Below are 138,845 nucleotides of genomic sequence, written 5' to 3'. Positions count from 1 at the left end.
TCACATCCCTTGCGTTCTTCTCTTTTTCTTACTTGTTGTCAATTAAGAGATAATTTTCTAGTAAAACAAACTGATCGAATATAATTTGAAACCCTAAACTTTATATAATAAAACCCCAAAATTATTCAAATGAAATTCATCATTTGAACAAAGTAAGTAGTAGTAGTAGTAGCAATTTTCACATAGCGTTGTCCGATATTTGTAACCTAATAATAAATAAAGTAAAGAAAATAATTAGAAATGATGAAGTCCGTCTAGACCTTTTAGGGTCGAATAGCCCAACGCCAAGCAAGCAATGCGGGGTCAAGATGACACTTGAATAACGTTAGAGACTTTTGCTTCACTTCTATACTTCGTCCCAACAAAACAAACAAAGCAAAAAATACACACAAACTATTGCTAAATTTTAATGCAATCCTCAACCCTAGGCGATGCCCGAGACGATGGAAAAACCACACATTTATATATAAAAAAAATATACATTTGCCTTTTTTACTCATCGTCAAGCACAAGCACTGTGTAAACAAACAAACTTACCGAAGAGCGAAAATAGCCACCAAAAAGAAAAAAAAACAAAAACGAAAACAAAAGAGAGAGAGAGAGGTCCACAGAAATGTGGGCCCCATATTGGGATAACTGGGTGGGGCCCACTTGAAGAGCCAGCCTGCAACCCGGCAACCCGTAATTGTGGGCCTAATGATCGTGGGCTAGTTCACGCCGGACCATTAGCCGCCACGTCCCTGAGCCCCGACATATTGTTCTGTTCTGTGGGGCACCACTCTCCACTATCCCATAAAAAATTTAAAAATATACTACAAAATGAGCTAATTTTCTTCGTTACATAGGAATTAATTACCCCTACAAGTTACTGATAAAATCTAATGAAAAAAATATATATACCAAATGAAAATTAAAAAATAATATATTTAATTTAAATAAGCAAGTAGTAAGAATACAAAATGTAGAAACTTGACGGCAGTAAATTTTTTTTAGTTTACATTTATTTCATCAATACTGTATGCAATAATATATATATCCTTGTCTTGTACTTTCATCTCGGCTTATGTGGCTTTGACTTGGGGGCTTAGCCGAGAGAAATAAAAGAAATTCCGATATTATTATAAATGCATAATTTGGAGAAGTGTCACTATCTGACACGTATCGGGTCGGTTCGTGGGGTCAGCTCGTGAAACTTGGTAAAACTTACAAGAGATAAAATTAATTAAAGATTGGTAGATATATAGAATAAAAAAAGCGCAGACCAACCAACTGGGGAGGCTCGCATCGCGTGCAATTGCTGGTGAGGGGCTTTTTGAGACTATTTTATTTACCCAACCTTAAAAAGGCTTTTCTCAGCTGTATTATTTTCATGCCATTAGAATATTTGCACTTTTTCAGTTTTTTAATGTTTCGTTTTGAGCTTTTGGTCGTTTTGGAATTTGGATTTTATATATAAAGAGAAAACCATGGAGGTTGCTTTGCTACATGTTTCTTGGTTTTCTCGATACATTCCCCGGCCTTATAGGAAAGTTGAATTTAGACTGACAAATGCATTCCTCTATATTTGTCTTTATTTGATTATTTTGGTTAAATAGATTCAACTTTTGATTTTATTTTTGAAAATTTTTAAAAAATAAGTTTCGAAAAGCTTTAAATTCAAAATTATAAATTTTATAATTTTATGATTTTATTAAAACTAATGGTTAAAATTGAATTCGTTTAATAAAAAATAATGAAAGAGAGGGAATATTTTTACAAACGCGCATAATAAATTCAAGATATTATGGTGAATTAAAGTAAGGGATGGAGTAAATATATTTTTCACATTTGAAATGCAAAAACTGTAATAACTTGACAAAAAAAAATGTGACGTGAACAAATAAAAGCTAGCAAAGTATTATCCTCTTAATTGTGTTTATGATAATAAATTTATTGGAATAAGCTTGTTTTTTCTTGGTACATGTAAAAATACTTCAACGTACAATATGAAGATAACTTTCTCTCCTTTCCTCTTTACATAATTCCAATATAAGACCTTTACAGTATACTATGATGTTTTGATTTTCTTGACAATTTATGATCTAATTAAATGCTGATTTTAAATCTAAACAATCCAAAAATGAGAGGAGATAGATAAGCAATAAAAAGAGAAGAGATAAAAGGCTGAAAAGTGAAAACCCTTATCCATATGCACTCGTTAACATTGACCATGTAGATATTCTTGAAGGAAGGGTAATATTCCTGCTATTATTATGAATCTGATGGTGTACATCACGCGGTGGACAAAAAGAAAAGAAGAGAAAGAGAAAAGAAAAGAAAATTTCTCTTACAATAGTAGATTAAAAAAAGCTAGAAAGAAAGAAGTAATAGAGTGAGAGATGGAAGGTTTGTGTAACTTTTGGCGGGATTACTACGTACCACCTTAGCTCTCCACCACCAAAAATATCATCAATATTTTTGTACCTCTCATTCATCAATGCAAATCTCTTTTTCTATCTTTCTTTTTTAATCCCTTTAAAATTATAAATATATATTAAAAGAAGAAGAAGAAGAAGAAAGACTATAGAGGGCTCAAGATCATGTCTCTAATAAAAGAGAAAATGAAAGCAACCCCCTTTTTTTTTTTTTTTTGGCTTCCTCGAAGGCCTTTAGAGCTGCCCAATAAATCTTTGCCGTCGGATCATCTGATGACATCTTCTCTTTCTCTGAAAAAAAAAGGAGCAAATTAAACACTCTTCTGGTCTTTATCAGTAGCTGGTGGGTGGCATTGGAGGTTGCCGCCTCTCTCTCTTTCTTTTTTGTAATTGTAATACTATTACATACATATCTCTCTCAAGAACACTCGCTCTCAATCTTCCTTGAAACCATTATCCACCTCCCTTTTTCGCGCAAGGCTTTTCCAGCAATCAATCTTCCACTGAACAGATTATTAAAAAAAAAAGGGGGTAGACAGACAGAGAGAGAGAGAAAGAGAATATTTGAGAGGGATAGATTATTAGGGCATGTGTGTGTTTCTTGGCACTACTCATTTTCATTTCTCTTAGCTTCTTATTTAACCCTATCTCTTCTCTCTTTTCCCATTCCTCACCCTTTCCTTTCCCCTTCCCTTCCCTTCCCTTCCCTTCCTTGGGATCTGATCTCCCTCTTCCCCTTCCGACAACTAGTGGACAAGTTCTTGAGACTTTCAAAGTGTTAGGGGTCGGGGGGTATCAGTTCAATTCCCGAGGGTTATAACTTTTCATTACATCCACCTTTCTTGCTTTCTTTCTTTTGTTTCGTCTGTCACGACTCTTGCCTTTCTTTCTGTGTTTTTTTGTCTGGTTCCTAGTGACCTTGTAAAGGTTAAAAGAGAGTGAACAAAAAAGTTAGATTAAAGTTTCCTAGCCTTAAGTTGATTTGGCGCACACACGAGGCTGGTTTTCAATCAGATCTGAGGATTAACCAGTTTGAGTTGGATAGGGTGGGGCTCTAGACAATTATCAAGGTTCCGTTATCGTGAGCTTCTCTATTCCTCTTTCCTTCTTTCGTTCTTTCTGCTTCTTCTCCTTCTTGCTTTGTTGTTTCCTTTTCCTTTTTCCTTGTTTAGTTTATTCTTTTTTTGAATGTGTTTTGTGTGATCATTTCCTAAGGTTAGAAAAGACGAAGTGGAGGATGCTTTTGACATACGCTAAGTTAATGAAATAATGAAACTATATAAGATATGATCATGTCTTTCACTATTGGATCAGTTCTTCAAGATTGCTTTTTAGCTCAACATGGCTTCAGTTTGATCTGGATGTATTAGTTCCCATGTATATATATATATACTTGCTTCATGGATCCCAAGTATGTTCTTCTTTATTTGGTTTGTTTTTATTATGTGGTGATATTTTTATGCAAGGGGCTAAGGTCTTCGTTTTTTCTTCATTATATTTCCTAGGTTTTTCGAGTTCTCTAGCTACATTTTTAATCTTTTTTTCTTTCCTTAATTTGCCATTGACAAATGTTGCTCTTCTTTTCTTCTGAGGGATCACAACTAGAGGATTCTCGTTTTCTATATCACATGTTTAACTTTTTATAGTTTTGAGATGGCTGAGTTTAGATCTCACTTGATATGACTTACATGCTAGCTCCAAAAACATTTTCTAGTGTTATGGGGGACATGGAATTGTCTATTCCAAATTATAATAGAAAAACAGAAGAATCATTAAAAGTTTTATGCATCATTGTTCTTTGTTCTACTAGCATTTTCTTCTTCTTCTTCGTATTCATATCATTCTTTGAAATCAACTTTGGAGATTTCATATAATATCATCTTATATTGGTATGTTGTACTACAATATTCTTGTCAAATCTTAAACAATTACTAAAGATTCTAAAATTTGATTCCCTATACCCATCTACTATTTACTTTTATGAGTGGAGAAACAGTTTATTGTTTATCTACTCTTCATTCATGTAACATATAAGCTGAAACAAGAAAACTTTAGTTTTATCTTGCACATTTTAATTACTTTAGTGTATTAGTTAAAACTCATGAACAAATAGCCATGGTTTTTATGAGTATGAAGTGTTTAGATTTATTTTTCTCAATTTGTCAACAGTTTTATCCCTTGTTTCTATACTTTTCTGGGGTTTCTACCAGATCAAATATCACATATTACTTGTATCAATTCTTTACAACTTTCACATTAAGCAATGTAAGTCCTATATTCTCGTTTATACAGTATCCAAAATTAAATTACAAGTTTTAAATCTGGAGCTAATTTACCCTAATTTTTAGAGGAGAACGGAGAAGAGACTGGATTAATGAATTAAAAGCATGCTTTGTTATACTATTCTAGAGACTCTTTATATCCTAAACTCGATCTATCTCCATGTAATACAGTAAGATAAAAGCCTGGGTTTTAGTCAATGTATGCATATGGGATGCTTTTTATGGTGTAGCGGTAGGGAGCAGCATGAGAATTTTGCAGCCTACTTTTCGATATGCAGCTAAAACTTACTATGATATTGTGCAATAGAAAGGTTAAGTATAAGAAATGATCGCTTGTTCCATCTGAGAAAACTTGTCTTAGAAGTACATCCAACTTAATCATTATTAGATATAATAATTTTTTTGTTTTTTTTCTTGTAATTTAGTGACTAAACTCTTGTCTTGAATTAGACATTATCCAAATAATATTTTTTGCATCCATTCTTTTTCCTTGGAATTGATAAATATAGACTATTTTTGGTTGACCTAACATTTATCATGAGGCAAATATAATAGTGTATTTTATGCATAGATCAGCATATGGTGTTTGTTAATGTATGATCAGTACTACATACTGCAATAAAAGATAGAATTCTGGATGATTGTTTGCTTCATAACAATGTTGGATAACATTTTCATGCCAAGGAAACCAAAAGTAGTAACCGTTGTTTACTTGAGATAATGATTAACGGTACTTTATTTGCTTCCAATGTAAAGACATTTAACCTTCCCTTAAATCGTTGGCCAGGTGCTCTAAACATGCAACAATAATGTTAGTTTGTCTGTATATATTAATAACTTTTGTTTAAACCCAAATTAGTCAGAAGAAGTATCCTGAATATTAAGGGACTCCCCAATTAAATTTCTTTTAGATCCATATATTGACACCAAATCAATGCTGTGTGTTTCTTAATAATTTACTATTTAGTATTGAATTGTATCATTCACTTACATGATAATAATTCTCCCATGATTCATAACTTTGATTTACTCTTTATATTACTGTTTATTGTAAAGAAAAAGAAATTTTTTTATCTTTTCATGCTTCTAAACATATTGCTGATAGTCTGGCACATTGATGCAGGTTTTGAGTGTTTCTTTGGAAGAATATGAATACCTTTGCACACGTTCCCCCAGGCTTTAGGTTCCATCCCACAGATGAAGAACTTGTAGATTACTACCTCAGGAAAAAGGTTGCTTCAAAAAGGATAGATCTGGATGTCATCAAAGATGTCGATCTTTATAAAATTGAACCGTGGGATCTGCAAGGTAGAAATATTTCCATTTTCTCTCTTTATTTCTGGTAAATGCATTTAAAAGAACAAAAAAAACAAAAAAAAAAAAACTTCTTTTGCACTGACTAATTATTTGATTAGCCACTGATGTTGATTATTCGTGTTCGTTTGAATAGAATTGTGTAGAATAGGAACTGAAGAGCAGAATGAATGGTACTTCTTTAGCCACAAAGATAAGAAGTATCCAACAGGTACTCGCACTAATAGAGCAACAAAAGCAGGGTTTTGGAAAGCTACCGGAAGAGACAAGGCTATTTACTCCAGGCATAGCCTTATTGGCATGAGAAAAACCCTAGTCTTTTACAAAGGACGAGCCCCGAATGGACAAAAATCAGATTGGATCATGCATGAGTATCGACTAGAAACAAATGAAAATGGAACTCCTCAGGCAAGTATTTACTGTTTTATTTCTGTAAAAAAAAAAGATTTTTGTTTATTTTATCATTAATTGAGACATAACAGTGAAATGGTTTTCAGCAAAATCGGAGTTATGCTATCTCAGCAACAAACTAATTAGATTTGAAGATATGATTTTGTAGTATATGTAAGACACAATTCACTTTTATCAGGAACATCTGCCTTTCATCCTAACATTGGCTTTAGCCTTTGCCTTCCCAAATTATAAAATAAATAAATAAAAAACTGCCTCTCAACAGCCCGAATACTTGCCCTGAATATGGTTTTCTATATATCATGTTAAAGATTCTAAGCAAAGCAAGTATTCTGTAAAAAAAAAAAAAACACACACACACACACATGCTTGTGATACCTGGCTTTTCCATGAGATATTCTAAATTCGATTTTATCATTATAAACATCTAACTTTTTTCGCAAGTAATGCTCAAAGGCATATATCTTTTTTAATCTTTTTCCAAGTTTGCAAACATTGGGTGCACTTCCATTAGTGTACATTTTCATACAGATATGTACAAGCATGCATGCAGGCAAGCGATCTCAGTGAAATTTTCATAGTTATGACTAATTTGATGTCTTTGTTATTCCACAGGAAGAAGGCTGGGTGGTTTGTAGGGTGTTCAAGAAGCGAATGACAACAGTACGAAAAGTTGGTGAATATGATTCTCCATGTTGGTACGATGACCAGGTCTCATTTATGCAGGATCTTGATTCCCCAAGGCGAATTCCTCAGCCTTATGCATCATACCATCACCATTATCCCTGCAAGCAAGAGCTTGAGTTGCAATACAATCTGCCTCATGACCCTTTCCTTCAGCTCCCTCAGTTGGAAAGTCCCAAAGTTCCACAATCTGCTGCAAGTGTAAGCTGCAACTCAGTTGTTCCTTACGGTTATGACAGGAACAATGGAAGCACTTTGCAGTCCTCAACCCTCACACAAGAAGAGCACATGCAGCCAGGGCATCAGCAAAATCTGAACTCGCTTTATAACAACAGTGAACAAGCAGTGGATCAAGTGACAGATTGGCGAGTTCTTGACAAATTTGTTGCCTCTCAGCTCAGTCATGAGGAAGCTTCCAAGGAAAACAATTATCCCAATGCAGCCACCAGCCTTCAAGTGGCTGAGCAAATGAATTTACTAGCCAGTGAATCCAAAAGGCCAGAAATTGCTCATCAGGAATATGCCTCCACATCCACTTCGAGTTGTCAAATTGATCTGTGGAAGTGAAAGCATATTCTAGCAATTAGAGAGCATACATACTAATTATAGGAAGTACACTTATAAGAAAAGAAGCCTTCAATCCGGGTTGCTGTACATAATAAAACTATAATGGTATTGCATTAGCTATGGGACTTCGGCTGTCCTTAATTTGTATTGATTAATACTAGGGATGTAGTTATTAGATATTGGACATGATGCAAGTACAAATAATTAGTACTTTTAGGTGGACTATGGTCGAGTGCTCTTTGGGACTGACTCGGCCTAATATTGAATGTATTTTTCCGTATTGCAGCTTAATATACATATCAAGGGTTTCTCTATTGCGATCTTTTTTCTTCTTAGATCATTTATGTTGTCAACTTGATATAGCTTCTGCAAATGTTGTAACAGCTTTCTCTTCTCATCCCCATTGACGAAGTTTTTTTTGTTTTTAACTGTTTGATCCTTCTTCCATAAATTTTCAAATACACAAAGTTTATCCTTTTGGTTAAGAACTATGCAGTGTGTAAGTCAATACCTTTGACAAAACAGTTTGATAATCAATGTACTTTAGTTTTTCTATAACCATTGGAATACTTTAAATGAAAATTTGATGTTTGGCTGAGATTCTGTTTTAAAAGAAAACTGACCTTGAAAGAAAATTTTTGCAACCACACAAGCTACGTAGCATCTTTGTGTTGTTAATCACACAAGTTGCATTTGTTTTCAGCATTTGACGACCAGACTCTAATCTTAATTTGAAATATTATTGTTAAGTTCTTTTTTCCAGTTGATGCAGGAGCACATAAAAACTGCCTCTAATCTGCAATATGTTAAGGTTGTTCTAAAGGGAAATCCCTATCATTTCAAACCAGGTGGAGTGATATCAGTAGTGTGGTTGGAAGATCCAAGAAAATATCAATCGACTTTGAGCAAGGAGAGGAAATCAGGCAACATGTGGTGAAGAAAGAACAAGTATTGAGCTACAGGGTTCTTATATAGAGTAATTTAAGCCGACTACTACTTCACAGTTTAAATGCTCTACTTTGAGACCAATCATGCTGCAAATATGAATATGCATGCTAATAAGAACAGTATTTTTGCAGCACAAGCCGTTAAAATGAACCTTGTATTAAGTTCATTCCTTAACATTGAACTAATTAGTCGAATGAAAATATAAGTTAAGTGCCAGCAGCTCAGAGTTATGAAAATGGAAAAGAGCAAAATGGCATGCTAGCTACAGCAGTCCTACTAGAAATGTATGTACTTGGTGATGAGTTAAAAATGGTGAATGCTATGACGAAAGAGAAGCACAACGCAAAATTGTGGTCATCCACTACCCAAATGCATCAACTGTTTCAATTAAAAAGGTTGTAGTAATTACGTACATAGTTGAAAGCGCTAAGACAAGAAAGATAATGGAGGACGTCAACAGCAAATGTGGGATGCATTTTAATGTAAAAACTCGTTGTAATTACTTCCCAACCGCAGGACAAAGAATTTAGATGCTAATATTTAATGAGTCATTCTCTGTTCACAGAAAGTGAAGGAGAAGTACAAAACAATTGACAAATGTTTTTCTTTCAGAATAAATCCTTGTTGGAATTTTTACTACCAGGATACCTTTGGTGTAGCTACATACCTGGTCAAGAAGATGAATTAAGATGGAGGCAGCCAGAAGTTCTATCTCCTTAAGATTAGCAGACTCGTTAGATCCTTCTGCAAAAAAGTCTTTGTTTGCTCAAACAAAGTCCTTCTGCAAAAAAGTTGAACTTGATAACATATGAGATAGGGAAGCATATATATAGGAAATTGCAGGCTTCAGCCCTCCCAAATGTCTCAAATTTCAGCTATATATTTAGACTGGAAATACCATGAAGCAGCTGGATAAGACAGATATTTGACATGGAAAATGTCATTAAACTTGTGGCTCAACAGAGACTGATATAGATTTCGTCACCATCAGTCGCCCAGCTCAGGCCTTGACGATAGCTGCCAGGGTTGCAAAATTGGAGGAGCATTGTTCGGAGAATAATCAGGGGAGGAGGGACGGGGGCTGTCTGCAATTGACCGCGCGAAGTCTGTTTTGAAATTTTACCAGCTTGGTTTAAATACCAGGAGGAAGGGGAAACATACTTTAGGAATCTAGTAATAATGAATAATATAGGCTGAGCAAAAAAAAAAATAATGAATAATATAGGACTAACCGGCAAAAGTACTACAATTCTTTGGTTGTTATCCATTTGGAGAACATCCTCTTGGGTTGAAGTCAAGCATGAAAATCCCTTTAAAGCAATGAAAAGTTTCCAAGCGACATCATCATTGGGCGTGCTCTCATGGACCCATAATGAAACAATTCTTCCTTGTAGAGAGCTAGGCATGCTTAGCCGAAGTGTTCCTCATTGGAAAAAGAATGATGCTAAAAAGCTTAGAGAAAGTGCTTCTTTCTGACTAAGTTTGACGTGAAGGTTTAGTCATTTCTCCTTAGGGTTTCCTTTGCACTCTTTGAATTCATGGCTTCCTCTCTCTTTGTGTTCACTTGTGATAAACGAAACAGAAGAATTACCATTCATTTTCTCTCAACCAGTGTGAGCATAAGAGAGAGAGGGTGGCCTAATTCTGTGCCTGCCAAAGCCCATAGCAAGCAAGACCATGCGCACATTGATGCATATAGGTGTGACTGAATAATTAGGGTTCATTAAAAATGTTGTTTGCAGACTAAGATAACATCATTGACCATGTGAAAACAAAAACCACATGTGACGCACCATTATTAGAGTGCTTCGTTAGTTTCCCAAATCCCAAACCTCCACAGTACCCGGCGTCCGAACTTGTACTTAATCCATTTTTATGTCTCAGTTAGTCATAATCTCTTTAGGATTGCTGACATACTGTAAGAATAAACAATGTTTTAAAAAGTCTCTAAGCAGTAAGCACTTATATTTTTCATTTTTTAATTTGAGACTCTTGGACCACACCGTCAGAATCCGCCGCTAGCTTGGGTGCTTGAGCAGGCTCATGATATGAGCAAGTTCTAAAACCTGTGTAACTTACCTTTTCAGACTATTTTTTTTTATTTTGCTTTGACTAATTTGGCTTGTTAAGTTATACATCAACAATAGCATAACATGGCAAAGATTTGATAGCTGACCAACCTACACAAGTTTAGCCTGGAGGTGAAATGATTAGCTCACTTGTCTTTAGTTCAGGTTACTATATAGCTAGGAAGATTAAAACTCCAGTAATATATATATATATATATATATATATATATATATTGCTACAAATACCTGAATTAGTTTGACGGTGTAGAATCAACTCCTTGTCATAGTACAGCTGCTCTGTTATCAGCTACAATGTTTGTGTCATTTCAGAAGGTATTTGACGGAAAAAAAATGAAAAACTCCATATATATATAGATGGTGTATCCTTCACACATCTGCACACACATTGTTTGAAAACTAGGATTATATTTATTGAAAACAGTTAACTTTCAGTCAACGATTGGCATTAATAAAGGAATAATTTATGCAATGTACTGTATGTTGGTATGTACTGGCAGAACGTATTTACCGAAAGAAAATGTGACAGTATGTTTCACCCTACGGTTACGTAGGTTGTATGGTAATCATAATTAATCGAATGCTTGTTGAAATTAATATCGTTCTCCCTGTGTTGAAATTAGTAGGAGCACATTGATAGCTTTGGTTGATAGGGTTTGTGTGAATGTCATGCCATGGAAGGTTTTACTGAAGCACAAGGATGACAAGAGACAGAAAATGACAAGCTAAAAGGGAGCATACCCTGATTGGAAACACTTGAGAGTTAGCGATAAGGGGGACAACCAATCCTTCGTTCAATTATCGATGTCGAGCTCATTTTTGTTTGGGGTGCTGTCTCCTGGTCCACCCTAAAAAAGAAGAAGAAAAAGTAAAGTTCAAGCAACTTGATTGATTTCTTTAATGACGGGTCTATGCTTGACTTGGGAGCAGAGAAAGACTTGTCCACCAAAATTGAATCCACTGTTTCTAAACTGTTTGGGAGGACGAGTCTTGCCTAATTAAGGTACCCACTGTAGATTAGAACATTCAGATGGACAGTGACAACTTAAATGACCATCCAACCGCTACAAAAGAGGATAAGATGGAACACATTTTGGCTGTAGCATAATGTATGAGAAAGTGGTGCAACCCTAATGATTGGTTTGCATGCACATATTCATCCACATGACTCGTCTTGACCTTTTTAGCTTTTCAGGATTTGGGTTTTATGGTCTTAAATTAGGGCTTCTGCTGAACGCACCGGTTCAACAAAATAGTATTATCGTTCTTTGGGTTGTTATAAGGGTAATTAATGGACTTTCATCGATTGAACAAGTTTATAATTCTGGATTCTCTCCCAGTGTTACATTGAGTAGCTGCTATGTTCTGAATTCGCATGATTCTCTGTTATAGAGAATTGGACTCGAAGTCCAGAACCCATGCTCCAACCAACTCTAAGCCCCTATATAGAGTTAGAAGTTTTCGTTAAGGCAAAGCTCAATTTTCTTCCTCTATATTAATGGGGAAATGTCTATTTTAGAATTAACAAAAAACGCTTTCTCCATATTTATGCTTTTGTTCTTTTCTTCTTTTTTTTCTAATTTATCTGAAGATGAACCGATCAAATAACTCAACCGAACATCAAATAAAATGTTTGGAAGAGAAAGTAAGGCTTTTATCAAAAGGACTATTTCTACAAATGAAAGTACATGTTCTGCTGACATTTTTAGAGCCTAGTCCTGCTTGAAATGCACGCTTCCAAGTTATTAGAACATTCAGATGGGTGTGATAAGGTAGATTCTCTCCAATGCTCCACTCAGATGAGAGATGACCTTCCCGCAATCATAGAAGGGATGTGAAGGAACAAATTGACGACTGGGGGAGGAGGGAGGAGTGCGGAGGCAAAATGATTGCATGCTTATGTCTACCATGACCCATTTTTGACCTTTTCAAACTATTTGTTTTACAGTCTTTAAGCCAACTCTTGGACTCATTGGTGTAACAAATTGTATCCTTCTTTGCGTTGTTTTAATGGGCGATTAGGCGATTTTATGAAGAGTGACTGTGGAGTTGATGGCATAACATTTGAGACAGAAATGACACTTCATTCATAGATGATTCATATCTACTGTAATGAAATCATTTTAGATCTCCTCCTGTCTTCAGGCAATCGAGGAAGTCTACAGTTTCTGACAACTGGATGCAGGGTTCAGAATTTTGATGTTTATGAGAACAGTTTTTTGTTGCATCAATGACCCTTTAGATCTCTAGGACTATCCAGGAAGCCATTAGCTGTGATGGCTTGACATTACTCCAAAATGACAATGACTGCTGCATAAGTACAAATCTAAGGAATTAACAACATAATTATTGCAAAATCTGACCCCAAATTCCGGGTTTGAAGTCAACCTGGCATGTGGTTGATAACAAATCATAAGCTATTTCCGCAGAAACATCATATGAGACACCAAAACTTAATCCACACTGTCACTTCACATAGCGACATAATTGAGCACATGTGAAGGGTCTCATCTATTATTGAGTGCCAGCCATGTTTGGATCAGTGTAAATCACTTAGCGACATAATGTGATTTTATTGATTTCCTTTCATCCAACCTTTGTTAGTGATTGAGAGTTGTCATAGATCACTGATGCTTGAAAAAGAATATATGGTAAAGATTCTCAAATTTGCTGTTTATCCAGAAGTGAAAAGGAAAGTAATATATGTTCTGTTCTCGCACTCCTTTATCCTGCATCATCAATGTGCCTATGAGATGTCATTTGGTATGATTACTACCAGGGTTTAGAATTATTTTGCTTCACAAAGGCCAGTATCTTTGTCACAGAAACCATCCCGATCAAGCAATTTTTGAGGTGGAGCACTCAACAGAGGAGAAGAAGGGGAGCCATAAGCATTTCGCCGGCTGTTTCCACAACCTAAACTTGCTCTGGTGCTTACCCCAGTGATTGGATTTTTGCCATTTGCGTACTTGCAGAGAGCCTACATAAACAAATGCAAAAATTATTTGGAAGAAATAAAAGGAGCTCAAGAGTATGTGGAATTGGAGTGTGAATGAATCACCAAAGATAATAAGTAAAATTATGAAAGAGATGCAAACTTGATGCTCATTTTAGGGAACTGCTGGAAGCAGTGAAGACTACAGTTTAGGCCAGCATTAAAAACATAAATGAAGCTCAAAAAATTTGGGAACTATGTATACAGATCCGATTCTAGAAATGCAGTCTACTTAAATTAATAATATCCATGACTATTGGGCGTCCTAGTTCTCTTTCTCTACAGTTAAGTGTAGGGCTTTAACATCCTTGCCTTCAGTTGCAGGTTTATATGCTTGGTATACGCTCACATGAACAGAGCCCTTGTGGCAGAAAAATTGACAAAAAGCATTTATTGCAGCTTAAATATTCACAAAGCTATTGAATATTAGAAATACTTCCAAGTTTTGCAAGTTAGACAAGCATCAAATGGAGTTCTGAGGTTAAAATTTTTGCTGGTGCTCTAATTGCATAGATGCTTACTTATAGATTTCAAACCTGAAAAGATAACTAAATAGAACTTGTATAGAAAGAAAAAAAGTCATCATTAAATACCGTTTAATTTACAAGAGAAGAAATCTTTTACAGGTCTTAGGCTGAGGAATGCTTCTAAATTTAGATGCAAGTTTGTTAAAGATATATATATATAAAAAAAAAGCCATGTCCCTACACAGGACAGCTAGGAAATTTGACCATGAATCTGATATTGCAGTCCTGCTAATTATCTAGGCACCCTAGCTTCATGACCTACCTCTCACACATCAAGAGAAGAAAAGCCCCTTACTTATATGGCCAGACTAATACAAGAGATAAGTCAGGTTGCCTTGCAATGTTCATGAAAAGATCTCTACAAGGCCATGACTATCCTTCCATTATATACGCAATAGTGAGGTATCAGTTTCATGGACTTTGTAAGAGAAATAGTCCGATAAACTATGATGCAATAATGTATGCTGCTAAAACATTAATGGACTCAACTATATATATACTACTTTGTATCTAACACTACGATTATGGCAAATAAATGAGGCATCTTTATGGATGGTGAAGCATTCAGCTTATTCTGGTCCCTAAATTCCCTAGCGTGACACACTGAGTAAAATACTAGTAAAACATTAATGACAGACACTTCCCAGGACAGAAAATAACTTAGAAACCTCGGGTGACCAGACAATTTGCCTTTGGAACTGTTTGTTGGTAGCCAAAGCACACTGCTCTCCTACATCTTAAGTTGTTCTAATCAATATCTGGGGGAGGGTTGCAGTTTGGCAGCCACATGAAAAGTGAATAAAGGGTAAGACTGAGGATGACATGGCAGATGATTGCATACTTGCGGAATAATCTGCCATCATAGTAATGCGTGGTGGGTCTTGCAAATCTTAATGGCTTGCTCACTGGAAGAAGCAAATATTAATTTTAGCTATTCATGGCCACTGGTTAATATATGCAGATAGTAATGGAGTCAATAAATGCAGAAGGCAGGTACGACCTTAGTTGACAAGATAATATGGCTGAACTTCTAAAGTTGACACCATATTACAATAGTCTTTTTAGTTTGTAATTCAACTCACCACTGACATTCTATAGTACCGAAGTAGGTTGCATTAATTCCGCTTTTACCACAAGCAGGTGCAATTTTTGAACTGACTGAGACACAGGAAATAGCTTTTCTGTACACATAGGCAACAAGCCTATGAACTATCTGAACGATAAATTTAGATTTAGATTCGATATTGCAATTTTTAAGAGCTTTACTACTATTCTTTATTGTTCTTTGAACTTGAGCAACTTAACTATTTTGCATGACGCAAATTGAATGCCATGGAATCATCTATGAGGCCTTGGTGATGACAGATTGATGTAAACTTTATGTCCCCTACATTTTTAACTAATCAATTAGTTCTTACTTGCTCTGTTTTCAGGGCAGAGCAAAGTTTAATATTGACTGGTGCCTTCCCCTACTACAGATATTGAGTTAATCACTGGGGGCTATAGCACATTGGGAAACAAAACAATGTCAGAGAGAAGAACTAAAAACAAGCCTAGAAACAGGGACACCTTAAAGCTGAAACCCAAACCCAGGGAGTGTGTGTGAATATGCATACCTGCTTCTGAGGAAGATCAATAACAGCATCACTGAAATCAGCGCCTTCAATCAGGGCACCCCCGAGATCACTTCGGGTGAGCACAGATCTTACTAGCACAGCATTTGTAAGATTAGCGTCATTGAGAACCTGAAACAAAATGAAGTCTGTATTTGAAGCTAGACTTTCTATAAACTAAAAGTAATTTGGGTTTTCATCCCCTAACTTTAAATAGCAAGCAATTCTCTGCCAGCGTGCACAATAACACAATCCCTAATCATTACCAAACGTAACAACCATCAAAATTAATAGGTCAAGGAATCAGCACCAGGGTTTGGAAAACTTTACCATGCGATCCATCAATGTGTCACTCAAATCAGCACCTGTGAGATCAAATAAATCAATTACACTAGGAAAATTCGACAAAGCATAAGATAACTTTACGTTCTCAATATCTTGCAATTTCAACCATGAGTCTATCATAAGTACATATAGAACAACACCTCAAAATGGGTATGGATACGGGGGTACGAGCATGGCTCTGTAAATATAAGGAAAAATGTGGAAAAACTTGAACACACTCGTATTTAAAAGATGAGTCCGAGCAACATAACAGATGCATGCAAGCAGACACACAAGAGCAAGGCAATCAATCTCTTTGGGCAGTGGATCCAAGCATGAATGTTGTTTGCTGCCAGCATGGAGAAAATTCCAATTTGTGAAATACAAAATGTGGTGTTATGGTCAACAACTACAGAACAACATTTTCTTGAAAATTATTTCATGGCCTATATAATTGTTTATATAATCCCTAAAAATGTATTTCAACAATTAAAAGAAGAACCATATAACTTTTATAAATTAATAATCTTGATTAAATAATATTTTTTATCGGTCCCGATTTGGGACCAATGTGATCAATTAATAATGCATTAAATTTATAAGATAACTACATTTTAAAAAAACACATAAATCTCACTTGATATATAAATTAATAATCTCCTTATACATCAAAACTATTAATTATATATTTACACAACTCAATTAGGAACCTTTGTAAAATAAGACTCCAATGTTAATAACGTTATCTCTAACTTTTCTTAATGCGTTAAGAAGTGCTGGTGTATGTTCTAGTATTGTAAGAGAAAATAATGTATAATACATATATTAAGTTTAATGTTTTGAAAAAAATAATAAAAAATATATTAGTAAATTATTTTTTTTTAATTGATGTATAAATTAATAAATTAATTTATCACTTAAATAATATTTCAATTAATTAATAATTTTCATAATCTCAATGTATTAATTTATAAGGTTTAACTGTATTGTCTAATGTATTTTTTTTCCTTTTGATTTTAGGACATTAGCGGGCAAGTTTTGTTTTAGAAATAAAGAAAAAAATAAAACGTATAGTTACAATTTTACACCGCCTTTGGGTAATTGAACCGTAATTACAGTAATCCTTCCAAGGGCAAATCTCTCTCCCAACGAACGGAAGTCTCCTGCCCCTTTCCTTCCAACGCAAGAAAACTAAGCAAAGAATTCTTAGAAAGGGCAATTGTTTAGGGTTTCAGGGTTTTCGTTTTGCGTTCATCACCGACTCCTCTTCTCGTTCAACCCCTAAGGGTAAGTCGTTTATTCTATTCTCTCCTCCTTTTCAAGTTTATTTTTTGGTAAATGCTTTTCTTTCTCTGTTTTTTTCTGTTTTATGGATATATTCGTATCAATTTTCCATTTTGATGTACCAGTGTTCAAATTACCAAGAGCCAACAATGGTCTCGCAAATCAAACAAGTTTCTTCCGAAGAAAAGTTTTAATAGACAGAAGAAAAGAAAAGCTGAAAGTATTTGTTCTGAAACTGTTATTTGCTACAAGATGCGGATGATACCTGTTTTTCGTGACTACCCTAAGGGCTGCAGTCCAAGGGGAAGATTTGCTACTCAATTCTCTCAACACCTAGTTCAATCAGAGTCGCCTAGCTCTAGCTCACTGTACGATTCAGAATCTGAGGACTTAGTGGCTTCTTTATTTGACGATGCGCTTGAATCAGTTTCCTCAGCGGAAGTTGAAGGAAAAGATGGGTCACAGGCTTTGGATACCACAAGCCCGATTGACCAGTTGGAAACTTCCGATCATGAGGCTACAGAATTACCTGAGGAAGTTGTGTCTGAGTCCATGCCTACAGATTATGCACCCCGCAAAAAAGTCTTGGCTATCCGGGGTTATCCTAGAGGCTGTGGTCCGAAAGGAAAATCTCAAACACCATTATCTGAAGATTTAGAATCAGAAGGGCCAGACTCTAGCTTGTGGTCTGGTTCAGAATTGGAGGTCTCTCTTTCGAAGAAGGGACTTGATTCTATAACATCGGCGGAAAGAGAGACACCAAAGGCTTTGGATGAAATCGAACACATTGACTTGAAAGAAACTTCGGAGTCATTAGAGGAAGCTAAATTGGTTTTCAGTAGCTCTTGGTATGATTTGGAATCCGAGGACTCAATGGTTTCTATTTATAACTATAGCCTTGAGTCAGTAGCATTATCAGAAGAAGAACAAGGAATAGATATGCCAAAGGTTGTAGACTCCATGGGCTTGATTGATCAGTCGGAAACTTCAGAGCCTGAAGATCCTTTTCTGCCACCCAAGACAATAGACTTAGTAACTATGGATTCTCCCAAGGGCTGTAGAAGAAGATGTCCTCAAGTTAGGGATGAGAATATCCTGGAAGCAACTACTTTTGAGACAAATGGATTAAACCATGAGCTGTCTGATGCAGAAGATCCCTCACTTATAGTACTGAGTGATTCAGAAGGGAGTTGCTCCACAAATACTTGCAGAAGCAATTTACAGGAATCAGAAAATTTATCAGGCCAATGCAGCAATCAGTTTCAGGAAAAAGGTCCAAGTAGGACGGAACATCGAGTGCCTAAATTGATAGTAACGGGATGGATGGCTGCACGAAACTGCCCATGGAGGGAAAGGAAAAGAGCATCCAGATCGAATACAACCAGAGATGCAAACAGTAGCAAAAGAAAGAAGCACTAATTTCCAAGGTTGGACAAGTTTGATCTTACAGACGCTTCAAAAGTTATTGGTAGATGACAATTTCACTTAAGTTTTGAATGTTTGTTATAGGTATAACCTAGTATTCAAACTTGGTATAATTTTCATTTCATAAATGATGTCATTATCTAAACATGTATTCTATCATATATGAAGTTATCTACTCTTTGGCAGCCAATTTACCTGTGAAATTTGCCTTGTATGCGACTGCTTTCTCAAGATATGCACCATTGAATGTTGAACCACTGAAATCAGATTCCCTCATATCAGCAGCTGTGAAGTTTGCCCTTCTGTATCAACCATTTAGATTTCCGATTGATTAGGAACTGGCACACTAGAACATTCCATTATTAAATATCTTTCGATGGCTAAATTTTTTTGTTCAGTACAAATTCAAAGTCACCATCCCCCAATTTTGTAGTTGCAAACTAATTTGTTTGAAAGATAAATGTACACATTAGAATTCTTTATCATGCAAACTTAGCATATATTCAATGGTTACCTGAAATTTTCATTCATATGAACTGCTTTCCTGCAAAACGCAAAATACACAGAAATCAATCCCCTTCCTAAACCAAGAACAGACATGTTAACCATAAAAGATGCTATAAAATGCACCTTAAATCTGCAGAACCAAACTGGGCTGCTGATCCGATACCAAATTCCCCACGAGTTTCTGCCTCGTACTTATTAAGCTCAGCCAGAGCAGACATATCAGAGCCAAAAGCAACCATTGCTGCTGCCAATGCTGTTGAAACCAAGGCTCTCCAGCTCTTAAACTTAGCATCCGTGACTGCATACTTATTGTTGGAACAATCTTCCTTTTCCGAGGAAAACTCTGTTAAAATTGAGTGCTACAAATAAAAACAATGTTCATCAAACAAGCAGAATCAAGATCATTACTCACCGCGAATTTGGGCTTTAATTTCTGGGTTGTTTATCTGACAAAAGACGCCAAAACGTTTTGAAAAAGATTGCAGATGGTAACATGGAGCTTTTGAAGGAGAAGAAATACTAAGAGAATTGATGGATAAGGAGGAGACTGAAGCCAGTGCCATTTACAAGTAGTGGTTTGTTTTCTTCCTTTTTGTTGTGAAGATGAAATGTGGAGGGAAACAGGGAGTTCATTAAAAAGGATTAGCTCTCGCACGTGTGATATGTTTTCTCCATTTTTATCCACTTGTTTTGCAGTAAGGTGATTGGTAGGGATTAGCACACGTGTCTGCCTTCGTTCCTTGGTTATTGCCATGCCACCTGGAAATTCATGGGCTTCTACTCTATTCACGGGTTGGTATTGGGATCACAATCAATAAATCTGTATCATACCCACTACATTTTATTCAAATAAAAATCTCTGGAAAGAAGATGGAAGAACTTGAATCAAATCATTATTTTGACCAATTAATAATTTAGACGATACTCCTATCTTTTTTTTGAGAAATATATATTGTCAAATTTTAAATTTTTGTCTAAAATTATCAAAAAATTAAATTTTTTTTGTTTTAATTATTTTTTCCTCGATAATGCTTTTTTAAAAGAAATTAATTATCAAAAATTACAAAACTTTACTTATAGATGAAAAATCATAATATAACATTTTTAAAAAATAATATAATATACACCTCAAGACATTAAAAATTATAAAAGAAAAAGCTCCTTTCATTCCTACAAAATAGTTATACTAATATAAAATTCATTCTCCTAGAGTTTCAATCTCCTTTTTTATTTATGTTTTTAATAATATTTATTTATTTATTTATTTGCTTCTAAATCTTACAAATTGCAATGTTAAGTTGAAATTCGCTAAAATATGAAAGTACAAAGAGATCATTAGTTGTGCTCTGGCCATCCACTCTCCAGGCTTCTTAGTGGGCCAGTATGGGCCTTAAAGCAGGGCATTTTAAGGGTCTCCCAGATGGAATTTATTGGGCAGAAATGTGGGCCAATCCTGACGTAGGCTCCCCTGTTGCAGTCTGAATTCTGAATTTCCCCTAGTATTGAGCAATTAACAAAGAAGCACTCGGAGAATAAACAACCAAAATAATGTACGACACCATTTTTAATAAATATATAGTTTCCATTAATTTAACTTCCGTAGTAGGTCGTTGAACCAATTTATACATATATATATATATATATATATATATTTATATATATATATAAGTTAAAACAATTAATACATACCCAAGTGAGTAATGACACATCTTTTTACTCAAAATCACATTTTGAAGGCATATCTCAAAACCCAGAACCAAACGGACCCTAAGTTTAATCTTCATTAGCCTCATGACCAACCTAAGCTTTGATCAAAACCTTACAATTGCAAGATCATGAAGGGGTACTAGAATTGGATATATATTTATTTAGTTTGAAACATATAACATGCATCATCTATATATACTTAACATAATTAAAAGATATGAAGAAGTGAAAGAATAATTGTCGATTCTTGGTATAAGTTGATGTTATTAATCTTGCATAAAACTGTTGTAAATTAATAATGTGATATCATATTTTAGGATAAAGGTTCTAAGTATATACTTATTGCATAATAAATTTTCGTAAATAGTTTGAAACGAGGGCAACAAATTAATCCTCAAATGCATAACCGACAAGCTCAAATGTGTTTAATCATTGTATGCCATAGACCTACATATAATCTGGAAGAGCATTACATTTAGAAATAAACTCCTACGATACTTAGTTATGTATAATGTAGCGAGGAGGGGAGGCTTCAAGTAGTGGTTCAAACTTTAGCATGCTTTTCATGCACAAACTTAAAAGGTTTTCTAGCCTGAAACGATCAGGCAATGACTCCTTGATTGAAACAAGACGATCAAGAATAGAATGGAACCAAAATTAATTATTGATCGATCGATTGATTAAAAAGGAGTGCAAAAACCTGTAAATACTACCCTCCAAAGTCCAACCTATCCTATTTAGTGAGGGGGGTGAATCAAAGTCGATGTCCATAGGCTTGTTTTGTGTGATTCAGAAACAAGAAGTAGTCCCAATTGCCCATGCAGCAGAGTTATAACTGCAACAAGGGAAAAGCATGTGGGGTAACATATCTCCAATCCAAGCCAAGCCAAATGGATAGCTATCAATCTATAAATCTAGCTATCAGCTCCCTCTTGAACTCGTACGTACGTTCATCTCAGAGGGGGAGAGAGGGGGAAGGCAAAAGCTAACACAGATTCAGTTTGGGACTTGGGACATGGGATAAGGCCACAAAAATATCAGACACACCAAATTCAATATCAACTTTATCGATTTCTACCCAACCCCACCAACACCAGGCACCAGCCATAAGATCAAAGAAAGAGAGAGAGAGAGAGAGAGAGAGAGAGAAGGTGATAACCCCACAAACAGCAACAAATAGCTTCTGCAGGCTTTATACAGAGACACTGCATGCTTTTCCTTATTTCGTACATGTAGGCATGAATGCATGCTTGTGTGTGTGTGTCTACACAGACAACTGCCAACATATGATGGGTCATTAGTGAAAATCAATTTATTATATATAACTCAAAGCCAACAGGCGCCAACACAAAAATTAAAAGAACAAAAAAGGAAAGGGCGCAGATGAAGGAATAATATGAAAGAAAGAATCAGATTAGTAAATATACAATATTCGTTTGCCTTTTTCTCTATATATTTTTTTTATTTTTTCAAGTTAATGTTCTGAGTCACTCCATTTTGTTTGCCAAATTGGCAATTTGGCACCTACTATTTAGTGTATATGTTAGTGTAAAATTAGCCAAAGGAATAACTGAATTATTGCATGTTGATCGTACTTCTCCAAAGAAAAAGGGGAAAAAAAAGGTCTTAAGATTCATATATAATTAATCCCCCAAATTAAATATATTGTGTTGCCTACGATATTATTATTTTTTTAACTTGATTGGCCTTGGTAAGTATAATATGAATAGCAACATTGTTTGAAACTACTAATATGCTATAGAGAAAAAGTAAAGGAATTTTACATGGCAAAAGACACAATGTTAATCACCAAAAAGTACACAAAATTGAGTTCCAATCAGTTCTCAGCTAGTTGCAATTATGTTTTCAATTAAGTTATTATTTTTAAAAATAAACTTTTTAAAATTTCATTAAAAACCACAATCACTGCATCATTCAAAGTCTCTTACGAAAGTGATAAAAGATTTTTGATGACAAAAATAATTTGATTCATTGGTAAATCACCGTACAATTATTCGGACTGCTAGACGTTAACCCTATTTACAATTAGGCAATTATTACATGCGAATAATCTTTCTAGATCGCTGAATATACACACACAAAGCTGTAAAATCTCATTTTCTATTGTGTATTCAAAAATCGTGAACATATAATTTCTAAACCAATATTTTATTGGCAAAAATATAATGTATAAAATAAGATCAAAATGGATTTCCAGTCCTCCTATTTATCTTACCCAAAATGTAGAGAAAATAAATAGGAGTATATATACGACTATATGTACCATATTTCAATTAGATTAAATTCTTATAATCCAGGTATTCTAAGTTTACTTCTATATTTTAATTGTCAAACTTGGAAGGTTGCTCAGAATAATTAGCAACACAATACCGATCCTAAATTCGCAACAATTCAGAAAGATTGTTCACATTGTGACAGCAGAATTACCATGGACTGTTGGGAGAATGTTGAGTCTTCCTTGTGAATGCATTATCACGTTAATCACTTCTGGGTTTACGACCTCTTAAACTAACGTCCAGTAAGGCTCATACATCAAAGCAGCAGTAGCAAAGGCAACGGGTCAATCATGGCGTGGAAAATTGAAACCCATTTTTTTTTTCTTTTTAAATTTGGTAAAGAAAAAGTTAACATACCAACATAGTCAAAGTATTAAGCCATTTCTCATTCTCCTGACCCCAAAGTTAGCAAAAGTGGGACTGATATAACTGGGGTTATACCAGCTTTGTTGTTAAGTAGGCCGATCTACAGGATCGTAATTAAGAGCTCGAGCCTTGTGCTCCAGCAGAAGAGAGCCAATTTTCAACAGTTCAGAATGTTGCGTCAGATTCTGCATCTAATCTGCCCTATCCTTACAAAGTGCTGATGCATATACATATGTTCAAGATTTAGGTCAGGAGATCGTTCAAGCCCGACCTAGGGTTGATCTATAGCATCCTGACACCACTCGTACATGAGTTGTTCCCTCTCTTCTCAAGATTTGCATCTAATAAAGCACCAGCTGGTTGTGGCCAGAAAACCTGGTTGCACTGCTTCATTAAAAGGTACCAAAAATACACTTTATTTAGCTAGAACTAAACAATATCATAGTCTCATAAGTAAAAATCTTCATTTTTTTTTTTTTGTGGCCAGCCAATACAATCTGAAAATGTGACTGAGGTACCATATTGTTGATTTTAATTAGGAGAGTGGAAAGCACGGGAAGTAGATAACGTCAAAATAGTAAGACGTCAGACTAGAACCAGACTGTCTAACTTACAACCAAAGCGTCAGGTCAGATTTGTAGTTTCTTTTTCTTGTACGCATTGCCCTATTGATTTGGTATAACCCAAAGGAATATACCCGCAGAATGTGTGTAGCCTTTGGAATGGAGGATCAGTATGCAATATGCAGCACATGCTTTTCCACCATGGGAGTGTTTCTTTCTTTTGCTAGTTCAACGAGAGTTTTATTAATATGCAACCAAAACTATAAAACTCCTAATGCAGTTTTTCATTGCACTTTAAACACAAATTAGTATCAATTGTTTTATTTATGTACTGAAGTACTTGAAGGAGAAAAAAAAAAGTTCCATTTTGTACTGCTAGTGGATTTAAGTTGTCTACTTTTTTTTTACATTAAGGCAGCAAGCGAATAGCTAGCCTTTCGTCTCTTTTGAGATTTGACTTTTGAGCAAAAGATCTCATCCAAGTCTGTGAGTCAGATTCTCAGGCTCACTTCCCTTTCAGCATGGTAAATGGGTATGGTTTAAATTTTGAATGCCTCATTTTGATGGGTTGTAAAAGGCCAAGAAACTTTACAACTCTTTTTGTAGTATTTTCTTTTTCATACTTAAATTCAATTACATTTAATGTGTTGCATACGAGTTTACAAAGGTCCCCATTCCCACAACTCAATGAATGGTGGAGAGCAAATTTAATTCTTCCTTAATTACTCACTTATCTCTAAAAAGAGGGGGAGGTGGGTGGGGGGGGGGGGGGGGGGGGGGGGTGGGAAGGAACTTCTTTTTGAGTTGAGAATGAAAGGAGAGAAAGAAGAGAAAAGAATGTTCAAAAGAGAATTGGCATTTGGGATTTGGCAAGTATATTATTAGTATGATCAAAGCAAAGTTAGGATAGGTAGCTTTGCAGAAATTATAACAAAAACCCTAGAGATCTCTGGCTGAGAAAAGAAAGCGTGAAAAGATTCTAACCAAATTAGCAAACATAAGCCAAAAAGAAATAGAAATTTAGGAAAGGACAAAGGTTTTAACAGGGGGGAGCAAGTCTGTGAACACTGCCAAATGGGTTTCAAGTGACTTAAATACGTTTCTGTCTGTGTGTAAGTCGAGAGAGAATGAGTGGTCATTTCACCAAAAGTAACCTTTCAGTTCTAAATAAATACAATAACGTTAAATTTATGATTTTTTTTAACTCTTTTTTTGTTTTAGTATATGGAAGTAATAAAAGCTACAAACAAGAGCATGGGATTTGATGATTATGCCATGATGATTCATGATATGTTGATTTGTTTGCATGAATAAATGCAGAGACGATAGATGGAGATGGGAGAGCCCTTAGGAGGCGGAAGCGGAGGAGAGCTGAGGGGCTTATTATCCGGGAGGTACAAAGGAGGGTTAGGGTTTTTGGGTTCGGAAATTGAGGCAAATGAAAGTATAAAATAATAGTTTTATCAGAAAAAGGAAGCAAACACTATACAAACACAGCCTCTTAACTGCTGAAAACAACAGGTGAGTAAGTGAAAGCTATGTCACCCCATGCACACGTCCCTTTCTTGCTCCTCTCCCCCACATCTGCCGCCTCAGCCCTTTCTCTCTCTCTTTCTCTTTCTCTTTCTCACTTGCACAAACACAAACTTTGCCTTGGGAATGCCAACCACACATTTCATGATATGCATGTATGTATGCATGATGACATGATGTAGTATATGCCAATATGTCATGCATGTCCTTTGGTACCCTAATTGAGATCCATGGGGTACAGAGATACATGTTAGCCATTAACAAGACCAATAAACAGAAGGGAAAGAGATGAGGGGATTTCTTCTTCCTTTGGTTTTTTTTTACCTCTTCTCTCTCTCTCTCTCTTTTGCCCTCTTATATCTAGTAGATCAAGTAGATCATCCATCTTCTCTCTCTTTATTTCCTCTCACACACACACTCTCTCTCTTTCTCTCACAAACCATAATCAAGAAAAGTAGATCCAAGGTGGTGGTTAAGCTGTCATTCTATCAATCAATCAATCAATCCACCAAAGAGAGCAATCATCAATCAATTTTAAAAGAGAAAGGCAAGGGGAATCAAAGAAGATGTCCTCCTCTTCTACCTTGTCTTTGGACCACCTCCCTCCCTCCGAGCAGCTCTGCTATGTTCATTGCAACATTTGCGACACTGTCCTTGCGGTATTCTTACCACTGTTTGCTAGCTAATTCTTTGCTCATTCATTACTTTCATCTCTTTTTCACTTTTGGTTTTTGTTCAACCTTTTGTTCACCAATTAGGGTCTCACCTAGGGTTTTCCTTTTCTTTCCTTTCTTAAGTCCTTGGCTATGTCTCCTTCATAAGGATGATGTTTTTCACTACGGATATTTCTTTTGGGGATTCTTTGTTTTGTGCTATATAGGTCAGTGTTCCCTGCACAAGTTTGTTCAAGACTGTAACAGTTCGATGTGGGCACTGCACCAATCTTTTACCAGTGAACATGCGCGGGTTGCTTCTGCCTTCGGCTAATCAGCTCCATTTGGCTCACAGTTTCTTCTCTCCTTCACACAATCTTCTGGTATATACATATACATTACGATGTATAAGCAATTTTAATTTACTATAGTTTTTTCTAATTAAACTGCTAAACATTTTTTTCGTTCTTATTTACTAACAAAAACTACTTGTTATTCGTATTTCATGGCATCTAGAACTAGAAATGAATTTTTTATTTTGAGCCTGGTTTGATGCCTTTATTCCAGGAAGAGATCTCAAATCCATCTCAGAACTTTTTGCTGAATCAAACCAACACAAATGACTTCGCCTTACCAACTCGTGGAGTAGCTGATGAGCTTCCAAGGCCTCCAGTTATCAACAGACGTGAGTGTCCAAGACTCTTATTCTTCGATTGTTTGTCTAAAACTTTTGCAACTGTTTTTGTCAAAGCCACTGTGCACTTGTTTTTTCAAAGATTCTCTAAAATCTTGCACTTTATAAACCTGTTCAGCATAAGAAAAAATCCTGACTGAGCAAAAAAGAAAATTCCTGTTCAACACACAGTGTTTTCTAGTGTCATTAAAGAAAGAATGGAAAGGCAGGGAATGATCATAGCACTTGCAAAAGAAGGCAATGAATCAGGCCATTTCCACTCTTTCTTACAATCTTGAAGGTCATTTCTCAAGGTGTTAGGCAAGAAAGAGTAAATAAAGAGAAACCTTCTTTTTTTCACCAATATACTAATGCCTGCCATTTCAGCCGTCTGTTTCAAAACCAGAAGCCCTGATTTAGAAATCAACTTTTCTTGTCTTTTCATTTATAATTGCCAGTCCATTTTTATTTTTTTGTTTCGTTAATAGTTGCAAAACTGAAAAGTGCCCACATTCCTATATAAGTTGAGCACTGTATCACCATCACCCAGAAAACCAAGATGAGATCATAGGCAGGCTAATTAATAATTTTTTTTCTTTAACCTCTTGCTTCCTTGTTATTGGTAATTGATTATAGGCTTAGCCAAGTTTTACGGACAAGAAAACATCACTTGACACAGTGCTTCAGTCTTTCCTGGAAATGTAGTCAGGAAAAGAATAATAGAGCATTTTCTTCTCCCGGAAATGTAGATAGTGGAAAAGGAATCTTATGAATACATTGAATAGAGAAAATTACAAAATGATGGTGAAGTGACAGTAGAGAAAGTGATTAAAAAAAGAAGAAGAAGAAGAAGCAGAGTTCCACTAAAAGTCAGTATAGTGATTTAATGTGTCTGAATCTCTTGTCTGTCCATTTTCAGCTCCGGAGAAGCGACAGAGAGTCCCCTCCGCGTACAACCGATTCATCAAGTAAGCAATCATTCAAGGCTTTTCTTTTTTGACATATATATATATATATATATATATATATATATATATATATATATATATTTGCTCAGCCTTTTGACGTTTATATATGTCAAATACATTTTCTATATATACATGTGTGTATGGTTTAATTTGTAGGTACATACATTTGTTTGCATTAACATAAAGTTGCTACATATGAAAGAAAAATGTGAATTGGATTTGGTGAATGAATCTCTGCTGCAGGGACGAGATCCAACGCATTAAGGCTGGAAATCCTGATATAACTCACAGAGAAGCCTTCAGTGCAGCTGCCAAGAATGTAAGATCCAAGACAAAAATCTTTGGGAATATATGATTTTCTTTCTTTACCAAATTAGGGTTTCTTATATCACACACAAAAACAAATTAGGGTTTCATTTAATTTACTTCTTTTTTTTTCCTATTCCTCTACACAGTCTTTTGATGGGGTCTTTTGACTGATCCAATTCTAGTTTTTTTTTTTCCAGTGGGCCCACTTCCCACATATTCACTTTGGCCTCATGCCGGATCAGACTCCGAAGAAGACTAACGTGCGCCAACAGGTGACTTTTGCACCCTTTCCCCCCATACCCCATGGACAAAAATATAAACCCCAAAAAAGAAAAAGACCAGTTGAGCTTTATAGATATTACTTAAACTGATCGAACTTCTTTCCTTTTGAGTCTCTTGTAGGAAGGAGAGGACGTTCTCATAAAAGATGGGTTTTTTGCTTCAGCCAATGTGGGTGTCTCTCCTTATTAAGCAGTGAGACTGCTACTTTCCTTTGTTCCCCGTCTTGCAATCTGCCATTAGGTCTCTCTCCCTCTCTCTCTATATATATCTCTTCTCTCAGAGCAGTCTTGGTCGCAGCAGCTTATGATTTGTAGTGATGGGAAGAAGAACTTGCTGGTCAAAAAATTGCTGGTCAAGTTTGGCTACTCTAGTACTATTACTTTCATTATAACCCATCTGCTACTGGACCCCTTTTAATGTTTATATTTTGATCTAATTTAGTATGTACTTTTAGTTTTAGATAATATCCTGTGTCAACCCTTGCTTGAGAAAACCTGACTCTCTTAATGTCGTTTCTCACTGGTGACTCTTGCTAATCAACTACTTCTAGTTTACTGTCTCATGTGTTTCACAATGTTTTCCTTTCTTTCTGTTAATCAATCAGTTTCTTGCTTCATGATCACTTAAGAAAAATAGCCCTATTTATTAAATATATTCTTCCATTAATTTATGTCATAATAATACACATATCATTATAAGTGATCAAGTAAAATACAATCTGGCACCGGTATTTGGGTGTTGGGTTCTCTTTTTTTTATTGATATTTCTTATGCTTTTGTCACCGGCATTGTTAGGTGTAAAATCTTTAAACTTGAAAAATGGAATGAAGTATAGTTCTTCTTTTCAAAAAAAAAAAAATACTACTTGGCACAGATTTAGTAATATATATAATTTTCTTCACTTTTATATTGATTTAAAATATTATATTTTATGTTTTGGCATCTTAGGCTGGTTTGCAATACTTTGACCATTTGAGAATACTATGGAATCTATCAAATATTTAACTGAACTGCTTCATTTACTAGAGTGGTTGCATGTCCATCAGTCCATTCGATATTTCCTCAACATGTGAGGTACAATTATTGCTTTTATAATTGAGCTGAGTACTAAAAAACGTGGAAGAAGTTGAGATGTTCTTGTATGTCGGTAAATCTGAAGTCATTTTCATGAGAAACTAACTGAAGGCAGCGTGATCACATCTCTTATCAAATTAGGAATTACCTGTTATCATATAAATATGCATGTGCGTGTGGTTGCTTTTAGGTTTGCTTCAAAAGAGGGAAACCTAGTGTTGTCTTTAGGGTCATATTATCAGTCACTAGACCTCAAAATAAGGGCAACTAATTACACACGTTAATGAAATCTTCAACGTGGTCTGTCTGGTGGAAAATATAATCTAAAATTTTAATTGCTCGTGTTGATATATATGCTTGAGGGTTTACTATATATAAACTTAGGAATACCAATCCTTGGTCTTAATTTGACTGAATAACAAGGAAAGTATGAGGCTGTATTTGATACAAATGGCGATGAAGACCGCATAGCTTATTCTTTGCCGTATATTGATTGGTAAAGGGGATGGCAATATACTTAGCCAATCCTTGACTTTTAGGATTTCAGAGTGATGTGAGTTCATATATAATTTAAGATCAGCCAAGCTTCGAATTTCTCAGGACAGAAAATTCCATTGCCTTTTTTCACTAGAATTTTACAAACTCTTTTTCCAATAATAATAATAATAATAATAATAATTCAATGCATGTCAATTCTCAATCGATCTGTGTTCTATGAATATTATCTTGCTTGCCAACGTTTAATTGTTCTAAAACTCTTGTCACGTTTTGAAAAAGATCAAAATACTAACATTCAATATCTCATTTAGAGGATCGTTCAGGCTTTTACTTAGTCATTGACTATAAAATGTTTGATTGACTCAAATTTCTGAAGCAGATTTTCTACTTTAAAAGACAGAAATTTATTTCAAACTATGTCAATAAGATAGGGCTTTTTAATGTGGGTAATATTCTAGTAGACACAACATCATCTCTACCCCTTTTCACTCCTAGGCTAAAGGGAATTTATTTAAAAAAAAAAAAGAAAACAAACTAAATAAGAGCCCTATAAATTAAGAAATAAAGTCAAATTCCAAATCAAAAAAATTAAAAAATTTTAAAATCAAATGCATTTGCTTTCATGATGAATGTAGTGCACAAGCATTAATTTGTGATAGACAAAACTCGGGTGGAGTTTCTTGTGTGGAATTCGTTAAACTCCCCAATTAAATAAGGATGTGTGTTAAAATGGCTATCCAGCACCACACAGCAATGTATATTGTAGTATTGTTGTCTGTATACGCAGGGCAGTTACGACGGGGTAACTTACCCTCTGCATGCACCCGCATTACTACCAAACCAAGGGTAGTTTCTTGTAATGAAATGAAATCCATTTGCTTTTCAAAAAAAATAAAAAAGCTATTCAGCACTAATCCACATGATTAATGATGTCCTTTGGAGACGGTTCTTTAATGCTGAATAGACCAAAATACCGAGTATGCTCACCTGGATTTATTAGTTTAAGTATTCCATAATATTGACTCATGTATTTTATCACCAAAACGTAACATCTAGCAAATTTTACATAGGCAATCCACCCACATACAAACACAACAGAGGAAAATAGAACATGCATTTACGTTTTACGCAAAAAATGAAGTAGAGGGTAGCCTCATTAATGGAGCCCGGAGACCGGAGACCGTCAAGAAAAAAACTCAATGAGGCCACCGGCGACCATCCCAGAGAATCCTGCGGCCCCATTGGCATGATTGCTTCGATCTGACAGGTCAGGTCAGGCCAGGCCAGCCCCTTTACAATTTGGTCCAGCTAAGTGGGCTTCGTAGGCAGGCACCCATGGTGGAATGTGGTGTCAGTTTTCCAACAAAATTCTGGTGTATACCTTTTGGTACTTGGGGTTTTAGCTGATTCATCGACCAAGCCAATCGAATCCCAATATTTTTAAAAATTGCCGGTGCTGGCCCATGTCCTGCTGATGATCCAGTGAGCCAAAAGCGGGCGAAAAGAGGTGCATAGCAATCCGAAGAGGATTACAACAAGCCCTTAATTTGCTCAATGCTGGGGAACACAATCATACAATGAAATAGTGTTAGTGTTGTGATTATTCATGATTGTACTTATTCTCAGGCCCCCACCGAATCCATCAGTATTCCATAAAGGCTGATTCAAATCATAATTGATACTAGTACAATAAACATAAATCTACTAAAATAAAAAATAATAATAATGAGGAGAGTGAAGAATATTTGAGTACATTGTAAAGCTATTTCAATAAGGGGTTGAGTTAGTTAATTTTTATTGAAGAGATCGAAGATGAAAAAAATATAAAAATTTTAAAATTAATATATTAAATTTTAAAAAAATAAAAAATTTATAATAAATAATAATTTTATATAATATGTAAATAAAAAATAAAAAAAAGACTTATAATAGTTTTATAAGTATCATATTTTACTTGAAAAGCATCTATTTCTTCAAAATTGAATTTAGTATGTTTTGATTCATATTATTTTTTTTCATAATTTGAAGTATTGAGATTTGATGACTCAAGTGTAAAAGAATTATTTAGAACTTAATCGTACTTTAATCAAACTTGAATTTTTTTTTTAAAAGTGTTTTTATTAAACCTTTGATTGACCAACCACTTGAAAACTTATACGATTACATGGAAAAACCACTCTAAAAACTAGATGGTTGTTCAAAGAAAACAAAAATGCCTGACAACAAAAAAAAGAGCAAGCACATTAGACCACTAACATAAAAAAAAAAAAAAAAACCCAAGATCAAGTCCTAATCAATGGATAACCAACATCCAACATTATTATTTTATTTCTATTTAAATTTAAAATACTAAATATAAAATTGTAATGTAAAAAATAAAAATAGTTAAATACGATATACAAGATTTTGCACAATAATTAAATATATAAATAGTTAAATGATATAAAAAAATAAAAAAAAACTTTACCTCCTCTTAATTTTACACTATGATGGTGAGTAGTCTCCGTCATTCTTTATTCAAGCTCAGAAACTCATGAATTTCTTTTGAGGAATGAAATGTATTTTTATAGTGAGTTACAAAGCAAAGATTAAAGTAAAAATAAAAAAAAATAAAAGAGAGAAAGAAAGAGGGAGAACGAGGTGTGAAGAAATTTAAATTAGGGTAAAGTTAAGTGAAGTTTATAAGGTCATTTTATTAATTTTTTTATTTATATTAATATTAAAAAAATCATTTTGAGGGAAGCATTAAAAATATATAATAAATAATTCCATAAATTTTGAAAGAGATTATTAAAAAATATATAATAAGTAAAAAATTCTAAAAATTTTGAAAGGGCCATTAATATATATATATATATATATATATATATATATATATATAAAATAAAAAATTTTAAAAATTTTGGGGGCCATAGTTACACTACCCTCCGCCCCTGATTCCAACCAATAAAAAGAGTTGGTTCAGCTTAAATTTTGATTCATAGCATAAAATAGAAAATTTGTTGATTTATGAAAGTGTTAATTAGTTAAAGTTAATATAATGTTATTAACTTAAACCCCATTGATATGTAATGACCAAGAAGGGGAAGGGGGGGGGGGGGGGGGGGGGGGGGGGAAAGAATTATGATATGAATGAATTTATTACTTTTCAAAAAAAAGAAACCTTAAACCCCACTGATGCTGGACAAAAATGGAGTTATTTCAGCATAGGATGCTGGATCCAAGGAAGAAAAACCGACCCAAATTGGAGTATTTAGGACTCTGAAAACTTGCTGTAATCAGTTACGCGTGAGTTGTAAAGCTGAAAGTAGGCATAGGATGCGCCCAATGGTGGGTTAACATGATGACAAAGGCTCTCCACATAGAGCACCCCCACACTCTCATAGACTTTGTAAAGGGGTATTTCCTTTCAAGTTGTCCCTCCCTCTCTCCCGCTTGCCCTACAAAAGCAGAAACGAAAATGCGTCAAAATGCAGCAGCCTTTGCAACTCCAACATAACCTCACTTGTAAAGTTATTAAGAACCTGGACATTAATAAGGAAATAAATAAATATTAATCAATATTTTAATTTACTAATAACCATTGCTTTTCTGGGACAATAGTTTATTGGTGTGTGAATTCTTGGTCAAACAAGGAGTCATGCATGGACTGAGCTGTTCAATATACGGATTGCGGAAGCCAAATTTATGCGAAGCAGGTTCTTTCTAACTCTCAACTGGCAAAAGACGAGACAATAATTCCACTGCAAAATGGGTCCGTACTTGGCAACATTGAATGAGGCCTTACGGGCAACAGGGATAGAATGTTTTGTAAGTTTGACGTCTGCTTTGATCAGCTAATGCTAGCACACGATGACCCGGACTGAGGATCTTCATTCTTGTATTTGCAAGTAGTTTAAGATCGTAGTCAATTTCTTCAGTCTGCTTCATACGGGTCACCTGATACCTTGGTTGCTAAACGGAAGTAAATGACTCGATGTTATGACATGCTTAATCACAATGGTAATGCAGCTACTGCAAAAGCGACGAGACTGAAGAGAATTTAGAATCAAAACCCAATAATAATAATAATAATAGGGAAAGGAAGAGGGCTGTGCTGTGCAGCGTTTGATGCTTCCATTTGACAGAACACTGGCCCAGGGTCTTCTTCCGTCTCAATCTCTAGAAGGGCAAACGAATACTAGCAATCGAGCTGGCTTTGCAGTAGCAAAGCGAGGGAAAGATACCACATAACCTTCAAGGAAGCATGATTTCCAGCTAGACTCATTATCTTCTACCGCAGATGGACCTAAAAGTAGGACCAGCAGATCCTCTTTGTTTTCCCTGGTTGGTTGTCATTCTCAAGTTTAAAATCACGTTCGTTTGCTGATTTCCCATTTTCATCCCATCTCATTAAATATTACTTAAGCGTACATGTTGCTACAGTTACTTGTTTTGGGTGGAGGGAGGAGGACAGGCATTTAGACAAGACCAAAAGTAAGAACCCAACCCTGAAATTTAAACCTTCATTGAGGAGTAACAACTAACAACTACTACACCAGTCATAATTTATTTTCTCCACAACACATCTTATCATAGGAGCTGTGTATCAAATAAATGCCTATCTTATCACAGCATTACTACAACCACCAACCAAATTGGAAAGGGGCATCAAATGTGCAAGTTCATAATTCATATACACACCCACCAATGCACAAACATATGCATATATGTATGTGTGCATGAGAGAACGAGAGAGAAATGAATTTAAGCACAAGTGTGTGAAACCAGGCAGATATAGATGCCATCTGCAGAAAAGCAACAGATGTAAATCTAGACACATGAGGTTAAACTGTATTGAAAATTGATGAATTGTCATCAGTACATAAATTATAGGTATTAAAAGAATGATATTCCCAACAAATTAAACAAGGAACCCCGGGAGCATTAACAACATTGTCAACAAAAAAAAAATACATGTCAAAATCACCCAAGATTCATATCAACAAGACTACACTTACACACCTAAACACACAACCACAAACCTTACGTGGGAAGCTAGGCTCTGACAAGCAACACAGACACCCCAAAGGAAAACACCTAGCGAGAAAGGAAAAGTAGTGCAGAGGTAATCATCAGCACCGTGAAGAACAGTTTCGATCTACCGCCTGTGATTGATGTTGCCCAAGAGATATCCTGCGGCCTGAAAAAGAAACCAAGCAGAATTAAGCAAATTAGCCATTTACCTTTTTAAGAGCTAACTTAAAAAGAGAACTTCACATAAAAGGACTCGTTTTGCATACTTCTGCAATTTGCTGAGGGCCCCACAATAGAGCACGTTGTCTGGCATAGGGAATTCAGTTTTGTTCGTAGCCTCTGGATTGACAACCCTGACATATGTTTCTTGGCCAAGATACCACGAGTCAAGGTTTTCTGTTCTGAGGTTCCAGACTCCAACGTTGTCAAGTGATATCAAGATTGCCGTCCACGCACCAGGATAAACCTATAGAGACAGATAGATTACATTTGAGTATTCTTGTTAAAAGAACCAGGTATGTTGTGAGTTTCATCTTTCTCCACTAAAATATGATAGATATCAGTATGTATGGTTGATTGCAAGTCCAAGACTAGCAAACCATAAGCACAAGTCTAATTACCTACCTGTGTTGTGGTGCGGGCAATGCCATCCCACTTGTTATATGTGCCCCTGCTATTCTCTGACCACTCACCATAATCCATTCTGCAACAAGATAATTGAAGAGTTAGAGCTAAAATCATAGTGCTTATGGATATTTTTATTCATGATGATGTGTAGAGTAAGGAAAAAAATACCTACCCAACAACGAAAAATGCATATCCACTCATGTGATAGCTCTGCACCTTGGTGTCATTGTTCTGCAGGATAACTTCCATAAATCCCCTATACGTTCCATTAATTACGGATGTTTCCATCTTAGGTGACCCTGTAAGTGGTGCTTTGGGAAAATCAAGCTTGTACAGCCCCTTAACCTTGAACTGGTCAGCAAGCCGGATTGGTGTAGCAGGATTGACAAATGATATCCCACTGAGTGTTGTTCGACGTTTCCCATCAATAGTCACTGGTGGCTTGTTTTGCAACACATAAATTTCTGTCACATTGATTGAACCATATCTAAAAGATCCCTGTGGGTTAGGGCGAGCACCACTGGCGGATACATTCCATCTGCATAATTTAAGCACAGAAAAGTAAGAAGGCATAAGCAACTAACGTATTCTATAACCAATGACCAAAATGATACTTTAAATATGTATTCTTTACACTAAATCAGAAGTCCATGATAATTTTCTTTTCCAAATGATTTCAGACCAGCAATATAGACTTTCCTCTTCATAGGAAAAGCAGTACCGCACGTAAAAAACTTTCCTCACCAAATTTACAGGTTTTGTGCTTTATTATTAAGTGAATGTGAAACTATTAAATAGAAAACTTAAGAGCCAATAGTTCAAATGTCCTGAACTTATCACATTGTTTGAAGTCTCAATGAGTCACCACAAACAAGATGGTCATACAAGCAAAAAACCCAATGTGTGAGAAAAATTTGCTTGTGCAGTAACCAAAAACGAAAACCAACCTGATAGATCTTGCTTGGTTCATTGAAAAGGTTTTGTCATATTCATCCTGTGGTGGATCAGGGAGGGGACCAGCTGCCTTTCCTTTTGAATTTGAATAACGCAAAATGGCAACACCAGTAACTCGTTTCCACAGTGATTCATTAACCATTCTAGCACTTGCTACAATGTAGTAATCAGTACTTGCATTCTGATCGGTGGTTAGGAGAAAAGAATAAGACTGTCCTACGTGTATATCTAAGCTAGTGTAGTTCTGCTGCACTGTATATGATCCCTCAGTCTCTGCCAGAAGCAAATTATGGCTCTGAATCCTGAAATTTAAGGAGGTTGATATTCCCACATTGTGCACTCGAAGGCGGTAAGTTCTCCCTGCCCACAATAATAATGTAATGTTATCATTTGGGAGCTTGAAAAACTCAACCATAGACGTAAAGGTAATAACAAATTCAAGTTAGATCATATACATTGATATATATGTATGTATACATATAACTGGCAATGTATTTATACTGTGGTCAAAAATCAGATGCACATCCGAAAATGGAAAGGCCAGTGCTACTCCAAAATTCACTGCTAATTTCATATGAACTTAATGCCAGTTAACTTGGGATAACTACTAGTATAATTTTATATGCGAAACTGAATATTCCCAACAGGGAAGTTGCATGCCGTATGCAAAGCTCCAACCCACAATTAAAGCCAGTAGATGCATTACTTGGAAAATTCTAAAATACAACTGCACTACAATAAACAGATGCTAATGGCTTCCAGATTCTAACTCCCGGAATTAAATCCATATTCAGTTATTAAAACAACCTGTAATCACACAAGCAGTAGAGTTGACATATTTAGAAATGTGTAGTAATTAGCAAATCCTAAGTAAGCAATGTCTGGCATAAAATAATCACCAGGGTGAACGTTAATCGTTTCATAATCGATGCCATCAGGTACAAGAGTATCATTATATCGGTAAGGGCCTTTTCCATTAATAAGAACTCCATCAGGCATCCCTAGGTCTTTTCCAGCATCAAGTGCCTTTCTCAAAGCCTAAAATCCAAAAGAAGGGGTCATCATTAGACATTACATCCTACACCCAATCCAACCGGAAAAGGAAAAAGAAAAAACTACATAGTCCAGTAACTTAACGAAGTACTAACCGTGTGGTTGCGTGTGTACCAATCACCAATCATAATGGTAATGTCCCCATCAGGGGTGTCAAAAGGAATTGGAATAATATCCCTATTGTTTATCATAAAGCCGCCAAAACCACCAGCCGCTCTCTGGAAGTGCAGTGATGGAAAGTAGAAGAAACTCCCAATTTGGTCCTTAACCTGGAACTGGTAAGTCCAGTTCCACTTTGGAGGAATTGGACAATTAGTTCCAGGAAGTCCATCTTGCCATGAACTACGCCTCTGTTGAATCCCAGACCTATCTCACCCAACAAAAACCATACAGTTAATTACTCTATCTATCTTTGTACTTTGATTTTACCTAACAAAGATTACTGCAAAGAAAGATCTACCAATGGATGAGTAAACTCTCGTCCAATTTGTTTCGAACATTGACAACGACATTGTTGTTAGTAGTTGCATTGATAGTGGGACCAGGAAACTTGTTATTAATAGCAATAACCTACAAAGTAATGCAGATGTGGAAACGATTAGTAGAACTCAACTAGCTCCAGAGCATTACTCTAAAGCTCACTTAAATCTCAAACACCAAGCAAAAGGAACTACAGTTTTTGTAGATCTGAAGCTAAAAATTGAGACTTTAAGCAATGTAAAGGCAACCCATTTATCAGTTATGAAAGTTAAGCAGAACCACATGAAAAAAAAGTACTGGAAATAGTAGTAAGAGGAAGTAGATAGCAGCAAAAATGTCAAAGCAGAAGAAAGAGATTTCGTAAAGAGCATACCTGTTGGGGAACACCCAGAGGAGAAGCAGTGATGTAAGAGACCTCAAAATCATAGAAAACAAACGGATCTCCAGCAAAACACAAGCCCAAAAGCAGAGCAATGTGGATAAGAAACAGACCCAAGAACTTACCCAAAGCCATTCTTCAAGGAAAAAGAAAAGAAAAACCCTTTTTACGTTTGTCTTTCAAAATTTTTAGAGAGAAATCTTTGCTAAAACTTTGCTGGGCTTTACATTATCTGATAGGCAAAAGAAAGAGAAGAAGAACAAGCGGCTCTAAAGATAGAAACTTTTGAGAAAGAGAGAGAATAGAAACGGCTATAAAATTTTGCTTTATGAGTTTGGTTCTTTTTAGTGAGATGAAAAATGAGCACTTTGGATGGGGATGGGGTTAATGAGTGGAGATCCCTCAAAGGGCAAGGCATTTGATTTGTCGGTCACCGGTCATCATTCATAAGGGGAAGAGAGAGAAACTGTGAGAGAAAAAAAAGAAGACTTGTGGAGAGAGAAAGAGCGGGTGACAGCCAGTAGCCAGTTCACAGTTACAACATAGAAATGAAAATGCGTGTGTTGTTTGTGTTTTGTACATGCAATGTGCACAAACAGGTACCACCACGCAGCCACAGGCGTTAGACCGCGTTGTTAAATTCGAGTGATGTCTTTCGATGGTCGATGATGGAGCAACGTTCAGATCCTCTGAAAGCGCCACATGATTGCCAGCAAGCACATGATCGCGTGTGGACCCCCCCAAATGAAATCAATTGCCTTTTGTTTGTTAGAAATTGCAGCTACCTCCCTCCCTAATAACCGCTTGAATTGATGTTCGGATTGACAGTTGGTTAAAAAAAAAGTAAACTGTAAAAGGATAATGTTTTATTTTTATATTTTATATGTATTTAAATTTGAACTATTACGATTTTGATTAAAATCATTTTAAATTCAAGGCTCTTTAAATTTGAATTATTAACTTTTTTAAAATTCAGATTTTATTGGGTACATGTTGAATTTTTTTTTTTAAGAAATTTTCAAATTCGAAATTATTTTGCTACATCTGATTGGTGGTGTTGAGTAACCAATGGACAATGGAGGAGCAGTAGTTTAACATTTACCTCCAGATGCCAAATACTAAGAAGAAGAGCTGTTAAGGAAACTGTTCGACTGTTGCCTTATCCTTTTTGAGCGTGGCAATGACAGTATCCAAAAGAGGCAAAGTCAGGCAAAAAAAGCATACTACCATCATTATACTGCAATATAAGTGTTTTTCCAAATTCAAGTCTTTTGAAAAAGAAAAATACATCACCCATGTATTTGGAGCCTATTTAACTTTTCTTCGTATTTATATCTAAAATTACACATAAAAGTAATTTTTATTTTGTTATGATCAAAGTTATGAATTATTATTCGATAATAGTTGAGAAATAAAAATTTTTCATATTGTCATGCACGTGGCACGTCCCATAACATCAAAGAATGCAGCTTCCAGCTTTTCTTTAATTTTATTGGGTGGACCACCTGTTTATCTGATCCAAAAGGGTGTATGGACGTGGGGTTCAATTTCCCCTTTTTTATTATTTTTCTTCAAAATTTTCAACCCTTTATTCAGTTTTTATGTCTTTTAATAAAAAAATAATTTTTTTCAGCATTTAAAGGCGTAATTATTATCCTTTTAATTTTGCAATTGCTCTTCATAAATTATTTTAATTAATTAACCATTTTTCATAAATCATGTGACGTTGGAACATTGTAAAGACATCTGAACCTTTATGAAATATACCAATTGTGTCGAGGTTGAAAACCCCACTAAAGTGAATCACTAATTTTAACAAAGTTGAAAACCCCACTAAAGTGAAAAATAGCTAAAATCTCACATTAGTTGGTTAGGTCAAAGATATTAAAACCTCATACTCTTTAAAAAGAGCTTAAAAAAATAAATACTTTTACTTAAAAAAAATTATTTATTAACTCTTAACTCTGAACGTGAATAATAACTAAACCTAAGGGTCCCTTTATAGTATTATAGGCTCATATCCTAATAAAATTATATTTTATGTTGTCTAATATAATTAGAATAATTAATAAAAGATTTAAATAAAATAAGTATTCTATTCCTAAATAGAATACGACTATCTTAATTAAATATTAATTCTTAAAAATATTAAAATAAAAATAAAAAAAGAATCATAATCTAAATAGAATAAAAAAAATAAATACTAAATCAACTAAATTAATAAAAAACTAAATTTAATAAAATATAATTCTAGACGCTCCTGTCTCATCATGTTTCATTAAAAATTTTCTTGTAATCGCTACTAAATTCTTAGAATCCAATAATTAATGCCTTTTACAATAGAATTCAACAATGCTATCCTTAATTACTTCTTGTTAATACGAAAGTATCTATCTATTTTTTTTGAGATCTCATGGCCCTATATAACAAGATGATATATATATATATATATATAAAGGACAGTTTGGTCGTTTTCCTTGTATCAACATCAGAGTTGTTGACTGGGTTTAGCAAGCGAAGGAGATATATCTCACTGGCATGTGTAGTTTTTTTGTATATTTTCTCAACAAACAAAAAAAAGTTTTTTTTTTGTTATTATTTAATAAAAAACTAAAAGAAAGGAAGATTAAACATCTCGCAAATTATTGTGTTATAGATGTATCTTATAATGTGAAAACGAGATTGTTAAATTTACTTTATTATATTATAATAAAATATATATTTAGTGCATACTTATACAATATCATTTAATTATAAAGTGTCATTTTTTGAACATGTAAAATTAAAAGTTTAAATATCGACATTCAAAATAAATATTTTTAAAATTATGAGTATATAGTTTTAAAGATTTTTAATTTTTAAATTTATTTATTAATGAAATGACAACATTTGATTCACTAATAATATGTAGAATCTATACACTAATAGTTTATCAAATATAAAACTATTATATATATGTTATGTTATATATATAATTAAACCTATGTTTTAAGACTAAAATTTGTTCACAAGGGTTTCTTTTATAATTAGTATCAGGGAAAGTTCATAATTATAGAGATATTATAAAATCATGAATTAAAGATTCACTTGAATTGGTGGAAAATGTTTTAGGTCACCTAACCTTGGCCCAAAATCAAATATCATGACAATCTACTTTGAGCACAAGCTTAACATAGAGAAATCAAATAAACAATTGGAACTTTAATACCTGCTGATAACTAGGATTATCTCAGTCCATAAAAAGAATGTGGCTGACTTTGTGACTAAATCAACGATTATATGCAAAAGCTTTGTACTTAATTTTGTCTTTAATAAACCATAGGGCAAACACGTGCAATTAAATTAAAACCTGCCAGATACCTTTAATAAATTTTAAATAATTTTTTTAAAAAATACTGTATTTATAATCAAATTATAAAAGATTTTGGAGAGGATGACATTTTTTATTTATTTATTTGTAACTAAGACAGAATCCAACCACAGCTGTTCAGCAAACAGAGAAGCACAGAAAAGACTACCTCAAAGAGATGGGAAAAATTGGATCCAATGAACTTGAAAGTCTTCTTCTTCTTCTTCCCCCAGTTATTTGAAAGGGATGGGTTCTGCCTCTATTTTATGAGCTTTATTAAATGATCAACAAAGATCAAAATTTTAATTGGTTCTTGGACCCGGGTGAATGGTTATTACCTCTTAAATGTGTGTTGTCTGTGTAATAAAAGGTATGTGGATGATTACACATCACATGCTGCGTTGCTGACTGTTGATATAATAATTAATTCTGTATTAAGGTGAGTCCAAGATGAGGAAAAATCCGGAAATGCCCAGCTCTGTGATAACTAGTCCCCAGCTAAATGATATAAGGTTGATTTACCAAAATCAGAAAAGAAATTAAAGACATAAAATTCAATATTTCTGATAATAAACAGTTCTTTGTCCGGTAAAATTATAATTCACTACAAATTTTAAGTAATCCAAGTTTGTCGTCGACATAACAATCATTATGTTGATCCAACTCACAGAAATGTTAAACCATTGACATTGTTTTGATTGGTAGCATACATGGATGTATACACTGTAAGGGAAAGAAATACCTTCGTTTCTTTATCAGTTTGCATGAAACTCCAAGAAAAAAAGAAAAAGATTCCCATAGTTTAGTGAAAACAAGTACTTCAATTAAAGGAGAAGGATTTGGTATAGTTGGCATGACAGTAAATATATAATTGAATATGAATATTTTAATGCATTGTTATCACTACAGCTACATAATTAACCACACTCAATCCCCACACCCAAAGGCACATGGAAGCTTGCTGTTGTACAAATTAAAAAAAGAAAAAAGAAAAAACAAGTTTACTTAAAATAATAAGTTAATGATATCTTTTCAAGCAGACAAGAAACCTTCTGCTTGGACTATTGTTCTCACCTTAATTCAGTTCAAAGTCATAATCGTACCTATAACATTATACAATCAATATAATTTGAAACCCAGCCTAAAGAAAATGATTTTGATTGATTCTTTTGTTTGAAAAACTGAGTTGGTAAAAGTACTAGGGTGTGAGCTGAGGTCGTGCTAGCGAAGCAAGCTTCCGCAAATCCAGCAGCGATTGGCTCCACATAAACAAGGTCATCAAAATGATTCTCCTTTTCGTCTTTTAAACCAAAACCAACCCCAAATGCCAAATGGCATTGCCGGTGTGGACTAGGCAGGCAGGATTCGAGCTAACCTCAACCATGGATTAACGTGAAAGCTATAATTTCTTTAACGTTTTGTTTTTTTTTTTTAAATAATATAATAGCTTATTATGTTAATAATCATAATTTAAACGGGATTAAAAAAAGAAATTTAAATTTAAAATTCTAGTGGATCATTATATCCAAAGTTTCAGATGTTAGTACCATGTTTTACCCCATTACAAGAAAACTTTTATTGGAAAAAGCATTTGTCATTGATTTTAGGCTTTAGATAACGAATCAGGTTTTTAAAATATATCGATTTGCGTAATTGAATTATTTATCTTAACTTTTGATTGTATTAAGAAAATTATTTTTTTAACAATAAAAAATTAGCACTCTTTAAATTTTATATCAATTAAATATAATATATGACATGATTTGATTATGTGATCACATGACTGTTAAAGTGATCATATCATTATATGTCAAGTGAGAAGTGTAAAATAGAAAAAATCACCTCATTTGTCGTGATACAATCAAGCCATGTGGATGCTAAATATCCACTAATAATAAGTATGATAATGGTTAATTTTTCATTATTGATTAAATGTTTGTATTGATACAATAAAAGAATAAAATTTTTTATATAAATAAAAAATAAATATTTTCTAATATAATAAAAATATAAGAACTTACTTCCATAAACTAATAAGGTCAAGAGCTTTCCTTATCTAAGTTTTAATTTTATTTTTAATTAAAGAATAACTATTTAACTTTATTGTTTATCTTTATTTTTTTATTATTTATATTTGGGTTTTTTCATGGTCCTAAAAGGAAGAATATAAATGTCAAAATGGATACTATATAAGTTTTGAAATAAAAAAGAAAAAACACAAATTAGCCTATATTTGGAAATTATGGGATACACAACAATACGGCTTACATGCTTAGCTACTAGACTCGTGGAAAAAGTAATGGGCTGGATCTCATGCTCTGAGGTGCCTCTCAAATGCCAACCAAGCCCCAAATAGTTTATGCTTTTCTGTCCAATTGGCTAGCCCATGACCTATGCTCCCATTGCTGTTTCCGTGATTTTCCATTCTAAAAGTGGTCCTTTTAATTTTTAAATCAATTTTCTAGGCCCAATTCTGTAGGGCTTAGGTCTCAGGCTTAAAGCAGATTAACGTATTTATATGTTCAATAATAACTGGTAGATAGCGGATTCTATTGAATATATAAGAAAAATGGGCTTAAAATTGCATTGATAAAAAAGTTAATATAATTTTGTTGCAAATATAAACAAGGAAGTTCAAATCCCAGTTTTTGTTTTCCTCTGAAATAATTTTTCAGATAATCGAACTATAGGATGTAAAAGAAGAGAACAAAAAACAATAAGCAATTTATAATCTTCATTAACATGGCGTCTGCAGATGCCGATGATATTTCAGTCTCGGGCTCTCTGCATTTAGAAATGCATGTCCGCACATTCGTTTCATTTTAAGTATTCCTGAACTAGATCTAATTCTTGGCCAAAAAAGAAAAAAAGAGAAAGATCTAACTCATTCCATTTCCCATCAAACTGATGAGATGGCATGGTTTGGTTGAAGAGGGTACAAAAATTAATGAATGGTGAGGTTCGGATTAACAGATTTCTTTTTGGCCCTTCAGAACTTCCCATCATTTGGATAGGGCCGAATGAACGCAGAGTTCATTTGCCATATCTTAAGCGAGGCGGTAACACTGGCCTCAGTGGCATTGTTGAACAAGAACACTTTAGCAGCTCCGTAGATTGCTTTTGTCGGATAAACCCGAGATGTGATGACTGTCCTCCCACCTTGAGCAAAGCTTTCGATTATCGAATGATCCACCTGGAAAATAATACATTTTCAATGTTTATTGAGTATACCATTCTGATTCTCATAGTAAGGCAAATTATTTATTCGCATTTATACAGCAACAAAAGAAGAAAACAAGTTCAACTCACCAGCATTCTGAGGGATAAGTTTTCGCCTTCAAGTACCGGAACAAAGCTCCCATAAATTAGTTTATTAACATCAGATGCCGCAGATGATCTGAAAGAATAGAACGTGGTAAGTCCTTGCTATCAGATGAGCTGACTCGAGTTAAGAGAGAACAGCGGAGGTTTATACATACCGAGATTGATCATTGCAGAAGAAAGTCTTGAGATTGCCATCAGATCCTTTGGCAATGTAGAAGTATACCGGAGTCTTCTCACTGAGGCTTTCATCTGCAAGAGCCAAAAGACCAAATGGTCCCAATGCCCCACGTTCTGCAGCTCCACCACTGGTTCCGCAGCTGAATGTTTCATTGGACCCAGTTGCTTTCTCCAAAGCCTCTTTATCTATCACAAACTCGGCCATGATATCCAACTGCCACATCACCAGGCATTTCCTTGTCAGTTAACAGGATCTTGGTCTACGAATTATCATCGACAAGCCATGTTACAAAAGAAAAAGACAAACCTGTGTGGCTGATCCAACATCTAGAGGAACAACTGTTCCTGCCTGGAGTGTCACCTGGTTAAACTCATTGCTCTTCAACCGTAAACTCTCTGTTTCTTCCACTGGCCATTGAAGCAAATGAGTACCAGTCTTATTGTCAAACAAAATTGTCCTTGGGATGCTCTGTAAGTGAATAGCACATTAGAAACACGTTAAAGAAACTGAAGAAATCTGACTTTTATTTAATGTTTATGGTCCAATGAAATAGAAAAATTACCTGAAGAGATGCCCATCCTTTCTGCACATCTGCGGCTTCACTATCAGATTCTCCAATCCAACCCCACAACACTCTTCTGTTTTTGTTCTGATCATAGAAAGTCTTGGCAGCGTAGAATATTCCATAATCATACCTTATTCCAATGCCAACATCAATTTCAGGTTGGTCAGGAATCCATGTACCATTCTTCTCATGATATGTCCCAATAGCATAGTAATCATGCCTGTCATCATCCAGGCTTGCCTTGACCACATGCTTCACTCCAGGTCCATTAACGGATGTCTCCAAGCCATTTTCTTCTGTTTTTGAAACGGGGAAGAAGTCCACACACTCCCACATGCCAGTCCCGGAAACAGCATGAAGTGCCCCATCTAACCGCTCATAGTTTATGAAATCCGTAGTATCATATATCAAAGCTATGCCAGTTTTATTTATCTTGGACCCTATGGTAATGCGCCACTTCCCTTCAGAGGTTAACCAGGCGGTAGTTGGATCACGGAAATCCATTTTATCGATGCCTGGGGGTGGAACTAGAACAGGGTTCCCAGGGTACTTGACCCAATTGATGAGGAGAGGGTCATTGGGGTTAGCAGGATAAGCAAGGTTTTGAACCTGAACAGCCTCCGCGGTGGATCCTGTGTACAGCATAACAACTTTTCCATCGGGGAGAATTGTGGCAGAACCAGTCCAGACGCCATTTACATCGTACCACTGGTCAGCAACCATTGCCAATGGGAGGTGAAGCCAATGGATCATGTCCCTGGACACAGCATGACCCCAAACAATGTCACCCCACACGGCAGCATTCGGGTTGTATTGGTAGAAGAAATGATACCATCCCTTGTAGAACAATGGACCTGTTATTTCGATCGAAATTTAGAAATCAAAAATTAATTCAGTGATTTAAATTGATCTTGTCATTTTTTAATGAAACTGATTGTCATTAAATTCCATCAAATCAAATAAAAATTACGCATTCAAACATTTAATTCATTCATTAATATATAATTTAAAATTTAAATTCTCTTTCTTCAATTATTAAAAAAAAATTATAATACATATACATATACCTACATATATTCCACTCTGTCAAAACCCTCAGACGCCTAAGGATTTGACCGCTGTTTTCAGCGCAAAACACGTGTGTAGTTGTCAAAAGCCAACGATGTCTATGCTGTAAGAAGATGTGAACAAGAACCACATGTTTATACGGGTGCATTATTTACGCCCTTTTCCCTTTCCCAATAGATAGTTTTGGGAAACGTCGTTAAGTCCTTTCCTTTCCAGATTTTTAATACCAGTTGTAAATTCTTTAGTATTGCCTACAGTATATAACTTTCAAACTCATGTGTACGTTACATTCGAGGTTCACAGAGGCAGAAATTTGGGCTGTATTTGGGTAAATGAAAGCAAAAAATAAATAAATAATCATTTCATGTGGTATATTATAGATACATATACTCTTAATCAACAAAAAACAAGGTTAAAAATTAATTTTATTTTAATACTACTATTTAAAACTAATATATGTCTTGTACTATTTAATGTCTATGAAATACCTATAATGATACACTATATATCTTATACAAGTAACATTAATGATGAATGTCCTGGCCAAAAAAGAAAATTTATTAAACGAAAAAAAGAAGGTGTGGGCTCCATCTCAACTACATATTATTGAGAATATTTTCAAATATGATTTTGATAGATCAATCTTTATTTTTCAATCGATTGTCTAATCAACCTGATACTATTAATCAGTAGTGGCAAAAAGTTCTCCTAGGATAAGAAAGAGTGCTTTTAGGCAAACAATAAGACACTGTGAAGGTTTTACTTTTATACAAAATCATATAATGATCTGCGACAACTTAGAAATGAGGCCTTACCATTAGGATCTGAAGCACACAGAAGCAGATTCCCACGTCAGAGCAAGAGTGTCGAGGCGCCAGCCATACAAAAAATTTCGAGATATAAGAAAATCAGCATATGTGAGTAGTAAACTATGAAGTCATGAAACTAAAAAAGCAACCCCATTTTTCCTCTTTTTGGTTTGAAAAACATAATCCCCTCAAATCTGATGTTCAAGAAAATAATGTACTTTAATCTACCAGAAATTAGTCATCGAACTATGCTACTTGTTTCTCTTTTGGATTTACGCTGAAATCTTCTTTCTCCTGTTTGATCTATCTTTTTGAGATATGGGCAAAAGAAATACGTATTTCCTTTGGTTCACACCTTTTGTTTTTTTGCTGCTTTCTTTTCAATGAATATACCATTGAATTATCCAAAAAGTAGAGGCACTTTTAAAGCAGTGACTTAAAAAAAAGAAAACTTTTCCCTTACCATTCATCCAATTCTTTTCCGGTTGAAAATGAAAAGCTGTTCTCTGCCATGACAGCATGCTGTTGTTCCACGGATACACCAGCAAATTCCCGTCAATTTTGGCAGAAAGCCTGTTCGATTTCTCAGATACTCCGGCAGCCGGGCCACGTGACACCGGCCCCAAAGTTTCAGGTTTCTTGGTGGTCGACGTAGCCAATGAACCATGTTTATTTTCGTGTTCATGAGCATTATATGACCCATTCTTTCCAATCAACAATGCCGCAAACAATCCAACCGCTAACAACCCAAAAAAGATTGTAAGCTGCTCTTTGATGGGGCTCCGGCGAGTTGCCTGAGACCCTGTCGGATAGGACCCATCTGAGCTGGACTTTGGAAGGAATGGATTTGTATCCGCCATTGTTTGGTAAAGTTGGATAAAACGGATAAAAAAAAAATAGAACCGAACGGCTGAATATGAAGGGAGAAAGAGAGGAGTGCGATGTTTCAGTGCCCTTAGGTTCTCATTGCTATATATGGGCAGTGCTTCGCTGGGCAAACAAGGTGGGTGGTTTACCTTCCTTGGTTGGGACCAGGAAAAGGCCAAGAAAAAAGAGAGAGAAAATTTACCAAAATATATTTGATTTGATTTTGCCTGAAGGCAAAGTGTAACCGCCATGTATTAGCTGTTAATTATAAGTAAAATCTGAGATCATCGTGTTATCCATGCAATTGTGGACAAGACAGAAGTTGGACAAGTCTCGTGCATTTTGTTTCCGAGTTCAGAGAGTAATGATTTTAATGAGTTTTTCATTTGCACAGCAAAGTTCTTTGCATCCGTTTGGTCGGGTAGGAAACTGATATGGTTTTGGCTTTATGCCAATAATTGCGCATTTGCACTCATGGATGTGAATCAATAATTTAGAAAGAAATGATGTTATGCCACCTAAGGCATTCATTCAAAGCCAGGCTAAAACCTAAATGGGAAGAAAGGTAATTGTTGGACCAATCAACTGGCCAGCTGAGTAATATTCCTCAATAATTTGTGTTTAAAATTTCTAGAAAACTCTAATGACACGTTGGAGGCGTTTAAATCGTAATTATCATTAAAGGTAACAATCATTTGTGCCTTTAACTGCTTTGGTTAGAACTCAGAAAACTCATATGTCCTTTTATATTTTTGGGCATTCTTTGCAACTCCCAATTCCTCTTCATTACAAAAACATGCATGTTTACAGTTAAATTTTGATAAAAAGAAATTCAATTTCTAATAAAAAAGATACTGGTTATGGAAAGGGAGATAAATTAATTACTATTTTACTACTAATTTGTCCTTTTAAAAATGCTAATAACAAGTCATTACTTCATAAAGTATAAAATTATAGAAGAAAGTATTTAGAGAGAGTAAAAAAATTGTGTATTTACAAATAAAGTGAGAGGTTTATTTATAAATTAATAATCTTTTTATCTAGATAAAATTTACAAGATAAAAATAATATTAAGAATTTAAATGAATGGATTAAATTATAATTTTAATATAATCTAATTTATATTCAAATCTAAATATATATAACAAAATGAATATTCACAGATTAGTATCAAAACAAAAAAATTATACCCAAAATATAATTTGAAATTGTGAATCAGCCGCCTTTTGTTTTCAAACTATAATCACACCGTCCTAAAAATATATTTCATTTCAAATTGTATGAAATGAATTTGATGATTGACTTTTCACAATTGTAATCAGTAAACTATAGATAGATGATGACTCAACCAAGACAAAAGAAAGATAAACAAAAAACAGGATTTTGGTTAGGTATTTAGTTTAGGTCCAAAGTAAAACCTAGTCCTTGGTCCGGCAATTATTCATGTAAACAACAATTCATGACTAAGTGCTGATTAGGATTTGAAAAGAGATGGTTCGTCCTCAGCCACCTGTTTCTTCAATAATTTAACTACCAAGAAAAAAAAAGGAAAAAGGAAAGCAATTGCCAACACAAATAGATATGGCATAATTGATCTCTCACATATATTATTGGACAGGGTTGGTTCTTAGCCACATGCAAAGAAGACTGACGATGACCCCTAAATGGTTTAAAATTCTTTCTCTGGCTAATATCAATGTCTGATCGTGATTGGTCATTCCCCCCCAAGCTTCTCATTATTCAGATAAAAACAAAGGCAAATGAATACACGAACCTCAACAAAATAAACAAGCTGACCCAGATCGCATGTTCTTCCTTTTTTTTTTTAAGTCATGCCGGCCCTGCATGTTTCCACACGCATTTGAGCCTCCGAGGGAATAGAGAATGAACCATTTATTTTTAAATTACTGAAGATTTTAGATCACCGGCTTGTCGTCAATGTGGGCCAAAGGAATCGAGTGGATGGCAGCGGCAGTCAACCTTCTAGTTCTAAACGTATATGATTTTGCTTAACATTATTGGAATAGTGCAGACTTGGTGGAGAGGTGAGAGTGTTGTGTGATTTTCTATAGGATGACATGTACCCTCATGATTGGTGGGCAGAAAAAGTTTAGCAGTTACAGTTGAGACTGAATTGACAGCCGGTGAATTATTGAGGTTAACGTGTTAAATTTTGGTTAAGATACCAGGCTTTTCAATAAAGATTCGAGCACAAGAAAATAAGTGACGCACATGTCCTCTGATTAACTTATGTTTGATTTTGTGGTTATTGTTCATTCTAAAAATGCCACTCAAAAGTTTAAAGTTGGAATATTCTCTCCTCTACTTGCTAAAATAATTGGTTAACGGCTCCAGCACATCAATTAGTATATAGCCTTTGGCTAATTCTTACCTTATGTCCCTAAAAAGGAGAAGATTGTTGCTATGTAACTATATACCCAAATGGGTTTGCCAAGTTAAAACATCAAGCGGGAAGCAAAAGATTAATTGGAAAAATATTGGGTAAAAGAGATTCTGCTTTTATTTTAAATGGAATTTACCAGACAGAAAAACAAAAAAGTCGAGTCGAAGTTCTTGTTGTTGCTAGAATTAAAAATTAATTACTAATCACATAATGTTATATAATTCAGTCTGATCATGTAGACAGAAATCCATATAATCCAAATACCAATAACATGACGTATTTGTTAATTTTTGAAGTAGTGGAGTCTCCAAGCTCAGAGGAAGGAAAGGGAGGAGAGGGTGCTGCTGTGCTTGGGGATGCCACATGGTCATTAGCAATTTTTTATTATTTTTTAGAGAAAGGATTTGGGAGGGGTAGATACCGTTATCGAACAGCTCCCCCCCGCACATAGGTTCCCGTCTTCTAGCTTCTAAGGCAAGGGACTTTCCTTACAGGCTGCCAATTTCTTGGGCTTGAATGACACCAAAAGCCTATTTCAGAAATGGGTTTGATGTTTTCTCTATATTGTTCCAATTTCTGACGACAACAACTCAGGCCTAGCCTGGATATAGAATGTTCCAGCCCTTATGCCCAAAACGAACCTCACAGCAGAACTCAACAGTCAACACCGTATGTTTTTGAAAGAGAAACAATCGATAATCGCAGAAAATATAACAGTATTAAAAGAGGAAGGCTTTGCCGTGAAATTGAATGCAATTTTTCGGACAGTAGGCAGAAGAGCGTTACCACATGCAATGGGAGAGGGCAACATCAGCTTTGTGTTCATTGACAACATGAAAAGATGCAGGATTAACATCAAGCATTAAATACCAACTCAAGTGCTCTGCTAAAACAAAGTGTTGCTAACAACATTGTGGAGTTGGGTACATCCTCTTATTTTATGCCAGATGAGATGTGCTTCAAAATGAAGAAGCCACTCTTTAGACATTTGGAGGTGGCCAAATCTTGTCAAGTAATTCCTCAACTCGCTTTGCTTGATTAACATATCCATCTAGTCCAGCAGCCAGAAGCTCCACGGATGCAGGTCCCATAGATGATGCTAGGCTTAATTGGTCCCAGTTTGTGAGCTGAACATAGAGACAATATCAGTCACCAAACAGTTCATGGTTTCTAGAAACAAAAATAACATTATTGTGCATGCTTGTGCTCATTAGTTGAGCACAGGAAGGATGAAGACAAGGAAAAACATTTCTGAAAGAACTGAAATTTAAACTAATAGGGAACCAAGTGCATAGTCTTGATGACTTAAGGTTGTAAAGAGGTGCATGGTCTAATTCATTAATAGAGTTGCAGCAACTAGCCGGATGAGGAGAAAAAGATTGATGTGGTTGCTGTGAATATGGTGCTGGAAGGCAAAGGATGTAGAAAAGAATATGCTTCCATTTTCTATTTTCCAACAAGGGATAATAGTAGTAACCAAAGTGGTACATGAAAATGCCACAAGAATCTTATTAAATCCCGGAATTTTCCAATTTTATCTTTCGTCCTTTATCTATAGATCTTTACCCTTTCTTATGATCTCCAACTAATGATAAGCTCCATAGCTAGAGATGTTCTTCATCTCCACTTTTAGTCATTCTATTTCAAAAGTTAAAATAAAGGGGGAAAGTACTCAAGCTACCAACAAGGTACCACAAAGAGCAAGTATAACCAGATTAGCAATGAACTGAAAAATATTTTCTTGATATGGAAAGTCTATCTACAGGGTACTGAAATGATAAGTTAAACCTAAACATTGACAACCCATATTTAGAGGTGCAAATCAAAGGCCTAACTCCAAAGACATGAACATACCTACAAAGGCTGTTTCTACATAGCTATAGCATTAGAAACTATCAAAGGAGTACCTAAATTTCAAATCGTAAGATCATGAATGCAATATCCTGGCAAAATTACTAGATTCACATCAATTGCAATTTGTAATTATTATGTGCAGTGATTTTTTATTTCCTTTTCCCATGTTTTATGTGAGTTGAAAAAAGTATGAAAAGAAAGCAGACCTCCTCAGCAGTGAAATTGTAGGTGGCAGCAGACTGCAGGGACAGCCTCCTCACATAAGAGTACTTCTCATCAGGAACAGTAACTGATTCTTTGAGTGATTGTAACACCTTCAAGGGTGCAATGATATAGTCAACCCTGAAAGGAATAAACAATACCACAGGTTCAAGAAAAGAAAATATTTGATTCTTAATTTGTAATGATTTCCCATTAAAATTGATAAGAATCAAGTCATATGATACCCCAGCAGACTGAATAAATCCTGCTTGTTTCGAACTGCTGCTGCCATAAGCTTTGATTTATGCCCATATTTGTGAATGTAATTGTAAGCTTTTGTCACCTGCAGCAACCAACGACAGTACATTGGTTTCAAACTGTTTTGTGTTAGTATTACATTATAAATTATAAGATGCAGACACATTAAATATAATTGTATAAACTTTAAATACTAAATAACAATCATATTATCGGTGACATGATCTTTCCTAGAGTACAAGTTGTCAATAACAAGTATTCCTAGAACTATTAAAAGGGAGACAAGAAAAAGAAAAGGTAAATTCAATGATGACCCCTTGACATTATTCCTAAGTCATTCAAAATTTGTCGGCATCAAAGATTCTCAGCAATCTAGACTTAGAAGAGATGCTGAATGGAGAGAAAAGAAAAGGAAAAACAAGGAAACCTAGAATCATAACTTTAATATAGTAAAAAGAACAATCTCTGTTTTTCATTAAAAAAGTACTAAAAAAAGGCTCAACAGTCACAAGCAACAGATTCAATGCACTTCAGAAAGCATTAGAACCGATGTGGCTACTCAGAGAAACAATTTTGTAAGTCACCAGTAGTCAACAAAATTCTATAAACAGAACAAGCTAAGTCTAAACTCAGAAGATAAACGTTGTTTAACTAACCAGAACCAAACCAGGATCCTCTCCTCTTTGAATAGCAGCTTCAATCTCAGGGTCACCAGAATGATTACGTGCCCAGTCCTGAAGAATGGAAAATGTGTTTTGAGGCTAACATATATGAAGGTTTGCACATTAAATTCATCAAAGTAGGCTTTTTGGGGAAAAAAGTACCCTAACACGGCCAACAAAAATTTGAATAACAGAAGTGCCAGCTTGGGCTGCAGCTGCAGCTTGAGCAAAGCTGAAGAAACAAACCGGAACAAGCAATGATTAGAAAAAACTAAGGATGAAAGCAGAGTCTCCCATGCGAGTTTTTTTTTTTTGGTTATATATAGCATGTGCAGAAATTTCCTTAAATTATAATCAAGCAACATCATTTTCTACTTAATCACATACCTGTAAACAAAAGTCAAATGTGTCTGTATACCCTCAGATTCTAGCAATCTTGAGGCTTCTATTCCCTGCATAACCAACAAGCAACCGCAAGGATCATTTAGCTTTTACATTCCACGACTATTAAAACTTCATATCTGTACAGAGATTTCATTGAGGTACTCACTTGCCAAGTTGAAGGAATTTTAAACAATAAACGCTCAGGAGGAACATCAATCTCATTATACAATTTCAACAAGTCATGCACCTGCATATTTCAACAAGCTTTTAGCACCAGGGAGCCTATCAAAAATAAATAAAAAAAAAAAACAGATAAATAAACTACTAAAACATAATAAAAACAAACAGTAAGTTTAGTACCAACAAAGTGCGAAGTTTTAGAAGGCAATTTCACTCATCTTATATAATAGTATATAAAATATATTTGATAAGGAACATCCCTATAATCACCATGCATTTTAAAATATAATCATGTATAACAAATAATTAGTCTTTCACTATACTTCTCATTCCAAATGCTAAGAGAAGAACCTCAAGTCCACATAAGACAAGTAAAAATTGTATGTTCACTTAAAATTTCCAACTGAATGAACAAATTAGTTCATTTCATCAGTGTGTATATTCAATTAAAATTTTCAACATTGACGCGTATGCGTTAGACCCTACACAATTTTCAACCATTAAAATTGGCTGGGATTGACATAACAAACAACAGGATCATACAACAGAATCAAAAAATTCAGCAAAAAACATAAATGGACACATGAGAAAAGTCAATACCCTCCTAATAATGCCATGTGTGTCATAAGCCAGACGTGCATCCACTTCTGTTGAAACCCGACCAGGAACTAGCTTTGCCAAGTAGCCACCAACATTTACTAAAGCCTAGACTTGATGAACAACCACATGTTAAAAACTAACGATCCAATTGCAGTCTTTTTTCCCTTCTTTGTCAACGTAAATGAATAATAGGCAGCAAAAGGCCAAAAAGTTCATGCATTATGACTTAATAGTTCAATGCATAAGTACACGTACCTTGTTACAGAAACAAGACAACCTCAGTTCAGGGTTGTCCAGCCCAGAACATCCTGAATCCGCCAAAGCCATATCCACAGCATTCTAAACCCCAAAAAAAAAAATTAGCTTGTGAATTTTATATATACATATAAGGTTTTAAGCTCCCTATACATTCATTTCAAATGAAAAAGCTCACTCTAAAGATGGTATCAGGAAGGCTCAATATACCCAACAGCAATGAAGAGCTAACAGTTGCGGCAGTTGGTGGAAACCTATCAATTTCAATTAATTAGTAAATAGAAGTCGGCCTTTTGAATCAAAATTTTATTCCATAACCCAGAAGAAAACGATCCTTACCTTTCAAAATCATCAAAGATCACAGTGTCAGGAACTATCTCACTGAAAGTAGACACAGCATCCAATTCAGTACTCAACCCTGATAAATTAGAAACATCCCATCAATTAAAAACCAAAGAAACCACTAAAAAGTTTACACATTTGAACGAAAGATCCAAAAAGAAACGAGAGGTAAACCAGTGTCGAGAGAAGAAGAGAAGCTCGAGGACGAGGAGGCTCGAATAACTGGAAAAGATCTGTTGAACTTGAAGAGTAGAGCCGAAGAAGAAGACACATTCGCAAATCTTAACCTTGATTTTGCTAACGAAGAAGAAGAAGAAGAAGAGAGAAATGTGGTAGGCGGAGATTGCAAGGAGAGTGACATTTTCGTGAGAGAGAGAGAGAGATGAGAAAAAATAAAAATCGAAGGGAAGGGGGAAATTCTTTCTTTTATATATATGTGGGAAAAGTTCTGGACAGGTGGAAGTTCGTTAATGGAGGTTCGAGTTTTTCAATGTTCGGTTTTGGGTAGTTTTAAGTGAAATTTATCAAGTGCCGGATATTTTCCACGGATAAGAACTTTACCCGAACGTATTATAGATTTTTGCAACGGATGGTCGCTGTCTGAACTGTCGACCTCGGATTGGTGTGAATTATTTATGAATTTATTATTCCCAACCAAAATGGGAAATTCATAAATAAAATTTAACATAATTGAGTAAGGAAATTTGACAAACGAAAAAAAAAATTCTGAAAACAAGGAACAAACTCCGTAGTAGAGGAAAAGAAAAGGGGTTTTGTTGGTTGCAGCTGCCATAATTTAAAAATAAATTGTCCAAATTATTAAGTAATTTACTCTTAAGACATATACAGCTAAGCGCACATGTTGATGAATTTAAAAAAGATATATAATTATTGTGCACTTCAAATGAAATACTATTTGGTATATAACTAATAAAGAAGAAAAGGGCGTTTGATTAGTGTCATACTATTAATAACTTTGATGTGTTTCTTCAATGATGGTAATATCATAAGGCAAAATGTTTCGGCAATTTTATCTTTATGTGGATGGCGGTGCTTGAATATGGCTGCATCTCTTCTCGGATTCTCCGTGATGCTTTCATCTGCGAGTTCATCTTCCTTTCAGTACAAGAAAAAATAAACAGTGCTTTAGAAAACTCAATGCCTTCTCTTTTGCTTTTTCCTTTGTTTTTGTTATATTTTGTGCCTGTGCATTAATTATTGACCTCAAAGCAAAAGATTATGTTTCTAATAGATTGGCTTTACTAGACTAAATAATCAAACAGCCAATAATTAAAGAACCAATGGAAACAGGAAAAAATAAAATTAAACCCATTAGCGGGGGGAATATGCCTTACAATAATAAGGGTAAAATATTCATATAAATAATTTGTTATCAATTAATAATTTTCAAAATTCTGACAAAGATTAGAAATAATGAGGCCACTGGAAATGACTGGATTCATTCTGGGTTTATGATCCAAAATAAGAATTGAGTGCAATATTTATTTGCATGCAACTAAATGCTCCGCTTGACGATTATAGTGCTCCTAATTTCTTCAAGCTTCTTCAAACTTCTTGCATCTCACCAAAGCCTTGAGAAACTTCTTCACCTGCGCAGAATTCCATGTCAGTGTGATGTGACAGAGAAATAAGAACATCTTGATCTTGAGCAGGATTTTCTACCTCTGATGGGTCCCTGACAGAGTAGAATGCCTTGCTCTCTTTGGGCACCGAAGACACCAAGATCCCATAACCACGGCTTCCTTCCCGCAAAACCTGAATAAACCATAGTGTTAGAATCTGATGCAAATTTTCTAAATGCCACACATAATAACAACTGCAATTAGAGTGATGTACTTACCTTGAATGCATCCTCATCAGTCCTGTCGTCTCCAATATAAATTGGAAGCACATCATCCCTACCACTTAGTCCTGCATCAATTTTTACATAAAATTACATCGATAAGTGAAAACACGTTAACCTGGAAAACTTGTGATCAAAGTGTGAGAGAGAGAACTACCAAGGGCTTCAAGCAGAAACTCAACTGCCTTCCCTTTATTCCAGTCAATCACAGGACGGATCTCTAAAACCTAAAGAACAAGGAATTTAAGTATGTTAGGAGGCAAAGCCTTTAGATTAGATGGTAGTATTACTATAAAATTAATACAAAATGTCAGCGAATTCTCAAGAGAACAAAAAAAGGGGGAAGCATCACATTACATTATTGGACAAATAAAGATTATGGTTTCAAAGCCAGCAATTTTTATGAACGTACCTTCCGCCCATGAGTTAATCGCAAGCGAGGGTAGTCTTTCAAAATATCATGAACACATTGTGCGATGGTTGGCCAGTTCTGAAAAAGGAAAGAAAACGCACTTGAAAAATTAGAACTAATTACTCAGACCGAATGGCTTAATAAGAAATGTGGCACCTACTGTGTCCCACCTTCTCTTCTACATTGCGGTAATGTACAGAGGCACAAAACTTGTGATTCTCAACTTTTGCACCTTTGATATCTTTAGTATTCTCGACAAGGGTTTTAAAAACCTGCAAGATGTTTACTGATGTATAATAAAACATGTTTAGAAAAGGAGCTGAATGAATGATGCGCTAAACATAACAAATATGCACCTCGTCTATCATAGGTATAAATTCTCTAGCGGGCTGGAAAAGGTTTACCTCCTTGCCCTGTCATACAAGTACAGAATCATTAACATGAAATCGAGAGTGACATAATACTTTCTATAGTTTATTTGACAGCCTCTTCATGGAGTGTGGAGACCAATAACTTCAAGGGAGCTCTTCAATTATTGACTCTTACCTGTTGGTCAGTTGATCTAATACAATTCGGATGGTCATCAGACTCTGTATGACTCACAGGGCCCATAATGTCCATCCCATGACTACCGGCATAGTAAAGTTCAGTTAGTCCTACCAATTCATAAACCTGAAATGGAAATTGCAGTGAATCAGGCCCTATTGATCCCCAGATGATATATAATTATAGAGGACAAAGAATTGGAACAAAGTTCCTGAATGCTCCACCATCTACCTTATCACGACTTCTCCCACTAATAATTGCTGTTGGGAAATGCTTCGCAACATTTCTGACAGCAGAACGCATCTGGAAAAAAGTAAGATCATTTTCAATTTCTTTTTCTTTTAATAAAAGGAAAATGAATACAACCAAGAAATAATATCATATACATGCACCAAAATGGACTGTCGTACTTACAGCATCAGACATAAAGGCACGATCAGGGTCATCTACTATGGGAGAAAGAACACCATCATAATCTAGGAAAACAGCTATCTTCTTGCTCTTGGCATTTTTGGAAATTTGCTCAAAAGATTTAAGAGCAGATGGATACTTAATCTGCATAATCAGCAGTTAAGCAGAGCATAAGAACAAGAAACCTTATCTAGTGAAATGTGTATGAGGTAGGCTTCAAATGTATTTATCAACAATTACATATATGCATACCATCCAGGAGCAATAAGCAATATCAATATCATCTGCAGCAACCTCAATATTGAAGTCCTTAATTAGCTTCTTACGAGGGGGTGATGAAGATTTCATGGCATCCAGCCAACCATTGGAGCGGACATCATCAAGCTTCCCAGGTTTCTTTCTGGGAATTGTCATATACTTGCCAGAGGACAAAGATCCACCTGATTGTGGATAGGACAGCAGACTGGAGTGGATGCCTAGTCTTGACTTGTTTATCGGAGTAGGATCAGTGAGGACAGGAGATGAGTGATTGGACTTTAACTCCATTAGCTTCAGATCACTTTTAAGTACACTTAGAACGGGTTAAACTAGATCTTTGATGATAGCAGCAGGTTTGTCAAATATAGTTAAGAACCTTCAACCCTTAAAACCTTTTAGCCAACCCTTTTGTCTATGAAAAACCACCTCTTCAATGTTTTCTTATCACTGCTGTTGGGTGAGCAGTCCATCAATCGCAGGCTTCCTGAAAACTGATGATCGCAGCAAAGTGAAAATTCAAAATACGAAATCAAAGCAAAAAGTAAATTTAAGATTTAAAGGCTTTTCTCAGGTTAAATACATATATTAGACATACCTTCTCATCTCCGAAGCTGCGGCGCATTTATGGCAGGTAACAGAACATTATTTGTGCAAGGCTTCTGGAGAGAGTAGTATTATGGATACAAAATTTGATCAGAATGTGCTTAAATATGCATTTAATACAATAGATAGAGGCATTATAATACAGATGTGAGTAAATTGTGATTCAACGATGATAATTGAACTTAACAACATAGCTTTCCGCACGTAAAACAAAACTAAATTTCACCATCGTGAGAAACAATTTATATGCCAAAGAATAGTACAAAATTGGCTTAATTCATGTCTTCAACCATCACTAATCTTCGGGAAAATGCAAGTATTCTTGCATAATTAGTACTTCAAGGTGGCATTATAAGGAATGCACTGACAGAATCGAAAATTAAGGAACAAGAGTACAGCTCTATCTGATCTGGCTCCTATTTACAACTGAACAAATAGCTTTGCAACTTTTTAATAAGTGGTAATCTTTTTACCAATAAAAGGAGCCACCAGTAAAATCCTAACGCAATATAATTTTGGAAAAACACATGTATACATATACATATGCTGCAACATTCAAGAACACTGCATATCAGCCTTCTACTTTCTTCCTTCTTTGTCTGAAGTATGTAAATAAAGAGAAACTGCCGAAACCACATATAGGTAAATGAAATGTAGAAAGGAAGTGAAAGCCAACTTCAAATCCGAAGGAAACCCAAATTAACATCAGATGTCTAATCATAGAAACTCTCATGTGGCAGAACAGTCGGTAAACAGAAGTTTTACCAGATCAACAAACACAAAGATATTCTAGTTTGTTTAAAAAAAGTTACTCCTTCTAAAGTTGAAACACGTATATATCACAAAAAAATAATAGAGGCCAGAAAATTTTCATATATACTTTAAAAAATCCTGACAGCATACAAAACATTAAGCAAAAATGATAGCCACGTGTCGCAAATTAAAATCAATATCACTCAAAACTATAAAATGCAAGAGACATACTATTAATTGTCAAACTGACTTCATCGTATCCGATAAGTAATATTAATATTCCCGGCCTCTTTCATCACCACAGTATGTGGTGTCACCTCATTTTCATTTCTTTGTCAAGATAGATACATCTACCATTAACAAATACTTCAAAACCATAAATGAAATGACAAATAATTGTAGGACTCACCAATTTGTATCCAACTACAACACGCGTAACACATACGTATAAAAATCTTTATACCTCCTAAAAATCTCATACATGTATATTGTACCTAAGTGGGCCATTGATAGAGAAAGGATGTGATTGAATTGCAGATCTAAATGTATACATCAACATCAAATTTTAATGAATAATAAAAAAAAGAAATACTAGTATTAAAACACACAAACAAATTGAAGAAAGAAAGAAAGAAAGAAAAAAAAGGCAACTACTATATATTAACTTCCTTGCGATGACAAGACACTGCAACTACCAAAACGACCATTAACTTTAAGCCCCCACCATCAAAAAATAATAAAATGAAAAAATTGAAAATTAAAATAGATGTAGTGAAAGCTTATATGTATGAATCATTAAACATGGAAAAGGTCAATGAAGGTTCTGGGCATAATCTCGTAGAATAATTACTACAGTAGTAAACCAAAAAAAATATACTATTAACAGGTCATCAGCAATATTTTTTTTCTATTCAAGGCTAACATCACAGGAAAGAGATTAAGACACGTTTCGAACTATCAATAGCATTACCTAGTTCATTGGTAGCAACCGACAAAATAGAAAGCTAGAAACTTATACTAAATCAAATAAAATAAACAAATGAAATGGGCCATCAAAATCATTTCTTCTCTTATAAACAGCTCCCACAACAAGAAAAGATCCTACACACCACTTAAAAAATTATATAGGAAAACCCCACATATTTATTAGGTTAAAAATAGAAGACCACTGCCTATGTTAAAAAAAAAAAAAAAAAGACCCACCAGAGAATCAAAAACAAAACAACCCCAGAAGAATAAAAAAGCTTGGTTTTTTATATTTTCAGTTCATTTCACATGCATGTCTCACCAAAATGAGTTAAAACATTAATGGGCGTTGACATAGAGATCTTAATCCTTAAACCAATAGAAAGGAACCACACAGAGAAAAAAGAAAGAAAGTAAAAGACATGTTTTTAACAACAGTGCATTAACCAAACAAAAAAGACAATCTTACCGTAACGTACCTGATTAACGAGGTGAAACCCAGAGAATAACTGATCTCTAAAATGCAGTTCTTACGAGATTCGACAACAGAAACAAGAAGACAACGAAGGAAGTGAAACAAAGCTATGAAAGGAGATGTTTACGCAGATAGAACAGAAATGGAGAGAAAAAGAAAAGGAAACCCTAAAAATCGTAGGGAAGGAGAGAAAGAAACGCAAAACGGGGAAATATAACTGAAAAGGAGAGAGAAGAAGAGGAAGAAGGAGAATTGGAAGGCGAAATGGTTGGGTATTTATAGAGTTTGATGAGGAAGGACTCTTTTAAGACGTGTTTATCAAGGTAAGCTGTTGTTTTTTCAGGAAACACGCGCTGTAATTTTACCATTTTCTCCTTTTTTCTCTTCTTCATTCATTTTTAAAATCAATTATGGTATTTTTAATAAAATAGTAAGCAGTAATAGCCTAATGGGGTGTATAATTACAAGAATATACATATTTAAATCGTATACAGATATGGAGGATCTCACTGTGGGAGGTGAACTGGAAACTGACACGTGTAGGTAGAGACGTGCGCTATGTCACAGCAATGCCACCTGTATGAGTATCCAGGAGACGAGGCCACGTGTCAGTTTGGGCCCACGGGCATCGCTTTCTTGCATAGCTGGCAGTCGTCGGTAACCGCAATTGTTTTTTTATTTTTAGAAAAAGAAAATTTTTGTAAAGGTGAAAGAAGGAAGAAAATGATGAAAAAGAAAATTTATTTTTTTTTGGTATCACATGGAAAAAAGGGTTGAGTTATCACCGAGAAAAAAAAACAGAAGCAGTTTTTGCTTTTTCACGAGCTGGGTGATGAATCGTCGCACAAATCTCGTGCGGCCACTCACGTGGCTTTGCGTTCCCAGCTGCCAAAGGACCTTTTCTTTTGGTTCAACTCCAAGAAAAAATAACAGAAAAAGAAGAAAAAAAGGAAAGAGATTTTCTAAAAATCTAATGCTTTTATTTTCCAAAAATGAAAAAATATTTTTTATTAATTATTTAATTAACAGCAGATAATGATTTTCGATGTGGTACAATATTACTTAACCCTATCATACGTATGAACAAAGCTATTATTATTTTTCATAAAGTAATAAAATAAAATATGATGTAATTCAACATCAGACTTTTATTTGTAACATCCCAAATTTGTTACGTTTCATATAAAAATAAAATGATACTTTTGAAGGCACTATAAATATGATCTATGAAAGGAAAGTAATTGATGTGCAAACGATAATAAAATTTCAAAACTAATAAATTATGGTTAAATATTAATAAAATTTGCAATAAAAAAAGCAATTGATCATAAATTTGGGAGAAATTACTATAAAAATTTTTTCTTGCATGATCACGACAGATTTTCTACTGTATTCAGGAAAGCAATGTTTACAAAGATTATAGTATGCACGATGGCGATAGGACCTAGTATATGACAATAAGATTTATTGGAATGAATGTAGAAATACATAGTTTATTAAATACAATAAAGATTAAATGTATCTACAATTTTGTGACGATATCAATACAGGGCTTGAAAATTCTCAACAATAATTAAAAGAGATTTTAAGGTAATTACTATATATCCTGTTTATTGTAGAATCTCTTTTTTGTAGAATCCAGATTTTGAATATAGAAGTAGAAAACTTTCCCTTTTTTATTATTAAATTAATCAGTCAAGGATGTAGAACAATTTGTTCAAAGTATGGAAAAGTCTAAATTAACTAGAAGCAAGCAACCTCTCCAACTTTTGGCACTGGTAATTTTCACCACTTAGTCAATCTTCCACAGTATCTTTGAAGTTTGACTAAGTGACTTCTCGAGCAACTATTTTCACAATGTGAAAGGAATCCTTTTTGGCAACGATGTTGTTCTATTTACTCATTATTTCATTTTCATCCTAGAGAAAAGAATACACAATTGGTTGATCATTCTAGGGGTCGATTCACACGTCTGCAAGAGAAAACCTCATTCACTTGAAGTTAAAACCAAGTTTAATTCATAAAAGGTCTTTAATTCCTCCGTGGGTATGAACGTCTAGAGTTTAAGAGGTTTGGATTATTACATGTTTGCAATAAAGAAGCATAACTGAGGTACATGTTTTGTTTGAATCATCATATGAACCCATATGTTGTCTGTTATGTATCTTTACCTAACGGCTTCAATTTTGTCTCCTGGTATTAAGGAAGATCGATCGGTTTCTTTTTATGGAAATGCTCGAGAGGTTTTAGACTTTTATTGCAGCATCGGAAACGTGGAAGTCCAAGTTGCAAAATTGAATTCAATTCAATTTTCTTGAACAATCCAAAAGGCATTAGCTATTTTCAAAGTATGTATGCCTTTTTTTCTTTTCTATACATGCTGGCTCCAAGACAAAATGGAAACGGTTGTACCTCATTCTCGCGAAAGTTCTCATTGGTTAAACAGTTTTCGAGATTATAGTTACATCACATAGATTTAGACCGGTGTTTTCACCTATTAGTTACTTTGGCCATGTGTGAAAGCTCAAACCCTTTTCGTGATTTCTCCTCATGCGGTCAAGCTAATGCATGCATGTGGGTGGATATAAGCAAATGCCCACTTTGTAGGGAATCTATTTTCTTCCTCTACTTTCTCAACACCCTCGTGTCTCTGAGTGTATACAACTTATAATTATCAATGATATATACAACCAAATTAATAGACTTTTATATATACAGGGTATCATATATATGTAAAAGAAAATTTTAAAAAATTAAAATAGTACTTTTAAAATGAGATCTAGATTTAATACCACTAAATCTTTACAAGTCTTCTTATTATTAAGACAAAGACTTATTTACAAATGACTCTTACTGTGTTAAGTGATTTTCTCGAGCATGCATAATATTTACCCCACAAACTTCATTTTATATGTTTGCTTTTGACTAATATAGCATTTAAACTTGCACGAGAAAGCTATTTTATATTTTTTAAATGACATTCATTATAATTACATAATTTTAAGTGGATTTAGAATTTTAAGTTTAAATATGAATTTTTTAATGATATTCGTGAATATCATGGTAACTTAAGTGATCAATGATTGGTACAATGGAAAGGAACATGATGGAATTTCAAACGAAGTTGGAAAAAGTAACAAGTTCCAAAATTGACTTTCACTTCGCTTGCTTAAAGATCATTGAGAGTTCCCAACAGTATCACCTTTGAATTAAATTACTCTTTCTCTTCGCTTTTGTTTTTCCTAGGGCAATTAGGGTGCGTGGAAATCCTAGATTCCAACTAGGGGTCTAGAAACACTCGCTGTTCTCCTAAAAAGGTCCTGGGGTGGGCCAACTCTCTTGACTTTTGAGCTAAGTTTACTTAGTGCAATAAACCACACACATTAATTCCAGTAGTTATTTCCCACTTGTTTGAATGTTTCATTGAATACATGCTTCTGTTCCAAGGCAGAATGTACTAATTAAGTTCAAATCTTTCTCAAAGTAGCTTCTTCATTCTTCAAATGGGAGTGCCACATTTGTATTTGCCTTCATGCTTTTAGAATCTTTGGAAGAATGACTTTGACATTGTGTTAGTGCTTTTTGAGATTAGAATAAGATCACAATGGGAAATCGCTTTGGATTCAAGGCTTGATAAAAAGAAGTTAAGACGAAGAGAAAAAGGAAAACTTCCAACGTGTTTTTCATTTGTAGTAAAACCAACCCCAATGTCTTAAATAAAAAAACATTGAAAAGCCAAAACTTAAGGAAGTTGGGATAAAAGTGGCATTGCCCTATAATTTAACCTCTAATCTTTAGGTAAAGTGGCACCGAAACATAAACGTTTTTGTGTGAGGATTAGTTGGTGTCATTTTCAAGTTGATATGTGGGAGAAAAAGCAAATAGTAGGTAAAGGTTGGCATTTCTCAACCCCACCATGCCAACCAAACATTCAGGTGATACCAAACAAATCCTAGCTACCTCTTGAAAGCTTGCCAATACCTGTATTCTTGCCAAAGTTTGGTTTAAGAATTGGCTTCAAATCTTTATCTTGATGTGACCCTCCCCTTTTCTAACTTGAACAAGAACTACGTCACAATAAAAGCAGCTGGTATATTGTTTGCTTGATGGCATATACACTGTTCAGTTTACGGGGATAGCAAATTTATGGGCATTAAAAATGATCAGTTTTCATTTTTAGCAATCTACTGTTACTGTAAGTGCCATAAACATTAAGGAAAGGGAGTGGTAGGAAAGGGCATGCATCGAAAATAATGTGTTAACCCTTTTTTTCCCCTTTCCCAAAAATGGCATTTTTTTTTTAATTTGTAGAGTTTAATTAATTGGTTAATTATAGTTAATTGGATCTTGTTGTTGGTGGTGCTATTTCAAAAAAATGTACTACTCTTTAGGGAATTTTAAATTGGCAGTTATCTTTTTTGTTTGGGTATTTTCAGTAATTTTTATTTTTTATCTTATTCTTTTTTTTTTTTTTGCATAAAACAAAAGCTTAATGATCTATTATTTGATCAGACAAGGCAATATGTATGTTCTTTTATGTTTGAAGTTATTGCAAACTTTTGTTGTCTACTTATAAGATGATGGATAAGATTAAGCAGTTTTTTACACTAGAAGAAAATCAGAAGTTCTTAACTGTATATCTGTAAGTATTTTCGGATTTCTTAGTTGTCTGTTTTCCTAGCTAATCCAACATAGAAATACCTTATTTCAATTGATAATTTTTAATTTTTCTTCATTGGATGTCTCCCATTTAAATAATTATTCCTTATGTTTGTTTCATATATATTGTCCTTAGCAGTTAGCACTAATCTTGTTCAAGAAATTAGGAGTTGTGAGTAGTGTATATCCTTTGTGAATTAAGCGAAGATTTGTATATTCTCATCTACTAAATATCAAAAAAAAAAAAAAAAAGGTGATATATGTATCAAAAATATCTTGATTAATACCTCATTAGTTTGGTCAAGGTATTTTATATTACAATCAAACAGATATTGATATACTCGAAGACCTAGCACAAGAAATTTACATTAATACTACCTATTAACAAATCATTAGTTCCTTAATGGTATTAACAAATCATCACTAATTCTTATTTGATCTCCTTAATTAAGTAACCATAATATTTTTACAAGTCTAATATAAATTTCATAAAATATGAAATCAGGAGTGAAGGTAAACTTCAAAAATGAAAACAACAAACGTTCATAATGTATTTGGTTTAATAATAGTTATTCCTCAAAGCTTTAGGATATAATTTTTTCTTTTTGTCACTTAAGATTATCTAAATGTAACAAGAAAAAGGAAAAACATTAGTCAGTCATAACATTTATGTACAAAAATACACACACAACAAAACAATAATGCGCTCTTCCAAGATTTTGCAATCCTCAAATCTCCATCAACATCAAACAAACAAAACATATCTTCAACTAACAACAAAAATCAAATCTCTTTTGTTTTTTTAATTTAATTTCACTTTGACAGATACAATGTAGAAAGAAAAAGATGCCGGGAAACAAGAAAAATACAAAAGGAAGTTTAAGTTATGGAGCACGGTTTCGCTGCCGCGACCAGCCACCTCAGGTACACGAGGGTGAATTCTTGTCCCCACCCTAAAAGACAAAACTCAAAACTCCCCCACCTGGCCCCCACAACTTCCAACGCCCAATCATTGAGATCATTCTCGTGCTGACGTGGCATAATCTTTTCCGTATTTGGTTTTTGTTTTTTGGCGGGAGTGGGGAAGGGCAAAGGTAGGTCCTGAGGTTTGGGCGACCAGGATTACACTACCTACGAGGAAAGTTATTGGGTGACGTGGCGGTGATGCGTTGAAGAGAGACCTGACTCGGTGCTGACGCGGCCGAGTATAACCTTCCGGCCTTTGGGGGGTCAAGACTCGGACATAAATTTGAGAATACTTGTATTTGGTTGCGCCCTCAAGTGAAAGAAAAAGTCGTCTTGAAGAAGGAAAAGGAGAAGTCCACGGAATAGAGAGCGAGTGAAGATGGAATTTTAAAGGCCATCTGCGACCTTTGGGCTTCTTTGAGGCTTCTTTTCAAACGGTATCTTTCTAGGGCACCAAGAATCTTCTCAATCTTGGCGCGTGCGATCCATTGTTTTAAAGGAAAGTTCCGGTCTTTTTGGACTAACAGTGAAGCAAAATATTACTATGTCTACATTATCAAACATCGCTGAAAAATTCAATAATTTCAAAAAAACTTTTTATTCAAATTTAATTTTACTTTTATGAATTAATTTTCTCTGAGTAGTTCTATATATTTTTAATTTTTTTATACATTCTTAAATTATATTTTAAATAAAAAAATAAAACGTCAAAACCATTCTAATGAAAACACTCATTCTATCATAAATCAGCAGAAACAATAACATAAATTGATAAGTTAATTACTACATCTTTCTCCTTCAAACAAAAGTAAATTAAATAAAAGTTGCTTTCACCGTTGAAATTGAAATAGCGAATTACTTAAACAGAATGGAGAACATTTTTTTAGAAGAATATGTTCGTGTCCCTGCATCATCACTTACATCATTAGACATGTCTTGCAAGGTTTTTTTTTATATTTTTTTAAATTTTTTCTCACTTGTTAATTGCCGGGTAACACAATTTCCACGCTTTTTGGGCGGATGCAATTCCCATGCCGGGAAGCTGTTCACATTTAGCAAATAATCTAGAATTCCTATTGATTGGATCATAGGGGGGACGGTATCCAAAAAATGTGCTAGGAAATTTGTGGCCTTGAAATGGTTTGATTGTTCCAACAAGAAGACATTTTGTACCATGCATGATTTAAATTCAACTGCCATACATCTATCACCTTGATATTGATAGCACCTATATAGCTAGCTCATTAAAATTATGATATTTAATACGTTTTAAAAGGATTCACATCATATGTCACTGCATAACAAGACAACATATTGTATTGTATATATAATTAATTGTCACTATTTTCTCATTTTTATTTATTATATACCACAAAATATATATTTTAACAATTAAAAAATTGTTATTCTTCATCATGAATGTACAATGTGAAGTGATAATATTCTTAAAATTAGTTATCCATCAACTTCGAATCGAATAAATTATGTTTAAGATCATCATGATTAAAAATTATACAGATACCATAGTTCTTAGAAATGTTATATATATATATATGGCCAATAATTCCACATGGCTAATAATTCTTTTAAATATTAGTGTGTAAGTATCTTTGTCATTTCAAGTTGACTCCAAACATGATGTTAAAAGGTTGGTATACATCTCAATTGTAATCGTAATTAACATCAAATGATGAGATGGGATATTGGAGAAGACATTTCAACGTCTGAAAGACTAATGCCGAATTGAAAAACATTGCAACACCAAGCTAACAAATTGGGAAAGGGGAAATGTACGATCGGACCAAAACCATCGGCCATGGGTTGTCTCTTGGAGGGTGGTCCAGCAAGCTCGTCATTGTCCTTTGGTAAAACCCCTTGGGCGCCATCGTCAAAAACGACAAGGAAAAGATAGGGTCCCCTCCCATCACTAACCTCTTACATAAATATGCAGCATCAGTTCAGTTCCAAGAGAGAAGAACCCAAAGCCCTTTTTTTTAATGTGTCCTTTTGAATTGTCAGCGGCATCAGTTTAACGTGGAGTTGCACGAAAGATAATATAAAGGAAATGGACCGCTAGTTCGTAGCTTTGCTATCAAACAAAACTTCAATCAATTATTAGAACACCATGCTGTCGGCCACGTAGTTGTAGTTTGTCATTTGCACATGAGAAAAAAATCGATTATTATTAGTAGGAAACTCGTGAAACTTGCTCCCAAGCTTACTTTTTCTCTAGTAGCAAGCAGTGGTCGATGGTCTCACCAGGGAAAGAGTAAGATTAATTAAACTAGTTAAGAAGTAATCAAGTTGCTTTCTTTGGGATTTAAAATGAGATGAGAGATCCACATTAAGGATAGCTTTATCGTTTATTGGAGTCCATTAACTACGTACCACATTCAGCTACTTATATGCATAAACCATTCTGTGGCAGCAACGTTTAAAGGATTGTTCAAACAGGCGTGCCCAGAAATAACATATTGGCTATCGATCATTATCCAAGAACTTCACAAAATTAATTATTCAAGTTGACAATTGGGTGTATTAATATTCCCTTCATATAGTCTTATTTATCATTTCTTTGAACTCATCCTCTGATGCTGGGGGTTAAAAGTAACTCACATGTCCTGATATTTTCAGGTAATGACTATCCTTAGCATTAGTTGATTTGCAATTCATTGATAAACGGAAAACTAGCTAGTTTAACAACTTTAGAAGCATTATTCTGAATATTTCCCGGGCACATACTCAAGTTTTCATCATTTGTAGTGTTATGCGACTCGATTTGGGAGAACAGATTGTGTTTGAATCATGTGTGTGTTTGCTCACGTGCATATGTAGCGCATGAGCAATGGAGAGAGAGAGAGAGAGTAATGACAAGAATTTGGCTTGAGGGGATAACTTAACGAAAAGGAAGACACGACAGATTCTGAACATCCTCAATCGGCACAGAACTAATTGCAACAGTGAATGACTGTTTCTTTTGTGTGTGCATGTACAAGAAGATGATGAATTTGGCCTACGGATAACTTATTGTAAGGAACGAATACACAGCCTCTGTCTCGGCTCTCTCAAATTTATCGAGACAGAGACTCTTACAACTTACCAAGCTAAGAGATTGAATTATATTTCTTATGCCAAATTATTATGTACAGTACAAGTGCTAAATTTTCCCCTGAAAACTCCCTGGTTCAGGTGCTCAGAGCCAAGTTGACCGGCAGATGCTTCGCAGCACATTATTGAGATGATGACCGATTCATTGAAACGTCCTAGCTTTTCATGAGTTGGAACTCACTTTGCTGTCATTTGCCTAATGCGCAGCTGTGAAAAGACTTTTCTTTTCATCTACCCCCCTCTCAACTTGTCACAAAAGACAACCTATAAGATCATGGAAGGTCTGATTCATACATCAATGCATGAGTTTCAAACGATTCACAATGGAAAAAAGGAAGATGGTGACATCGAAATTCTACGGTTAAGACGACAAAGTTATGGTCTCGCTCGGGGATACATGCACAGGCAACTGTCAGTATGTACTACCTTTTAGTGACTTGATAGCCATTGGTATTTCATTTTAACCAAAGTAGGAAAAAGATATGCCACTAATACTCATATTGCCTTTCAAAGGAAAGATATGCTACTAATAGACAGACATTGTTTAAGTTTTGAAATGTCTATAGATGAACAGTTCATGCATGTGGCCTGGAGGAGGAGTTCATTAATCAATGAAATGATCGCTTGCTTGTTTCAGATGTATAGCAGTAATTGAGAAGGAAATGATGGGTGTGAAACGTGTGATTTAGGGGTGGATAAGAATTTCTGTTAGTAAAAAGATTCATCCTTCGTTCTTAGACTATGTACTTTCAAAATGATTGTTTTGGATAAAGTTAGAACCTTCACTGACAAAAATATATATATATCAATCTGTTTTAATCTAATTATACCTTTGGGTTTTGGATTAAATAATTGTACTCGAGCCTAGTCCACTTGCAACAATTATTTTGAGGTACCCGAAGCGCAGTGTGATTAATTATTAAGGCAAGTGTCATTACTATATATATCTACACTTCGTATCCATTCACTGCTGAGTGCTGATTATAGCATCAAGCAACTATCTAAAATAACCAAAAAAGAAAACAAAAAAAAAAACCCCAAATTCTGCTTATGGCTTCCTGGTTTTGTCCTGTTTATTTATAGAACATATCAGTGCACATGCTCTAACAGGAGACGTTGAGTAATTAAAATAAGAGTTGATAACGTTGGTCTGGTGCTCAACAATCGTACTCTGTATCAGTAGCAAATATTAAGGAAAGAATACGAAAAAGAAATCCTTCACTAATATCCAGGTTTGCAATGTTAAATACCACCGGTATCCTGAGTCCAAGTTCAAGGTATACCATATTTGGCATAGCTAAATATCTTCTGTAATTAAGGAGAATTAATATCAGAAATTTAGATACTTCTCTCTTGCAAACCATTAAAAGAAAGAAAAAGAAAAAACAGGTATCCAAGGTCTGTTTCTCATGCAACCTTCCAAGGCTTGACCTGCAACTTAAGGTTTGGGCAATTTGACCCATGAAAAATTTTGAGGAAAAGCTGTTGCAGAATTCGTAGCATTTGTTTCAACAAATCCTTTGAGCTTTTGAGTATGAGAGATTTAGATGTAGAAACAAACCAAATTTGCTACGTATAGTGTTTGTTTTATTCAAGGATCCAAATGAGACCAAAAGTTTCAATCAGCAGGAGCACTCCTTTTCTTTTTCCATCTCTGAATATGAGAATCGATTTTTTTGGTTATTTCCAGCAAATTGTAAGGTAAGGATGTCCCTCTAATTGTAGACAATCTGCAAATAAATAAATTTTGTCCACAATCACTAAAATCATGGAAAGACAGGCACTAGCCGTTAGCACTGCCACTGCAGTCTACAGATTTTGTTTGCCTCTTGATAGACCCCATGGTAAAGGGTTGCTAAGATTGGATTCCAGGCCCTGGAAGGAGCCACAAGGATGGACTGGTGAACATTGGCCCGAGAAATTTTGGAAGGGACTGAGCTAACAAATGCAAGTATTTGTTCACAATCGATCCTAGTTTTATCAGTGGGCTTTCTTCCTCTAAGCCGAAGAGAAGAAAGAATTTCATTTTTCACCTTCCACTTCCATGTGGGATTAAACAAATGCAGGCCCAAACCTGAGACAGCACCCAAAAGGCCAAAACCCACCAAGGTACCAACAGCGATACCTGCCTTTTTCCCTCCAAAACCCTCTGCTCTGTTCCTTTTTCTCCATTCTGCAACAAAGCCAAGAAACCACTCACCGCCCTAAAATTCCTCCACCATCCACCATACACATCATCTTCTGCAACAATGCCAAGACCCTTCTCTTTTTTCTCTCGCAAGAAAACCACCACTGTCCCTTTCAAGGACTTGTACGAAGACTGGTTCAACACTCTCACGAACACCCTCCTCCCTCTCCTCCGCCAGTCTCTCTCTTCTCCCTCACCCACTCTCCTCCCCTTCCGTCGTGACCTGCTCCTCCAACACTTCCTCTCCCATTACGACTTCCTCGACCTAGCAGCCTCCAATGATGTTTCTCAGATGCTTTTTCCTTCTTGGCGCAACTCCCTCGAAATCCCTTTCCTTTTTCTTGGTGATCTCCACCCTTACCTTTTCACCAACCTCCTCCGTTCATTCATCGATGCAGCCAACAATGAAAAAGACGCCGAAAAAAATGGTTTCAACTATCCTGCTGAGGGGTCACTTCTTGAAACTTTTGAGTACTCCCTTGATAAACCCTGGCCGGTTTTGATGGCTTGGACGAATCCATCCGAGAACTTGATGTTAAGAATCGAACAGATTGAGTGTGGCCTAAGGCTTATGGTTCCCCCACTTGTTTCTAGAGTAAAGAAAGTTCAAGCAGCTTTTGTGGGGAGGGTTGCAGAAAAATGGGCTGCATATGAGGGAAAGAAAATGGCCCTGGAGGAGGCAGTGAAGGTTGAAATGGAAGAAATGTTGGGTGTATTTGTGGATGCTAATAGATTGAGGAGGAGTGTGCTCATCGAGATTGTTAATGCAACTGACGTTTATCAGGGTGCTTTGTTTCTTGAAGGTTTAGCCCAATTTCTTATTGGGTTTAAAGACCGGGCATTGCTTGGTGAATTTGAACGATGCAAGATTCCGATCAATGGAGTTCACTGGGGACTTTGAGCCGCTGCATATATATTTATTTTTCTTTCTTGGGCTACAGTTGTTTGGTTTTGTGTTCTGTTCAGAGGTCAGCAGTAATGAGGTTAGCACCCTGTCCAAGCTTCTTGATGCAATTGCTTTGTTAAACTGTTCTATTGAGGTCTAACTCCAATGAATTTGCCCATCTTCTGGCTGTTGGCCATTTTAATCTCACATGGGTCTGATCCAATCATTTCAGCTACTGCCTGTAAATTTGTAATGGTTCTTCACAAGGGGACAAAAGAGGTTCATATCAGCTTCCATCTAGTAAGTGTTCAATGGAAAACTATCCCGAAGATAGTTGCTGAATATGCTTTGCAGAATCAGTCTTGATCAGAATGTAATGACTTTTCCCTATTTTGTAAAACATTAGCACTAATGTCTTTGATTTTATAATTCGAATGCTTTATCAAGTCCTATCATAGTAGTAGTATAAGCAAGAGCGAGTTTAGTCAATAGCAAGGGACTTCTGGTTCAAGTTCCTAATTTGACCCAAATGCGATTGTAATTTTACTGCTTATGATCTTGATATTGATTCTCTTTGGAGGCCAACATAATGATAGTAAAAATAAGATTGTTTAAGAGTACAACAGTAGCTCTTCTGAATGTAATGGATGCCCACCTAATGTAAAAATTTAGAAGTCAAATTAATAATGTCCTTGATCAGACTAATTTCCTTACCTGTAACTGCAAAATATACAGTCTTAACACACCCTAGGCGTCAACGAATATGGCTGATGATATGTCATGGATTTATTGGGTTCAATTGAAAATGTCAAACTTCTGACCTGCCAATTGCCAAATCCTCTGCTCTCATTCTTATTTAAACCAATCAAGAGCTCAACTTTTTATGAACATGGCCCTATGCAATAATACCCCTCCCCTCCTTAAACTATACTATCAAATCCAGAACAACTGTCTGTCACTTGCAAGGACCCAAAGAAAAAAAAAAAAACAAAGAAGAAGCAGGGTCACAACCATGTGAAGCAAAACACACTGAAGAAAACGTCGCCGCATTGAATGGGGTGATTGAATACGAGGTGCAGGCAGTTGCTCTTTTCCACCGACAATGCTGGGTCAAAGATAGAACACCTACAAGCACTATCATAAGTTACCGTTTGAAACTTAGAAGGAAAAAACGAAAGCAAAAAACTTAAAGAATAAAGAATTACTGTAATCTTTCATTTTCAGTCTTGTAACCTGAACCCCTCTTCTCCCCCAACAAAGCAAACTTCCAAAAAGCCAAGTGTCAAACTGAGTTCCTGTTAAAAAAAAAAAAAAGGAACACTACAAAATACAGAGATTAAAAACCCAAAAACGCAGAAAAAGATCATGGTTAGCTTCATACAAAAGTGTTCTTAGACTTACGGTGTTTTCTCCATCTGTTTCCACCATGGCCTGCAAGACCCAAATCACCACAATCTTCTTCTCCATCAAATTCCACTTATTCCTTCTATCGATCATCAATTCAGCATCTTCCCATCAAATCTTGAACACCGAATCAACATCAAACCGGACAACGACAGAAGACTGCAACAACCGTTGGATCTACATCAGGAACCTCCCATCTAGATTCAATCTTGATCTACTTACTAACTGTTCTGTATACCCACTTTTTGATGACTTTTGTCCTTACTTAGCAAACCACGGTTTGGGACAAAAAACCCATGCCAAATCTCGTAGTTGGTACCGTACTGACCCTCTGTTACTTGAACTCGTTTTCCATAGAAGAATCCTGGAGTACCCTTGCCTTACAGATGACCCTAATGTTGCAAATGCCATCTTTCTTCCGTATTATGCTGCCATTGATTCGTTAAGGTATTTGTATGGGCCTGATGTGAATTCCAGCTTCCAACATGGGATGGAATTGTTTGATTTTTTGCAATCTGATGAACCTGGAATATGGAAGCGGCATATGGGCCATGATCATTTTTTAGTTATGGCTAGACCTGCTTGGGATTTCTCTCAGCCGTTGAATAATGATCCTCCTATATGGGGTACTTCATTTCTTGAATTGCCTGAGTTTTACAACGTCACTGCTTTGGTTCCTGAGGGAAGAGCTTGGCCATGGCAAGAACATTCTGTGCCTTATCCTACGTCGTTTCATCCTCAGAATGTGGCATTCTTTGAGGCTTGGATTCAACGGGTGAAGAGGTCCAAAAGGACTACTTTAATGTTGTTTGCTGGTGGCGGTGGAATTGGTGCCACCCCAAATATCAGGAGGAGCATAAGGAATGAATGTGAGAATAGTAGCATCAACAACAAGAGCAGCAGATTTAACGTTCTTGAAAATAATGTGATGTACTCAAAGATATGTGATATAGTGGATTGCTCGAACGGGATATGTGAGCATGATCCTATAAGGTACATGAAGCCTATGCTACAATCAACCTTTTGTTTGCAGCCTCCAGGGGATACTCCAACTAGAAGGTCAACTTTTGATGCAATCCTTGCAGGTTGTATACCAGTTTTCTTTGAAGAATTGTCAGCAAAAATGCAGTACGTGTGGCATTTGCCGGAGGAGAAGTATGCAGAGTTCTCGGTGTTTATACCAAAGGAGGAGGTGGTTTTCAAAGGGTTAAGGATTTTGGATGTGTTAATGGGGATACCAAGGAGTGAGGTGAGGAGGATGAGAGAAAGTGTTCAGGATTTGATCCCTAGAGTTATGTATAGAAGGCATGGTAGTTCACTGGGATTGAGGACCAGGAAGGATGCATTTGATATTGCAATAGATGGAACTCTACAAAGGATGAGAGAGAGGCTTGCAAACATATTAGCTCGCTGACCCAAGTTCAATTTGGTTTCTTGTCTGTATTTACTACTGGTATTTTTCTTATATACTATATTTTTTTTTCCTTTTCAACTTCCTACTTCGCTGCAAAGGTGCAGAGAGAATGTGATCATTTCTATATTGTTTATCAGTATAAAATATTCAGTTTTTGCAAGCATGATAAACTTCTTGATGTCCATTATAGGTAGAACCATGATCTGTGGAAATTTTTGTATCTTTCCTGATAAAAGAACTAACACAATGTTGCATTGTAAAAACACTCCCGTCTTTCCTCAGGTGTAACATACTTCTGCCCATGTTTGACTCAAGGGGGTAAAAGGGAGAACTGTGCTCATTATTGCGATACAGAGGACTGAAAAAATAAAAGTTGAAAGGCTTGAGGAAAAAGAATAAAAATTTATTAGCAGTGCAACAACTAAAGTATAACAAATTTCCAACAAAAAAAATGGAGCTGATGGGGATTATGTGAGCGCAAACTCCCATTGTATGCGTACTTTTGGATAGGGAGTAGTAACTGGAGAGAGCTGTTCTTCATAAGGATTTCTCTTCACTTCTACACAGGTAATTTGGCAGCATGGTGATTTTTCATCCCCATCTAATGATAGCTGAACCCCAAGTTAGACCTGCACCAAAACCTGCAGTTGCAATTGTATGGCCTGGCTTCACCTTTCCACTTCGAACAGCTTCATCCAATGCCAAAGGAATGGATGCAGCACTCGTATTACCATAATTTGCCAAATTTGATATGACTTGTTCCTGTGGGACTTCTAAACGTGTTGCAACTGCATCAATAATCCTCTGGTTTGCCTGCATTAATCATATCTCTGTTAGATTTTCCCCCTTTTTAATCATTGGAAGATATTATGCTGAGTACCACTCTCAGATATAAAAATGTCAATTACTAGGCTGCACTTAGTCACTTCTGACGGCTTGGGGTTTACCCATTACTTTTGATGAGCATGGACAACATAAATTAATTGAATCAGCACTAATGTTCCTTTTTCACCTTTTTCACCAACTAGGTTTAAACAACTTCCAATAGTGGCTGAGGCATAAGGACAACAGCCAGAACCAATTGCATTCTTCCTATTCTCAAGATGTTTCCACCCCAAAACCTAAACTCCTAAAATATGACCAGATGACTGTCTAAGCCACTTTCCGTCAAGGGCCTTTCTCATAGTTCACGAAGTGAGATGTAGAACTGAAAGAACAATGCATCAATGACAATAATGTATAACAGCAGTGATTTAGGAGAAATCTAAGCACCTATATAATCTTGGAGCTCTCCTGGTTAAGCTAGCAGGTCGAGTACAGGGCAGGATGTATATTAGAAAAACAAAAGCTATACTATCTCCATAAACTCTAAAACATATACCTGATGGAGCAATAACCAGTCAATGCTGGATGCAGTGAGACCAGCCTTTTCCAAGGCAGACTCAATTGATTGTGGCACACATCGCACGGCAAAGCGGAAAACTTCTTTGCCATTCATCTGTATGCAGGAATAAGAGGACCTTTTTGGAGGGAAATCTAACAGTGAACCATTTGAACTCAACAGATCATCAGTTTCATTGTCCTTTATGGAAGCGCTAAGATGTCTGCAACAGGGGTGACAGCCCAGTCAAATTCCTCAGAGAAAGCAACACTGTTCGTTTATTTCCACAACATGAGAAGCACATACCTTCCACCCTCACCATCACTATGCAAGTCAAAGCTTAAAAAACCGTCCTCCTCAGCATCACAGGCCTACAGAATAATTTGTATCACAAATGATGTAATGTTTCATTGCAGAAGAAAATAGGTATGTGGTAACTATTTTATTTTATAAGAAACCATTTGACCAGTAACACTTTATGCACATCAACAGGTATAAAAGTTGGTATAACAAGTACGATAATGGCAATAATTGACTCTAAAATTAGGTTAATAAAACTGCTAATTTGATCATGGTTGAATTTTTTTTGCGTCAGGGTTACAGAATTTGGTTTTTGACAAACTAAATATAAGGTGAAAGACAATTCTCCTAGCAGACTTGTGATTGCAAACCCACTAGTTCTAATTTTAAGCTGCCTGATAATAATAGGAACCTATATTGCATGCACAATGTTATGGATTTTGGATGCAAGGGGCAACCTGCCACTCAGATTCATCTACTCCCAAAATCTTCTGCCGAGAAAAAAATATAATTCTGTTATTTTATTTGTAAATCTAAGATGAGAGCAACAAAGTATTAGGACCTTGTCTTCTGCTGAATACAGATACTTCCAATCCTGTACTTCGTAATGTGCAACAAAGTATTAAAGTAAAATGCAGGACCTTATCTTTTATCAGGACATCTATTTAAGTCCTCCATCACACAAGCCTGTCAGAGAATGTAATCTAATGAGCAAGTCAGGCAAATACCACTCCCATACTCGTGTCATGTGTGTAATGGTGCTTGGCATCTCATCAAGCGATATGTTGCACTAAAATATTGTTCCATGCTAAGATTTCAGATTACATGCAACCATCCACAACTTGATATAAGACAAAGAAAGATCTTTTCTTTCATAAACAGTTCTCTATTTACAGCCAACTATTATGACCTCTGGTAGACAGAAACACCACATATGCTTGTACATTGACAAAGCAGATCATCACCCTCATCAAGGAAACTAGAATCTGAAATAGGATGAAATGACAGTCTGTACTAGCTGATGCAAGTCCAAGAAATTATCATCACATCATCCAGAAAAGAGTGAACTTACAAAAAGAAGGTATTACCTGAACTAGTAAAGCACCAGCAGCATCCCCAAAGAGAATGCATGTCCCTCTATCACTCCAATCAACAAATCGAGAAAGACCATCAGCTCCAATCACTAAAACATTACGAAACCCACCTCCTGTGATTTACAAAGGTAAAAAAATTAATTTCATAACACACGAATGAGCATAATCAAAACCTCCTTGCTGCAAACTAAATTATTCATTACCCCTAATGTGGCACGCAGCTGAGACCAGACCCAGCACAAATCCGCTACATGCAGCAGTAATATCATAAGCTAAAGGAGTTTTTGTACAGCCAAGATCTCTTTGGACCTGACAATTTCAATAAAGGTTTCCAGAGCAATTCAAGGTATAAATTAGTGTTCAATAAAACATACACAAATTACAGTTCAAATAAGCACAAATGCAGTGTCAAGACCTACAGACAAAATTGAAGACTAGTAACTCAAGTAAGCCCAACCTCTGCTGCAATTGGACTAAATCTGTAGAGCCAAATAGTCATCTAAACCAAACCCTGACTGAAAGTAATTTTTGTATTTATATGAAGTTTATGCCCCAGGGCACTTGATTAAATCTGTTGAACAAAAGTTACCGGTTTACAACCTGCCTCTTTCACATAAAAGAGAATCCTTCAGCCTGAAATCAAAATCTTTGCTCAAGCCCCTATCCTCCAACCACAATTCATGTATGTTCCTAAGTTTGTAACCATCATGTAACTTAAAGCAATGTGTATAGTTTTCAACAATATTTGGTTACACTACTTCCCATGAGATCCCACTACCCAAAATCCATGGAAACCCCTTATTAAACCCAAACATGCATGTAAACAAATTAAAAGCACGTTTAGTTTTTACAAATATTTAAGAGTTCTGAGACCAATAGCCGATTGACAGTTCTAAAATACAGAAAAAAAAAGAAAAAAAGGAAGGTGTGTGTGTGTGTGTGGGTAGGTGGGTGGGAGGCAGCTTCCGAGCATATGCTTAATATTTCTTGTAATACCTAAAAAAAGACATTATTTGTGCTAGTCAACACAAACAAGATTTCAAGATAACCCAGGACATGTCACTTCTAAATTTTCTCTTGATCTCAGTATATGGGGAAGCAGTCTTGTTTAAAATGCATAGATCTAATCCTAGATTTGTAGAAACCTACATGCAGCTTAGGGCATAAATCATGCAAATTGCTCTCTTTATTAAAGCCTCCTTATTGGATTCTGCAATAAATATCAACCTATTCCCCTATACCTGTGGAGCCCCACCAAAAAGATCTTCTGGAGTAGATGTGCACATCAAGATTAGGTCAAGATCATTAGGATCAACATCTGCCATTTCAAGAGCTTTTCTTGCTGCTTCAACTGCTAGGTTTCTTAAACTATCCTTTCCTGTAAGAGCAATTGTTAATAGGAATCTCCTTCACAGCGAAATAAAGATGCCAATATATAAACGAGAAGAAGTGTAAGCTTGCTTTTGTGGTTAACAAAAATCTACACTGATAGACAAGGTCTCTATCCAGCTATGACCAAAAAAGCAATTTAGAAATAAGTGATGCAACACTTAAGACAGGCCAAAGTTCTGCCATATTATAATGGGCTCTAGAAACTATTTTCCAACCCCTTAAGAAATAGCTAGTGTAAATGGCTGTCCTTTAAATCAAACTAACTCAGCATACCTAGGCTGGGACTTTTCAAGCTGAATACCCTTCAACAAGATTCAAGCTAAAGGTTTTTATCACATTACTGAAGCTTGAGACAAGAGGAAATCCCAGCAAAACAGTAGACAAATATTCTATACATCACACTAGTATGCATTAGAGTATGTCCTGACCTGAAATAACCCGTCGATTTCGTATTCCAGTGCGGACAGAGATCCATTCATCAGAAGTATCAACTATTCTTGCAAGATCATCATTGGAAACTGAAAGAGTTGGCACAGCTGACCCACAGCCAACTAACTTGCAGCCTTTACTGACAAGCCTGTATTTTTTTTCCAAAGTAAAAGTAGGAAAGTTTATCATAAGTTGGTAAAATCATTATCTTTCAATATGAAAGACATAAATATAAACAAATAAAAATAAGGCTGCATCTCAACTCTGAAGACTAGACTGGATATGAAGTACACGGTCAATGCCATTGACAGGCCCAACTGTTTAGCATGTGTGCATGCAAAACTTCAGTGTCAAAGTGGGGTTACATAAAACATTCTAGTTTATCTTAACCCAGACTCCAGCAGGAGCTTCACAATCATCAACAGAAGCAAAACCCAACACTTCTAGTAAATCAACAGTAGGACCATATAAGTCTGGAGTGCTTAAAAAGATTACTAACCTGGCTATCTTTCACCCTATTAAGTGTCTCCCTGACTAATGTAGAATTATCAATCATTTAGACAGCCTCCCAGAGACAAAACCAACCATAAACTGGATTCACCAATATATCCAGCAACTAACAAACCTTTAAGTTTTTGAATTATGATCATATTAATCCCAAGCTTGTTGATACAAGTAAAGTGTGTATGGTATTAGCCTAAAAGAGTCAAAGGAAGATTTCTTAAACCACATGACACAAACTGCAAAGAGCTTGTAATTTCCTCCACTCTAATCTCATATCCCAAAAAACTTTCCTATATCATTTATCTACATGAACTGATAACAACTAAGACTATTTCAGTATCAAGCTAAGTACAATTGGTGGATGCCAGAAAGCCCACTGAAACGCTGATCATATTGAAGTACCATTCTTAATTTGGGCATAAAGGCTCATTGAATTGTTTATTCAGCTAGGACAACTTAAGAGCATACTGAAGCCAACCTTTGCATAAACTAGGTGGATTGGCAATTTCAGCTCATCATTAATCTTTCAAGTGCCAGTAATAATCCAACAAGGGCAGGCAACACAACTGATGGGCACTACAACCAAATGAGATCCTAATCTTTCAAATTTAAAAAGGTCAACTCCCCTCTAAATAAGCTGCAGATGCGCATGCATGAACCCCTTTCATCAATTTATAAATGAAAAAACCATCTTTGTTCTACGCACATGATTCTTGCTAGTGCAAGAACAAATTAGCCTTGAACTTCACAGCAACCGTAACACGTAGTTTTCCAATAAAAATAAAATCCAACAATAAACCAAAATTTTCCTCCTCCCTGGACAAAAAATCCACATTTACTCGACTACAGGTGCCAAATCAAAGCCCATGAAACCAAGCTCATTTAACACCATGTTCACCAATAAACCAGCTGCAAGAGCTCCAACAACTCAACTGCCAGAGAAATAAATCAACCAAGCAAGAAATCAAATAAAATAAGCAGAAGAAATTTACTTGGGTACTCGAGATTCAGAAGGGGAAACATGCTTCTCTGCACCTTCAATGCCACTTGAGCACACTACCCTCCTACAGCTTCCTTCAGAGAAGCAAAACCCAGATCGAGAAATGCCTATTGGAGGCTGAATCTTTCTCCTCAGGCTCGGAACTGAAGGTGTGAAAAACCCAGATGTATTGGCCATTTACACTCACAGACAAAAAACAATACAAAACAGTCGCTTTACGCCAGCAAAGAAATCCTATAGCTATAAAGGAGAGAGAGGCAAAAAAAATTGAAACTTTGTAGTATGTCTCAAAGGGAGAAAGCAAGGATCTTTAGAATGTTATAGGAAGTGTATATAAAGTCCATGACAATGAGAGAAACTCAAAAGTAAATAACTTTTAAACAAACAAAATCAATTTTTAAAAAAAGGTCAATAGATTTATGCAAAACTTGAGTGAAACGCAGATTCCAGGCTGTTTTTGGTTAAAAACTTGAAATCTTTGGAGAGTCCGGAGATAGAAGAAAAAGAAAAAAATTGGCGATTTTGCCAACGAATTTTGAGGAAACTCCAATGCTACTCTTTACTTTCTCTCCCTATCAGAATATGTTGCCCCTGCAATGTGCTTCACCATTTCCCAAGATTCGTTTTTTGCTGCAATCCAAGTGCGGGATTGTTTTTGTTGGGCAGAAAACAGTTGGCACTTGACACCAAAGGAAGATTGAGCTGGTCCATCTTCGCTGTTTCGGTACTCCTTCGGGGTACGTGGCAAATACCCATTTGTTAACAGTTCGTGAATTGCAAGGTTTGGCTTACATAGGATTAAAGGCCTTGATCCTCATCTAGTCATTCTGTTGTTTTCGCCATGTAGCTCTGGTTTCTTCCAAGTCCCAACGTAACTCTTTCCTCCAACGATAAAAGTTAAAAGAGTTTGTTCAGCTACTCGTTTTTGCAAGTTTCCCGTCTATTGACTTCACAATTTCTTTTTTTCTTAAAAAAAATCACATGTTAATGTTGATTTTATATTGTTTATAAAATGATTATGCTAATAAAAAATGTTCAACGTGAATCATAGAGCATCACCATGGATATAATTGGATATTAAATAAAAGGGTAGGTTTATTCTTATACAAGGAAGACTACCCAAGTTTGTCCTTGGAACAATGCCCCTGTGAGACTACTAACGTGGCAAATTGGTTGGGGGAACGAAGATGGATTGAAACTCAGCTGACAGTCCGTTGGGAAAATTTTCTAATCAGGCGAACAACTTGCTCGGCACATTACTAGCAGATTTTGTAGGCAAAATTAAGTCTACCCTACAGGAAAGTTTGGAACCCTGAAGTTTTGTTAATGGCTACAAAATTCGGTCATTCAAACAACATTGCTTGTTTTGGGTATTCCATCTAACAGATAGGGTTAGGGAGAATTAGATTAGGTATTTGTTTGATCTGATTTTTTTTTGTTTATCTATTTTTTAAAAGTAAAAGTAAAAGTAAATTAAAATTTTAAATTTTTTTTAAAATAATTTTTTTAAATAATAAAATTTAAAAAAAAAGAGTTTCAGAAAAAACTTTTGTGAAGAATTTTTTCTTCTCTTCTTTTAAAATACAGAAGAATTTTTATTTTTGTTCCAAAAATATCATTATCTGTTAAAAATAATTACAATATTATCTTTTAAAAAAATACATTTTATGATAATTTTAATTAAAATTATAACTTATAAAAATAAATTTATCGAATAACTTTAATTTAATTTTAAAATTTATTATTTTTCATATCAGTTTTATAATAATTTTTAAGTAACAAAAAAAAAGTCAAACAAAACAGACTTTTTGACCATATCCACATATAAGAAGTTAATTACCACTATATCAACTTAAATAAATCTTAAATTATTAGGCAACATGCTTTGAAATACAAAGCACTGTAACTGTGATGGAGAACAAATACAATTATCTTAAACATGCAAAGCTTGAATCAATGTATATGTGCCATGCAATTCAAATCAACCTAAGTTAAACTATTACAAAGTGAAAAGACTTAATTTCTGAAATGAAATGTCCAACTAAAAACTGACTTCAACCTTCTCAATGATCACGTTAAAATTTCCAATATTTTGAGCAAAAAAATCAGTCCTTTATATATCCACTCCACCAATGAATTCAATTTGGAGGATATTAACGAGAGAAACACATGTTCTAGACAGATAAATAATACATACAGTGTAAAACATTTTTGGGTCGGAATATGCCTTTTTCGTTGGACTACTCGGGCTATCGTGTGTGTTCCCCCCGAAGCACAAAAATGAGACTTGGGAGAGGCTCCAGGGTAATGTTGGCTTAAATTCAGCCCATTTTGCTGATTCGTAAGGAACTTAACAGATACACCCTTTGGGCCTTTGGGATATAAAGTTGCATCATTCCGACAAACATAGACCCCTTCAGCAGGGCACAGAGCAAAAATTTTATCTGACCTGGAAGGAAGCTCCTGCTTAATTCATCCTTGTTTGATTTTTACTTTTTCCAGAGATTAGAGACTTTTTACAGATAACGGTGAGTACATGTGAATTGAATTGAATAATTGGATCGAATTAAAATGCGTTTGATTTTTTCGGTTTAGTTAGTTTGGTATTTTAAATAGTTCAGTTATGATAGTTCGGTTATTAAATTAATTCAATTCGATTTCAATTAGGAAAATTTCTAATCGAATTAACCAAATTTAAGTAAAGATATTATGAAAATTTTACATAAAAAATAAATCTTAAATCTAATATCTTCTCTTCTTTAATTCCTCTTTAATTATATGGGTGTCAATCTTATTTATTATAATTTTTATTATAATTTTTAATATTTTTGTAATATTAATTGATTAAAAATATAATATAAATAAATATATACAAATAAAAAAAATTTTGTCAAGTTCGGTTTTTAGAAATTGAACTGAACTAACTGAATTAATTCAATTTTGATTAGTTCGATTATTTGTATTATTCGGTTCGATTTTTGTTATTTTTAAATATAAATTTGATTAGTTTAATTATTAGATATTTAAAATTGAACTAACAAAAATAATTATTTGTACACTACTATCTACAATTCATAGTACCATACCATTACCATGTATATTTTCGAATTAGAAGTAAAAAGACAGATCCTGGAAACGTCCCTGTTAATCAAAAGCTTCAAAACCATGTTTGGTCAAAAAAACAAAAAGCATCAAGTCGAACAGTCACCTTTCACTTAGCCAAAACAAAGAACAGTCGCCTTTTCTCATTGAAAAGGAAACCAATATGCATGCTTTTATTAAGTATTGATATTTTTTGGGGGGAGGGCACAGTTAGTGCGGATTTAAGTATATATTTCACTGAACATCCTGAATTAACCCATTTATTTTCAATATTATATATAATTTAAGGAATTGGAACACGTGTGATAAATAACGGCAACTGTGGTCCCCGCCGGCCTAATAGAACAGCTACGGGCTATGGGCGGTATGGTGTAGGTAAAAATCCCGAAGAATGATATTTGATAGGGGCAATTTGAGATCATCTCTGTCTCAAGACTGAGATACAAGCGGCAAAGGAGTAAATGTCTTTGCCTTGTTGCTGCTCCATTCAAAATTTCCAAAGGGAAACTTTGTCGAATTGTAGGCACTCAGAGTTCACACGAGAGAGAGGTCCATTCCTTTTTTGCCAATGTAATCCTTTCCCCCCAGATTTTTCTTGGTTTTCCTGCCTTTGACTTTCCAAGGTCATACTAGCCACCTAGGGTACCTCATACTATGGGACTACCGTCCAATTAAGAATCCATATAAACTTATTTCTTCTCTCTTTTTCGGATCATTGCTTATTGCATTTTTGCATATATTAGAACAAAATTAAATCGCATAATTGGAATTGGACTTGAAAAAAGTGTTGTATCATGTCATCCTCCCTAGAGAAGAACAGACATAGATGATAGGCTTGGCTTTTCACTTTCTGCATCTACTTGGTAATGATGATATCTAAGCCACAAGTAAGTGAAACCAACATTTTCTGAACTGAAGTAATTTTAAATTAATAATTTTTCTGTTTTAAGTTAAATCAGACCAAGAGAATGGAGAGGGAGCGAGGTTTTGACAAATTAAAAAAGAAAGGATGAAGAAGAAGACATCTGAGATTCCTACGAGCACTATGTACCAAGAAATTAATGATCCTTGTCATTCTGCAGCAAGGGTCAACATTAGCCGAATTTGGTCTGGTTGGCAGTGACCAGAAATAACTACAGTCTTGTATCCATCCGTCCTTTCCCTATCCCTAACCCTTTCTTACCTGCCAAAAAAACCTTTGGCACTCTTTGTTAATGAAAATTCAAAGAGGACGTTAACAAGTAATAGATTGAATGTTACTTGAAGATGACACAGAGAACATTGTAGTGCTTCAAAAGAGAGTAATTTGGACTGGGAAACATCAAAATTTTGTTACTACTAGTATATATTTGGCCAAGATTTACACCCACGAAAAAGCTTCTTTTTGTTTTTTGATTCATCTTTCAAGTTTTATCCGTCTCATGCTATAGTTTTTTAAGTTGGAAAAAGAGGATTACATCAGAATTTTGCAAGAGGGTTTCAATGAAGAAATGGGAACTTTGCTATTAGTCGCAGAACAGGGTGGGTGGAACACGCTAAGAACAAAATCAGTGCACAGTATGAAATGCTTTAAGACCTTAAAGTTATAGGGGAAAGATGATAGGTTTTGGTCTAAAACTGCTAAAAGATTTGCTTTCGATATTCAAAATCTGCATATCATACATACTAGTGTACCCCCCCTCATCGCGGCTTTAAATGAGGCCCAGGCCCCATTTTGCAACAACAGTGCAAATCAGGAGCTGCTGGCTGCTGCTGCTACTGCTGGCAGAGAGAGGCGCCGTTTCCCTTTTCTTGCACTCTTCTTATCTCTCCCACTACCCTTCACCCCCCACAACGCCCCCGACTCTTTTCCTCTTTTTGGCTCTCTTTCAATGACATTTCATTGATGACTCGTGACTTTGGCACCTTATTCTTCATAAAACTCCTGACACCCTCAACTGCTTCTTCAACAAACAGGGAAACTGAACATGGTAAAATATCTTATAACTTACTTTCTGGAACTCTAAATATTTCTTTTTCATTTTCTGATATGAAGTTTTGGGTTTGATTCAAATCTTTTTGGAATTGGGTTTTCCTTTCTTTTTTCTTTTTTCATTTCTTACAGGTTGGTGCAAGCTCAATTCCTCATTGGCTTGGAATTCTTCTTGGAGAAAAATTCTTTGATCCTTGTGTAGTTCATGAGTCTGCAAAGAAAAATGAGAAGAACATTTTCTGCTTGAATTGTTGCGTTGCTATTTGCCCCCACTGCTTGCCTGTTCACCGCCCTCATCGTCGCTTACAGGTTCATTGATCCAGATTGTCCAAAACTAGCATAAAATTTCTACCTTATTTTACTTTCTTACAGATCAAAATCCTTTCTTCTTTTTTGATACATTTTTTCCTTGTGCAGATAAGAAGATATGTTTACCAAGATGTCATACGGTTGAGTGATGCTCAAAAACTGATCAATTGTTCCCTCGTTCAAGTACGTAATCTAGCTTGAATTAGAAACTAGATATTGAAATCTTTCTTTGGGATTTAGTTGTGCTGATGCTTTTCAACTTTACAGCCATACACAACAAACAGTGCCAAAGTAGTGTTTTTGAATGAAAGGCCAATGTCACGCCCGTTTAGAGGCTCTGGTAACTTCTGCATCAACTGCGATCGCAGCCTCCAAGACCCATTTCTCTTCTGCTCTCTCTCTTGCAAGGTTCATCATTTTTCTTTAGTCAATTACTAGTATATGTTTACTGTCTTGATTTCTTCACAAGCTCACTTTGCTTCTACTGTTACTGTTTCTTTCTTTGTTCTCACAGTTTAATTGCTTGCTACGTGCATGCAGGTTAATCACTTCGAGACTACCAAACATGGCGGAAAAAAACTTGACCAAAACTCTGAATTACTTCCATCGTCCTACAAAACTAGAAGTGATGTCAGCGTCACAGAGATTGAAGAGGATCCTCAGATGACTCCTGACTCTGTCCTGGACTCCCCTGTTTCCCCCAGAACTTGGTCGGGAGGATCAACAAACACTACTGCTACTAGCAACGGTGGCAGTGCAATAAACTGCAAGTCATCATTAATTGCTTGCACTGCCACAACTGAGTTCGTGAAGAAGAAGATGAAGATGAAGATGAAGAAAAGCAGCTGTGTTTTGATGCCTCGAGTTTCGTGCCGGAGCAGATGCTCACAGGCTGCTGCTGCGGCTGACAGTATTAACCGCCGGAAAGGTGTGCCTCGTAGATCACCTTTGAATTGAATGTGCAAAATAAAAATAGTAGTGATGCCTTCAGTAGTCCTGTGTGTTGGTGTGCGTGGAGGAGGGTAACGATTCGTGGGGAAGTTTTGACCGCTATGGAAAATTAATTGCTTCCCCAATTTTGTAGAGTTTATTATTGTTATATGTAGAGGTATACAACCTAATTTTATTAGAATTTAATTATCCCCCTCCTCTTCTCTTTAACCAGAGGATTCTCCTAATCATAGAAGATAGTAATAATTTCAACTTTTCCGTGTTGTTTAATGAGCTATCTAAGTAGCATTATTTCTGTAGGATCAATTAATCAAGAACACATTAAAAGTCTTGGACAAAATAAATATGTGAAACTTTATATTCAGATGTGCATCTCCTATAAAATAATGGCCTTCCAAACCTAAACAATGAGGTCAAATTAGCTTTTGTAAAGGGATTTTTATAACCGAGAGGGTGGAATTGTTGTAAATAAGTAGAAGGATGATTGGAGTAATATTAAAATATGTTAGTGTTGGTGAAATCTAGAGTAATGGTTGAGTGTAAGTAAAGAATAGGGAAGCTGTAGAGCAACATAGAGAATAGGATGGAGAAGAACTAAATAGAAGAGAATTAGACAGAATATATATAGAGAAGTTATGTTCGTACTAGCTTTGTAAAAGCTTGTTCTTCAAAATTGAATTGTGAAAGTATTATATTCAGAACAAGAAGTAATAGATCCTCAAAAGAATAAATTTAATATACATAATGAATAACAATATTGAAAAGAGTTTTAATGCAATAGTTACTAAAATTCATTATGTGAATTAAAATAATAGTTTTATTACATATAACAATTAATTAGTTGAAATTTGTTATGTAATTATTAAAGTAATAGGTGTTTTATGATTATTTATAATGTTTTAAGATTTATTTTTGAATAAAAGGTAAGAAAAAAATGTATGCCAAAAGGAAAATCACTTGTATTTAGAGTAAGCCACTAAGTTAAACTTTTTAATATTCAAAAGTAAAAATAACTCATAAATCGTGTCATTTGTGCTAAATTACTTTTATTGCTATAAGAGCAAAATAATGTTTCGCTTGATCTAATTATTTTCCTTACTTTCTATTTAACATTAATTCGTGGAGAAACGATAAGAGAGTCGTCAAAAGCCAAGTGTTTTCGACTTCAAAAAGGGGTATTCTCTCTTGATAAAGCGTCAGAAGTCGATTCTTGTAGCTCATTCATGTGAATCAGGGTGAGAAAGAACAATCGTGCTAATCTAATTATGATATGCTTTCTGCATCAGGGAAGGTTCTTTTTTCCAGAGGGCAATTAAGGGTGTATGTAGAGTGTGGATTGGGGTGTTGTTCACTGGATAATTGTATTGGTTAAAGGGTGCACAAAATTGACCATCCCAAAAGGGATGTTTGTTTAATTACGACAAAGCAAAAGTGTGTTCCCTTGATTTGGATGGAAAAAGAATGGTCGTGTGGAACTTGGGTTAGCATAATAGTCTTTAGCTGCTCATTAAAGAAGTCATAACAATGATATCCAGGAATATTTTTTCCTTCAAATGAAAATTTATGCATTCTGTTCCAATAATATTCACCTCTTTTAGCATTTTCCAATTCATTTATATATCTATCTATCAATATTGAACTTCAAAATTTTGGAGCATGATCCAATATTAAAAAGAGTTAATGGGACACTGAAAAAGGCATAGGTTTGTAGGCAAATTTGAAGTTATTAATTTCAAGATTCTTGGTTTATGAATAATAAAAAATGGTTGAATGATTTGGGGTTTTAGTTGTTGACCATGGGCGTTTGAAATTTAGGTGGGGTTCATGTTCACGTATCAATTATATTCCACCAGCTTTGTGCAATTGGGGATGCAGGAATAGCAAAGATGTCAAATCTGAAGGCATTAAGCCTGAGGTTGGATTGGAAAATGGACCCCCCGAAATCAACAAAAAGCAGCAAAAGAAGAAGATAACCTCACGCACCTGACAGTAGACACCATGGAAATTGCAAAGCCAGCCAGCCAGCAAAGTTATACCATTTCCCTTTCTTTATTTATTTTTTTTAAATTTGTTTCTTTCCTCTTTTCCCCCTCCACTTTCTTCTTTCCTATGCATTAAACATGACAATACGGGAAACAATTTTTAGCTTTTTAGCTGTTTGTGCAAATTGCCACTCCTTTTTTTGTTTTCTAGATATTTTCCCTCGGTCAATATATAATTCCTTAACGCCTGCGTCGATTGCCTTCTCACTGCAAATGAGAAGTGAACTATAGAATATGGACAATGATATTGCTATTCTTGCATCTTTAGTCACTCTTCAATCATTGCGTAGCTCTTATTTTTTTTAAAAATCTGAAGTGAGAACAAGGAAATATATTTTATATTCAAACCCCTGGGTTTTAACGGGTCGCCCGACAAGCAAAAGCACCAGTGGTCTAGTGGTAGAATAGTACCCTGCCACGGTACAGACCCGGGTTCGATTCCCGGCTGGTGCAGATGCTTTTTCTTTTCCATCAAACAATAAACAGTGGAATGGAGATTAGTGATGTCGACATCACCAGTGGAGCTCCTACCCAGTTGTCTTCTTTTCTTGTCCTTCTTCAAGGTTATAAACTCTTTTTCTTTTGATAAAGCTGCCGTTTCATTTGCTCATGAGTAGCTACAATCCTACAGGAAAAACAGGGTGTTGATTAATTACGTCGGCATTTTATATCGGTAGAGCCGTAGAGGACATCGGGCACATCTTTAGACTTTAATGCTTTCTACATTCAACCTTTGAATGAACAGACGCAGCGGTTATTGACAGATTAACTATCGATATATGCATGATCTATGATCGAGATTTATATTTGGTTTCTTTTCGACGAAGTCTTCATGGGCTTGTGAAACCAGATGTTGATCAGGCATCATGCAACCTAGTTGTAGTACTCAAACTTCAATAAAAATGTTCAAACAACACATTTGATATGATTGAGTATTTGCCTCCGATGGTAATTGGGTATATTCCATATTCAAAGAGCTGAGCTTTGAATTTTCTGTCTCAATAGATAAAAGTATGCACATTGGACTACAGTCCAAAGAAAATTGACATAAAAGGATATCAGCAACAGATGGCTCTATGTGATGATCATTGCAAACAACAGCAGCATGAAAACTCTCTCCTCTACAACAAGTTCACCTCTGTCAACGATCACCATCTCCGCAATCCCTTGGTTGTGACTCGGAAACTCTCTCGGCTTACTAGACTCACCACATCGAGCCATAAATGGTAATTCAAAAAATTCATGATTTTTTTGAAGAGATTAGTTCATAGCACCATACTCTATTAACGCTCAAAATCATAAATATTTGAGTGATTTTTTTTATAAATATATACCTATATTTTTTTGTTAGTATGACACTATTATATATAATATTACCATTATTATTGTTGTGATTTTAAAAACAAAACATATGCTTGTCAACACAGTTTTTAAAATTGATATATATATATTTAAAAACAAGTTACTAAAAAGAGATAATTACAAAAATGCACCAGTGGTCTAGTGGTAGAATAGTACCCTGCCACGGTACAGACCCGGGTTCGATTCCCGGCTGGTGCATTTGCATTTTGCATCTTTCTTGTATTCACCTCCAGTCAGTGATATAGTCAGCCATTAAAACCTCTAAAAATAATGACTGGGTACAAGCTTACAGAGTGATACTGAGATTATATAGGACTAGGGGCAGTACAATAAACAACTACAATTCACTCTTCTTTTATTTCATTGCAGCCACACGTTAGATCAGTGGTCTGAATTGAATTGAAGAGGATTTATATATACAACACTGTAAATGGCAGTAAAGATTCTGTCATTCTGCAAGGAAGGACGTCCTTTGCCTTTGCTAAGGGATTTGTTTTAACATTTTAATCATTAACTGTCTGATTTTGAGGTGTACTTAACGAAGTCCTCATGGGCTTCCAAAACCAGGTCATGATCTTCCCATTCATCACGGTACGTGTGTGGTCTAAGATGCTTATTCGCAGAAGCTGCAAGGTACATTTGCTTTCTCCATTTTTCAATGCCTTGGCATCCACATTGTGCAGCAAGCCAATTATTATACTCAAACTGCAGAATTCATCAAAATAAATAATCAGAAAGCAATGGAGAGGTACATTAATGATATGTAAGATGAACTCCATGTGACAAACAGGACATATACCGGCACCAAACTCAAGACCAGAAAGATTAGGATAGATTTAAATATGCCCCCTAGCAATACAAATTTACCTGAGATTCACCCATTTTATGAGTGTACCGCTTGGGTACGCCTGAAGCTTCAAGTGTTGAGTAAAAAGCCTTAATATCTTCCATCATCTCCTTCTGTGATGGAAGTGTAATCCGGCCAGACAAAACACCAGCAATCCATTTGCTTTGAAACTCAAACAAGGGGAATGGAGCAATCTAGTAAAAAAGTTACCAATAAGCACTTCTGCTATACGATTGGAAGTTAGATAAGAAAAGAATAGAAATACACCTTCCATGGTATCCCGATAAATGGAAGCCATGGAGCCAAGGCTGGGGAAAACACGTGCTTATACAGTGGCCCAAGACGATTATCATCCACAGTCACAATGCCATTAGTGTCAAGGAAAGGGAAGTGATACTTGTACCTTTAAAAAGGACCAGTGGAAAATTAGAATGCCATTTCTATTATTGCAGTATTTTATGAGTTTTCATTCATCATATAACTGAATACAGGCAAATTCACTCCTAAACCAAAATAACTGCAAAATCAAATGAAGAATACCCAGTGCAGTGCATAATGACATCAGCAAGCACCACTTTCCCATTTTGAAAAACCACAGTGCCATCTTCATGGGCAGCATCTATCTGCACATTGGCAAATATTAGCATTTCGAAAACATATATATCACCTGATCTCATGACAGCCCTGCCATCCTATCTCAGGTAAGTGCTTTTACCATGGAGTGAATCCACAAATTATCATATCCAGGCTGCTTTGTATACGTTTCATGTGCAACTGATCTAGATGCAACATGCACTTCTTTGGCAACTCCAGCTACGTCCCTACAAATGTCAACTGCGCTAGAAGAACTCCCTATTAGAATTACAACCTGTCAAAGGAAAACACTATAGGAGTTTATCAAAAGTAACAGAAACACGGTCAGAAGCAATCACTCAATCAATACCACAACAGAAATAGGTCACTTCCCAACATGATAGAGAGAGCAAGAGGAGCTAACACCAGGAATTATAACATAAGATTGACAAAACATTTGCTAAATATTTTAAGACCTCCTAGGAGTTAAAATTAACAAGATGTAACCCAGAAACTAATATCTAAAAACACAGTGATATCCAAGAAATAACACTCTGAGATGCAGTATTGCAACATTTTAAGATAAGGGAAAGTTAAAACCTGATACATACTTGATCCGTAAAGGACTCAGGAACGCGATAATTGTGGCTATGCATTTGCTTTCCTGGCCATAAATTGATGCCTGGAATAAAATACGGAAGCTGATAAACATCTTTTCCGGCAATGTGAAGCAGGTATTTATTGTTTCTTTTTAATCAATGAATATACATACAAAGATTTCATAATAATATTTCGGCTATCAAAAAATTTACATCCGGAAATGAATGGTAACAGAATCCAAAATAATGATCTTATTGAACTTGTTTCATCAACTACCCCACAAATGAATCTAAATTTCACAAATTTTATTAAGCGAAATTGATGTTTTGAATGAAAGAGAAACAATCAGCTCTCAGTATCACTCACTCTAATGCCTCGCATCTTCCTCTCAATCAAAAACCATCAATTCACCTTCAAATTCCAATCAGTGCCATAGACGAATTCTGTTATAAAGGGTAAAAAGGGAAAGAAGAATCTTGATCTTGAATCAAGACATCCAAAGCAGAAAATACGAACCCCATTAAACCAAGCAGAAATTTTCTTTAGGAAGTAGTTTGATTCTGAATTAGAACAAAAACAGCTAAACCATGACTAAAGCTTCAATTCTAAATAACTAATGAACCTTCCCAAAAACAGAGAAAGTAAACGAATATTCCTTCCAAAAGATAACATTGACAAGCAAGAATGCTTTACCTGGAATTCCGGCAATACGAGGCTCAGTGTGATGTCCATTACAAACAACGACAGCATCGTAAATCTCATCATCCAATTCAACTTCACTTTTATTAATATTATCAATATCAGCGTTATAATGATCGTTGTTTTCATTATTAAAAAAAATTGTCTTTTTGGACCTTACTTTCCATTTCCCATTCTCCAAAATCCAGACTTTAACCACTTCGGTCTCGAATCTCACCATTTCCTTAACCTCAAACTCTCTCGCGAAATCCTTCAAATACATCAACACTTCCCTGTGACCCGGGAACCTCCTAGGATCCCTATTCTCCCCGACTAGTGTTATGAATGGAAAGTCCGTAAACCCCATAACCTCCCTCGGAAGATTAGTCCGAAGAGAACTGTAGAGGCTCGTGTGAACGATCGGTCGGGTGGGGTCGATTCCTAAGGGGTCGGGTTCCACCCGAGGAGTGTAGACCCACGTTCCTCCGACTTCGTTCCCGCGTTCGAATACGACCACCGAGTGGCCCTCTCGGCGGAGCTCCCTCGCCGCCACGAGGCCCGCTGCTCCGGCTCCTACAACCGCCACGTGGCGGGATTTGACTGATGGGAAAGCTGGTGGCATTGCCAGGTTCATAGTTAAAAGTGATTTATAATGATGACGATTGTTCTTATAAATATTTTTTTAATGTGGATTCAGATGCTAGAGTGACAGCTGGTTGTTGTTGGTTCTGAGACTGTCGAATTTACGACCGCTAAGTTGAATTTTCAACATTTGTTTTCACGGGGGGTTTTCGTCCAATCCCACGTGAAAAAAAAGTGCAAAACAACATTTCAGGACAGCGACGGCCTTCCCTGAAATGCAATTCCGTGCTGGATCACGTCTTCGTTAAATTCCCAGCAATTGGTTAACAAATCTCTTCTCTTTAACTTTGAGTTGTACTTTGCTAACTCTTCGTGGTAATTTCAATCACTACTTTCCATTTTGGCTGCTAATATTTGAGTATGTGACCCATTTCACTTCACTTTATTAATTGTTGGTTGTTTTCCTAGCTAAAGGCTTGTAATCTTGTCTTAATAACCAAAATAGCATGACGATGGCGTGGTATTTCGATGCTCTCCTTGGTGATTCTAACATGAACATGATTACACCCGTCATTATCTCATTTGTAACTTAAGTTTCAATAGATTTCAGCATAATATTTAGTTTTGCAAATTGATTGTGAATTATCAATTGTGGAAAAAGATGTTTAGATGGAATATAGATTGACATTACAAAATGAGAAGCTAATAAACCCTAACATGTGGATGTACTAATTTACGAGTGCTTTTTTAGGCTTAATACGAACATTAGCATTTATCTGAAATTAATAGATGTTCGTCATGTCTGAATTAATGAGATATTAAGATCAACTTTTAAAAGTTAACCATTCAATCCATCTTTTTTAAAAATATATAGTATATCATATTTCAATTAAATAATCAATCACATCTAAATAAATAAATTAAATAAAAAAAATTAATGATGACTTCTTTTATTCATCCAAAACCATCAATCTTGGACAAATGAATTATTTTCCATAAGAAAACTTAAGAAATTTTATCTATATTTTATAACAATTTGGATTTGTCCTCGCCTACATACCAGTTATCTTCAGGATTTTGAGGCGTACTTAACAAAGTACTCATGGGCTTCCAAAACCAGGTCATGATCTTCCCATTCATCACGGTGTGTGTCTGGTCGAACAAGCCAGTTTGCAAAAGCTGCATGGAACATTTGCTTTCTCCAGTTTTCAATGACTTGGCATCCACATTGTGCAGCAAGCCAATCACAATACTCGAACTGCAAAATGCATCAAACTAACTTAATTAGAGAAAGCCATGGAGAGGTACATAAATGATATGTAAGATGAACTCCATGGGATAAACAGGACCTATTCCAGCACCAAATTCAAGACCAGAAAAATTAGGATAGAATTCCATAATGAATCTACCCAACAAGACGAATTTTACCCCAGATTCACTCATGTTGTGAGTATACCGCTTTGGTATGCCTGCAGCTTCAAGTGCTGAGTAAAAAGCCTTAATATCTTCCATCATCTCCTTCTGTGATGGAAGGGTAATCCGACCAGACAAAACACCAGCAACCCATTTGCTTTGCAACTCAAAGAAGGGGAATGGAAAAATCTGGTAACAAAGTAACCAAAATAATCACTTCTGCTATGAAGCAGCATAGTGGAAGATTGGAAGTTGGATAAGAAAAGAATAGAAACACACCTTCCATGGTATCCCAATAAATGAAAGCCATGGAGCCAAGGCTGCGGGAAAAACGTGCTTGTACAGTGGCCCAAGACGATTATCGTCCACGGTCACAATGCCATTGGTGTCAAGAAAAGGGAAGTGATACTTGAACCTTTTAAAAAGGACCAGTTGAATATTAGAATGCTTTTACTCTTAGTGCAGTATATTATGAGTTTCATTCATTATATAACTGAATACAGGGGAATCCACTCCTAAATTAAACCAAAATTACTGCAAAATCAAATGACGTATACCCAGTGCAGTGGATAATGACATCAGCAAGCACCACTTTCCCATTTTGGAAAACCACTGTGCCATCTTCATGGGCACTGTCTATCTGCAACATTGGCAAATATTAGCACTTCAAAATCATATATATCCCCTCCATAAATCTCATTGCAGCCCTACCATCCTATCTCGGGTAAGTGCTTTTACCATGGAGTGAAGCCACAAATGATCATATCCAGGCTGCTTTGTATATGTTTCATCTGCAACTGATCTAGATGCAACATGCACTTCTTTGGCAACTCCAGCTATGTCCCGACAAATGTCAACTGCGCTAGAAGAACTCCCTATTACAATTACAACCTGTCAAAGGCAAACATTTGTGTGAGTTTTATCATCAGAAGCAATCACTCAATCAATACCACAACAGAAATATGGTCACTTCCCAACATGAAAGAGAGAGCAAGAGCAGCAAACACCAGGAATTGAAACATTTTAAAAATTAACACGCATGTAATTGGGCAACTAATATCTAAACACACAGCGATATCCAAAAAAATACCACTCTGAGATGCAGTATTGCAAGGGGAAGTTAAAAGCTGATACATACTTGATCCCTAAAGGGCTCGGGAACACGATAATTGTGGCTATGCATTTGCTTTCCAGGCCATAAATTGATGCCTGGAACAAAATAAGGAAGCTAATAAACTTCTTTTTCCAGAAATGTGAAGCAGGTATTCTTTTTCCTTTTCAATCTATGCATAAAATACAAGAATTTCAGAATAATATTTCAGCTATCAAAAAATTTACATCCGAAAACGAATGATAATAGAATCCAAAATAATAATCTTATTCAACTTGTTTGATCAACTAACCCACAAATAAATCTAAATTTCACAAATTTTATTAAGTGAAATTGATGACTTGAATAAAAAAAGAAACAATCAGCTCCAGTATCACTCACTCTAATGACTCGCATCTTCCTCTCAATCAAAAACCATCAATTCATTTTCAAATTCCCATCACTGCCATAGACGAATTCTCTTAGAAAGGGTATAAAGGGAAGGAGGAAGAAGCTCAATCTTGAATCAAAAAGGTCAAAAAACACATCTAAAGCAGAAAATATGAACCTCATTAAACCAAACACGAACGGAGGTAATTTGATTCTGAATTTAAACAAAACAGCTAAACCATGACTACAGCTTCAATTCCAAATAGCTAATCACCCTTCCCAAAATTCGAAAAAGTAGAAGAATGTTTTTTCCAAAAGATAGCAATTAACAAGCAAGAATACCTTACCTGGGATTTCAGCAATACGAGGTTGAGTGTAATGTCCATTACAAACAACGACAGCATCGTAGATCTCATCAACAAATTCAACTTCACTTTTACTATTAATAATATCAATATGATCGTTATTTTCATTATTAAAGAAACTTGTCTTTTTGGACCTCACTTTCCATTTCTCATCATCCAAAATCCCGACTTCAACCACTTCCGTTTCGAATCTCACCATTTCCTCAACCCCAAACTCTCTCGCGAAATCCTTCAAATACATCAACACTTCCCTGTGACCCGGAAACATCCTAGGGTCCCTATTCTCCCCGGCTAAGGTCACGAATGGAAAGTCCATGAACCCCATAACCTCCCTCGGAAGATTGGTCCGAAGAGAACTGTAGAGGCTAGAGTGAACGATCGGTCGAGTGGGGTCGATTCCTAGGGGGTCGGGTTCCACCCGAGAAGTGTAGACCCACGTGCCCCCGACTTCGTTCCCGCGTTCGAATACGACCACCGAGTGGCCCTCTCGGTGCAGCTCCCTCGCCGCCACGAGGCCCGCAGCTCCGGCTCCTACAACCGCCACGTGGCGGGAATTGACTGATGGGGAAGCAGATGACATTGCCATGTTGGTAGTTAAGGCGTTCAGTTTTGCGAGAACCAACGAGGAAAGGATTTACAGTGATGATTGTTCATATAATCTTTTTTTGAATGTGGATTTTGATGATGTAGTCATACCTGGTTGTTGTTGGGTTCTGAGACTGTCGAATTTACAACCGCTAAGTTGAATTTTCAACATTTGTTTTTGCGGTACGGGGGGTTTCGTCCAATACCACGTGAAAAAAAACAAGTGGAAAGCAACATTTCAGGTCAGGGATGGCTGAACGGAAACGCAATTCCGTGCTGGATCACGTCTTCGTGAAATTCCCAGAACAAATCTCGTCTCCTTAGCCTTGGAGAGTATGAAGAGTTCTACTTTACTAACTGTTGTGGTTATTACATTCACTCACTACCTTCCCTTTTGCCTGCTAGAATTCGAGTATGTGACTCACTTCACTTCATTAATTTTGGGATTCAAACACTGATTGAGTATTGAGAATTTTGGGCGAAAGCCCAAAGCCAAAGAGTTGCAACGGGCTTAAAGGCCTGAAGTGAAAGCCTCCTTTCATGTTGCACGATAAATATGATATGCTAAGTCAACGTCTAAACAAATGACTTATTTTCCTAACAAAATTTAAAAAAAAAGGGTCTAAGAAATTTTGAAAATTATTTTATGTTTATAATATATCAATTAAACCAAGTTTTAGAATTAATCGTAATCCTCTGATTTCAATATCACCAATCCATATAATAATATTAGAACGAATTAAATTCCACTATTATTTTACTACAAAAATGTCATTTCTACATCAAAAGTAGGATTATTTCCACAAAGTAATACAAAAAAGGGTCACTTTCATGATACCACTAGCTATTAATTAGATGACTTGGAATGTACCTTTCATTGATCAAACTTTCGGCATTTGATTTAAAACTTTGCTCTTTCGTTTCCAACCTAAAGTTTGGTAATCCTTGATTAATATTGCTTTATATTTAATTAACAACATTGCTTTAAAAGATACTTACAAGTGAAAATTCCATCGGGATTTTTTCCAGAATGTGGAGACAACGCGCTGTTCCTGCGCTTGGCTTATGATCCGGCTCAGCATTCATAAAATGAATTTGGCTTTTTTTTTTTTATGTAATTTTTTTTGGGGGGTTTCCCCAACTTGTTGCATGGATGTACGTGAGCTGTATTGATCGTTGATTTCCGTTTGTGCTTGTAAATCTTCCATCCCAACCGAATTTATTTGTTACCCAAAAAGCCCTTGCACAAAAAAATAAAAAATCAAGAAATATAAATGTCGAATTTATCTTCGAATCGAAATTTGTTAAAAATTGAAAATATTATTCAATTTTTTTAATTAAAAAAATAAAGATAGACATATGCATATGTTTTTCCATAAATCGAAATTGATAACTTGATATAAATTTGACACAAGTATTAAATTCACCCACCATGGGGTCCTGAACATAAATTAAACATTGGTTTCTTTTTGCAAGAATTTGTGGAGAGCAGTTTGTTTGTATAATTTAGTCAGCCAATTTAGTAGGTCATAAAAATTATTGTCCTTTTTCATCTGTACATATTGTTATTGTGTTTGAGATTGTTAGGTACAATCTTTCCCCTTTTCACGCTGAGAACAAATATAAATAACCTCTGCCTCACTCCCTTGTGGTATTTTTTTGGCTACAAAATTTATTTTGGTAGACGTATACAAGACAGTATTATAATGATGGAAATAACTACAATATGCATTTTGGATTGATAGCGGACCCCAAGAGTTGCAGTGATCAAAATGGAAGAGAACCAGTCAGTTAAACTCATTAAAAGAGGCTAAGTTATAGTAGGATGAAAGTTGAGTTTCTGCAGGCTTTGCATTGCATGGTGGAAAGGTGGGAATGAAGAGGGTAGGAGACGTAGAGGATAAAGGCTGTGGGAGTCATTAACTGGTGATGGACCAGAATCAGACAGGTCAGAAATCCCAATAACTGAGGGACAACCTGTTAAAAATCCCAATCAACTTGGTTTGAGAGACACATGGTCCCACTAATTATCTATAATCAACTCTCTCTCTCTCCCCTCTCCACCTCTCACTTTTTCAAGTACAAATCACATATAATTTTTTATATCTAACCAATTTATTCATAGGTAAGAGCAAAAAAAAAAAAAGCTACCAGTCAAGTACATACTTTAATCAAATATGGATAAATTATGATCAGAGATGCTAAAATACAGAAATACTTCTCATTTAGTCTTTATTATTATATGATAATCCAACTTAAACAATGAAGTTTTCAAATATTTAAACTCAATATTATCTTTTGATACAGTACAATTAATGGATTTTTTTAAAAAAATAAAAGGTACCACCAAATTATTTAACTAATTTCTTTTATTTAATACATTTGTAAATTAACACTGTCAAGTGCTGACATAAAATAATCTACAATTAAGAACAGTTGACTTAAGAAACATTACGTAAAATAACTGAATAAAAGGTGGATTTAAGAGTAATTTAGTTACTTGGGAGTAGGGTTCTCTCCACCTGACAGATGTAGAAATGAAAGGAACAACAGATTAGGGTCCAATTTAAAAGTGTAATTTAACTTTGTAAAATGTGTAAGAACTTACAATAATTATAAAATGGTTAATAAGTAGTACGTATTTAAACAGAAAATGGGAATGGGGTAGCTTGGGAGAGTAAGGGAGTGGACCAATGGGGTTTAGAAAAGTTGGAAAAAAGGAGATATTAATAGAGGGACAAAAAGGTCAAAATGAGCAATGGAACATATACTACATAATAAATGGCCTCATCTTTGCTTTTTGCAGTTGAAACTGTCCTACACTCCTGACTGGTCCTCCTAGAAAAGCCAGAAATCTAAAAAAATTAAAAATTAAAATTAAAAAAAAAACCAAAGGAATCCCAAAGATTATGTGAGAGAGAGCAAAAGACAGAAAGTGAATATAAATACCAGAAAAAGAAACAATGATGTGCCACACAAACCACTAAGGAGTAACTCTCTCTTTAGAAAGAGAGAGAAGTAAAGAGAATTTATCTTCTCTTCTCTTTCATTACATTACATCTCTTTTCTTTCTCTTTCAGGGTTTTTTTTTTTTTTTTTTTTTTGTGTTTGTCCCAGGCCCAAAGTGATCTGAATCCTTTTCATCTCTTTTCCCTAACGTATCTTCTCTTACATCCATCGCATTAAGTTTTTGAGCAGTTGGGATTCTTGGGAATTGTTTTTGTTTTGTTTTCTTACTATCTTCATTGTGATCTAGTTAAAACAGTTGGAGTCTTTGGGAGGAACAAGCGGAAAGGGAGGGTTTTTTTTTTTTTTTTTCATCATGGTGGATTGCTTTTTTGGATTATGTGTCTCATGGTAAGTTCTTTCTCCCTTTACATTTCTGGGATTCGGTGGATACATTTAAAGTTTTGTTTCTTTACTCAGTTATGTGTTCTTGTCTTGTTAGTTTTCCTGTCCCTTTGTTTAATGCTTCACGGCTTGCTTTTTTAGAGGTGGGATTTGTTTTAGTAAATGTTGAGGTATTAACAATTATTGGAATTTAACATGAAGTTCTGTTTCTCTTGGTTGATTCTGTTTCTTATATATTCATAATCAAGTGTCCAAGTAGGTTTTTTTTTTTGTTATTTATGCATAAAATCTAAACAAAATGTGGTTTTCATTGTTTCTGTAATATGTTAAAATTTTCCCATAAATTCTACCAAGTATCATCTGCATGGTTTAATCATGCACCAGATAAGGGGAAAACAATAGTTATTTCTAAATGAAGGGGGTAAAAAATCTTCTTATGTTAAATATCTGCAGACCTTTTACATCCTTTGAGCTATGTAAGAGCTGAGTTCAATGGCGTCTTGGGTGATCCCAAATTGAACTACCTTAGCAGCTTTCTCTAATATTCAACTGACTCGTCCATGTTTGATCAGTCAGAGTGTTGTATGTGATTGTAAGAAGTAACTTCAATCACCCAAGTCTGTAGATTTTCTACATTCTCATGGTGCGGTCTCTGTGTTTCAGCTAGCCTATTTTTCTCCCCAACTAAAAGGTTATTGTTGGAATTATTTTCTAGGGAATGGCATCTTAGCTGCTATCGAGCTGGTAGACATGATCAAGATAGAAAAGTATCCTATGGATGAAGCTTAGTTGAGCCTTTTATCTATCTTATAATGCAAGATTTCAATTTTATTAAATGTATGAATTAAATATATAATTCTGGGGGATGCCATTATACCATATAATGAGGTAACACATCCAACTGTTCAATGGGAAACAACTGGGAAAATGTAATATTGATATGTGGTGCTAAAGTTGGTCATTTATTCTTCATTTATATACACAGATCTTTTCGCCATGTCTTCAGATTCTCTGCTTCACAGAGCGGAATGGTGGAATTTTTTCAACATAAACAAGCCTAGGGTCCATGTCAATGAGAAAAAGAGTTGATATTACCTATTATTGGCACTTCAGCTTGGCTTCTGTTAGTAAATAATACTAAATTTTCCAATTACAACTCATATTGATCAACAAGTCTTCATGTGGTAAGAAATATTTATAATGTTAAACTGTTCTATAGCCAAGTATGTCAGTAGATAGAATTACAGCAAAAATCTTGCAATGACTATGATCAGTTTGGTATTTTCTATTTAAACTTTTAGTTGTGTAAATGGTATTATTTGTCAGCAAGGAGTTGTCTTAGTTAAATGCTAGTAATGAATTTGTGGAAGTTTTTCAATGTTTATCTGATAGTTGTGACAACAGGAATTTTCTGGGACACATTTCTTACAAGGAAAGACAAATTTTTCCTAGATTGGTTGCCTTATTGTCTATATTATTTGTTTCCCAGATTGGCGGCCTTATTGATTATTAGTGATACTGCACTATCTTATAACAATCATTTCTCTGTGGAAACTGTGCAGGAATGGAAAGCAAAGGGTGAAACATCATTTCAAGACTCAGCTATTTGAGGATGCAAGATCTGATATCTAGTGATCTATTTGTTCAATTCTTATGAGGAAAAAATGTTGATGCTTGGAGATTTTGATTTAAATTCAATGCAAGGATACACTGATTCCCTTAAAGATATTTTTAAGCAGACAATGCTCAATCAAGAGATCGTATTCAGAAAGCAGGTACAAGGATATCTTTGTGTCACGGTACATGTTAGTTGGCTACGTTTTTCTGTTCAGAATTGGCATATAGACTGCTTGGGATATGATGTATACAGACAATTTTCCTTTGATGGGTCAAGCCTATGGCCATCTCTGGTGTGGAAAGTTTTGGCTTGAAGTTTGGATTCTTTATCTATGTTATTGTGCTCAAACTGGATGAGTTCATGTGATTTTAGAGTTATACTTTAATATATTGCTGTTACTGGAGGGGGGACTTTGAGGCCATGCATATCAAAATCTGTTGCATGAAGGGATCATGACTCTCCCCCAACTTTAGATGCTTATCTTTCTTGCTGTTGCTTTTTTCAGGTCCATGAACTCCATCGTCTCTATATTGTTCAGAAGACTCTGATGAAGGATCTTGCTCCCTTGGAGCATGAGAAGTACAATTCATGGAAGGCAAAAGCACAATCTCTGCCACAAGAAACCAGACTTCCCTCAAATTCAGTTCCCATGGTAATTGAAGCTATAGTCTTTTGAAATGTTAGAAAGATGAGAAGTCTATTTGAGAGTTTGTTGCTTTTTTGCATGCATTAATCATGACTTTTCATCTTTTGGAAAGTGCCTCTGTTCTGTGTACAGGATGGGTTGACTGATCAAATACCTTTTCTCTTAAAAAATGTTGTTCAGGTGGGCTCAACTGTATCTTTAAGTCAGGAGTTGTTAGAAGGGTGGAAGGGAAAATACCATAAGTTTCCCCAAAGGTCTTTTGATCTTCAACTTCTACCTGATCAATATATTAGTCGTAATGATAACAATCTTCCACATAAAGGAAAGGACGGGGAACATTTAAAAGAAACTGTGGACTTAAATTCTCTCCATGGTGGTGACTTCTCAGTTCCACTGGAGTTGAGGCTTTCCCTAAGCCTTGGTGTGGCCAACAGGACAAAGGAAGATAAAAACAGAAGTTGGTATGACAAGAAAACTAATACCTTCCCTGAAATTGTCATTGATTTGGAAGAATCTACTGAGAAGCCCTCAGAATCTGGAGGAAAGCATGATTCGCAAGTTACTATCACATCTGATCCAATCACTTCAAGAAGCATGAAGAAAGATCCATCTCATAAGATTGCAGAGAGTAGCTCCTTTGATGGTGATAGCAAATGTGTCCAAGACTGGAACTATTCTGGTCAAGGTACTGATGATTTCTTCACATTAGAAGCAGCCTTTTTGTAGGAATAATGTTGGTCTCTGTTCTTGTTCAATTCAAGCATATGCTTAAGTATCATAATTTAGCTTTTCTTTATCCCATCTACAGGATTAAAACGCCATGAAAATTTGCCATACGAAAATATTTTTATCAGGAAGAGGAAGTTCATTTCATATGGAGTGGGACATGTGGACCTCAATGAAGTTCAGCTTGATGATTTGTCTTGTCACTCAGATGATGCCATAGTCACCCATCCTTTGACAACTAGCTCATCAGCTGATTTCAGTGGACTGGTTAGCAGGAGTGAGGACCCCTTGTGTCCAACCACATTTTGGAGAAAAGAAATTAAGGAGTTCCCGAATGATGCTTTTGAGATGCTTCAACAAGATGATGGTGTAAATCTTGCTTTGATGAATTCCAATAACAAAGATAGGAGAACAGAGTTTCAAGTCAGAAATTCTGAACTCAATGGAAGGAACGAATGTGAAAAAAGCCTCATTAGTCCTGCATATGTTTCCAGGCCCCAAATAAACCTTTCTGAAGACTTTGGCAGCCTCAGTGAAAACACCAAGCTTGGAACGGATGAGCTGATGCTGGAACTACAAAATTGTCCTGGTCATGGTCCAAAACCTGCATATTTAGTTGCTAGACAAGTGGGCTGTGAGAAGACTGAAGCAGGGGACACTCTGTTGTTATGTTCTGATCAAATCCAATTTACAATTGAAGATGAACATCCTGACAAGTCTCCTGCTTCAGGGAAGTCTAGCTGCATTTCAGATAATGATTCAAGAACTGTAAGGACTGTGCAATCCGGAATTGAACCCCACAATTCAAATCTTCCTGCTTCTGATCAGTTTTCAGGAACCCATGGAGGATCTCATACTGCAGAAATTTTATCAGGTGAGCAGGATCAAAGATCTTCTGACAGTAATGAAATAAAACATGATTGCTACAATAAAATTGAAGAATCAGCTGAAGTGGATGATTTGATCCAAATAGCGGCTGAATCACTTATCCATATCTCCTTGGAGAATTCATCTTGCTATCAGGAATCTTCAACCCAGACAGGATCCAATGAGTTGGATAATGAGGACAAGGAGCAGCCGCAGTGTTCCTCTGATTCTTTTGAGTTAATGACTCTGAAACTGACAGAAAGCAGTGCTGATGACTTTTCTGTATCATCAAAGCCATTTGAAGTGAGTGACTCAGAGAGAAAAGATTTTGGTATCAAGTTGAGAAGAGGAAGGAGACTGAAGGATTTTCAGAGGGACATACTTCCAGGTCTTGCATCTCTTTCTAGACATGAAATTCGTGAAGACATAAACATTCTTGAGGGAGTTTTAAGATCAAGGGAATACAGGAAAATGAGAGCTAAGATGGCTAATGGAGAGAGTTGGTGCACACCAGTGAGAAGCAGACGGTCAAGACTCAATTATGTTGGAAGAAAAACTTTTAGATGATATTCAAGTTGGACTTCGAAACTTCATCAGATTTTAACATAAAAGTATTGTGTAAGCCAATATCTTTTAACTGCAAATAATCTTTAAGCTCATTCATTGATCTAGAGATATTTAACTATGTTCTGAGATATGATTTGACCCTACGCTTTAGTGATATTAAGCTATGTTCTGAAATATGATTTAGGAAGAAATAACTAGACTACAAAATGTTGACCATGGAAAATTTGTTTGAAAAGGTGCCAGTGTTTTTCACTTTAGCGGACGGTTATAGGGCTCTATATATGTATAGGACTGGATCATCTGTAAAGAAACCTTACTAGTGAGGCAAATGCTCTATGAACATGTATTTCCAAGATACTTCCTGAGATTAAAAAATTGAAACTCGAGTATCATTAACAGATTTCTCAATGTTACTGTCTTGGGCAGGATGTAATGGGAGCGTTAATGCTAAAAATTTATCTCTGACGGATTTTATCAAAGAGCTAAGAAATTCAGTCTGAAGTGCCAAATGTGCAAGACGACTGCAAATAAAACATGAATGGCCTTCTAATCTCCAATGCGTGTCTTGCCATTAGCTGACCAGTCTGAAGACCTTGTCAAGCTGTAAAGAGAAAAAGCAGCCTTGCCACTGGGAATTTAGGACGTCCCAGCAAAGGGTGATACCTCGGTCTAAGAAGTAGAAATTTCGCTTCTTTTGTAATGGTAGCCTTCATTTCGTTGGTAATACCCAAACTAATATGTGCTGACCGCTGAGGATGTCAAATTTATTGTTATAAGTGGGCTCCTTTTTTTAAGCTTGAACATATATATATGTATCTCTAAATCAAATCATTCCTTCTTTGAAGGTATTGGCTGAATGTTGGGGGCACATTTAATATGCCTCTTGGGCTCCTCCAACCATGATGATCAGCACTGGAATCTGATGGAGAGTCCCTTCTTTTATTGGCCCCATGCATAATGTTGAGAATAGCAGTGAGGGAATGATCCAAGAAATACATTCCTCATGACCATCTTACATTATAGGTAGCATATGTAAGAGAGGATTGGTCTATCAGTATGATTTCTTTGGCAAGAAAAATAAACAATGGAATCATTGAAGGAGTGGAAGCGAAGCCACTAATCGAACACCCTTTAGGAACAAGCATGCTTCAATCATGGCCCCAAAACGGATAAATACCACTGGTCCAAGTCCCCTTGAGTGAGAGAGACTTCTTGTAATGTTGGTTGGTTGGCCTGGTTTAGTGGATTAGATTCAAGGGCAAGTGGAATAACGCCACATGCTGCCAAAATTCTTCACCTAAATCTTTGAATCTGTGTGTCATCTTCTGTACTTGTACATACCCCACAACCCACAAATATAATGCTATTTTCAATAATGATAAATATGAAAAAGTCAGGGATCATATTATCTGTTTCTTTCTTTATTTGCATTGATTTTCCCTAATATCATTCCAATCTGAATTTTGATATTATAAATTTCTCAACATCTTTTGCTTATTTATTATTTAACAAAACCATGACAAGTGACTGAATTGTTTCTAACTCATTCAGTTCCTTGCAAGATATATATATATATATATTGTTAATTATATGAAAAGGGTTTTCATGTGAAAATAGGGTAATTAAAATGGAGCAATGCTTCAAAAAGAACACTCATAATATTCTGTGATATAAAACCTTTGGCACTAGCAGGCAGTGTACCTTAAGATTCTCCTCTCTGAACTATTTCTTTTTCTTCATCTTTGAGTCATGATGAAGCAGGAAATTGACTACAATTTTGAATAAGCATTACGCAAAGCCGGCAAGGAGCAAGCTGAGCGTGCAATTGTACAGACCCTTGCTTCTGCTTTTCCAATTTTCTTATCTGTTTGCATCTTCATCTCTCTCCATCAGTCTTTTTTTTTTAATTTGTTGCTAATTTTGAGACTTCTAAGGTGTGCATTGGCCAAAAAGAAAGGTGTGTTATGGTTGGAGTATTGTGTAACCCAAGCCACCGTTGACTATATGGGCAGCAAGTTAGATGTGATCGGTTGTGTACTTCAAAAAATTATCTTCTCATGAAGTTGGTTTTCTGTACTTGGCTCATTTAATTAGTACAAAATTAACACAGGATTTATCTATTGGTGGTTTCTGGTACATAGGTTTTATCAAAAACTTAGTCTAAATCTCTAGACTTTGCTATTTTTATATGATGAGTTATACGGGCAGGGGTTTTATCATTAAGTTGGAGGTTGTCCGGTTCTTGGTGTAAATTCTCTTTGCCTTAGCGCTTTGTCAGGTATATCCAGATATCATTTAGATCTCTGTTATTGGTGCGTATAGTAATTTGGCAAATCATGACAGAAGCTTCAGGCGTTTGTGTTTCGATGACCCCAAGGTGGGATTCCAAAGTTCATGAAGTTGCTCAGAGCAGTTTCAGACGCGCCAATCACCTCTTTAGTTGCATTTCTGATCAAAGTCAAAAGAGAAGCATTCAAGAAGTAAGTCTTATGGCTCAAGATGCAGTAAATGGATTCAGAAAATTGCTTACCCTCCTTGATGGATCAAGAGGATCAGACTGCAAGAGGATCAGAAAGGGTCCTTTGCCAAAATCCCATAAAGTAAAACCAATTGAATTTATGGATAGCCCCAATTTTGCACCTCAAAGTTCTAATTACAAATCAAGTCAACCGCATATTCCCAGACAATCAGTCTCTCCGCAGACTAATCAATCAAATACTGGTTTGATTCCCAGAAATGTGGTGGTTTTGCCAAATTCGATCATGGGGTTGCATCAGTCTTCAATACTGCCAAGCATATCTATGTTTCGTTTAGATGCACGAAGCAACATGGACAAGAAGACAATTCCCCAGTCATCATCAGAAATCCTGGTTTCTCAGGATGAGTCTTGCTTGTTTCCATCCAAGAGAAAGGTTGGGACGGAGAGTGAAGAAGCTAGTACAAAATGTGCAGCCTCGACTGGTGGATGTCACTGCTCAAAGGGAAGGTAAATCCTCATTTCAATTTCTCTTGTGACATAATAAGTTGTCAAAAGTCTGAAATCTCCGTATGTTTAACATTTATAATCTGATAGCTATTTGGTAAGTTGTATCTACTGATTTATATATCCTTGGGGCTGAGGATGAATTGGTTCTGCTTCTTTTATTTTTGCTTTCTTCTTTTCTGTTCCTGCAGGAAACTGAGAATAAAGAAAACTGTTCGAGTTCCAGCTGTAAGCAATAAATTATCTGATATACCTCCAGATGATTATTCTTGGAGGAAATATGGACAGAAACCCATTAAAGGATCTCCATATCCTAGGTATGAACCTATGAATATATCACTTTTTTTCATTCCAAGCGAGTTATCAGTCGATCATGATATTAAATGACACTAAACCCTGTCATTCCTAAGAATGAGGGCTCAAAACCACAACTCGGCTCGAATTATCATATTACTATTATTTATATAAGTTCATCTCTTCTGGATCTGATATGTTACCAATTGCATTTGATAATATATTCAGTTTAGTCAACAGATTTAGTTCTAAATTTGGAAAATAAACAGACATTCCATGGTTTGGAGGTCCTAATATGCGGTAGCATCAACAACTTTAGCCACCAGCAAATGGCTGTATTCACGTAAAACATGGAACAGCTTCTTCTCACTAGAGAATGTTAGAGAGCTTTTACTCGGCATCTCAATTACTTAATGCAATTGCCATGGTTCCCCTGTAAGATCTAAGTAATACTGAAGAGATAGAGAGCTTCTGCATTCTGATATTACTAATCCTGACTGACATGTTTTCCGTGATTTGTTTTGGAAGGAGCTATTACAAATGCAGCAGCATGAGGGGATGCCCTGCTAGAAAGCACGTGGAACGATGTTTGGAGGATCCAACCATGTTAGTTGTGACTTATGAAGGAGATCATAAACACTCGAGGATTACATTTCAACCATCCAATGTGATGGTTTAAGGTCAGAAGCTGAATCAATCCAAGGAACTTCCACGCCAATATTCCCAAGCTAGATGTGCTTCTGCCTGTGTTAGGAAATTCCTTAGGATTTTGTTTCTCTGTTTTTCAAGGAGAGAATCCTGTTTTCCCTTGTGAATGTTCATAAACTACTGCAGTTTCAAGTCTCTGTCTCTTCCTTCGGTGTAAGGGTAACTTCCACAAATGAGTTGAAAGAACAATCATCGTACATATTTCAGTTAAAAATGTTCATTCAGTTTTTTAAGAACTGTCCCTGAGAGATGAGCACTTTGTATGGGGAATTAAGTTCTAAGATAGTGCCACTTCATCTTAAATCAAGGAAATTTCAAAAGAAATGTTAGCATAAGTTGATTATTGCATCATCATTCGTAACAAAACCCCGCTCCGGCCTATATTTGATCCTCTCAAGATCAGAAAATGATTGTCTTCCATCATTTGCCTTCTCTGGGTTAATTGACCATTGAGTTCTTGTTGAAGAAAGAAACTATGGTTCCAGCCTTGCATAACATGGTCCTGAAGCATGTTCTTTAGTATTCTTACATTCCAATGAAGTCGAAAGCAGAAATTTCTAATCCATTATGACCCACAAACGAATCAAGTTCTTGGTAAACTTCCTTTAATGCTCTTGCAATGGTAATACAAATTAACAATTTCTCATATTATATATCCCAAAAAAAAAAAGGAAAATCTTCTCCCAATTTAGTCAGCAGAAACATATAAAGGGAAAAGTCTTGTACGGCATGGAAATGCAATGGCCATGGCCTCTCCCCGCTAAAGACCAAAGTCCAACTTCATCCAAGAACTCTCAGGGCCGAGGGCTCTCCCTTAAAGAACCAATGGCCGACCATTACTAATTCTGAACACAAACATTTCCGAGATGGGCTTAAAGCTGGGGCAGATAAAATGGAGCAACATGTTTATTTGTCCAAGTGAAAGTGTGAGATTGAAAGAGTTATTTACTTGCTCTCTTTAGGAGATGGGCCTTCATTTGCATCTCAAAGAAATGCTTTCCTTTGTTCTTGCTTCAACATTTCCAGATAAATATATTGAAGGGTACAAGTGATTTGTTTGCCCGACTGATTACACTCACATTGGATACTCTTCTTTTTGCTTGAAGAAATCTATGACTTGAAAAAATCTTTTAATTGAATTGTTTAAGATCTCCTGGTCATGAAAATTCTACTTGGGATCATGAAGGTCCATCAAACAAATATGATTTGTCAAGTATGGGCTGACCTGACCTTATCATATGATGGATGGGCTCCCTAATCTTTTGATGCATGAGTGGAATATTATGAGTAGAACAAGCGGAGGTGTTGTATAAAGTTGGGCACTATCATCTGTTGTTTCTTCTCAGCCACTAATGATGCCTAAGCTTCCTTGGGTGGTAGGCCCACAATATCATAAGTCTTTGATCTTTTTATGGCCAAGGAAATTTTTTTTTTCCAAGGCTAGAAAATGGTAACACAAAAAACGTAATTAAAACCATGATTATCTTTTGAAAGTACCTCTTTTTCTTAATGAATAATCATCAAAGACATTAAGTTATGGGAGAGAACTTAGTTGATTAGTCTTTACTTAATTATGTCAAGGTAGAAACCTAAGCAAATTGTATGGAAAAAAATGCAACCAATAAACATAAAAAAATTATTAAATAAGCTCTTTTTATCACGTAAATTTACCAAATCAAAATGAGATATTCCGGTAAATTAATCATCTTAATAATTTACTTAATCATGGATGAATAAATCCAAGCAATAATAACAACTTCTCAAATTTGATTTGTTGATTCTCATGCATATATGTTGTGGTGAGAATTTTCTCTGTTAAAAAGGAGTTGGGTAAAAGTTTAGTTGCTACGATCTTTATTTCCCTTGATCAAGTTCTTGGGAGACGGTTTCAGCAAAGAATTTGTTGTGAGTGGAGACAGCATTTCTTGACCAATTAATAATTCAATGTTAGAATACTAATTAACCAACACCAATTAATTACTGGGAAATCAACTACTGTATGTATTTTCCTACTAACAATCACATATCCCCATGAACTCTTCAAATCAACTTTTACATTTCAAGATTATCATACTTTACCAAAAAAGAAATAGTACTAATACTAGTACATCTCAATGCCATTAACAGAAATAATAATAAAAAAAATGGATTAGCTATGCATGTGTGACAATATTCTTTATTAAGCACAAGACAAGATAACCCATAGATAAAAATTTATCAATGATTGAGTGAATCACGGAACATTCTTATGATGTACAATTGAAAAGAGAAAAAAAGAATAAACAAGACAGTATAATAAGTCAAAGCCAAAAGAATAATCAATTAACCTTAGTGTGATACGTGTCCAAAACAACATAATTTGAGTGGTTAATCATGCACCAAAAAGCTTCAGTACATTTATTAAAGATCATTCTATTAGTTGTATTGTCCACATTTGTCTGACTGCCCAAGGGAAAAATAAATAAATAATTATTGTAGAATTCTGATCAATGGGGATTTCTTCAGTTTGGGGTTCTGCAGTTTTCTGCAAGTAGGCCTGCACAAGGCAGCAAGGTAACTGAACCTCTGCTTGTCCTATCCATGCATTTGCCTTGCAAGTTTGAGTTGGCACCTGCTCAGTTTGACTCGGTTTGGTTGTTTCCAGAGTACCAAAGACATAATGGTTTCTTTTCAATTTCTGCCGCTTCCATTCCACTGCTTCCTTTCAGGTCTTTGGGTTGGAGACAGACAACCCAAACTTTTTCATTGGCTAAATGAAAGAAATATCTTTCTTGAAAGCCATGTTTGCAAGATCGTTGTAAATGCTTCTTGTTTAATTAATTAATAGAGGTAGAGGTACAGGTAGAGGTAGAGGTTGAGGGAGTACTTTAAGAGATAAAATGTGATCGTGACGATACCAATTAAGTCCATGTGAAGCTCTGTACAAAATCTGAAATCAGATCTCTCGAGTGCTATCATCTTCCAAACACGAGATCAAACTATACTCAGATTGTGAACACATTTAACTTAAACTTAGTCACGTCCCCACTTTCAAAATGAGAGGCTGTTATAAGTTTAAAGTTGCTATCTGGAGATCCTGCAAATCACTTGGATTATATATCCAATTTGATCATAGTAAAACTGAACATGAGGAACGTCTAAAGCTGACAACGTAGTATGAATCTTGTTTTGGGAAGAATCAAAATAAGACAAGCTTGGATTGGAAATCTTTTTGTGTCCGAAAGGGACAACGGAGAGGTCTAAGGCAGCAAGCAAATTAGAGACCACTGTCGATGAGCTATCCACATAGTTTAATTTGATTGGCACAGCCCCAGCCCCAGCCCCAACAGCGTATCACCCAATGATATATGTCCCATAGAAACAACATAGCAAAAGGCGTATTTGGTGCTGCCCATTAGATTGCATTGATGGGTGTGTGGGGGGGACATGGATGGGGAAAGTGGGGACAACGAGATCTCTGGGCTATCTTCCGAAGAGATATCCCCACAATTTTAAGTACCAAAACCCAGCAGAACCTCCCCCTTCAGTCTCCCCTCCTGCACAATTTATTTAGGTTTGTAGGGTACCCTACCCTACCCCTATACTGTTATACTAGTGCCCTACACTGCCCTACAGCTCTCTCCTAACCACTAAGGGCTTTTAATTCCCACAATAATAATAAGAAGTGCGCGCTCCCTGCATTTTCTTGTACCCGTTCTACCCCTGATCAATCGTGCAAATTACTACCATTGTCTTTGCCAGCTTGAAGGATTGCTCATGCTGATGCTATAACAAAAACGGAAGTTTACACCAAATTTTTTACCCTTAGAAGGAAGATGTTATATATACGTGTCTATACATATTACACATAGATACGTGCCTATTGAGTTATTTTCAGCCTACTATTTTCAAAGATAAATAGAAGGCGTCAATTACCTCTACAAGCATCATCACGATGTGAGATCCCACGCTGGCCACGTAGGTGAGGCACGTATCAGTCCACATCTGATAATTTAATTAGGGTATCAATTAACATTTATTGATCATAGTATTCTCCATAATTAAAACATGTTAATAATTAATTAATATATATGAGTTGCTTTCATTGTTATGGTTCCATCTCAACGCAAGCGTAATTGATTTTCTTTTTTTTTTGAGTTTTGAACTCGAACAAGATAATTCCTTAACTCCTGTCTCTTATCCATGTATAGCCAAACCTATTCATCTAAAAAAAATTCTCATTAAATTGAAACACGGTAGAAATCGACTGCCTTTTCAGCCGACATGGGCATATGCCTTTGGAGTAATTTCTAGTAGTTTGGAATATTTTATCCCCCTAACTCAACACTCTAAACAATGTTTTTATGGAGCAAGTTGTCGTATTCGAAATATGAGAACATTATCCATATGATTTTCTTATAAGGAGGAAAAACAATAACAACATAAACACATGTTCTTTTTCGGAAGGTAACGAACAGAAAAGGTTTTGACAAATAGAAATATGTTGGTCCACATTGTAGAAAGCCACTACCAAACCAATTGCATGCATAAACTAATAAAAGGAACAGCAAAACAGCAGTTTCTGCCGCCGCTTAAGACAAATTTCATGCCTTAGGATGAGGCTGTCTTGACAACGATTCTTTCTGCTCTGTACAATACATAATATAGGGTTTTCTTGTGGTTCTTGTTTAATTTGGATTTGGTTTCAAAGGAATATATGGTCTGGATTTAATTAAATAATTAATGGCCTCCCCTCCCCGCTTTATTTCCTTTTCTTTAAACTTGTACCTAAATCCGACACCAAACTATAATTACCATTAACGATCGTATAATTATACTCTAATGTGAAATTTAATACAAATTCTTGCTCTAAACGAAGTCAAGTAATTAATTTAACGAAAAAAGTTTCTATTTGTGATCAAATAATACGAGTGAATCACAAACTCAAAGTTACAGAAACAAAATTTTCACTACAAATAGTGATTCGATTGCTTTCGAAGGGCGGCTTATTGCCCCCGAAGTCTTTCATTGCCCACGTACTATAATCATCACATTGAATCATTGCGCGGACTCTTTTTTTACTTGCAAATGATGAGGATGGACAATTTTACACCATCATTCAATTCTTATAGAACCTCCCATTTTGGGTGTTATACCTTCATCCACTGTGTTTTATTTCTTTTGTAAAGATCCACCGCCTCGTACGCATAAAACTTGTCTACCTGTCAAAGCTGGTAAAAAAGTACTGCATCACGTTCTTGACTAATTTATAAGTAATTATGAAACTTTCGGACCCATTTCATAGGGTTTTTGCTCGATTTCTTAATTTCAGCTATTAGTATTAAAATTTCGATTTGAATTTGGATTAATTGAGAATATATGGTTAAAAAAATAATCAGCATTAGCGACAAAATAAGAGGAAAAAAGTTTAATAGGAAAGAGAATTATCGAGAGACGGATTTCAGGCTAGAAACAAAAGGTTATTTTCCTGAATCTTTGATAGACCCCGCTGATCGCTGTTGGTTGTATGGCTGGACATAGGAAAAGGACCATGATTTTGACACGTCAGCAAACCAACAAGGACCCCAGGTGGATCCTATAGTGTGAACTGCACGTGTCTGGGACTGTCCCACTTTTCTCTCTCTCTTCTTTCTTCTGATAATTGCGGCTTCTTGCAAAAAATTGGGGGGATTATTACGTATTAACTATTCAGCGGTCGTTTTGGGACCCGACCCCCCTTTGTCTTCTCTTGGCTTCCTTCTTTCTGTTTACCAAATTCTCTCTCTCAACATCCTTGTAGTGTAGGTTTCGTTTTTTTCTTGGCCGTGGGAAACTTAATTTGTGACTTTGTTCTAGTTATTTGATTCCAAGGGGGGAAAATATAAAAAGATTTATGTCATATTGTGTTCTTCTTCTTCGTTGTTTTCTAGGCTTAAAAGAATCCATTGATGTGGTTACCAAAACAAACAAAAGAATGGATTGATGTGTCCCTCTAGCCTCTAATTTTGCTTGCTTTGCTCTTTACTCGGATGAAGGGAAATATTTTGGCTTTAGCTTTTTTACCCGTTTGCTCCCCGGGTCTTGGCCTTGGGGCTTAGTGCTAGCCAAGCCATGCATGCACATGTCGTTACTCCCATGAATTGACAAGAAGAGGAACGGAATCAAATACTACAACTACATCTACTTGCATATGTCCTATATAAGTATAAAGTAAATTCAAAAAAGTAAAGTACCGATATTTCCACCTGCCATTTTCTTAAAGAGAATATATTAAGATTTGAAATTAGAATTTCTAATCAAAATTTAGAATAGATGAGGGAAGAGCCAAACGTTCATACAAGGGAAATTTCATCTTGCTTAGGAGTATAAATCTTTAGTAAATCCCACAAATTCATATAAGCAAATCCCAATTTATCCATTTTTCATTTTTGTCCAAAAGGCAAATCAAAGGTGGGGCTGCATATATATGATGCAGAGTAGACCTCTCCCCCCCCCCCTCCCCACAATCATCAACGTGAAAATTTAAATTTTTCAATGTCATTATCGTAATAGAACCGATAACATTAAAGTGAGTTAAAGAATAATTTGGCAAAATGTTGACAATATGTCAATCAATTTAATTATAAGAATCCCTTTGCAGTACGTACGTCAAATTTGAGAAAATAATACCGTAAAAAGCACACACAATCTTGCAAGATCTAACCCCCCACAAAAGATCATGAAGATATTGGTGACAAAGAAAATAAAATGCAAAATAGCAATAATCATCACAGAATCTCAATAATGGAATCACCTAATCCTTGGAGTTATTATTGCTCCATTGACAAACCCGCCCGTTACATGCAAATTTGCGGGGCAGCTAAAGCCGAAAGGGATATTTCGTTGCCTTATAGGGTCCATCATCTATAAAAACTTCAACTTAGAGTTTCCTCACACTTTCTAGTAATCAAATCCCAAAACCAGGTGAAAAGCATACATGGATTTTCATATTGCATACCTTTTCACTTTTACCTTTATTTTCTCTGTTTTTAATCTTTTGTGGAAAGAGAAAAATATATTTTAGCATAAGAAAAGGTTGTCGTATTTGAACTCTAAATTTGTGTACATATAAAGATTGAGAGGTGAAACACATTTAAAAACAAAACAAATTTTATTAACACCAAAAAAAAAATACAAATAAACACTTGAAAATCTCATTTTAACTAAACTTATCAAAAAATCTAAGAAAATAAATAAAATTCAAATATCAACCATATGATAAAACTTTAAAAAAAGGCGCTTTAATTTAAAATATAAAAAAAATCAATGAAAAAAAACAAAAACGTATAATTGAATTATTGAATTAAACGAATTTCTATCATTCAACCTTTTGTGGTTCCTATAAGTTTCAGAATAATCTAGATGCTTGTTTATACACTGAAATTGCGTGGATAGGAGTAGTGCATCTCATTCTTTATTTTTTTGTAAATTAAATGGTAAAAATATGGGCTGAAAATTGGCTAGCAATGGCCAAAAGCTTTGGCTTATAAATTTTGCGTGAATTAGCAAGCAGTATAGAGTTTCGTCCGAATCCAAACTGAAACATTAGGCTTGTTCCAACCAGCTACAAGAAGCAGTACAAGGAAACTGAAAGGACCTGAGGTTTACATATTAGCAGCCCAACATATTTTGACATTAATTCTGATTTATAAATAATATTTATACTTTATGAAATTTAACTCTTTTTTTTTTCGTTAATGATAAAAACTTATCTTTATCATATTAGTTGCATTTGAATTGGTTTTCTTAGAAACTCTAAGTAATCCCTTCACCTCACCCTTCTTGATTTGACTTGGAATTCTTTTTATTAATATTTCGAGAGAGACAATTTAACTTTTTCCTGTACCAAAGATCTAGTTTCTGATACAAGTATACGTGTTTCTGGAAGAGAGGGGATAGATTCTTCCTCCTAAGGTGGTGGTTTGTTACTTTATATAGGAAGGGAAGAATGCTAGACGCCCTAAAGTCGCTGTCCTCAATTTAAGATATATGTTGTATGCAGAATATGCAAATCCATTATATATGCAATAGAAATTTGTCATTGCTTGCTCTCTGCTTTATTAAGGGTAATGGTGGTAGAGGCAGGTGCTGTGTTGTTACTAATTAAATGTTTGCATGTAATGAGAAAAGGATATTTTGATTAATGTGAGAGAGATGAGAGCTGCTCACAGAATATTGCTATAAAGATATGAAAGGAACCCTTGCTAAACAGTCACAGAGGTAGAGATACGGCAGCTTGTCAGAGACCTGTTGGTGGTATCGGCAGCCCCAACCCCAACCTTCCCAAAATTTCATTTTCATTTTTTGGGGTCTCTGCCTCTTCGCACATTTGTTACTGCTGCCTGCTAGCTCATAGTCATATGCCTGCTTCACCAAGGCATTGGGGAAGCCGTCGTTAATTTATTTATAGACAATCACCCCTTTATTCCATTCAAAGGAACAATTTTACCACTCCTTTTTGTTCAATAATTAAGCTGTTTCATGATTTTCTTTGTTGCTTTAAGAGATATAATTCTCCAGAGAATATCAAATTCTTAAAAAGAAGTGAGTAGAAATGGAGTTCGTAATAATATTTTGGGAAAAGGAGGGGAAGGGAGGGGAGCACTCAATGCCACACCAGAAAAAGTTGATTATTACGACGAGAAGGTGGTTGGGCTAAACCCCCTTAACAAAGGGCAAAGATTTTTCAAGCTTTCATCAGTAATTTCCCACTGGTTAATTAAGAGCGGCATGTGGACCCTTAGTTCGTTAATTTCTGTTTCAACTCTTGACTTGTAAGGCAAGGCAATCCTGAAATCACTTTGATTAGCTTGGACCCATTTTAAACTACTAATTAGGCAAGGCAAAACCTGTTCATATTATCAAATATAGGTATGATCGTCTGGACATATATCGAACAATACATTCTTTACCTGGTCTCTGGTCTTTGCCTCTTTGCAAATTGGTTCAATAATTGAAGCAAATATTCTTTTAGATTAAAGTAGTTGCAGCACCAACAAGCAAAATCATCTGTCTTTTAACTCATTCTAGAACTAGTTAGTGTATACCTCAAAAATCTTCTCTCCTTTTAAGAGCTGTCAAACGAAACGTGGAAAACCAACACTTGAGACTAATACCAGTTGAAAGACAAAAAGTAGAGAAAAGCATTTGTCTTCCTGCAGCTGCAAATTTGTAACTTGACGTTGAAATTTTTCGCTGTTCACATCAACTGAACTGGACCACTTAACAAACTATCTGTCAAAAAGATCTAGCGTATAAGATATGACAAACGACTGCCCCCAGAGTCCTAAGTCTACAAAGTTAACTTTTTCTTTTTTTTTTCCTTGGGTCAAGAAATTTTATGCTTGTTCAAGATTCACAGGTGGTTATCAGTCCCCATCGTTCCTTGTCCTAACTTTTCTTGAATTTCATTGATCAGTAACTTTGTTGGACATTAATACGGTGAACAACCTTAGATTACCTTCGTTTACCAGCTCTCGGAGGAGATGGTAGATACGCCTCAATAAAATTCAAATGAACAAAAAAAAAAAAAAAATTATGATAGAGACTTGTTTGATCAGTGGGAGTCAAAGCTAAGCTTCCACGGTGGGGGAAACCGAGTCTTGGCTTATTTTCTGCATGCACAATACGAAACTGAGTTAAAGCTTTTGGGTTTAGGTTTAAAGATTCGAGTTGAAATTGCATGCGCCATAAGCCACAAAATACAGCCTCAACCCATTTGGAATAGAAGCAGCAGTAGGAAAGAGAGGGCTGTATTTCCTTATATTCAATATTCATCCATAAATATCTTTCCATATAATTAGGATTTCATTCCTTTGTTTTTTTGGGATAAAGACTAAAGAGGATTTCTTTCTCCATAAGGTGGTACAAAGGAATACAGATTTCATTCCTAAAAAATTTTATAACATTATCTGTACATGCTGAAAAAGAGGACAAGGTTAGGGTTAAGGGAAAAGGTGGGGACATAAACGTCATTTACCTCAACTCGAGAAGCGCGCGAAACACTCCCAACGGCGAGCCGCGGCTACGTACACTAAACACTTGAAACCCAAAAAATGGAGAAAAAAACCAAGACGAAAATAAACAAGAGAGGCATTTGATAAGAGAGAAAAAAGGAGAGAAAGAAAGGGGAAAAAAAAACTGCAAATAAGGAAAGGGAAAAAGAGTGGGGGGCCTCGTGATTCCGCTTTTTGTTTTTAACCTCTTTTTTACTCTCTCTCTCTCTCTCTCTCTCTTTTCTCTTACTTATATCAAAGCAAAGATTTCTTTCTTTCTCCCTTTCTCCCTATATTTCTTGTGCAGAGAGCCTCCTCCTCCTCCTCTCTCCCGCACTCTCTTTTTTCCCTCACCAACAAATCAAATCTTCTTCTTCTTCTTCTTATAAATACCCACTTTCTCTGTTTTTTTTTTAAGGGTGTGTTTATGTGTTTGTGAGGGCGAGAAATCAGAAACATTAGAGCAAGAAACAAAGGGAGTGAGAGAGTCGAGAGAAAGGGGAGGCTTTGCCGTTTTGTTTTGGTTCCCTGGTGTTGTTTCTTTCTTCTTTGCTTACATGGTATAGAGAGAGATAAAAATAAGATAAGTAGATAGAGAGATAGATAGAAGATAGATAGATTGCGTAAAAACAATAGACAATGTCGGCTTACAGAGACAAAGATCCTCGTATCCATGGCATCCAATCCAAGATTCGTGTAGTCCCCGATTTTCCCAAGCCAGGTTCCTCTCTTTCTTCCCTCGTTTTCTATTCCTTCTCAGCTTTCAAAATAAAATAGCTTATCGGTCTCTTGGTTCTGTTATAAACTCTGTTTCTGTTTGTGGTTTACTCTCTATGGTTGCTATAAAAATGTGAATAAATGGATAAAAGGTTTGAAATCCTGTTTTTTCCATTGCTTGGAATCATATAAACAAACATAATTAACGAAAAGTTTATTTATCTTGATATGACTTTTCTATCCAATTCAAACTTGGAATTTCTCATTTTGAAAGGAAGCTGCATGATTTATCTAAACGAGTTCGGTGTTATGTTCGTTTGTTTATGTAAGATTGTAAATTTGGTTTTGTTAATGGTGAAAATGGCAGGTATCATGTTTCAAGACATAACTACTCTGTTACTGGATCCTAAAGCATTCAAGGACACAGTGGATTTGTTCGTCGAGAGATACAAAGGGAAGAACATTTCAGTTGTTGCAGGTAAAAAGAAAGTGAAGGAAGATAAGGATCCTAATGAAAGCATTTTTATTTTGTTAATATTATGGTTCTTGATGTGCTAAAGATTTTATCCAAAGCTTTTTAAGAACCTTTTTATCACTCTTTGATTAGCATCAAGGAGGGTGGGGTCCATGCTTACGGGAAAGTAGGTTCTGTGGAAACAGGAGTAAAAAGGATATGCCCCTTCAAGTTGCATAAGTTTCTGGTTGTCTTTTGGAATGCTCTTTTAGGGATTATGGAATGGAAGTGACTCTGTTTTTTTTTTTTTTTGGGGTTTTAGATTTCATTTCACGTTTGACTATCACCCTTTGCTAGTGGGTTGTGCCATTGATTGCTCACTCTCTCTTTCTCTCTCTCTTGAACTTCTTTTCTTTTCCCCTTTGAGCGGCTCTCATTTGCCCTCTCTCTCTCTCTCTCTCTTCTCTCTCTCTCACACACACACACACACACATTGTTGTCGTGGGCATGTGCTTGGATCTGATTTGGCTTGATGGTGGTTGGTGATGGATGCCCACCTTACTTGAGGTGGACCCGGATGATGTAAATTGTCATTGGAGCTTCTTTTTGCGTTCCCCCCTCCCTCCCCCTTGTTTTGATTAATTTTTAAGCTAGTATAGAACCATAATGTGGATATGTGTTCTCTTACTGTTGGATGATTTAATGCCATTTTTTGGCGATGCATTTGTTGTTTTTCTTACCTATAATCAATCCCGGAGATTGGCCGCCTAAGTTAAGTAATGAAGTAATTGGAATAGTCTTTCTCCATTTTCCCCTTAATTAGTTATCGCCATTTTCTGATTTAGTTGCATGAAGTTTATGTAATTGATGAATGAGATGCAGGAGTTTGATGAATATCAGAACTCCACTATGGTAGCTGAAGCAAATTCTAGTTCCATAGCATTTATATCTAAACTGATTGTTTTGATTGATTAGTGGCTACATTGATAAATTAAATGATAATGTTCTGTGGTTTTTCTCATGCCTTGTGGCAAAACTCCAAAAACACCAACTGTTTCTCCGACAAACATGTAGGAAGTTAACAAGGTTTTGATGATCTCATCATTGATAGGGGCCTTGGTAATTTTTTTTCTTATTTTAAATGAAAATAATTTTTTAAGTATTTAATACTCATGTGCTCTGTCTTATTGTAGGTGCATTAGAATTTGTCTTTTTGTGTGCTAATGTGGACTTCAGCTGTCTTCTTGTGTTTGTGGAACCTTTATAGATGTTTGGTGTCAGGAGATAAGGATAATATCTTATCACCATTCTGGTTAATATTAGCCAGTTGGTTAGGCCAAATTCCCTGTGTTTTTATTTTTTGTCAAACAAGAATGAGGGAGTATTTTGTACTTGGTTGCCTTGGAATTCAAACCCCTTTCCCATTTGACTCAATATGGTGTCATTTTAAATATGATTTGGATTCAATGTCTGAAAAAATTTGCAATAAACTGTTATTGAACTAATATAATTCTTATTTTCACGATAAAAATTTGATCAAGCATCAATTATTTTCTGTTAGAGAGCCTTTCTTCGCTGATCCTGTTTATGCTTCTTATTGCTATCAATTGGTTCCATTTTACACTACTTGAGCTATAAGGTCATGTCATGTGGAAGTAGTTCATCCTAGACTTAAATGGATGGCCAATATGTTTCTTGTGTCATTGAGATTTTTTTTTCTTGGAGTGTCAGGGTAGCGCTGTTTATAACTATTCTCTTAGCAGATGTAGACATCAGGAGTATTTTTCTACTGCTTTGATATCATCTCTAGTCTTTTGCTACTGGATTGTCTTTGTTATGTGCATTTACTTTTCCTTTCCCCCTTCTTGTATACTGTGTTGTATCTTGGATCTATAGACGATAATAAGAAAGCTTGTGTTTTGAAAAATGATCTTTTATATCTCAGGTATAGAAGCTCGGGGTTTCATTTTTGGTCCTCCCATCGCATTGGAAATTGGAGCAAAGTTTGTTCCTTTGAGAAAACCAAAGAAGTTGCCTGGTAATATTCATCATTCAGCAGTATTTTGCTAGTGTGCAGTTATACAAGAAACTTTATAATTCTATAAATATCTGTTATGGAACAGAGACTTAGTGCTGCTTGATCCACTATTTGTTTTATTGTTATAATAGAGAACATAGTTCATACTCTGTGATAAACATGCACTGCACTGGATATTTGATGGACTAAAAATGCTGAAGTTAGGTGCATGTTTCTTGGAGTTGCCACTAATATGGTGACATAATCTATTGTCTGTTATTCTGTGGTTTTATAGCCTTGTTGATTTCCTGTTCTGTTGTACATTTATAGTTTTCTGATTACGTCATGTGTAATGTCCTATCAGGTGAGGACATTTGAAAGCACATTGAGTAGTATATTTCTTTATGTTCATATCTTTTAGATCTATGCTTGCTTAACATGTAAAATCTAGAGTTTGTTATGACTAACTTGGATGTTTGTTTTTATAAATTTTGCAACGGTGTCAGGTAAAGTTATTTCAGAAGAGTACGTACTGGAATATGGAAGGGATTGTCTTCAGATGCATGTTGGAGCCGTTGAACCTGGCGAGCGAGCTTTGGTTGTTGATGATTTGATAGCAACTGGAGGCACTCTCTGTGCTGCTATGAACTTACTGGGTAATCTTATTTACTCTTAAGACAAACAGGAAGTTTATTAGCTATTTAAAAGCTGAATATAGTTTGCAATAACTAAATGGGGATCATTTTACAAGAAAGACTGCCTAATGAATCATCTGAATCTACGGCATGTTTTTAGTGCTACTGTTTAGGCAAGATGCACATCACATGCAATCTCAGTTTGGTAGGCTGATGACTTTAGTAATTAAGAGAGGTGTCTTGGCCAGAAGAAACTTGCAGGTTAGGTGACATTTGGTGCAAGTCTTGTGTTGTATGTGATTAAGATGATCGTAGCTGTTAGAATCAAGATTATATGCTCATAAGCATGAGCAGTATGGTAGGTATGTGTATTTATATACTTATATGCACCACATTCACTTGTTTGGTAGAGCTATTTATCTTACTTATATCTGCCAGATTCTGTTGGCAAATTAAACTAATTTTCATGTCCATGGTAAGTAACATGATATATGATCTATGATCCATCGTATGGGTATTGACTCTATTTTTTTACATTCTTTTTTGACATTGGTTATTTTTTTCTTGAAGATGGCATTTGTCTCTTCCTGATTAATTATTATTCACCATAAATGTATCTTTTCAGAACGTGTTGGAGCAGAAGTAGTTGAATGTGCTTGTGTTATTGAGTTACCAGATTTAAAGGTGTGTGATTTATTGTCCATCTTGGCTATTTCCTGCATTCCTGTGCATATGTTTGCTCGCATGAACACATATAGTGCACACACAAAAGCACACAAGTGCAAAGAATCTGTGAAACATGCATACATTTGACGGTTGATGGAAGATTAGAAATAGGAGGAATTTCCCAGGGCAGAATAGCTGATTTTGAATGTTTGATTGCCTTTCATAAATTTCTGTTATTTGCTTCTAGGGCTTGTACATGACTTTACAATATTCTAATAATTCTCTGAAGTGATGGTCCAGATGACTTAATGAGCCCATGAATGTGGAAATATTAACATTTTTACTGTTAGAAGGCATGGAATCCCTGAACCTTAGTCGTAGAAGAGTTGAATAACTGCTTAAATCATGGTTTATATTTTTGGATCCTGTCTTTTATTCAGACTTGTTAATTACTTTCATTATTATTTCAAAGAATCTGCTTTGCAATTGTCATGTTATCCTCCAGCATTTTGTTTAGATAATCCATTAATTTAAATAGCAGAAAAAAGAACAAACTGGTCCTAACTATAGTAGAAATCACTTATAACTGTTTGTGTCAGTCGTTATATTGCATGTGATGGGAAGTCAGTCTGCCAAGGAGCCAAATGTGAAAACGATGTTATATGTAAGACTATAGTTATAGAGATATTGTGTAACTGCAGAGCTTCTTGATTGACATGAATCATACATCGGGCAAATAAATTTATCTTTGGTGGATATTTCTATACTTATGTCTCTTTGGTTTTGGGGCTCAATTGACGAATCTTTTTAATTATACATATTTAAATTTGGTGAATTTTGTAGGGTCGTGAGCGCTTGAATGGAAAGCCATTATATGTACTTGTGGAATCCCATTGATCCTTGCTGATGATACAGTCTGCTTGAAACGGTGCTAGGATAATGAGAAGTACATTAGAGCGCCATGGATAGCTACTTTTCATTCGGAATCTACTTTTGTTTTTACCTGAACTCTCTTCATCATTAGTGAATTTAGATAAACCTTGGTGATTGAACCTTTGTTTTAACTAGCAGCACAGAATCAATGAATTCATGCAATGGGCTGGATTTGAGAAATGCTTGTAGGACTTTTCTCATTTTTTTTTTATTTAAGAAATGAATTTATATAAAGCCATTCTGTCTTCCTGTGAATATATTGTTTATCATGATAGATGCTCGAGTGATTTCAACCTTGATCTTGTTGCTGACTCTGTCCTCGTCACAATTTATCATTGCTCCAAATTACCACTCTACTAGGCGCGGTGGATCAAATTTATCATTCATCTTGGTAAGTTGAATCCATCATCTTAAGTAGAATGGTTAATTTGAACTGTGTCCCATTATAACAAGTGGTGAAGGAAGGCTTGTTTTGAGTAGGATCAATTATAGTGGAGAGTCAGACTTACAAGAATATTGTGGAGGCCCCAGTTGTCTTAAGGAATTATTACCTAGTATTTTTCCTTCTCTTATCATTTTGGCTTCAAACCTTTTGTTGTTGGTTTTAGCTCCTGTTTGCCTGTAGGTAGCTGATAGATTTGATTGAAATTGAACCTTGCCTTTATTAGGAGGGTTGCCTTGTGTTGACCTGCTTTGTTGTCTGGACACCAAAACCATCGGTGGAAGGGCAAAAAAAGGGCCTTTGATAGAACCCATTCTATGAACAAAGCTGCCCCATGTCGGCCCTGAAACCCCCCACCACTCTCACGACAATCGCTCTTTTGGCGGATCCGCTGAAATCTATCAGAGAGAACTGGGTGGTACAAAAACAAACGCAGTGAACGATACCCTGCATTGGATGCCAAACATGCTTCTAAGATTCTACTACTGAATGTTCGAAATACCACTGGCACAAAGAGAGGGAGCGATAACTAATTCCTAGTTCCAAGTAGCATTATAAGTGATTGCTGTGGTTAAGTCATTGTGGAGACAGACAATCCGCTTTCATATACCACTGTGTTTTTTTAATTACTCGATTGCATTATGAGACAAGAATCTCAGAAATGATGTCTCTCTTATCTGTTTACTCTCTCCAGTCTAAGAATCGCCAGGTACTTAAAGCTTGTGCAGAAAATGAGGGTCTAAAAACTATTGAATTCTTAAAAATACTTAGAAATGTTGGTTGCGTCTTTCCTTAATTTAGCAGACAGATGGCAAAAATTAGGATTAGAGGACACATGGTTCTTAAGTGCCCATCAAAGATGTGACGGTACACCACCTATCAGCCTTTCGTTTTTCTCCCAAGGGAAGTAAATAATAAAGAACAAAGTAGGTGAGAATTGCAGTCTGTTATTGTTAGTTCCATTTCCGATAATAATGCCAGCATTGAATGTCCCATTCCATGTTGAAAAGTATCATTCAGGGTCATCTCCAATATTTCGCTTTTCTCGCCGTAATCGGCTGCCAAACTGGGTGACTATTCAACCTGGTGATATCCATGGTAGACTTTGATTGCTCTGCAAAAATATTAGTAAGAGATCTTTGCTGGACTTGTTTAATCATTCTCTGAGTATGATACTGCTGGGTTTCAGAATGAGACAAAAAGATAAAACCACTACAGATTTAACAACAAAATCCAGGAAAATTCAAGATTATGGCAAAAATACAAACAAAAGGTAAGGTTTGATTATCATTCCACTTTACTCATTAACAAGCAACTTTGAATATGGAACTATAACCCTGAAAAGCCCGTGCAATCTTTTTCCCTTCTTTTTTCTTGGCAAAATCATTAATAAACGATCCACTTTTGCCCATCAAATCGTAGATCTTCATCAATTCTTGGGTCCTAATCATCATCATTATAAGTTTTTTGGGTCCCCCGAAACATTAGTACTAGTATTATGCTTCTCAATCTGAAATCCTGTAATTATACTCCACTGACCATGACAAATTTCAAGACTCTTGGTGACCTCCTGTTGGCCTAGCAATGGCCTTGAACCAACCTGAAAATTCTATTCCAAACCTCCACAACTACCGTGATTGTCACCTAATTGACATCAAATCAAATCCGTTGATTAGTCAATTTTCTTCGTCCTTAAGGTCAACAAATTTGAAAATGGCACCAAATGACAAAAATGGTCTAAAGAGCACTCTAATTCAAAATCCAACTACAGGATAAAAGAGGGAACGCCAAACGGTAAATTGGGTTAATTAATGAATTAACAACAGTTAAGCCCAGAAGAAGAGCAAAGGGTTAAGTAACGTGAACAATTAGCATTTATCAACCCAATTTTTTTTTACTAATAATCACATAAAAAAACCCAGAAAAAAATTGAACCCCAAAAAGAAAGGAAAAAAATTGTGTTGATAAATGCAACAAAAGGAGATGCACCCTCATAAAAAAATATTGGAAAAAAACATATATAAAGGAAAACCAAAAAAAGGAGTTTTTTTTCCCACTATTTTTACAATTTGTAGATAATAAGAAAGCAAGGCAACACCGCACGTGGATCAAACACGAGCAACTCGCCGTTTTCACCACTCACTGAGTCGTAGCCAACTCGCCCATCCAGCAATGACTCGTAGCCGAACCCTACCCTCTTCGAGACTCGACCCGCTATAACCCGGCAAACCAACATCGCCCTCCTCCCCCTCCCACCCCCAGCGCTCTCGTGGGCCCCGCCGCTCCCGGAATACGTGCAAATCGCCGCACCTTTCCCTCCGGAAAATAGCCACGTATCGTTCATCCCGCAGTTCCCTGAAGTGGGACCCAAACAATGGAAGCGCATGACCTCGTTCCCGTCTGCGATGCACCTCGCATTTTCCTCGTCAGCAGAAGCCGGACCACCCGACCCCGACCGAGTCTTGACCGTCTCTCGATACTCCTCAAACCGGGTCACTGTCCTCGGCCCGTTTTGAACTTTAAAAATCATCTCGATCCGACCCGTGAAAGCCTTAGGACTCCAACTCGTATGAAAAATAATCTCCACGACGTTCCTCGAAGGGTGACCCTCGGGCAGCTCCGTCAGTGAGGGCAGGACAGGGTCAGGGTTCCGAACGGGACGGGCAGGGAGAGAACTACTCCGACGAGGTCGAGGGGGAGGATTATTCAAATCAGGTTCGGATTTGCTGCTAGACTTCGGAAGTAGTTTCGGGTTGGATTTCTTGGGCTTGTTCTTGGTCGTTTCGATGACGTCTTTGATGCTTTGAGAACTTCGTCTGCAACTGGAACTGGGTATCAAATGCTTCGGGTTCGGGTGGTAAACATCATCAAATGCTCTCGATTTGCATTGCAAAGATTTGACCCACCGGCTTGCCATACTCAGATCCTTCCCTTTTTTCAGCCAAGAATCTAAAAACTATCGCTCTCTTTCTTCTCTGCCTAGAACTTTGTTTTCAGTTTGATTTTGTTGGGAGCTTTCATTTTTGGTTTTTCTTTTTTCTAGAGTTTGGGGTGAGAGGAAAAGATTGGAAAGGAAGGGACGTGGCGGGATATTAAATGAGGAGTTGTGCCGTGGAGGCTGTATTTTAAAATGACGAAAATGACCTTATGAAACTACAGAGACCAAGCTTATTGCCCACGTGGATTCTGTCTTTGGAAGCGTTTGCATTTGGTGGAAAAACAAAGATTCATTAATGAGGAAAGCAAAGTGACAATACAATATTTTGCGTTTCTTTTTTTTTTTTTTTTCCTTTTTATTTCTTTTAGATAAGGTGGGAATTATGTGTGATTAGGTCTAGGATTTCATGGAAAAGATTTTACTATAGCATGGGTAACATTTTTTTTTCACTGAAAAACTGTTTTTTCTTTTTGGTTTTAAATTGAGGAGGGTAATACTTTTAAGAGTAATTAAAATGGTTGATTTAGCAGTTTAAGAATATTCAATGCAGGTGTGCCTTCTTTAACCATGACAACCACTGAAAATTCCCATCACTTCCTCAATATAAAGGGAAAAAAAAGAAAGAAGAGAAAGAAAGAAACCTGCTTTCACTCATGATTATTACTGGTACTATACCTTTATTCTTTTTGATCGATAAAGATAAAGGTAGCAAGTGAAATTTCCATACTGGTAAGTTAAACAATGCAAAAATAATTCACTTGCTATACCTCAATCTTTAGCCATCATAAAGGGAGTACAGAATGAAAAGCATGCATCACTATGTCTATAGATTTCCAATGGCTACTGAATGAAAAGTTTCCAGAAATAGAAGGATTAAATGTAAGGGTTTTTCTTTTGTCAAAAGCAATTTTTGTTGAGAGGGATGCTATAAGTGAAGGAGGATTCCCTTACTTTTCAACCAGTTAAATTAGAGTTCGTAAACTGTACAAGATAATGTATTACTTCCTCTTGTGTTTTCTTCCATAAATGTTGCCATGGCTTTCACTCTCCACAGTTAAGATTCAAGATCCATTTGGTGTTCCTGTCAAGTTCCAGTTTCCAAAAAGCCAGAGACACGATTAATCTACATTGATTCTCATGTTGGAAATAAATTCACTCATTACTTACTTATATACTTGAGTTGGGCAACCAGTTCAGTACTTAACAATCAAAGATGGTCAAGTCATTTTCTATCCAAGGCCTGTGCTTCCTGCCATTTTCAACTTTCGAAATCGAAATCTTCTTGACTTAACTTTGATCCTTCAAATCGAAGAAAACAATTAACTTTTTGTACAGTGTTCTTGGTGAGCTTGAGGTTTCAACGGAACTGAAAGCCAGTCGACCTAATTGGCTTTCACTTCTGTTCTCTGGGTGTAAATTTTAGTCAGTGTTTTAGCCCAATAGAATATTAGGTGAAAGAAAATCTCTGTCCCACTGTACATGACTTCCAACCCACTGGTTTTCTACCATTTTTTATGACAATAATATAATTTCTTACCCTTAATGAAGCTGTATTGTTTTAATTAGTTATCCTACATTAAACCAATTTTTTTCCCGTAATAGTTGTTGGAAATTGGAAATCATAATTTGAAGTGGTAAGGTGTTATACCAGTCATGCTATTGAGTATTGCCTCAGCCACCACCAAGTTTTTTTGGAATGCTATTTCCTCGTAGTTTTTTTAAAGCAAAAAGAATGATTAAGTGGAAGCTGAGTAGGGTCTTTCATCTCCATCATACCCTTTAATTTATAGTATATATGAATTCTTCCAGCATTATTATATTTTAGCAATTTTTCCCATGATATCCCACTGTGCCAATTGTCAATTGGTTACACCCAATAATTAGGGCATTTCAGGAATTACATACCAAACTTTGAATTACTTCCTTAATTCCATGATACTATTTAAAAGGAATTTTGGGATGGAATCTTTTTATAGGAGTCTGAACTTTGAAGATAAAAAAAAAAAAAAAACCAGATAGGAATAGAAAAAGAATAGAAGAAATGAAGAATAGAAAGAGAATGGAAGCTGGCATGCAGATAAAGCATCTTAAAAAGCACTGAAATTTAAACTTACAAAACGACAACCTTTTTCCCCTTTCACCACATTTTTTCTTGGTAGTGAGTCTCTCTCTAAGTCACAAAGTTTGGTGCTGTCCTTGGGATAATGGCTCGTAGTTATGGAGGGGACAGCATTGAGATTTGAATACTAGTTTAATCCTTAACTGTTATTGGTTTAAAAAAAAAAAACAGTAAACATCATAGAGATTTCATGATTGATGTGGATATACTCAATTATGGAACAATAGCAAGAGAAGTTTGAACGTATTTTGGGGTAATTAGGTTGATTAATTAAAGTGATTATTAGGTTAATAAAAAGGAGTGCATGGTAAGCTTGGAGGGTTGGGACTTAGGGCTGTGGGTGGAGTTTTGCCAGCCTTTGCCTCCACGCCTGAAAGAATCTATTTCAGCTCCGGGAACTGCGTTAGATCTTGGCGTGCTTCATTTCAAACACTCCTCTTATGTTTTTTGTTTTTGCTTCATTATGCCCTTTTAAACCTATATATTTCCCTTCCGTCTCTCTCTCTCTCTCTCTCTCTCTCTCTCAATGCTTGCTTCTCGCCCCCAATATGCTTATATAGCTTGGGCATCCTTTCCTTGTCACGCTCGACCAACACTTCAAAAGGTAACAAAAGAACAAGTTCTGTGGGGTGAGGGGGCTTAAGAGCTTAAAGCTAATGGTCATCATAATAAAAAAAAATACCTGTCTTAGTTGAAAAGGGTTGTTCAAATGAGACCAGAAACCTGAAATTGAGTGGGGCTGGAATGACACAGTTTGACCCGCTTCGAGCTATGGAATCCATCAATGCGTTCTAAGGACAAAGAATTCAAGTGCCATTAATGCATGTATTTCCTCAACCTTTACCCAATAAATGCTTCTTCTCTTCTTTTTTGTTTTTCTTAATTCTTACTCACGCCTTCATATCCTTACATCGTTTGACACGCCATCGATATGTAAACTTACCCTTCACAATCACTCTTTAGCCTTTGGAGGACTCATTTGTCTATTGATTTCCCCGATCTATCGAGTTTGGAAATCAATGAATCAGAAAGTGGGGTCAAAACCCATGCTACACCTCAGACTTGACGTTAAAAATTGCTACTACTATCATGGATAACCTAATTTATGTGGCAAATATTTAATTAATTACAGACCAAAAAAAGGTGTTAAAAAAAGAGTAATTAGCTGGTTAATATTTAATATTATGATGCATATTATAAAGTACATAAAAAAAAAAGGAAAAAGTTATATCATATGACTCCATTGTAAGGATTCAATTCAGTCAATGTACAGCTTGCCTTCAATGGAGACCTACTCTCCGTAAACATCGTATTCCTGGCACCAGTCTGGATTGCAAGCATCAGGATTTGTGTTTTCGGATGATTGGGATTTGGGAAGAAGAAGGAAACATTTCATTCCCAAGCTTTCACCAGCAATTATCAACTGGACTAGACATAAACATGCAGAATGAAGAGCTTTTGGGTTTCATTTAGGTGGCTGAAAGACGAATGTTGCAAGGTTTGAGCCATAGGTTGTTCGATACAAAAAAACTTGTGGGGAACAAATGATGACTAAGGAGGCAAAAAAACTAGCATGCATTCAATTGGGAGAAAAGGTAAAATTTTCAGACCAATCAAACAAAGTCGGGTTTTTTGACAGTGAAGAAGGAAACAAGGATGGGACAATGACCGAACCTTTTGATCAAATCATGTGACATATCGTGGGGATAGGATGGTGAAGATCGTTTGTCTTTGGAGTCGAACAAAATCGTTAATCTTTGTTGGTCCCATGCATGCATATGGTCCTTGTTCTTGACATTTACTACTCGCATGTGCTCCTACGCACCTATAAGTTGGATTCCTCCATCATATTCCCCTTATATACGTTGTCTACAAGATTACCATTTTTGTACTCAATTCTCTTGGTTTGATCTATCAAATTTATCCTTCCGCATTGCTTTCACTATCATTTTCTCATAGCAAGTACAAAGGATTCTAATACAATATTCTCATCAATTTGCTTCTTAATAATTTAGAATTCAATAAAACACACTGGTCATGAATTTGGCAGCAAAAATTCCATTCACTGTGTAATCTTGGGCCCTTCAGTTCTTGTCTCTTGTCACGACCGTATACTGGACAGATGCCACATTTGCAGGGACGAGCTCGTGTTTCAAAACCACATGATCCTCTCTCAAAGGCCAGCTAGTGAACAATGATTGACTGCAACAAATTCAACGATCATGCCCTGTTAATCTGTCCATCATTCAATTCATTTTCAGTCAAAATATTCGGAAAGTTTTTTTTTTGAAAGAAAAATATTCAGAACGTTAATATGTTAATGTATTTTGTTTAATTTATTTTATATATTTAAATCAAAATAATTTAATTTTTAATTTTAAAAATTACTCTAATTTAGTTTTTTTAATAATATTTAATTTTATCATTAAAAAGTATGACATTAATGCTAATACAGTGTTGACTTAGCAGATTTACTAATGTGAAAGTGTCATGTCACTCTAATCTGGACATTATCACATTAAAGAGATTACTTTGAAGAAAACTGTATAATATAAAAATTAAATTGAATAAAAATTTAACTGGTGTAGCAATGTCATATCACTTTGATGTGCTAGCGTGTCACTATCACATAGCACTGACATTTTGATATGACATTACCACATCAGAAAAATTAAATTAAAAAAATATATGATATAAAGATTAAATTGAATAAAAAATTAAAATACAGGATTAAATTGAATAAAACTTAAAAATTAAACTAAATAAAAAAAGTATTCTTTAAATTTAAGAGAAAAAATATATTTAGTTCACTATACAGATTATTAAATGTCTTTTCTTATTGATATCATTTCAATAATACATATATTGGACTAAAAATAAAACTAAATGTAAAAAGAAAAAAAACTTATAACACAAAAGTATCTTTGCAATGGTTACTATCTAAGAAAAAAAAATGCAGGAGATTGCACCCAAAAATGCACAAAGAAGTAAAGTTGGAATTGATATGTCATAGAATGGATCTCTTTACGCTATGGTATGAATCAGCAAGTGGCTGGAGCAGCTGAAAATGGACTTGGTTTCCACAACGCAAATAATTAAATTGGACTGCAAATTATTCCAATTGTCGGCTACTCAAAAGCTATTTGTTGACAATATTTCCCGTGACTGCGACTCTAAAGGAGGCCTCCATACTAAGGCACAAATGGACCTTCTGTCATTTAGCCGTCGGCTCATTGCAATTTAATCACTATGGCCCTCTGCACCAAGCAATATGGTCTCCTCTTCATGTTTATTATAGAATAGGGAAAGAGAACAGCTTATAGGGTGGCCCTTACCTCCCCTTTAACACAACAATAAGGTCTCGCTTCACATTTTCATTTTTCCTATCCCTATCCCTATAGTTATCACTTTCTCCTCTTTAGTTTAGAAAATAGTATAGTGAAGTTTGCACTCTCTAAAGTGTGATTAATAGATATTTTAATCTATTGATTAAGAAACTAATGTAATAAGAGATTCCAAACCAATAAACAATAATTAATCATAGGTTTTACTTTTTTTTGGTTAGTCTCAAATTCTCTAGAAAATATATCCCTATCCTTCAATCACTAGTGAAACATATTAATAGTAAGAATACCGATATTGTTTATCCAAAATTAATAAGTTAATATCTGGCTCTATTTAATTTTATTTTTAATCCAATATATGTATTATTGAAATGATATCAACAAGAAAAGACATTTGATAATGTGAAAAGTGAGCTAAATATATGTTCTTTTTCTCTTAAATTTCAAAAAAAATATTTTTTTTATTCAATTTAGTTTTCATATTCTAAATTTTTAATTTAATTTAGTCCATATATCATACATTTTTTTTTAATTTAATCCTTATGACGTGACATTGTTACATAACATGTCATAGTGATGTGGCAATGCCATGTCAATTAAATTTTTATTCAATTTAGTTTCTGTATCATATATATATATTTTTTTCAATTTAGCCCTTTTGACACGACAGTGCTACATCAGTATGTTAGTGTCATGTGTTAGTGTCACGTCAGCATGTTAGAGTGATGTGGCACTACCACGTTAGCAAATCTGTCACGTCAACACTGACGTTATCTTATTTAATGGTCAAATTGCATATCGTTAGGAGAAAAGACTTAACTGAAGTAATTTACAAAATCAAGAGACTAAATTACTTCGATTTTGAGTACAGACACTAAATTAAACAAAATATATAAATATAAAGACTTCTTGAATATTTTGACCCATAAAAAAAGTTTGATATATTCAAAATTCTCTAATTGTAAAGCCTTTCTCTCTTAAACAAATGTACTCCAATAACAATGGCTGGTTGATAGCTCCTTCGGAGCAAATGCATAATGATAAAAGTGATATGATGTTGAATTGATAAGGTCAACTTAAATCACTTCCAAGGCAAGAGAAGAAAAAAGTTAGGAATTCATTAATATTCTTTGTATGATTAGTGATCACTTTGTCCCCCCTAAATGTCGAACGTTTCTCATAATTATTATTTTCCTAAAACCTATCGTTTCCTAATACATTTAGAATTAGGGTCTAATTGTGACTTCATGGTGATATATAAATTTATAATGAATGTGCCCTTTAAACCCTCTTAACAAAAGGCTTTAGCTATCAAAAGAGGAGGGCGTCGGTGTATATGGTGGTTTCTGCTCAGTAGGAAACTCGAATATTACCCAAAGATGGAGGCTGAGGAAATAAATAAAACTGAAGAGCAGAAAACCGACTGTCTTTGTCGTCTCCCGAGGATGTTCTGGAAATTATATTGAGGTATTTATCAGTCCTTGATTACATCAAATCCGTGCTGTTTCCAAGTGTTGCCGTCTAGCCTTCTCCAGTTGTGTTTCTTCTATTATATTACAACAACATCTAGAAAGAGAGCTTCCATGGATTGTGGCCTTGAAGATAGAGCCCGGTATTCCACACAGCAGGCTTGCTGAGGAACATGTGTTCTAGGCTTGCTTACAAGGCCGACACGCCAAAGCCATGCGGAACACGAATCCTGTTGTCCAAGTACGGATGGCTGCTTCTTTTGGGTTCTGATAAAGGCAATAATTCTTCTTCCTCTTCATCACTTTATTTCTTCAACTCTCCAATGCCAAAATTGTGCTTCCCTTCATGGACGTAACCAAATTACGTAGCCCTCTATTTGACATATCTGCTCTACCTAAATCCCCAGATTGCATGGTATTCATCGCATATTGTGTCAAATGTATTCTTGTTATGATTGATCTGTGCAGAAAAAGGAGAATCTAATTAGACTAGTTATGGAGGTGGGTGTGAGGGGCCGATTATTAATGCAGTCTTTGCTAAGGGAATATGGTATTACTTGCATTCCAATGGACGACTTAGCATTCGATGCTGTTCATCACAACTACATCCATCTTGCTAAAGTACAATGCCTTGATTTTAACTTTTACACTTTCTCTAGACTCGTTTCATATGCTGTCAAGCGTGGAGAACAATTCTTCTTCGCATTCATGCTTGTTTTGAGTGTTATGAAATTGCATTCTTCTCCTCATGCATTGGTGGCGACAACAATAGATTGCTTAAATCGTGGCCCCGACCGTAAAACCTGGCTCAATTACGAGGATCCAGAATATTTGTTCCTCACAGATGCTGAGAAGGCTATTGAACGTGAAAGAGAAGTGATATCTGATGATTTTTTTAATCCGGATGCAGGGTGTCTAGTTTATCGATCGTTCTGCTGTCACTTTTAAGTGTAGGTGGCATCAATTTATAAGCGATCGCATGGTGCACTATGATTTGGAGGAAATAATCTGTCATGTAATAAATGAGTGCTCCACATTTTTGATGGGGTTTGAGCTTGTTTGGGTTGAAGCCTCTCCTAACTTGAGTTGGACTTGAGTGCTCTGAAACAAATGGAAAGAAGAAAATGGAATGCAAAGGGAAAGCACCCAGTGAGCACAGATAGATTGGCTGGCATAGAAAGTGTCAAGCCAGCAATTCTGTGAGCACCTTTCGTATTTTTATGAATTTATGTTTGTATCCTATTTGAAACGGAGTAATAGCTTTTGGTTAACACTTTGTGACAAATTATGCATGCACTAAAAGCAATAAATTTGAGTTAGAAAGCTGGACATCTCCTTCCAAGTTGGACAA

General features: G+C 35.6%; 18 protein-coding genes and 2 non-coding genes across 30 annotated transcripts; 11 read left to right on the top strand and 9 right to left on the bottom strand.

The window, feature by feature from the left end:
* The first annotated feature begins 2,856 nt into the window (after nt 1-2,856).
* LOC18606319 (NAC domain-containing protein 7-like) lies at nt 2,857-7,986 on the top strand. Of its 3 annotated transcripts, none has more exons than XM_088804902.1 (4): nt 2,857-3,484; nt 5,820-6,004; nt 6,147-6,422; nt 7,041-7,986. In XM_088804902.1, exons 2-4 carry the CDS (start codon nt 5,845-5,847, stop codon nt 7,670-7,672), a joined length of 1,068 nt encoding a protein of 355 aa, XP_088661028.1. In that variant the 5' UTR covers nt 2,857-3,484; nt 5,820-5,844; the 3' UTR covers nt 7,673-7,986. The 3 variants fall into 3 exon arrangements, with proteins under 3 accessions (XP_088661028.1, XP_088661029.1, XP_088661030.1); XM_088804903.1 differs by having other exon boundaries at nt 2,857-3,495; XM_088804904.1 differs by lacking the exon at nt 2,857-3,484 and adding an exon at nt 3,808-3,825.
* Nucleotides 7,987-13,240: 5,254 nt separating this feature from the next.
* On the bottom strand, nt 13,241-19,997 carry LOC18606317 (Pentapeptide repeat-containing protein). Of its 3 annotated transcripts, none has more exons than XM_007039864.3 (7): nt 19,795-19,997; nt 19,506-19,704; nt 19,390-19,419; nt 19,071-19,177; nt 16,173-16,207; nt 15,846-15,974; nt 13,241-13,687 (listed from the first exon to the last, which is right to left on the bottom strand). In XM_007039864.3, exons 1-7 carry the CDS (start codon nt 19,943-19,945, stop codon nt 13,496-13,498), a joined length of 843 nt encoding a protein of 280 aa, XP_007039926.2. In that variant the 5' UTR covers nt 19,946-19,997; the 3' UTR covers nt 13,241-13,495. The 3 variants fall into 3 exon arrangements, with proteins under 3 accessions (XP_007039926.2, XP_007039925.2, XP_088660535.1); XM_007039863.3 differs by having other exon boundaries at nt 19,506-19,725; nt 19,795-19,996; XM_088804409.1 differs by having other exon boundaries at nt 19,506-19,708; nt 19,795-19,935.
* On the top strand, nt 17,268-19,078 carry LOC18606318 (uncharacterized). Its single transcript, XM_007039865.3, has 2 exons — nt 17,268-17,453; nt 17,576-19,078. The coding sequence occupies exon 2, from the start codon at nt 17,703-17,705 to the stop codon at nt 18,867-18,869; it is 1,167 nt and encodes a 388-aa protein (XP_007039927.3). The 5' UTR covers nt 17,268-17,453; nt 17,576-17,702; the 3' UTR covers nt 18,870-19,078.
* Nucleotides 19,998-26,156: 6,159 nt separating the features above from the next.
* On the top strand, nt 26,157-29,103 carry LOC18606316 (axial regulator YABBY 1-like). The gene is made up of 7 exons (XM_007039862.3): nt 26,157-26,507; nt 26,729-26,884; nt 27,069-27,186; nt 28,094-28,142; nt 28,386-28,461; nt 28,649-28,723; nt 28,854-29,103. The coding sequence occupies exons 1-7, from the start codon at nt 26,415-26,417 to the stop codon at nt 28,920-28,922; spliced, it is 636 nt and encodes a 211-aa protein (XP_007039924.1). The 5' UTR covers nt 26,157-26,414; the 3' UTR covers nt 28,923-29,103.
* Nucleotides 29,104-35,111: 6,008 nt separating this feature from the next.
* Nucleotides 35,112-39,201, bottom strand: LOC18606314 (monocopper oxidase-like protein SKU5). The gene is made up of 9 exons (XM_007039859.3): nt 38,808-39,201; nt 38,415-38,524; nt 38,050-38,320; nt 37,801-37,939; nt 36,895-37,261; nt 36,120-36,485; nt 35,945-36,023; nt 35,587-35,786; nt 35,112-35,486 (listed from the first exon to the last, which is right to left on the bottom strand). The coding sequence occupies exons 1-9, from the start codon at nt 38,946-38,948 to the stop codon at nt 35,384-35,386; spliced, it is 1,776 nt and encodes a 591-aa protein (XP_007039921.3). The 5' UTR covers nt 38,949-39,201; the 3' UTR covers nt 35,112-35,383.
* Nucleotides 39,202-44,856: 5,655 nt separating this feature from the next.
* LOC18606313 (acid beta-fructofuranosidase-like) lies at nt 44,857-49,166 on the bottom strand. The gene is made up of 7 exons (XM_018117822.2): nt 48,570-49,166; nt 48,113-48,121; nt 46,227-47,083; nt 45,971-46,132; nt 45,642-45,877; nt 45,472-45,559; nt 44,857-45,355 (listed from the first exon to the last, which is right to left on the bottom strand). The coding sequence occupies exons 1-7, from the start codon at nt 48,964-48,966 to the stop codon at nt 45,152-45,154; spliced, it is 1,953 nt and encodes a 650-aa protein (XP_017973311.2). The 5' UTR covers nt 48,967-49,166; the 3' UTR covers nt 44,857-45,151.
* Nucleotides 49,167-52,096: 2,930 nt separating this feature from the next.
* On the bottom strand, nt 52,097-56,573 carry LOC18606312 (Aldolase superfamily protein). Its single transcript, XM_007039856.3, has 12 exons — nt 56,288-56,573; nt 56,111-56,189; nt 55,950-56,025; nt 55,772-55,855; nt 55,517-55,621; nt 54,903-54,983; nt 54,740-54,804; nt 54,515-54,584; nt 54,347-54,424; nt 53,678-53,775; nt 53,438-53,573; nt 52,097-52,504 (listed from the first exon to the last, which is right to left on the bottom strand). Exons 1-12 carry the CDS (start codon nt 56,472-56,474, stop codon nt 52,358-52,360), a joined length of 1,206 nt encoding a protein of 401 aa, XP_007039918.3. The 5' UTR covers nt 56,475-56,573; the 3' UTR covers nt 52,097-52,357.
* An 872-nt stretch (nt 56,574-57,445) lies between these two features.
* On the bottom strand, nt 57,446-60,263 carry TPPG (Haloacid dehalogenase-like hydrolase (HAD) superfamily protein). Its single transcript, XM_018118434.2, has 12 exons — nt 60,200-60,263; nt 59,599-60,095; nt 59,350-59,490; nt 59,167-59,238; nt 58,936-59,061; nt 58,746-58,802; nt 58,560-58,661; nt 58,390-58,467; nt 58,135-58,204; nt 57,975-58,045; nt 57,797-57,889; nt 57,446-57,723 (listed from the first exon to the last, which is right to left on the bottom strand). Exons 2-12 carry the CDS (start codon nt 59,890-59,892, stop codon nt 57,670-57,672), a joined length of 1,158 nt encoding a protein of 385 aa, XP_017973923.1. The 5' UTR covers nt 59,893-60,095; nt 60,200-60,263; the 3' UTR covers nt 57,446-57,669.
* A 13,065-nt stretch (nt 60,264-73,328) lies between these two features.
* Nucleotides 73,329-74,738, top strand: INP1 (transcription factor). The gene is made up of 2 exons (XM_088804799.1): nt 73,329-74,305; nt 74,441-74,738. Exon 1 carries the CDS (start codon nt 73,384-73,386, stop codon nt 74,221-74,223), a length of 840 nt encoding a protein of 279 aa, XP_088660925.1. The 5' UTR covers nt 73,329-73,383; the 3' UTR covers nt 74,224-74,305; nt 74,441-74,738.
* Nucleotides 74,739-75,394: 656 nt separating this feature from the next.
* Nucleotides 75,395-77,448, top strand: LOC18606309 (Exostosin family protein). The gene is made up of 2 exons (XM_018117903.2): nt 75,395-77,065; nt 77,309-77,448. The coding sequence occupies exon 1, from the start codon at nt 75,635-75,637 to the stop codon at nt 77,024-77,026; it is 1,392 nt and encodes a 463-aa protein (XP_017973392.2). The 5' UTR covers nt 75,395-75,634; the 3' UTR covers nt 77,027-77,065; nt 77,309-77,448.
* LOC18606308 (3-ketoacyl-acyl carrier protein synthase III) lies at nt 77,231-83,897 on the bottom strand. Its single transcript, XM_007039848.3, has 8 exons — nt 83,119-83,897; nt 81,622-81,770; nt 81,043-81,179; nt 80,005-80,110; nt 79,796-79,914; nt 78,714-78,778; nt 78,408-78,630; nt 77,231-77,839 (listed from the first exon to the last, which is right to left on the bottom strand). The coding sequence occupies exons 1-8, from the start codon at nt 83,301-83,303 to the stop codon at nt 77,618-77,620; spliced, it is 1,206 nt and encodes a 401-aa protein (XP_007039910.3). The 5' UTR covers nt 83,304-83,897; the 3' UTR covers nt 77,231-77,617.
* A 4,176-nt stretch (nt 83,898-88,073) lies between these two features.
* Nucleotides 88,074-89,670, top strand: LOC18606307 (uncharacterized). Its single transcript, XM_007039847.3, has 5 exons — nt 88,074-88,198; nt 88,333-88,509; nt 88,618-88,692; nt 88,777-88,917; nt 89,050-89,670. Exons 1-5 carry the CDS (start codon nt 88,196-88,198, stop codon nt 89,464-89,466), a joined length of 813 nt encoding a protein of 270 aa, XP_007039909.3. The 5' UTR covers nt 88,074-88,195; the 3' UTR covers nt 89,467-89,670.
* A 2,214-nt stretch (nt 89,671-91,884) lies between these two features.
* TRNAG-GCC (transfer RNA glycine (anticodon GCC)) lies at nt 91,885-91,955 on the top strand. Its single transcript has one exon. It is a non-coding gene; the product is annotated as a tRNA-Gly (tRNA).
* A 1,036-nt stretch (nt 91,956-92,991) lies between these two features.
* TRNAG-GCC (transfer RNA glycine (anticodon GCC)) lies at nt 92,992-93,062 on the top strand. Its single transcript has one exon. It is a non-coding gene; the product is annotated as a tRNA-Gly (tRNA).
* Nucleotides 93,063-93,150: 88 nt separating this feature from the next.
* On the bottom strand, nt 93,151-96,237 carry LOC18606305 (flavin-containing monooxygenase FMO GS-OX-like 4). The gene is made up of 7 exons (XM_007039844.3): nt 95,578-96,237; nt 94,896-94,966; nt 94,427-94,579; nt 94,252-94,334; nt 93,979-94,114; nt 93,732-93,905; nt 93,151-93,569 (listed from the first exon to the last, which is right to left on the bottom strand). Exons 1-7 carry the CDS (start codon nt 96,194-96,196, stop codon nt 93,375-93,377), a joined length of 1,431 nt encoding a protein of 476 aa, XP_007039906.3. The 5' UTR covers nt 96,197-96,237; the 3' UTR covers nt 93,151-93,374.
* An 832-nt stretch (nt 96,238-97,069) lies between these two features.
* LOC18606304 (flavin-containing monooxygenase FMO GS-OX-like 4) lies at nt 97,070-100,421 on the bottom strand. 3 transcript variants are annotated; one of them, XM_088804876.1, is made up of 7 exons: nt 99,385-100,412; nt 98,696-98,766; nt 98,296-98,448; nt 98,115-98,197; nt 97,837-97,972; nt 97,573-97,746; nt 97,070-97,402 (listed from the first exon to the last, which is right to left on the bottom strand). In XM_088804876.1, exons 1-7 carry the CDS (start codon nt 99,986-99,988, stop codon nt 97,214-97,216), a joined length of 1,410 nt encoding a protein of 469 aa, XP_088661002.1. In that variant the 5' UTR covers nt 99,989-100,412; the 3' UTR covers nt 97,070-97,213. The 3 variants fall into 3 exon arrangements, with proteins under 3 accessions (XP_088661002.1, XP_088661003.1, XP_088661004.1); XM_088804878.1 differs by having other exon boundaries at nt 97,180-97,402; nt 97,494-97,746; nt 99,385-100,421; XM_088804877.1 differs by lacking the exon at nt 98,696-98,766 and having other exon boundaries at nt 99,380-100,414.
* A 2,516-nt stretch (nt 100,422-102,937) lies between these two features.
* On the top strand, nt 102,938-107,905 carry LOC18606303 (uncharacterized). Of its 3 annotated transcripts, none has more exons than XM_088804413.1 (6): nt 102,938-103,344; nt 104,345-104,522; nt 104,901-105,113; nt 105,462-105,608; nt 105,783-106,287; nt 106,411-107,905. In XM_088804413.1, exons 3-6 carry the CDS (start codon nt 105,003-105,005, stop codon nt 107,760-107,762), a joined length of 2,115 nt encoding a protein of 704 aa, XP_088660539.1. In that variant the 5' UTR covers nt 102,938-103,344; nt 104,345-104,522; nt 104,901-105,002; the 3' UTR covers nt 107,763-107,905. The 3 variants fall into 3 exon arrangements, with proteins under 3 accessions (XP_088660539.1, XP_017973719.2, XP_088660538.1); XM_018118230.2 differs by having other exon boundaries at nt 104,324-104,522; XM_088804412.1 differs by lacking the exon at nt 104,345-104,522.
* Nucleotides 107,906-109,614: 1,709 nt separating this feature from the next.
* Nucleotides 109,615-111,961, top strand: LOC18606302 (putative WRKY transcription factor 15). 3 transcript variants are annotated; one of them, XR_001927305.2, is made up of 4 exons: nt 109,615-110,748; nt 110,937-111,062; nt 111,309-111,474; nt 111,568-111,708. XR_001927305.2 is itself a non-coding variant. In XM_018118576.2 (4 exons), exons 2-4 carry the CDS (start codon nt 110,129-110,131, stop codon nt 111,716-111,718), a joined length of 897 nt encoding a protein of 298 aa, XP_017974065.2. In that variant the 5' UTR covers nt 109,622-110,040; nt 110,106-110,128; the 3' UTR covers nt 111,719-111,961. The 3 variants fall into 3 exon arrangements, 2 of the variants coding, with proteins under 2 accessions (XP_017974065.2, XP_017974063.2); XM_018118576.2 differs by lacking the exon at nt 111,309-111,474 and having other exon boundaries at nt 109,622-110,040; nt 110,106-110,748; nt 111,568-111,961; XM_018118574.2 differs by lacking the exon at nt 111,309-111,474 and having other exon boundaries at nt 109,622-110,748; nt 111,568-111,961.
* Nucleotides 111,962-121,844: 9,883 nt separating this feature from the next.
* APT3 (adenine phosphoribosyl transferase 3) lies at nt 121,845-127,437 on the top strand. The gene is made up of 6 exons (XM_007039840.3): nt 121,845-122,481; nt 122,845-122,955; nt 124,877-124,969; nt 125,455-125,604; nt 126,209-126,267; nt 127,093-127,437. The coding sequence occupies exons 1-6, from the start codon at nt 122,400-122,402 to the stop codon at nt 127,144-127,146; spliced, it is 549 nt and encodes a 182-aa protein (XP_007039902.1). The 5' UTR covers nt 121,845-122,399; the 3' UTR covers nt 127,147-127,437.
* Nucleotides 127,438-129,599: 2,162 nt separating this feature from the next.
* LOC18606300 (sulfated surface-like glycoprotein) lies at nt 129,600-130,726 on the bottom strand. The gene has a single exon (XM_007039839.3). It carries the CDS (start codon nt 130,539-130,541, stop codon nt 129,687-129,689), a length of 855 nt encoding a protein of 284 aa, XP_007039901.3. The 5' UTR covers nt 130,542-130,726; the 3' UTR covers nt 129,600-129,686.
* Nucleotides 130,727-138,845: the final 8,119 nt, after the last annotated feature.

The sequence above is a fragment of the Theobroma cacao genome, chromosome 3, assembly GCF_053813885.1.
Source record: "Theobroma cacao isolate CCN51 chromosome 3, ASM5381388v1, whole genome shotgun sequence".
Taxonomy (NCBI): domain Eukaryota; kingdom Viridiplantae; phylum Streptophyta; class Magnoliopsida; order Malvales; family Malvaceae; genus Theobroma; species Theobroma cacao.
Note: the sequence above shows the minus strand (reverse complement) of the source record. Positions and strands in the feature narration are given on the sequence as shown.

Bases quoted from the DNA above. Each gene is read 5' to 3' on its own strand.
- LOC18606319 (XM_088804902.1), top strand. From the start codon at position 5,845: ATGAATACCTTTGCACACGTTCCCCCAGGCTTTAGGTTCCATCCCACA. The intron at 6,005-6,146 runs GTAGAAATATTT...TCGTTTGAATAG, and splicing joins TGAACCGTGGGATCTGCAAG to AATTGTGTAGAATAGGAACT. The intron at 6,423-7,040 runs GTATTTACTGTT...TTCCACAGGAAG, and splicing joins AAATGGAACTCCTCAGGCAA to AAGGCTGGGTGGTTTGTAGG.
- LOC18606318 (XM_007039865.3), top strand. From the start codon at position 17,703: ATGCGGATGATACCTGTTTTTCGTGACTACCCTAAGGGCTGCAGTCCA.
- LOC18606317 (XM_007039863.3), bottom strand. From the start codon at position 19,945: ATGGCACTGGCTTCAGTCTCCTCCTTATCCATCAATTCTCTTAGTATT. The intron at 16,208-19,070 runs GTAAATTGGCTG...TTGATCTCACAG, and splicing joins ATACAAGGCAAATTTCACAG to GTGCTGATTTGAGTGACACA. The intron at 13,688-15,845 runs GTATGCATATTC...TTGTTTATGTAG, and splicing joins TTGATCTTCCTCAGAAGCAG to GCTCTCTGCAAGTACGCAAA.
- LOC18606316 (XM_007039862.3), top strand. From the start codon at position 26,415: ATGTCCTCCTCTTCTACCTTGTCTTTGGACCACCTCCCTCCCTCCGAG. The intron at 26,508-26,728 runs GTATTCTTACCA...TGTGCTATATAG, and splicing joins TTTGCGACACTGTCCTTGCG to GTCAGTGTTCCCTGCACAAG. The intron at 27,187-28,093 runs GTGAGTGTCCAA...GTCCATTTTCAG, and splicing joins GCCTCCAGTTATCAACAGAC to CTCCGGAGAAGCGACAGAGA.
- LOC18606314 (XM_007039859.3), bottom strand. From the start codon at position 38,948: ATGGCTTTGGGTAAGTTCTTGGGTCTGTTTCTTATCCACATTGCTCTG. The intron at 38,525-38,807 runs GTATGCTCTTTA...ATTACTTTGTAG, and splicing joins CTCTGGGTGTTCCCCAACAG to GTTATTGCTATTAATAACAA. The intron at 36,024-36,119 runs GTAGGTATTTTT...ATCTTGTTGCAG, and splicing joins TATGCATTTTTCGTTGTTGG to AATGGATTATGGTGAGTGGT.
- LOC18606313 (XM_018117822.2), bottom strand. From the start codon at position 48,966: ATGGCGGATACAAATCCATTCCTTCCAAAGTCCAGCTCAGATGGGTCC. The intron at 46,133-46,226 runs GTAATTTTTCTA...ATTCACTTACAG, and splicing joins AAGGATGGGCATCTCTTCAG to AGCATCCCAAGGACAATTTT. The intron at 45,560-45,641 runs GTATGTATAAAC...CTATTCTTTCAG, and splicing joins TTCTGCAATGATCAATCTCG to ATCATCTGCGGCATCTGATG.
- LOC18606312 (XM_007039856.3), bottom strand. From the start codon at position 56,474: ATGTCACTCTCCTTGCAATCTCCGCCTACCACATTTCTCTCTTCTTCT. The intron at 56,026-56,110 runs GTAAGGATCGTT...TGAAATTGATAG, and splicing joins ATCTTTGATGATTTTGAAAG to GTTTCCACCAACTGCCGCAA. The intron at 52,505-53,437 runs GTCTGCTTTCTT...CTCTATGTTCAG, and splicing joins ACAATTTCACTGCTGAGGAG to CTCACAAACTGGGACCAATT.
- TPPG (XM_018118434.2), bottom strand. From the start codon at position 59,892: ATGGAGTTAAAGTCCAATCACTCATCTCCTGTCCTCACTGATCCTACT. The intron at 59,491-59,598 runs GTATGCATATAT...CTGATTATGCAG, and splicing joins TTGCTTATTGCTCCTGGATG to ATTAAGTATCCATCTGCTCT. The intron at 57,724-57,796 runs GTAGAAAATCCT...AATTCTGCGCAG, and splicing joins CTGTCAGGGACCCATCAGAG to GTGAAGAAGTTTCTCAAGGC.
- INP1 (XM_088804799.1), top strand. From the start codon at position 73,384: ATGCCAAGACCCTTCTCTTTTTTCTCTCGCAAGAAAACCACCACTGTC.
- LOC18606309 (XM_018117903.2), top strand. From the start codon at position 75,635: ATGGCCTGCAAGACCCAAATCACCACAATCTTCTTCTCCATCAAATTC.
- LOC18606308 (XM_007039848.3), bottom strand. From the start codon at position 83,303: ATGGCCAATACATCTGGGTTTTTCACACCTTCAGTTCCGAGCCTGAGG. The intron at 81,180-81,621 runs GTCAGGACATAC...TTGCTCTTACAG, and splicing joins AAATCGACGGGTTATTTCAG to GAAAGGATAGTTTAAGAAAC. The intron at 80,111-81,042 runs GTATAGGGGAAT...TGAAATTGTCAG, and splicing joins TTTTTGGTGGGGCTCCACAG to GTCCAAAGAGATCTTGGCTG.
- LOC18606307 (XM_007039847.3), top strand. The intron at 88,693-88,776 runs GTACGTAATCTA...TCAACTTTACAG, and splicing joins TCAATTGTTCCCTCGTTCAA to CCATACACAACAAACAGTGC. The intron at 88,918-89,049 runs GTTCATCATTTT...ACGTGCATGCAG, and splicing joins TCTGCTCTCTCTCTTGCAAG to GTTAATCACTTCGAGACTAC.
- LOC18606305 (XM_007039844.3), bottom strand. From the start codon at position 96,196: ATGAACCTGGCAATGCCACCAGCTTTCCCATCAGTCAAATCCCGCCAC. The intron at 94,335-94,426 runs GTAAAAGCACTT...GCCAATGTGCAG, and splicing joins ATTTGTGGATTCACTCCATG to ATAGATGCTGCCCATGAAGA. The intron at 93,906-93,978 runs GTGTATTTCTAT...CTTTTTTACTAG, and splicing joins TTATCGGGATACCATGGAAG to ATTGCTCCATTCCCCTTGTT.
- LOC18606304 (XM_088804876.1), bottom strand. From the start codon at position 99,988: ATGGCAATGTCATCTGCTTCCCCATCAGTCAATTCCCGCCACGTGGCG. The intron at 97,973-98,114 runs GTATACGTCATT...CCTTTTTAAAAG, and splicing joins GTCATTATCCACTGCACTGG to GTTCAAGTATCACTTCCCTT. The intron at 97,403-97,572 runs GTAAAATTCGTC...TGCATTTTGCAG, and splicing joins ACAACATGAGTGAATCTGGG to TTCGAGTATTGTGATTGGCT.
- LOC18606303 (XM_088804412.1), top strand. From the start codon at position 105,003: ATGTTGATGCTTGGAGATTTTGATTTAAATTCAATGCAAGGATACACT. The intron at 105,609-105,782 runs GTAATTGAAGCT...AATGTTGTTCAG, and splicing joins CCTCAAATTCAGTTCCCATG to GTGGGCTCAACTGTATCTTT. The intron at 106,288-106,410 runs GTACTGATGATT...TCCCATCTACAG, and splicing joins CTGGAACTATTCTGGTCAAG to GATTAAAACGCCATGAAAAT.
- LOC18606302 (XM_018118574.2), top strand. From the start codon at position 110,099: ATGACAGAAGCTTCAGGCGTTTGTGTTTCGATGACCCCAAGGTGGGAT. The intron at 110,749-110,936 runs GTAAATCCTCAT...CTGTTCCTGCAG, and splicing joins TGTCACTGCTCAAAGGGAAG to GAAACTGAGAATAAAGAAAA. The intron at 111,063-111,567 runs GTATGAACCTAT...TTGTTTTGGAAG, and splicing joins AAAGGATCTCCATATCCTAG to GAGCTATTACAAATGCAGCA.
- APT3 (XM_007039840.3), top strand. From the start codon at position 122,400: ATGTCGGCTTACAGAGACAAAGATCCTCGTATCCATGGCATCCAATCC. The intron at 122,482-122,844 runs GTTCCTCTCTTT...TGAAAATGGCAG, and splicing joins CCCCGATTTTCCCAAGCCAG to GTATCATGTTTCAAGACATA. The intron at 126,268-127,092 runs GTGTGTGATTTA...TGAATTTTGTAG, and splicing joins TTGAGTTACCAGATTTAAAG to GGTCGTGAGCGCTTGAATGG.
- LOC18606300 (XM_007039839.3), bottom strand. From the start codon at position 130,541: ATGGCAAGCCGGTGGGTCAAATCTTTGCAATGCAAATCGAGAGCATTT.